Source organism: Malaclemys terrapin, chromosome 6 (assembly GCF_027887155.1).
Source record: "Malaclemys terrapin pileata isolate rMalTer1 chromosome 6, rMalTer1.hap1, whole genome shotgun sequence".
Taxonomy (NCBI): Eukaryota; Metazoa; Chordata; order Testudines; family Emydidae; genus Malaclemys; species Malaclemys terrapin.
Genome location: NC_071510.1, coordinates 91728286 through 91872464, shown reverse-complemented (window position 1 = coordinate 91872464; position 144179 = coordinate 91728286). Strand labels below are relative to the sequence as shown.

General features: G+C 42.5%; 1 long non-coding RNA gene across 1 annotated transcript; it reads left to right on the top strand.

The window, feature by feature from the left end:
• The first annotated feature begins 24786 nt into the window (after nucleotides 1–24786).
• On the top strand, nucleotides 24787–125874 carry LOC128839713 (uncharacterized). The gene is made up of 3 exons (XR_008445510.1): nucleotides 24787–24841; nucleotides 25667–25818; nucleotides 124991–125874. It is a non-coding gene; the product is annotated as an uncharacterized LOC128839713 (long non-coding RNA).
• Nucleotides 125875–144179: the final 18305 nt, after the last annotated feature.

Below are 144179 nucleotides of genomic sequence, written 5' to 3'. Positions count from 1 at the left end.
GATAAGGCAAGGGTTGTATAGGAGGAGGGGGGAGGAGACCGAGATACCCCCAGAACAAGTTGAAGCTGCTGGCTCCGTTAGCAGCAGTCCTTCTGCCCAGCCTTCCTGAGTACTGAGCTTTCAAGCTTGGCAGGAAAGGAGCTCCATGTTCAATGCAGTGTAGTTAGCAGCCCTTTCCTTGACTGTGTAGTGATACTCCTATAGCATAAGCTTGGTTAATTAGCCTGAGAGCTAGAGAGCCGGGGGGCCCAACAGGATCCTGACTGACTCCCATGGCATCAATAAAAAAAATCCTCCTTGTATTCATTATAGTCTGTTCTCTCTCTTCTCTACCACTAGGGACACCACACTCTGGAACTGGGGAGGCTGGGCTAATGAAGAGGCAATTTTGCATAGCTTGCTATGTCCTATACCCCCAACTTCCTGCCCCTCCTGTCTCAGCAACCTGCCCTGTTCCATACCCTCCCTCCTCAGTAGCTCCTAAGGAGCTTAGCTGTGCACAGATAAACCAAACAGACATAGCCAACCTTGGAACATCCTTCCTGAACTAATCCATAGGGATCACAGCTTTCAAATCCCTCCTTAAGATGTTCTTCTGTGGGACACCTACAAGACTGCAGCCAGCTAAAGCCAAGTTGAGAGACAAGGAAGGCTCTTATTTACTTAGGCAGACAAGCCTGAACAGTTTGGAATTACTTTCAGCATGGATAAAACTGAAGTCTTGTTCCAGTCACCACTAGGCCAAACATCACAACCAATGGTACAGAACTAAAGAGCATCAACCACTTGACAAACCTGGCAGTACCATAGTGCCAGCACCATATCAAATGAGAGGGTCCCTGGATCAAGAAATAGCAAATAGAATATAAAAGGTGAGCTAGGCCGTTGGAAGACTTTGCCATAGGCTACTCAACAAGCACACCATCAAACTGATGATACACACTGCAGCAGTGATGGCATCTCTTTTATATGAGTGTGGAACATGGACAGTTAACTGCAGACACATAAGCAATTTGAAAAATTTCACATGCGCGGTGTCCACTCTGTTATGCGAATCCACTGGCAAGACAGAGTCTTTAAACATTAACATCTTCGAAAGAGTATAGCCAGCCAGCATCAAAGCAACATGTATCAAAGCTCAGCTTAGATAGACAGGTCGGGTTATTAGAATGGGTGATGATAAACTCACAAAAAAAAGTTTATTTGATGAACTGAAACTCGGAAAGTTCAGGAGGGCTGGCCAAGGGAAATGCTTTAAAGGACATGCTTAAGTAGAATCTCACCTCATGCTATATTGATATAACTTCAAAGACAGATCCAAGGACTGACCTGAATGGAGAGTAGCTATCAATAAGATTTGAAACACTTTGAGGAAGACAGATGCGAAAAATTGATTGAAAAAAGGGCCAAGCATCATGCCAGGTCTTCAGTGGGAGCCTTCACATTCCTGTGTGACATCTGTTCATGATCACGCGCCTCATGGATGGGACTGTACTACCACTTGAGAACACAGATGATGCTGTGACATCATTGTTTGTTAAGATGGTCAGCCATACATACAATATATACATAAAACACTTTCAAATGATTCAGGATTATAGCTCACCTATGGAAGTGTGCAAACTGAACTTTGCCGTTGTGTCCTCAGCTTTCTTCCCCCCCATACTGTTTATTAATCTAATTTGAAACAAGGCACAGCAAATTAGTATGTACCTCTTTGGGGCAGAGATCATGCCTTCTTATGTGTTTGTACAGGGTCTAGCATAAGGCAGAGCATAATACAGCTTTTTCTCTAGGCCAGCTTGGGGCCTTAAGTGATGGCTTTGCTCAGCACAGCCATGCAGGAGAGAATCTGTGTTCATTGCCCTTCTTCTGGGCTCCCTGGCTGGCATATGTCTGACTGTTGTGGGGGCAGCACAGTGAATGAGTGATGAGAATGGGAATGCCCCAAGTAATTCTACAGCAATCTCTCTGGCATCTCTAGCAGTATTAACCATCTCCAAAGCAAATCACACGCAGTCCTCTGTGTCTGAAAAAGTGGGCTTAAACTGGGGGGAAATAGCAAGATTCTATCCAGTAGGGATGGTATAATGTAATTTAATGAGGAAAAAAGGTAGAGAACTGAGAATTGGGTCAAAGCTTGATGCTAAAAGGAAAATTATCTGGCAATCATAGCGATGTAAATTTAAAACCATCAGCCAATGTCTGGTAGCAATTAGAAAAGTAAAGAGAATACTGGGCTGTGTCACTCATGCAATAGATCAGAAATCTGAGGAGATAATTTATGGGATTGTTCAAAGGGCTGCTGGTGAGACCACACCCATAGTATTGTGAATGATTTGTAGGCACTATGTTACAGTAGGATTATTGGAAGAAATGAGAGGGGCTATGAAGAGAACAATAGGTATCAAAGATTATGGGATGAGATTAGTAAAAATAGGCCTGTATTTGTTGAAATCAGAGAACGCTGATGGGAGTGAAGGTGGATGCCCCAAAAAGTGTTTAGAGGCTAATGGGTAGAGATGGATGGACTGGTTAGAATCTGCCTGAATTCAAAACATTTTTAAGTTTTGGAAAACATTCAATATAGGAGATTTACCTCACCCAATAAGGTCCTGTGGTGCCTCCTCATGATCCCAGTGTGCCAGTTCCGTTCAGCGGCACCTCTAAAATCTCTTCCCACACCAGAAGTACAGAAATAGCAGAAACTACCATGAACGTTTTCCAAAAAGGAGTCTCTTCCTTGATCAGGCACGTATATTAGGAAGGCGAGATTGCAGGGTATGAACACTAGCTAGGTAAATAGGTGGATGGACCAGAAGGCTCTCCTCTCATCTGGGTTCTCTTTCCCCTTCATAGCTTTCCTTTCATTCTGAACTGTTACCAAAAATGCCCAGGTGTTTGGCTGAGAAACTGGCCAGTGAAACCTTTACACATAAAACTGGGTTGAAAAAATAATAAAACAAACTGGCAAGTGAGAACTGAAGCTCAGCATATAAAATCACACATCCTTAGGACAAAATGTCTTTAATGGGAGTGCAGAGCACAAATAAGGACAGCAGGCCATACAGTGGCAGAGTTAATAGAAGGGCCTGGGGGCAACTGTCCGCCCCACCGACAGCCTTCAGGTGTGTGTTTGGTGCCTTTTCAAACATATTATGTAACTGACAAAAAGGAGGTGTATGACACAGATTTTTCACAAGGGGCTGGAGAGCGAGCCAACTCCACACTCACCTGACAATGGTAGCTCCTGTCCTGCAGGGCTGGACCTGGCTCCCTACTCCAGGAGTTGCAACATGCTGTGACCTCATGTGCCATGTCACAATCCCATTGGCTCCAATCAGATCATGATAAAGGGGTCTCCAGGCCAAATCTGAGTGGCAATCCGATCCCATGTGCCAGATTGCTAGGCCCAGAGGAGGGAGCCGCATGGGACAGGAGCTGTCACTGCCAGGTGAATGTGGGGTAGGCTTACACTCCAGCCCACCACCAATGACCCAGCACCCTTCCTGCCCACTTGCAAAACCTGGCCTGCCACTGAGTCCGTATATGGTGAAGTCCGTATAGTGTGGTACACAACTTCAGGTGCTAGGAATTCCACTGGATCATTTATTCCCCCTATTTTAATCAAGGTGTTCTTCTAGATAGAGATCTGCAAGGTGGAACGGGTGGAGTACGGTAGCATAACTCAATTAGATAGGCATTAAGGCTTGACTTTGGAAAGCTGTAGCAGTTTATTATGCCACTCAAAGGTTTGATGTGTCATTCAAAGACCTGAATGTGTGGGACTCATCACAAGTAAAACAGAGAAAATATAATTAATCTGTGGGGAAAACATCAGTTTGGTGATTTTTGTACTGTCTCAAAGGGACAGCTGCATTTATCTCAAGATGATTAGGTTCCATTTAATATATCAGTCAGACTGGGAGTTTCTTTCTCCATAAATGATTGTCCCTTGTACAGCCATAGCCATATGTACTTAATAATCAGTCATCTACCTGCAAGTCCAACCTGTCAGCACTGTAGTTGGGTGTGTGTGATATTAAGACATGGGGGAAAAAAACCTCATGTTACCATAGTTTATTAATTTAGGTGCCAGGTATTACCACAGTTGTCACAGGAATACTAGTGGATGTTGAAGAGAAGTCATCAGATGGCTAGCTGGTAATGTCAAGCTGGGTTATATCAAGGCACCCACTAACAAGAGGTTAAGCACTGCTCAGCCATAATCAGGACACCCATAGGTCCTATGCACAGGTTGGACAACCTGTGTACTTGTAGTTTATTTTGGGTGGTACATGCTACCCAGGCATCTTCCCATCGGTCTCTGTAGGACATTATTTACATCAAATTATGTCTATAGGCTTGTAAAACAAAAACTGTCTAGAAAGCGGGGCAGTCCCAGAAACCCTACTCTGCAGGGAAACATTCAGTTTCAAAGACGAGTTTGCTTCTTACAAGAGCTGCACATCTGGGAGGCCCATAGTTTGCATACCAGAGCAGCGTAACGGTTTGCAGCCTGAATCCAGCCATACTGATTCTCTTTCTCTGCTGCAGAATTAGTTCATACAGTCGATGTAAAATGGCCAATTCTCCCAGGACAGAGCAAGCCTTTGCATTCTCATTTTTAAAAGAGAGGCAAAATGTGGTGGATTTCTGTGGAGAGTAAACGGGTTAGGAGTGTGACCCCTCCATGTTACTGTGCAGCACAGTCGTTTATTTCCTGGATGGTTTGCTTTGCACTCAAGTTAACTCATGCACTGGATTTTGTCCAAGAACATTTTGTTTCTTGATACAGGGCCAGGCTCCACTCAGTTGTGGTGCCATTCCTTCTCCCTCCCTCCTCTCCTCCTTGTTCTTTATCATCATTCCCATTTCTCGGTGTTGCTGACACGATATAGAAGAAAAAAAAACCAACCAAAAACCCATACGTGCCTGCGAAAAGAGCTGAAACCAGCTATACTAAAGCTATAGCAGCTCCCAGTTAATGAGGCTGTGCATTGCACCGCCCTGAGCTCAGCCCGTGCACTGAAAAGGTATGTCTGAAACCAGCTGAAACAGAAAGCATTTGAACTCTACACTTTGCCAAATAGCTTCCAGATGTGCAAGATATAGCCTCACTGTGGACTGCGACTGTAGCTCTGCCAACATACGTTTGCACATTTCTGATGCACGAGAAACATGAAAGTGGATCTTTTACAACATCTGCTGCCTTTTCCCAGTGTCTCCCTACATGCCTTTCTGGTCCTTTTGCTGTATTTGAGAGTCCCCTTATTTTTTTAATTAAAATTTTTTTATATATCTTTCCAATCACTCATTGACTCTTCTTAATCTGTTTCACACCTCCTTATGGTGGCAGTGGGGTCGAGAGTGAGCTTTCTTTGCTACCTAAACAGCTAATCAAGGCTCAGATCCTTTAATGAACTCTGCTTAGGTGCAGAGATCAGCCTGCAGGATCGGGTCACAAAACGGTGTTGATTCACTATAAAGGGGCTTCTGAAGAAAACTCAGCTTTTCTTAGTGTTGCAGCATTTCTCTGCTCACCTTGGTATGAGGGGAGTTAGAGCAGTACTGGGCAACAAAGCTGCCTGGGTTTTAGAATACATTAAAGTGCACCCATGCTGCTAAATCCCTCTTTTTTTTTAAACTATTATCTACAATTTTCCTCCCCACTGTCCTTGAAGGAGCAAAATTATATTGCCCTGTAAGACATTTACTACTGAAAATGCATATTTTCTAAGCAGCTGGCAAAAAGTATTATCATCTCAGACTCCAGTCAGCTGCCATTGATTTCCCCTCTCCATTCCACTTAATATTAGGCAAGTGCTGAAGTACCTTGGTACATCAGGGCCCTAGAGGTGTTCCTTCATAGCTACCCTCATGTCTCAGCTTCTCGCACTGTAAGGAGTTCTGGGTAATTGGTGGTGCTACTTTCCCTCTGAAAAGTGTTCTTGCGGGTGGGAGCTTCATCTCAGTGGTCCTTGTGTGCACAGACTAGGCATTATGGTCATCATTCTCCTAGGACTCATTTATTTTGGCCCAACCTCAAAGTATGCCCTAATATAGGGACCTTATCACTGTTTCAGTCTAATGTCACCAGTTTATCACTATATTTTCTATACTCCGTGTTTCATAAGTTTTTAAAATATTTTTTCTAAGAGTTAAATTAACAGGCCTGGGTTTATAACCCATTTGGAGGTTAGTGGGGAAAAGAGTGGTAGGGCATGTACCTTTAAACAAGATAATCTGTCTCTGCTTTGGGGAACTAGAATAATGGCACTGGAATTTTTTTTTGAAGACAGCTGTCCTGGGGTGAAAGGGTCAGAGCATGGCTTAAATGGAGGATGCGGGGACTGGATCTGGCCTACCATTTCATCTCCAGACATGATTTAAATTACAGATAGTGTGTCAACATTGAAAAAACCTGGCTGAAAGAACTTCACTTGCACACAGACCACTTCTCAGTGGCTTCAATCTTAGAGACAATTTTATGTTTTCAAGTGTCTGGAATTCTCCGTGGACATTTTCCAGCTCACTGTTCCATGGGCCATCTTCCTTTGAATGCACATAGAGGGCTCCTTTCAACCCGAGAGCCACAGAACACAAATATTTCAACTTCAAATGTCCTCCTGACTCCTAGAATCCCTGTTTGAGACCTATTTGGACAATGGAAGAAACTAAAACATGGAAGCAATAGATTATAATGGAACAGTTTTAATTGCATAATAGACTGTTCAGTCTAACAAACTGTACCTCCCGTATCACAATCTTGCTTATAATGCTATGTATTTATAATTCCTCATTCCCCTCCATAATTCTCTTTGCAAAGTCAGAGAGAGGTATTAATGGTACTAGTGTAAAAGCCTATCTTGGGGGGACAAATAGGGTAACATCAAAAAGGTTTGCTTAATGCAGTGGTTCTCAACCAGGGGTACATGTACCCCTGGAGGTATGCAGAGGTCTTCTGGGGAACAGCAACTCATTTAGATATTTGCTTAGTTTTACAACAGGCAACACAAAAAGCACTAGCAAAGTCAGTACAAACTAAACTTTCATACAGCCAATGACTTGTTTATACTGCTCTATATACTATACACTGAAATGTAAGTACAATATTTATATTCCTATTGTTTGATTTAATAATTATGTGATAAAAATGAGAAAGTCAGCAATTTTTCAGTAGTCATGTGCTGTGACACTTTTGTATTTTTATGTCTGATTTTGTAAGCAAGTAGTTTTTAAGTGAGGTGAAACTTGGGTGAAATCAGACTCCTGAAAGGGGTAAACGGTCTGGAAAGGTTGAGAACCACTGGCTTAGTGTATTGGTAAATAGCATGCACAGATATTTGTGTCAGCTCTCCCATTTGCTCTTTGCTAAATTAGTTTTAGATCTGAACTTTTTCATTCACACAGTCTCCCTTTGATCTCTTCTCCGGCACACACCCTAAGCTACTTCTGTCTTCCAGTTTCTCAGATTTATGTGATTGCTCCCTGGCGGCTCTGATCTTGCATTTTGAGCTGCTCCCAGCCTTTCTGATGTTCCCAGTGATGGTACAACAATCCTCCCTCTTCGTCATTCTGGGGGGCAGACATTTGATAACTAGATTAGCCTGCCAGTTGATTTCTGCTGAGACACTTATACTGCACAGCTTGTTATATGCTGTAAGTCTGAATCATAAGACCAGTGAGATAATAGTATAACATGGCACATTTGTATATACAGTGAAACCTGTTCTAAATGCAGAGCTCTCAAGTGTACTGTACTGTGCAGTATAAACTGCAGTGATGGATAGGGATAGCTCAAGTGGTTTGAGCATTGGCCTGCTAAACCCAGGGTTATGAGCTCAATCCTTGGGAAGGCCATTTAGGGATCTGGGGCAAAAATCTGTCTGGGGATTGGCCCTGCTTTGAGCAGGGAGTTGGAGTAGATGACCTCCTGAGGTCTCTTCCAAACCCAATATTCTCTGATTCATGCTGCTACCCTGTCCCACTGCACTCTCAGGTAGTGTAGGTGGGGATAAAAAAAATAGAAGCTTTGGGCAGCTCTGAGACCTCTACTACCCAAGAGCCAACAGTGGATTTTGGATAGGAAAGGGGTGAGGATGGAGCAGGCTTGACTGACATTACTTTTACAGGAGGGGAAGAGAAGAAGGAGCAGAGCTGCCTCTTAGCTGCTGGGCTCTTTCTGCCTTGTTGTTGCCCTCTTCCTACCTGTTCATGTCACCCATGTTATTAATACTCACCACATTGTTTGGATGGGTAACTTGCCTCTCATTGAATGTCAGTGAGTGCTTCACTTCAGCTATCCACGTTGAGTGACTGGGCACCTAAGTTCCGTGGTACAGGAGCTATTGCCTCATCCGCTAACTGAACCAGTTCAGACAGAATAGGGAGCACACTGCTGGTGCAGATTTGCAGATGAATAATTGCTTGTGTTAAAAAGTGTACAACTTTCAGGATTTTGGAAGATTTTTGTAAATACATTATGACGGTTCAAATACGCACGAGCAAAGAATATCATCCCCTTAATCACAGCAGATCAAACTTGATAGTCTTATTTGTGAAACTATCTGGTATTCCTTGCCCCTCCCCCAGCATTCAGCCAGCTCTAGTGCAGAGCCCTGCACGGGGTTCCCTGAATCATGCAGACAATCTGCATTAATTTAATTGTGGTCACAGACCCTCCCCATTACAATGGGCATGTGGCGGGGTGACGACTCACCGACATAGTGCCTCCTGCTGGTTGTCCTGGGAATTAGCTCTTCCAGCCTGGAGCACCCTCTGCAGGCCCGTGTCTTGCCTGCCGTTGGCCCCCCGGGTCCCTCCTGGACCACGGTGCCCTTTACATCGGGGTTCTGCCCCCACAGTAACCCACAATCTGGGTCTCCCCCCCCCCCCCCCGGGGAACCCCCAACCCTCTATCCCCACCTAGCTCGTGCTCACTGGGGCAGACTGCAGTCTGTAAACCACTCATCATCTGCAAGGGGGATTAGGACCTGTTGCCTTTGCCTATCTCTGGGCTGTCCCCCTGCAGCCCCAGTACCTTTTTGGCCTTTTTAGCAAGGCCTGCAGCCTGGGGGTTTTACCAGGCTGGAGTGCCTCAGCTCCCTCTGCCCTTCCCTAGCACTGCTCCTCCTTAGGTACCCTTCTTAGCAGCCAGGCCCTTCTCTCTCAGAAGCTAGAGAGAGCCCGTTTCTTGAGCTCCTGGCTCACAGCCCTTTTATAGGGCCAGCTGTGGCCTGATTGGGGCGTGGCCCCAGTTGTGGCTCCTTCCCCAGTCAGCCTTCCCCAGCAACAGCCCTCGCCAGGGCTGCTTTTAATCCCTCTTGACTGGAGTGGCGCAGCCGCCCCTCTACAGGGCACTATTAAAACTCAACATTAACTTCTCTTCCCAAGTAACTAGTATACCTGGTCTTTCTTATACCTCAAATAGGAGATACTAAACTCCCACAATGACTAAGAAGTAGCAAATTTTGATGTTTTAAAAATGGCACCCTACATATATACCCCAATATAACTAATAATCACAAACATAGATATGTATAGACCAAACATGTGGAGTCATTTAATCTTACCACTGCATTTTCTTGGCAAAGGCAGAATTTCAGGAACTGATCTAGGAGGGGGACTTTAGCTTTTTTCTATAGACAGAGCTGGTTTCAGAGATTTTCTGAGATGTGCATGAATCATCTAGAGAGATCTAATATTCTCTCAAAGTGGCATGTATGTAAGTAAGGTATTGATGACAAGCATAACAGAGGCAACCCATGCACTGCACATCTTGCATGGGCCCAAGATGTGCTGTATTTTTAGATCATGGGTTAGCAAAATTAAATCCCACTTGCAAGACTTGCATCATCTGCCAACTTAATAAAGAATATCTAAAAGAACTGAATCTCACTGGTATGTGAAAGGAGGAATTCACACAAGGATTTCACCAGTCCATCACATCTACTCTATGGGGTTTGATGTTGGGGTTATCATTATTTGGTGGGCCATTCTTATTAGAGTTGCATAGATAGTTCCATTAGTGTGTTCAATTTTATATAAAATATTGTCTATTTAATTACTGTAAAGCATCTGGAGTGAATTAGATGCTAATAAAATAAAAGTTCACTCACTCACTGAGCTTTGCTCATAGTAGTCAAAAGTACAATGGACAAATACCAAAAATAGAACATTATCCCACTCTGCTCAGTTCACTTTCCCATCAGTAGAACGTATTGAAAGCAGAAATACCAATTCTGGAAAGCAGAAAGAGTCTGGACCTTTGGCAGTCAACTACCTTAACAATGATTTGGAACTGAAAGAAATTAATTAGTGCCACTGTCTGTTATATCACCTGCAATATGCTGAAAATCCCTGAAGGCTATCTGAGGGGAACACTGATGGCATGCTCATTTCGTTTCAACAAATGAGCGAGAGAATGCCCCTCAGGCAGGTAACATAGTTACTCAGATCAAAAAGATGGATGCATTCCACAGGGGGGTGAGTGTCGCACGCGCACACACACAAACAGAAACCCAAACCCAAACTGATACACAAACCCAGCTGCATTGCAAGCTTAAAAAAACTCCAAGGAATACAAAACATCAATGGGTGATTACAGAACTGCAGGGCATCAATTTAGAAATGGAATAGTAAGGACAGCAAAGGATTTCTTTGGGAAATAAAAAAGGGGAAGATGGAAGATTTATATTACAGATAAAAACTCCAAGTGGAGACTTAACTTCATATGCCGCCTGCATAAAAAAATCTTTTACAAAACTCAGTTCAATGCCTGTGAACCTGAGAAAGGGAGAGAGGTAATGAGCCATCCCAAAATAGTAAGCCAAAATGATATTGTATCTCTCAAGCCTGACGGAACAGGGAACATGGAATAAGTGGATAGAGAAGTGGTGAAGGAGATGGGCAATTTGGAGACTGGAAAGATTCTTTGTTTAGAAGGGAGGAAGGAGAATGCAATAGCAAAACAAGGAATCCTTGATCTCACATTGGCAAATGTATCTAAAACAAGTGGAGTAGCAGCCATAGCATGGCACTATATATGATAATTCCTTCCATGCAGTTGGTATGTTGACATAACTGAAAGAAGCCTGCTGAATACAGCAGGTGAATTCAATCAGGTATTTGGATGCAAAAGGGTTAATCTAAGACTGTAAATGCATCTGAATAGGTCTTAGAAATCATAGGACTGGAAGGGACCTTGAGAGGTCATCTAGTCCAGTCCCCTGCACTCATGGCAGCACTAAGTATTATCTAAACTGTCCCTAGCAGGTGTTTGTAAAATTTCATAAAAAATCCCAGTGAGAAGGGATTCCACAACCTCCCTAGGCAATTTATTCCAGTGTTGACTACCCTGACAGGAAGTTTTTCCTAATGTATAACCTAAACCTCCCTTGCTGCAATTTAAGCCCATTGCTTCTTGTTCTATCCTCAGAGGTTAAGGAGAACAATTTTTCTCCCTCCTCTTTCTCGCCACCTTTTATATACTTGAAAACAGTTATCATGTCCCCCTCAGTCTTCTCTTCTCCAGACTAAACAAACCCAATTTTTTCAATCTTCTCTCATAGGTTGTATTTTCTAGACCTTTAATAATTTTTGTTGCTCTTCTCTGGACTTTCTCCAATTTGTCCACATCTTTCCTGAAATGTGGCATCCAGAACTGGACATAATACACCAGTTGAGCCTAATAGCGTGGAGTAAAGTGGAAGAATTACTTCTCGTGTTTTGCTTACAACACACGTGCTATTACATCCCAGAATGATGTTTGCTTTTTTTGCAACAGTGTTACACTGTTGACTTATGATCTACTATGACCCCCAGCTCCCTTTCTGAAGTACTTCTTCCCAGGCATGGTGGAAGCTCCCTAAAAGTGTATGGAGGGCCACTGGTGCCTAAACTGTGGCCCTTTGCCCCCCCCCCAGGGCCCTACTCCTGTGCCATCCCCTACCCCTGAGCCCCTGCCCTCACACCGCTCCTCCCCTCAATGCCCCACTCCTCCGCTGCCTCTTCGCCCCAAGACCCTGACCCCCACTTGCTCCTCTCTGCTCCCTGTCCCCCATTGCTTGTCCTTATTGCTGGTAAAAAGTGATGGGGCCATGGTCCCTTGGCCCCCCTGTCCACCAGTTCCAGTACCCCTGCTCCTTCCTAGGCAGTCATTTCCCATTTTGTATGTGTGCAATTGATTGTTCCTTCCTAAATGGAGTACTTTGCGTTTGTCCTTATTGAATTTCATCCTATTTACTTTAGACCATTTCTCCAGTTTGTTCAGATCATTTTGAATTTTAATCCTATCCTCCAAAGCACTTGCAGCCCCTCCCAGGGTGGTATCATCTGCACGCTCTATAAGTGTACTCTCTATGCCATTATTTAAATCATTGATGAAGATATTGAACAGAACCAGACCAAGAACTGATCCCTGTGGGATCCCACTCAATATGCCTGTCCAGCTTGACTGGTTAAATTCCTTGACTGGTCTTGCCAGGTTAGATGCCTTTTAGAAGAGCTCCAGAATATTGCGAAGTCTTGATCCAATACCCACTGAAGTCAGTGGGAAGCTTTCAGATATAATCACACAACTAGGAGAGCTATTAGCCAAAAAATCCCAGAAAGACTATATGCTGCAAACCGCAAGTCGTTGCTAAATCTGCAGAGAGCAGATACAGGATTATGATGTAGAGCCAGTGCGGCTATTTATTTATTTATTTGGAAACAGTGTCCAGTATTTCCTTTTCATTTCAAGTCTTTAAAAACTTTACCGTGAACTCTCTTTATAATAATTTTATTATTTGTTGGGTACAATGTCTAATTTTTTACTCAGTCTTTACACAGGTTCATTAACTTCAGCAGGAGTTTATTGGGGGAGGACTGACTACAAAATGAGAGAGGACCTCAAGATTTTGCCTCTTATTGTTTTATCATCTGTATTTAAGTGGTACCCATCACCGTAGTATCTTTGCAGCCAGAGGCGACTCGTGGGGAGGGCATGCAGGGTCATGTACCCCCTAGATTTGCTGTTTGGCTTGTACTGAGCATGCTCACATGGACTGGGCATGTTCAGGAACAGTGCTGAAGTTGGCTGCCCTCACTCTGCCCCCACACTATCGGCAGGCAGAGGCCGTCTCTCTTTGCAGTGTGCGTCTATGTTTTTTTCCCCCTTAACTTCCTAGTGCATTAAGCTCCTGTCTTATCTGGAATTGGAAACAGGCTGTAAGAAGGAAGACACAAACTGATTGTAAATTAAGACACAGTGTGAATGCTTCCAAACTTTAAATCATACTCCTGGGTAGCCAGAATGAAACTTGCCAAATTGTCAGTCAGTGCCTTTGGTTCTTTCTTACTATTTTTGTGAGAGTACAGATTCCCTGACATAATTGTAATATACCCAAGGCTTTTCAGACATCACAATTAACATGCTGGGCTCTTTGGGAATATGTAGGGCAGGGTATAGGAACACTATAAATTCTCCAATTACAAGAGAAGTATTAGACCAAAAGCACGTCTTTAGCACTGAAGTACTAGTTCAGAGACAGACCTAGCCTTCCTAATGGAGGAATTGAAAGAAATAGAAAACTTAACTTAAAATAAATGAGGCTGTTTATCAGACATAAACCTCTAATAATACGGGAGGCTTGGAAAAGGTAAGCATGCTCGAGTATTTGAGAGAAAAGCTGAATACATGTGGGGTCCATTGTAAAGATGTCCAGGCTGGCCGCGCTTAGATACATCTGGGATAGGCCATGGAGACAAACCCAAGTGTTTTAACAAAGATTTACAACTGTTACAAAAGCTAATCCCTAGAATTATTATTGGTGCTGTTACAGATTTTGAATTCATTTTGTTTCACTATATGATGTCTGCAATTGCAGAAATATCCAGATGGGAGTGTTCTAAATAATCATGGCGGGAAAAAAGCATATACAGTATATCCCTGACCAACATTTAAATCAAATATGACAAACTTGGAAGATGGTGAGCAAAGTGACTTACCAAGAAAAGGAATACCAGACACTGTTAATTATCCTTCAGATAGTCTGTCTTAATTACAGTTGAAGGACTTAATTGTTATGCACAAGCATTTTATTATTGCTCAATTGGACTGAGTGATTAGCCAGATTTCAGGGTTGTTTCCATTAGGATGAGAAGTCAGTGATTCGAGTCATGTACTTTCTTGGTGTAATCTTGTTTATTTACAAAAATATACACAAAGTCCTGTTTCTCTGAACACAGTAGGAAGAAACCAGCAGTTCCTTGGTCAAAAAATCCCCACTTCTGCCACTCCAATGATTTCTGTGCACAAGAAGCTCTGTCCCTCTGCTTCCTCTCAGGCTCACACTCACATCTCCTCCCATTGGCATTCTGCCTCCAGCACACACGGCCTGCAAAACTGATCTCCTAGCTTCTGTGTTTGCAACCAGGGAGGGAAACCCCTCAGTCCACACAGATTAGTTCTGACCTGTCATGCAGCTTAGGCCTTGGGTGGTAGCTTCCTAGCTCCCAGGTGTTTTACTACATAAAGGGACTTGACTGCTCCTTCTGTCAAGCCTGAAAGTGTGCTTGGCATACCATTACTTTGTGGTCTATAGTTGATTTTAGTTCCAAGACTACCCTGCTGGCAGCCATTAACACCTTTTAGCATGACGTCCTCAAAATTGGCATAATCTATGTGTTTGAGGAGTTGATCATCAGTCATTGCATAAAACCTTGGACAGCCTCTAGGATATTGCTGCCTTTCCAGAAGGCATATTAGGAGGGAGAGGCTTGTCTAATTTGCTTGTGCTTAAAAATCTGAAAATGAGGTTGCTTTGACCAAAAGTGGAAGGTTTTAGCTCTGCACGTGAACTATTCATACACTATAAACCGAGAAACAACATTTTTGGTGTAACTGATTCTTGATCTTTTCCTGGAACAAACAAGTCACACAGACCTCTTTAAATGTCGTTTACATTGTAAGCTATCTGTCGCCATGTATGTTTACAAAACTTTCAGTTAAAGCAGGGTATCGTGTATTTGTGACACTCCCTAGAGGTCTTTGTATCATAAACCAATGAGCATACAACACTCATCATTATACTGTAAATAGGCTTTTTTCATTTGTGGTAGATAGTCTATGTATAATCTCTGTTTATTAAGAGACTGAAGAACAATTCAGTACAGGTTAGTACTATTATAATTTAAAATACACTTTCTGCTATTTAACTGCGTTGGAATATCATATGTGCCAAAACACAGAATAGATGTTGTTCATACAGAATGGAAGAGATATTGAAAAGTAATGAAGTATCAATTGTATCACTGGGATATATGACTGTTTTTTGGTAACATCCAGGAATAGGATGCAAGAATGAAGCATTATTACACACACACACACACACACACACACACACACACACACACACACACACTTTAAAAGCCTGACTAATTTCCTTGTTACACACATGTTCACATGTTGCCTAAAGTGTTTTATCCAAAGATTCTTTTATTTCTCAGCTAAATCAATCTCGCAGAGCTGTGTAATGCCTGATTAAAAAATAAACAGGAAGACCATTCTGGATTGTGAGATCACGGCCAGATGCAGGAGTGGTGGTGCAAAAAGGTGTACATTAAACCCACATACAAGCAGTAACAGTAACAGATTAAATAGCGCCTAGGATCAATCCCACTGAAGGGCTCCCAACAAATCAACTCCCCACCTGCAGGTTTCTGCAGCAAATCAAAGGGCTGCCTCTTCCTAAAATTCCTTTGGGCACTCTTGAGTCCTTCTCCTGCCAATGCTACCTTCTCCATCAGTGTCTCCTCACTGATCTTTGTTTTCAGACTTTAAGGGGACCATGGAGCTTCTTGGAGCTGGCCTTAATTTACCCCTACATATATGTAACTGAGGCATTTTCTAGTAGTCTGCATCTAAATTGGGATTCAGTGGGAGTGACAGTGCAGAATAAGGACCCAGTGCTTGAAAGCTGAAGCTACCAAGTGTGGTAGGAGAGTCTTTATCACTGACAATTTTAAATCAAGATTGAATGTTTTTCTAAAAGATACAGGAATTATTCTGGGGAAGCTCTATAGCCTGTGTTATACAGGAGGTCAGACTAGATGATGACAGTGGTCCCTTCTGACCTTGGAATCTATGACTCTACCACCCAATTAAATCGGTGGGACTTTTGGGTGTAAATCCCAGGTATAACAGAGGTATAACAGAATAAATTGATCAGTATCCATGCTGTTTAATGCAATTTCAGCAGCTAATACAGTTATAATCATCCATATTACTTGATTAAGGGTGAAGCCCCTGCTTTTCGAAGTATACTCTAGATTTGATTGGATGCCTCTGCAGGATCCATGTTGGTGAAGTTGTCTCCAGCTTGCATGAGGTGAGAGCAACAGAGATGATTGAAAGCTGGGGGAGGTTATAACTATATTATATAACAGGGATGGTCTAGACAGTATTTGGTCCTGCCATGCGGGCAGGGGACTAGACTCGATGACCTCTCGAGGTCCCTTCCAGTCCTAGAATCTATGTATAGGACCTCAAATGTAGGAAGTTATCTCCCTAAAACTAGATTTGATTGAGAATGTGCATCTTGTGTGTGAGATCATGTTTGGGTTATGATGAAAGGGATGATCATCCAGCTATATGGTGGAGTTCCTAGGCGGGGGCTGACAGGATTCCTGTTGAGGAGGGCAGCCTTGTTGACTCTGGCCATTGGGCCACACAGACCTCAGGGAGAGGGCAGACATATTAACTCTGACCATTGGGTCACACAGCCCTGAAAGAGAGAGCAGCCATATTGACTCTGGCTGTTGGGCCACACAGCCTTGAGAGAGGGCAGCCATACTGACTTTGGATCCTATGTCACAATACCCTAGACTAAGGGTGATCGCACAGAACTAGTCACGGGGCTATAACAACCCTTTCCCTGCTCCAAAAGGGGACAGGGTGTGCTTGGGGTTAGCTCAAAATTTCATTGGCTGCTAGAACTATCACAGTTGGGTTTTGGCTCAAGTGAAACTGTTGGCTGCAATCTGGATCTGGTATTAGGATAGGGATTAGAGTTTGGGAACTGGAAGTCATGTCATGGACCAACTATTATCTCCTTTGGTAAAACACACTTTTCCCATTGGAACTTTTAAAATGCTGTTTTCTCAGAAGTTAGTGAAACCTGTACATTTTCAAATGGCTTTACAGGAAAAAACAGGTTGGCTGATGGACCAATTTATCAGTTGTCTGCTAGGACTTCATAATAATCTTCAGTGGCCCCTAAACATCCTCTCCCCTGGCTTCATTCTCACAGAGCACCATAGTTTTACAGCTGTTCTGTGATGGACAAAGTAAAATGGGGATGATTAGACTATTGCTGAGTCTGATGAACTGCAGCATAAAGATATGTAGAATTCATGGTTACACAGGAGGGTCTTAACCCTGTTCTCACCTCCATCATAGTATCAACAAAATTCTGAACATCTGAACTGTTCCGGGTGGACAGTATCTTCCTTAAACTCGGTTGCCTTCACTTGGTTAGGTGTACTTTTACTGTGATGCCTTTTCATGTTACTTTGTCTAAAAAATTGCTGTTATCCAGCCAGAGCAGCTCAAGGGAACATATGCTCACTGGTCTCTTACTGAGTTCCATTTGGTGACTCTCACTCAGGTTGTACAGTTGCTAGAGGTGCACTGGGCTGAAACCTGTGTGTTGGGATCATGTTCGTCCTGTCTTGCGAAGGCCAGTGTAGAATTACTGGGCATGATATTTTCAGTTACACACTTTAAGAGGCCAGGGTGCAACTGGTCCTTAAGAATGCTATTGTGGGGGCTTAGTCAGCTGGCTGCCAGTCTAAGCTCGACTGTTGTCTCTGTATGTCTCTTGCCCCTGGATCCACTCCAGAACCCCACTCCAGAGCAAGCTCACTGTTTTCTGCAGGAGTTTGGCTCACTCCCAGGGTCCTTTCTGACTCTAATTATCTCCAGTTCCTGAAACTGCTCCTTAGGTCCAGCTACAGGACACTGGTGGAGAGCAGATGTCCACAGCCTCTTTCAGGGCTGTAGTGTCTGTCTGCCCTAAACAAGGAGGGGGAAAAAAGGGAAGGCTAGTCACTGCCTTGGGCTGGGCTCCCTTGGCTACTGGGCTCCCTAGAAGTCTCTAGCAGGCTCTCTTCTTGAACAAACTTTCTCCAAGAAAGTTGCACTTACCTGGCACTGCCCAAGTGCAGTTAGTCAGTGGGATGGGAGTATCCCATCATAGAGGGTCATGCTCATCTCTTGATATTGACAGCCTTGCTAGTTATCAACCTGTAAATGAAGATCTGAGCACTGAACCTCTATGCAAGAAGCACAGATATGGAAATTCCTATACATATACATGTAGATTTGTGTGAAATCTGCACCCTCACCAAACAGAGAAGCAAGTGGTATAAGTTACATAACCTTTTCAGCAAACCGAGAAACACATTTTATTTGATTTCTTCTTGAAAAAGGGAAGAATCAAACCCTAACTCAGTGTACAATACAACATGGTCAATTTTCCATGCATGACGAGAATTTGGGTCCTGTTTAATTTGTACATTTATTCATTCGGATTTATTATAAACCTAGATAAGAGGTACCTATTCAAAAAAGCTCTCTATGTCTTGGCACTTAAACTCACATATATTGTATCATAAGCATCTAGCCCACCTCACCTTCCTTTGCAACAAACAGCAGCCTTCAAAAGATAAACACACAGCAAAGTTTTGTGGGGACTCCTGTACATAAATAGCTGCTTTCCCTCTGATTGGCATTAAATTTAGTTGTTTCATGAAAAAAGACATTACAACCTTTAATCTAACTAATTATGAGGTTCGAAAGACCCTTTTTTCAGCCGTTAGTCTGGAGGGCTGACTGGGAGCACATGGAATGTCTAATAGATAACACGGCTTGGGGGGAGAAGGGAAGAAACAAACAAGGGAATCCTTGGACTTTTTTCTTTTTAATGTTTAGTTGGCTTAATTGCATGTCTGTATTATTACAGTCTGTTATTTACTATAAGATAATAGGGTAGCTTGAGTTGCTGAATTGCAAGCACTGCAAAGCAGAGATCATTCATTTTAATAACCGCATCCTCTAGCCAATTAACGGGGTGGTCAGAATCTTATAAGAAAACAGATTAGCTCAGGTATCAGCAATCAAGGAGGTTTTCTTAAACATTCCTCTTCTACAATCTAAAGCATAAAGCTATTATTGAATGCTAGGTGCCATTCTTCCTGGGAGACTCTTTGGCTTGGTGAACAGCAGTTCCCTCAATGCAGGAAGGGATAAGTACAAATATTCTTTCACTTTATGGTTTAAGAGAAGCAATTCTGACAATCAGTAACACAAAGCACTGACTGAAGGCCACATGCCCTTAGGTCTGTTTCATTTAATTTGAATATAAGGGACCTGATTCATCACTGAGTTACACCTGTGTAAGTATATATGGAGTGATTTCAATGGAGTTGTACTACTGAAAAATTGGTGTAATGGTATGGTGAATCAGGCCCAAAAGGCCAGTACTGAGTTCTGTTTAATGGAAGACTTCAACAGAGCTGCCCTGATTTATATCCACTGAGGACCTGGTCTTGTGCCTCTGAAAAGCATGAATGGTTCAGTCTAGGACATTGCTAATTTGCATAACAACACTCACAGCCAAATTCAGACTTGTTGTAACTGGACTATGGGAGAGCATGAGTCCTCTCAGTCCAGACCCGTCCAGTCTTCAGATGAAATGGGTTTGCTCAGTGACCTGCAACTAGCCACTAGAGAAACAAGAGCATCCCAGAAACCATTGTGCAAGTCACACAGAGCTTTCTAAGGATCCAGCACCTATTTTTTTTTAAAGACAGATTCTGTAACCCATACTTATGAAGAAGATCATGCCTCATTTTTCTCGATTCCTACAAAGGCAGAGGCATTTCATCTGAATACAGTTGGGCATGAAGACTTACCAAGAGGTATTACTGGAACCCAGTTAAAACAAAGAATGTAAGTATGTATTATGTTTAATGCAACTGAGCTTCCTGCTCCTCTCCAGAAGTCTTCAGCTTCTCTTTGTGAAGTCAGAGAGTTAGAACTAGTAAGTTTGTTTTCTCCATCCCAAGAGAATTGTGTGTGGTGTTTGAGGTATTATGTGCTGAAAGATCTCATTAATGATGCAGACGCTTGCTGTCACTGACTCATAAAAAAGCACAGAAATGGGGAGGTCTGAGGGAAATTGCTTTTCTCTAGGTCCTTCACAAAATGTCATATGGAATACAGATCACTTCGGTGGGAGTGATTTAAATCTCCCTCTCCTGTCTCCTGGAGGGAGAACAGCTCCCAACAGAGATTTGTTGCTGAACAACAGTACTCACAGTTCAGGTATCAAGAAGTTCAGGATATCCACTGACCCATGGATAGTAGAGCTGGAATTCCTCTTTGAAGAGAGAGGCCATTTTAATTGTAACTGCTAAAGGATTCTGATGTGTGCACTGATTCAAGTCAGGTTATGCCACACACAACTGTTTCAAGGGTTGTACCATGTGTAAACTGAAACCTCTCCTGTGATAGAAACCCTAGCCTAGTGCTGGGGTGTAATATCTATGAAAAAAATGAAGGCAATGCAGGAGACTCAAGTACTAAAGACTGTCAAGTGCTAAAAATGATCTTGTTGTGAATCAGATTAAATTAACTATAAATCCTGTCGTGATGGAGTATGGGTGAGAAATATTGATTTTTACAAGGGCGTTGTAATTATGTGTGAATGGTGAACATGGACAGCAGTTTTTACCAACCTCATGAGAGGTGTGAAGTTAAATTAATTAGTTCAAAAAGTGCTTTGAGATTGCTGGCCAGAAGATGATACAGAATTATGAGCACTTTAAATTTATTTCTTTGCTATCCACAGAAATTTATGGCTTCGGAAAAAACACATTATTAGCCAGCACATGAGTGTTACACTGAACGTGTCACTGAGAACAAAACAGTAGTAAATATTGCCTTTTTAGTCCTGTCCTCCTGTGAGAAACATTTTGGCCCAGAGACAGGCTGAGATTGGCCTAAACTAACAGGCAATTTAAAAAAGTTTAGTAAGGTCATCCAGCATGGTCATGAATCAATAGACTGTGCTATTCACCTTCTCCACCTCCCGGACACTCAAGCATTCACATTACATAAGTCTGCTGGTGTTATTACAGGCCATATCTTTAGCAGATTAATGTGTATTGCTCTGCACTGAAGTGATGGAAAATATTGAAAGAGTTTCTAGTGTACATGTATTGTAAAACAGGCATAGAGAGTACAGGTACCTCTCTTTTTCATGACTCTGAATTCTCTAGTCTAAATGGTGTAGTAGCAGGGTCTTCTGTGGGTGGATAAAGGGAAGAATCTGAACCACGAAATATTGATACTAGCTTGAGCCCAAATCAAAAGCCTGGATCCAAACTTTTGTGACTTGGCTTTAGGGCTTCAAGTGTGATAGTATGAGTGAAAGTTCTCTTCCACACCCAAATCTTTGGGGAAGATTGGACTGGTATGAATACAAATTCTGGAGCTTGGCCACCTCCAATTAACACACTTTAACGTTATTTATTATCATTCTCTGAGTTAATGGTGGGTGTCTGACCTGAAAATTGATCTCTCCCTCCTCCCCCCTTACAATTTGCATCCTGCCATAACTTTATCTGGGACCTAATAAAGAAACATAAGTCATATGTGATAGACATCTTATCTAAAACAAAAGCCTATCTTATTGCTTGAACTTACAGTCGTAAGGTAACTTACCAACAGCATTGCTCCAATTCATCTAGACCAATAGCTCTGTTTTAGGGATTGATGCTATTCATTTCTAGATGTAGCATGTGCCATCTGAAATAGTTTTGATGAGTGGAACAATGATGTTGCAAATATTTAGTTCATCTGCAGAAGAGGGAGGAGTAAGAGGGCAGATAATTCCTGGCTGGAATTCTTACAATGGTGGAATGATCTGAAATTTAACAGTAAACACAAAGTGATAGAAGTGGTGTTAAAGAAGGGGGTCTAGTGACAATACCCAAAGAGGTACAGTCACAGTTTGGAAAATATTCCAGGATTTTACCTAGACCTTAAATCCATTCACCAAACACACATTTTTAACACCTCCTTGTACCAGTTTGCTACTAGTAAGGAATGTGTGTCTAACTTGAATGTTTTTTCTCCACTTAACTCAATCTTCTCTTCTTACTTGATCTTAGAATCATAGAATATTAGTGTTGGAACAGACCTCAGGAGGTCATCTAGTCCAATCCCCTGCTCAAAGCAGGACCAACACCAACTAAATCATCCCAGCCAGCGCTTTGTCAAGCTGGGCCTTAAAAGCCTCTAAGGATGGAGATTCCACCACCTCCCTAGGTAACCCATTCCAGTGTTTCACCACCCTCCTAGTGAAATATTGTTTCCTAATATCCAACCTAGACCTCCCCCACTGCAACTTGAGAACATTGCTTCTTGTTCTGTCATCTACCACCACTGAGAACAGAATAGCTCCATCCTCTTTGGAACCCTCTTTCAGGTAGTTGAAGGCTGCTATCAAATCCCCCCCTCACTCTTCTCTTCTGCAGACTAAATAACCCCAGTTCCTTCAGCCTCTCCTAGTAAGTCTGTGAAACAATGTGAGTTGCTGATGTCAATCATTTCCAGGACAACAAATTGAGGTAATAATGTTTATGACTTTACTACAAGAACAAACAGAAAAAGAAACTGGATCATTAGGTGCAAAGCTTGGCTCCAAATGCAAATCCTGAAATAAAGATCCCATGACAACTTTCACAAGAGCAGGAGTGCCTCCCAATTACACTCCACCTAATTAAATTCCCTTTCATTTTAGCTGGGTACAGTATTCTTCACTTTCTCTCCTTAAATTGTGGTGTCATGTTACTGTTGCCATTGTATAGCTGCCACATCCTGCCCCAGAGGTGCTGCTATATTTCAAGCTTGGTGTTGGTTTCTTTATAGGCCAGATTTCCAAATTCCCAGCACTCACAATTGGGACCTGGTTTTCCAAGGCCCTTTGCTCCCTGCTAAGTATCTAAAAAGGGCCAGTTTTTCAAAAGTGCTCAGCACCCAGAAGCTCCCATTGGATGCATCTAGCCAGATTTCAAAAGAACTTGATACCCAGTGTACCAAGATCTTTAGAAAGATCTGCCCTCTTATTCTGGTGCCTACAAAGGAATGCAGCTCTTTCTGGAAAATCCATGTCTCCATAGACATTTACTCTGTAGGACCTAAAAGGCAAAGCTTTAGGCATACTCCTTATCATGCAAGCAGTTCCACTGGTTTGAGATGAACTCAATGAGAGTGGCAGGGGTGTTCCCATATTTTTCAACTCTGTGATAACTTAATAATTAAAAGAACGTAAGAACTAGTAATTAGAGCAAGGTATTGGGGTACTTTCTCTGGTCCACATGAGCTTTGTTCAAAACAAGACTGGGACAGAAAGGGTCAAAGGTGGCTTTAAGCAACCTGAGTGTGGCTGCTAGATCCTGGGGCAGATCAGTCCAGCCCGAATGAAACAGGCTGGGGGTTCGCAATATCACAACAGAAGTGTACTGAAGAAAATGTATAATCTCGCTGTTCTCTGTCGCTGAATCCCAGTTGGGGAATTAAATTACAATAGGAATGCAAATTTACAAGTATGTGACTGTGATGGTAAGGGTAAGTCACAATGGGAGGGAGAAGAAGAGGCAGAAAACAGAATTCCAGACATCCTGAGCCAAATTCATTGCTGGTAACTCCACCAACTTGCTTGGATTTATGCTAGAGATGAATTTGGTCTGCTATGGTCCCCTTTAATTGGGTACCAGGTATACATATTGCCTATGTATTCAAGAAGAGCTTGGTAAGGACCTCAGTTGTTTGTGTGTATCTCTCTAACAGAAACCATGCTAAAGAACAATGGTCTCAAGAGAGAGGCTGGAAACTAAATGTGAGAAAATAGTACTGTGGTCACTTATCAGTTTTAGCGATCAGCAATTCACACTCTGAGTGCTTTTTAACCATAGGCCTCAAAATTTTCAGTCTGCCTCCTGTCACCATTTGTAAGGAAACCTAAAAGTGTTGCTTACATATGAGTTAATGTTTAATTCCTATCGTAGTTTGGGTTTTTAGGCGAGTGTGCGTGTGTTTGAAAAATGTTGCTTGTGTTGCATAATCTCAGGCAACCCCCCCCTAAAACAAACGTATATAGTACATTACAACCATCAGCTTGCGATCAGTGATGTTAATTTCAGCCATTTTGTGTGTGACTTTAACAGAGTTTCTCTCTTCTGATTAGATGTGACACCAAAGCTAGGTGAAGTTCACAGATCTTTTGTTTGTAAGAAGAGTGGGTATGGGGGGGTGTTTTATTTTTATTTATTTTAAGAAAAAGAATATGCTCTGTTCCCAAGGACAGCATCTCTTTTCTGATGGGTCAATAAAATATGAAAAATGTGCAATGTGGGCATAGTATTCTTATTTCAGGAGCCACACAATTACCAGACACTACTACACATGTGCAAGTATGCACATGCACACAACGTAAATTAAGAGGCTTGAGGGCAGGAGGTGGAGGATTTAAATTCAGATTAGAAGTGAAGTGTGTGGGCATGCGTGACAACCTAGGCATGGTCATGATTGTTACTTGAGTAATGCATCAAGTGGAAGGGTTCCTGTTTTCTCACAGCTTTTAAAGATGCATATTTTCTGTGTGAGTATAATAACGGATCATAGTAATTTACATATTTGCTTCTCCTTGTTCAGTTTGTCAATCTGCTCAGTAATCCACTCTGAGAAGAAATTATGAGGAGATCTGTTTATGAGCAGAAGAATGTCAGGGTAAGCAACTTGGTTATGAACAGTAAAGAACAGTTTTCATACAAAGACATTTAATTTATATTTGACTCATCTAAACTAAGTACTTCTACTGGGAAGAAAAGTTTGCTTTCAAAGGGAGCCTTTTTAGAAACTGAATATACATGTTGTAACGAGAAATGCATATAATGCCTCCATCAGTAGATGGCACCACCCTACTTTTAAGAAAGTAGCAATCTCATTTGCACTCATTGTTGCTGATCTGGGAAGAAGGAATGCTTGTTGGGGTTGTGTGTTGCAACGACTCGCAGGGTTATCAAGAAATGTCTGTTAGAAAAGGAAGCAATATTGATTCACCGTATTTGTATAATAAAGCAAAATATTGTAAATTAAGAAGCATAAAACCCCAGAAAGGAATGAAAGAAACCTTCCTCCTTCAGCCAGCCATTTATAATGTGTACCATTAAATGATGTCAGAAGAAAACTTCAGTTATGTTAGTAGAATTAGACACACTTTTCGACTAGGAATCCAATTTATTCTCATCACATAAACCTCCTACTTTGAGAATCTGTACATGAATCCTTTTATAATGAAAGTAAAATGTGATTATTGAACAGAGAACTAACATATTCAATGATGAGGAAAAAACAGGCTGCCTATATACCATCAGATTCTGGCATGGATAGATCTTAGATGAATCTCAAACATTACATGTCTTCTAGCTCTCTAGAATTCTCTTAAAAGGTGCAGAATGTATGTAAGTGAAGGAATTTGCATTGTGGTTTGTGAACAAAGCAGCCATCTTTGCTGTTAATGAATGAAAATTCCTCAGCTTCTCTCTTCTGCAGGAGTGAAGATTCAAAAGAACTTCAGAGAATCTAGGACAGCTTTTCCTCACACCAAATTACTGGGTGTGGCAGGGGCAGTACGGGGAGCTGCCTACTGCGCCTCTGTCTAGGGGCAGCCGGGACAGGTCGCCGCTTGCAGGGAGCCGCCTGAGGTGAGTGTCTGGCACCCCGCACCCTCTCCCAAGTCCCACCCTGCAGTCCCGCACTGCCTCCCACACCCAAACTCCCTCCATCTTAGTTAACCGGCATTTTTCATTTACCGGCTGTAATCAGGTGTGGACTCACCCCTGTGGCACCTCCTGCTGGTCATCCATGGGAATTAGCTTACCCAGCATCTGCAGGCCAGGTGTCCCGCCTGTCGTTGGCCCCCCGTGTCCCTCCTGGACCCTGGTGCCCTTGGCTTGGGTGCTGCCCCCCCAGCAGTACCCCACTCTCTCTGTGGGTCTCCCCATCCAGGGGAACCCCCACCCCTTATCCCAATGTCGCTTCGGTCGTGGCTACTGCCAGTCACCATCTAGCCCCCGCGCCCTGGGGCAGACTGCAGTCTATCAGCCAGTCATCACCAGCAACAAGGGGTTTGGACTGGTTGCCTTTACCCACCCTCAGGCTGACCCTGCGCAACCCCAATACCTATTTGGGCTTAGGACCAGGCCCTGCAGCCTGGGGAGTTGCTGGCCTAGGGCTTCCCAGCCCTGCCTTACTCTAGGTCCCCGGGTGTGCTCCCTGCAGCCAGGCCTGTCTCTCTCTCCTGTCAGCAGGAGACTCCTCTGCTCTGGTTATCCTGGCCTTCTTATATGGCTGAGTGGCTCAGTTTGGGGCCTGGCCCCAGCTGCAGCCACTTCCCCAATCAGCCGGGGTTTTGCTCCTTTACAGCTCCATCCCTCTGCAGGGCTTTCCCAACCCCTTCAGGGCTGGAGCGGGTGTTCATCCCGCTACACAGGCATACCCCCTTCTCGCAACATGCCTGATAAAACTGGTTTTACTGTACTAGGTATGATGGGACAGAGCTAAAAACTCCTTTTTTGAGACAGATGTGGCTCTCAGTCCCAGTAGTGTTCACAGAATGTGTTTTTTGGGGAGGGGAAGGTAGGGCAGGGGAAATGTGACAGTATGTAATCCTTTCCCCATAAAACAATTGGTGGTGCAGTTCACCTTTTTTCATCCTTTTAAGAGTGTAAGAATGACATTATTGGGTCAGACCAATGATCTACCTAGGCCAGTATTCTGTCTTCTGATAGTGACCAATTACAGGTACTTCAGAGGGAATGAACAGAACAGGTAATCATCAAATGATCCATCCCCTGTCGCCCATTCACAGCTTCTGACAGAGACTAGGGACACCCAGTGCATGGGGTTGTATCCTGGACCATCTTGGCTAATAGCCATCGATGAACTTATCTGCCATGAACTCATCTAACTCTTTTTAAAATCCAGTTATATTTTTGGTCTTCACAACATCCACTGGCAATGAGGTCTACAAGCTGACTGTGTGTTGTGTGAAGAAGTATTTGTTTGTTTTCAGCCTGGTGCCTATTAATTACATTGGGTGACCCCTGGTTCTTGTGCTCTCTGAGGGGGTAAATAATACTTCCCTATTCATTTTCTCTACACCATTCATGATTTTATAGACCTCTATCATATCTCCCCTTAGTCCTCTTTTTTCCAAGCTGGAAAGTCCCAGTCTTTTTAATCTCTCCTCATATGGAAGCTGTTCCATACCGTTTTTGTTGCCCTTCTCTGTACCTTTTCCAGTTGTAATATCGTAGAATCATAAATATCAGGGTTGGAAGGGACCTCAAGAGGTCATCTAGTCCAACCCCCTGCTCAAAGCAAGCCCAATGCCCTACTAAATCATCCCAGCCAGGGCTTTGTCAAGCGTGACCTTAAAAACTTCTAAGGAAGGAGATTCCACCACCTCCCTAGGTAACCCATTCCAGTGCTTCACCAGCCTCCTAGTGAAAAAGTTTTCCCTAATATCCAACCTAAACCTCCCCCACTGCAAATTGAGACCATTACTCCCTGTTCTGTCATCTGCTACCACTGAGAATAGTCTAGATCCATCCTCTTTGGAACCCGCTTTCAGGTAGTTGAAAGCAGATATAAAATTCCCCCTCATTCTTCTCTTCTGCAGACTAAACAATCCCAGTTCCCTCAGCCTCTCCTCATAAGTCATGTGCTCCAGCCCCCTAATCATTTTTGTTGCCCTCCGCTGAACTCTTTCCAATTTTTCTACATCCTTGTAGTGTGGGGCCCAAAACTGGACACAGTACTCCAGATGAGGCCTCACCAATGTTGAATAGAGGGGAATGAGCACGTCCCTCGATCTTCTGGCAATGCCCCTATTTACACAGCCCAAAATGCTGTTAGCCTTCTTGGCAACAAGGGCACACTGTTGACTCGTATCCAGTTTCTCATCCACTGTAACCCCTAGATCCTTTTCTGCAGAACTGCTTCCTAGCCATTCGGTCCCTAGTCTGTAACAGTGCATGGAATTCTTCCGTCCTAAGTGCAGGACTCTGCACTTGTCCTTGTTGAACCTCATCAGGTTTCTTTTGGCCCAATCCTCTAATTTGTCTAGGTCCCTCTGTATCCTATCCCTACCCTCCAGTGTATCTACCACTCCTCCCAGTTTAGTGTCATCTGCAAACTTGCTGAGAGTGCAGTCCACGCCATCCTTCAGATCATTAATGAAGATATTGAATAAAACCGGCCCGAGGACCAACCCTTGGGGCACTCCGCTTGATACCGGCTGCCAACTAGACATGGAACCATTGATCACTACCTGTTGAGCACGATGATCTAGCCAGCTTTCTATCCACCTTATAGTCCATTCATCCAGCCCATACTTCTTTAACTTTTTGAGATGGGGCGACCACATCTGTATGCATTATTCAAGGTGTGGGTGTACCATGGATTTATATAGTGGCATTATGAGAAAGCAGGACAATCAGCAAGTTATCTTAAGTGCCTATGCACAAATGCAAGGAGCCGGGGAAACAAGCAGGGAGAACTGGAAGTCCTGGCTCTGTCAAGAAATGATGATGGAATAACAGAGACTTGTGGGATAACTCACATGACTGCAATACTGTCATGGAAGGACAGGCAGGGCAGAAAAGGTGGGGGAGTTGCATTGTACGTAAGAGAGCAGTATGACTGCTCAGAGCTCCATTATGAAACTGCAGAAAAACCTGAGAGTCTCTGGATTAAGTTTAGAAGTGTGAGCAACAAGGGTGATGTTGTAGTGGGAGTCTGCTATAGACCACCAGACCAGGGGGATGAGGTGGCCGAGGCTTTCTTCAGGCAACTAACAGAAGTTACTAGGTCATAGGCCTTGGTTCTCATGGGGGACTTCAATCACCCCGATATCTGAGATGGTTGAGTTCAGGATCCTGACAAAAGGAAGAAAGGAGAGCAGCAGAATATAGACCCTGGACTTCAGAAAAGCAGACTTTGACTCCCTCAGGGAACTGATGGGCAGGATCCCCTGGGAGAATAACATGACGGGGGAAAGGAGTCCAGGAGAGCTGGCTATATTTTAAAGAATTCTTATTGAGGTTGCAGGAGCAAACCATCCCGATGTGTAGAAAGAATGGTAAATATGGCAGGCGACCGGCTTGGCTTAACAGTGAAATCCTTGCTTATCTTAAACACAAAAAAGAAGCTTACAAGAAGTGGAAGATTGGACAAATGACCAGGGAGGAGTATAAAAATATTGCTCAGGCATGCAGGAGTGAAATCAGGAAGGCCAAATCACAATTGGAGTTGCAGCTAGCAAGGGATGTTACAAGTAACAAGAAGGGTTTCTACAGGTATGTTAGCAACAAGAAGAAGGTCAGGGAAAGTGTGGGCCCCTTACTGAATGGGGGAGGCAACCTAGTGACAGAAGATGTGGAAAAAGCTAATGTACTCAATGTTTTTTTTGCCTCTGTCTTTACGAACAAGGTCAGCTCCCAGACTACTGCACTGGGCAGCACAGTATGAGGAGGTGGTGACCAGCCCTCTGTGGAGAAAGAAGTGGTTCAGGACTATTCAGAAAAACTGGATGAGCAAAAATCCATGAGGCCGGATGCACTGCATCTGAGGGTGCTAAAGGAGTTGGCTGATGTGATTGAAGAGCCATTGGCCATTATCTTTGAAAACTCATGGCAATCGGGGGAGGTCCCGGATGACTGGAAAAAGGCTAATGTAGTGCCCATCTTTAAAAAAGGGAAGGAGGAGGATCTGGGGAACTACAGGCCAGTCAGCCTCACCTCAGTCCCTGGAAAAATCATGGAGCAGGTCCTCAACGAATCAATTCTGAAGCACTTAGAGGAGAGGAAAGTGATCAGGAACAGTCAGCATGGATTCACCAAGGGCAACTCATGCCTGACTAACCTAACTGCCTTCTATGAGGAGATAACTGGGTCTGTGGATGAGGGGAAAGCAGTGGATGTGTTATTCCTTGACTTTAGCAAAGCTTTTGATACTGTCTCCCACAGTATTCTTGCCAGCAAGTTAAAGAAGTGTGGACAGGATTAATGGACTATAAGGTGGATAGAAAGCTGGCTAGATCGTTGTGCTCAACAGGTAGTGATCAATGGCTCCATGTCTAGTTGGTAGCCGGTATCAAGCGGAGTGCCCCAAGGGTTGATCCTGGGGCCGGTTTTGTTCAATATCTTCATTAATGATCTGAAGGATGGCGTGGACTGCATCCTCAGCATGTTTGCAGATGACACTAAACTGGGAGGAGTGGTAGATACACTGGAGGGTAGGGATAGGATACAGAGGGACCTAGACAAATTAGAGGATTGGGCCAAAAGAAACCTGATGAGGTTCAACAAGAACCCTGATATTCTATGATTCTATGATTATTTTCTGTCTTATTACCTATTCATTTCCTAGTGGTTAACTATTTTGACTTCTGCTTCACATTGAGTGGATGTTTTCAGAGAACTATAGACAATGACTCCAACATCTTTTTCTTGCGTGATAACGGCTAAATTAGATCCATGATTTTGTGTATGTAGTTGGGATTATGTTTTCCAATGTACATTACTTTGCACTTATCAACATTGAATTTCATCTGCCATTTTGTTGCCCAGTCGCCCAGTTTTGTGAGATCTCTTTGTAACTCTTTGCAGTCTGCTTTGGACTTAACTATCTTGAGTAATTTTTTATTGTCAGCAAATGTTGGCACCTCACCCCTTTTTCTGAAGATGTTGAATAGGACTAGTCCCAGTAAAGACCCTTGGGGGACCTCTCTCCATTCTAAAAACTGACCATTTATTCCTATTCTTTGTTTCCTGTGTTTTAATCAGTTACTGATCCTTGAGAGGATCTTCCCTCTTATGCCATGACTGCTTACTTTGCTTAAAAGACTTTGGTGCTGGACCTTGTCAAAGGCTTTCTGAAAGTCCAACTGCACTGTATAGACTGGATCACCCTTGTCCAACTGCTTGTTGACACCCTCAAAGAAATCTAATAGATTGGTGAGGCATGATTTCCCTTTACAAAAGCAATATTGACTCTTCCCCAGCAAATTGTGTTCATCTATGTTTCCAATAATTTTGTTTTTTACTATAGTTTCTGCCAATTTGCTTGGTGGTGATGTTGATGTTAGGCTTATTAGGATTACCAGCCTGTAATTACAAGGATTGCCTCTGGAGTCTTTTTTTAAAAATTGGTGTCATATTAGCTATCCTCCAGTCAGGTGGTACAGCAGCTGAGATGTTATATACCCCAGTTAGTAGTTGTGCAATTTCATATTTGAGTTCCTTCTGAACTCTTGGGGGAATACCATCTGGTCCTGGTGACTTATTACTGTTTAATTTATCAATTTGTACCAAAACCACCTCTATTTACATCTCAGTATGGAACAGTTCCTCAGATTTGTCATCTAAAAAGAATGGCTCAGGGGTGGGAATCTCCCTCATATCCTAGATTGGTGCAAAGTATTCATTTAGTTTCTCTGCAATGGCCTTATCTTCCTTGAGTGCTCCTTCAGCACCTCAATCATTCATTGGCCCCATTGATTGCTTGGTAGGCTTCCTGTTTCTGATGTACTTAAAATTTATTTTTCTGTTAGTTTTTGTGTCTTCGGCTAGTTTCTCTTCAAATTCTTTTTTGGCCTGCCTAACTATACTTTTACATTTGACCTGTCAGAGTTTATGCTCCTTTGTATTTTCCTCAGTAGGGTTTAACTTCAAAATTTTAAAGAAGGTTTTTTTAAACCTCTAGCCACTTCTTTTTTATTCATCTTTGTTTCCTTTTTCCAACCAGGAGCAATAAACAGAGACACCTAAATTTTCCATAGAACTAGCACAACTATATGCTTTGTCACAATGACCTTTATAATTAAAAGAACAACCAAAGGAAAAAGAACAGAGTAATGCCTACGTGACATCAGAGACATGGGGGAATAAATCTCATGACTGGAATACTGGTTAAGAGGGGTACAACTTTTTCAGGAAGGACAGGCAGGGGGGAAAAAGTGAGGAGGTGTTGCTTGTTTTGCAGTCTAGAAAGAGGTGAGAGGCAGACCAGTTGAAAGTCTCTGGGTAAAGATAAAATGGGAAAAATCATAGAATATCAGGGTTGGAAGGGACCTCAGGAGGTCATCTAGTCCACCCCCCTGCTCAAAGCAGGGCCAATCCTGCACTAAATCCCCAAATGGCCCCCTCAAGGATTGAACTCACAACCCTGGGTTTAGCAGGCCAATGCTCAAACCACTGAGCTATCCCTCCCCCCTAATAAGGGTGATGTCATGATAGCATCTATTATACACCACCATATCAGGAAGAGGAGGTGGATGCAGGGTTGTCCTTACCCATTCGCAAAGGCACCAAATTTCCCGGTGCCCTGCGAAGCTGCATACTGCTTTATCCTCTGCCCCACCTCTTCCCTGCTTTGCCCCCTTCCCGCCCCTGAGGACTGCAACAAGGCCGGGCCTATACTCACCGGAGGGGGGAAGTGCAGGGACCCAGCCCCAGCCGTGCCGCCGGTGAGTGCTGGAGGTGGTTCCCCCCTAACTCCCAAGGCAGACTTCCCCCCTGGAGGCCTGGTGCCAGCCCGTGGGGAGGTGGGGGGAGCTGCGTAGGGCCCCAGAATAGCTAGGGATGGCCCTGGGTGGATGAGGCATTTCTAGAACAACTTCAAACTATCTTGATCCAAAGGAAAGGTCAAAAAGATACCGATGTGGCTCCATCAGGAGTTCTTTAATAACCTGAAAATAAAAAAGGAATCTGACAAAAAGTGGAAACATGGACAAATGGCTAAGGAGGAGTACAAAAGAATAGCACAAGCACGTTGGGACAAAATCTGAAAGGCCAAGGCACAAAATGAATTACACCTAGCAAGGGATATAAAAGGCAATAAGAGGAGGAGCAAGAGAAGGATGAAGGAAAATGTAGGTCCTCTAATTTAGCAGGGAAGGAGAGCTAATAACTGATGACATCAAAAAGGCTCAGGTATTTAATACCCATCTTCATTCAGTCTCCACTAGAAATGTTAATTGTGACCAGATACTTAATACAATAAATATTAACAACAAGGGGGGAAGGACTGCAAGCCAAAAAGGGAAAGAACAGGTTAAAGAATATTTAGATAAGCTAGGTATTAGATAGCTAGGTATTTCCTTCAGGGCTACCATGAGTCATGCTTGCAAGACCCCAATCACACCTGTCTGCAGTTCAGCTAGAATCCATCCAGCTGAGCTGTGGACAGTCAGCAACCATTTGCCTGCATCAGTGCCATTGCTCGGGTAACATGTACTACTCACCAGGCACTATAGCACAGCACCCTAACACAGCCTGCAAAATATTGCACAGTAGCAGGGCAAAGACCAAAATAAGCCCATTTTTCAATTGACAAAAAGCTTCTTAATCCTAAATCAACTAAAAATAAATGTAGTTTATTATTGATTTCAGTCTGAAGCAATTTTTAATGGGTGAATTCTGATAAAACTACTCCAAAAGAAGGTTATAATGGCAACAAGATCCAGAATTTTAGGCTGGTATTTTCAAAGTGTCTCGAGTAAGTTGGAGCACCAAATTCTCATTGACTTTCAAAAGGAGTTGGGTGCCTATTCCTTCAGATCCTTTGGAAATAAAAGCCTTCATATCTAACATGCACAGAAGTCATTACTGTATACACATTCATTGAAATAAATCAAAAGAGACTGTATCCTGTATGCAAAGTTGCCTTTACAGAAGCACTTTCCACACAGTTTTTAAAATGATAGCTTGGAGCACTTGATCTCTCCCAGCAGACAAATTATTTGATATTCTGAGAACTGCACATTCTGCCCTGACTTTGAACTTCAGTCTAATTCCATGAAATGCTCATGGTAACCAGTACAGAGGGCTTGTCAAAAAGAAAAAACTGATTTGTTGGCAGTAGGGTAGTTGATCAACTCTCACCAGAAAATGCACATAAATAGTTTCACTCAGCTTCAATTTGAACAAACAAATTTCTCTGAAACTGTGTTCAGCTCTTTTGTTTCCAAGAAATATTTTTTAGTAGCAATCGTTTTGCGGACCAGGCTCTTTGGAAAGGCTGATATCCTGCTGCTAAATATTCTGATTTGATTACCTATTTTAGAGCAACTTGAGTAGGACAAGTTGAAGTGAAATGTGACAGAAGCACATCTGTGCTGCCATAATGACCCTTCAGAGCATTTTTATTTGATTGTCAGTTTTTGCTTCCTGGCAAAATATAATTTACATGTAATTTCTCAAACTATTATTTTTATTATAATGAATTATTTTCTTTATAATAAATCCACATTACTCTTATATTTTTCTAAAGAACCCAGTATGTTCATGGCAGTTCCTCTGATTTGAAAATAGGCAGGTTTTGAGTTAGTTTCACGTTGACATCTTTGCATAACTCCAGTGCCACGCCCCCTCTCCCTGATCTCTCTGTTCTCTAATTCAACTATCAGGCAGTGAAACTGATGATATAATGGTAGAGAGACATCCTGCATATGATACAACTGTAGTTAATTTCTGAATCTTGGAAATATCCCTGGTCAGAATGGAATGAGAAATGTGGTTCCACCCGAGAGAGGTGACAGCCAGGGGAGGTGGAAATCTGAGAGTGGGTGCCCTTGCTGGGCAGGAGCAGTTGCCCTGAACTATGACATGGTCAGTGAAGAACAGCTATTCTGCAAATAACAAATGAAAAGAGACATGAACATGGTGGAGCTGAGTAGTCTTCTTGAAGCTGAAAGTTAGTGTGCACTTTTTGGGGGTGGGGGAGGGAGTAGTATTTTCTCAGCTGTAATAGTGGCTACCATGTACAGGAAAACTCTCTGTAGTGTCATTAGTGACCTTGCACATGTTATTGATTCATGGTGAACACTAATTCACCAGTGATTGATTGTGCTGATATTATGGTAGCACTGAAAGGCACCAGCCTAGATCAGCACCCCCTTGTGCTTGGCACTGTACAAGTACATAGTCAAAGACAGCCCTTGTCCCAGACAGTTTACAATCTAACTAAATGAGAGAGACAAAGGGAATATCCCCATTTCACAGATAGGGGACTGAGGCACAGAGAGATTTGCCCATGGTCACCCAATAAGCCTTTGGCAGAGCTGGGCACTGATTCCCAGTCCAGTACAGTTCCTAACACAAGAGAACCCTTCCTTTTACAAAGGGAGAGAGTGGCTGCATCAAACTTCTTCTCAGTGGGTGTTGCCTTAATGGTAAAATGACTAAGAAGACAAAGGATTGAGGTAAGGTTTAGTAGTGGGGACCCTGTCCTAAAGGAAACATTTAAAGAGGCTGGATATCAAGAAGAGGTATTGATGCATGTTGACTTTTTATAGAGTGTCTATTTTCTTCATTTGTCAAACAGGTGCAAATTATTCAGGATGGTTTTTGCCCCTTTGATCTGTGCAAACTCTTCCTTTTCTCCTTGACCTTTCTTTCACATACTGCCTGTGTATCCTATTGTTCAGTGGAAAAATCCTATTAGCAAGATACTGATTACATATAAATTAAATCGGAGGGTAGCATGCTGCCACTTTTCCATCCAAATTACGCAAAATAGGATTAGGCATGCCCCAGAATAGGGCTGTTACTGTTTTATACACTTCAAACCATATTAGGAAAATTTTATCTGGGGATCTTTATCTGCACATAATTACAGTCTGAAGTATTCTTAAATCATTTGCTAAGCTATTTCTAGTATTATTCCATGATAATCTTAAATACCTAGGGATTACCAGAGATTACTGCCCCACTTTCAGAACCTAGCAGCTAGATATAAAAATAATGCTTGCCCTGGTATTTCAAAGAAGCATTGATGTATTTGATAATTTAGATTTTTTTAAAACTAAAACTGACCAGTTCCATGGCATAAAAGTTTTGAGAAATAATTCTCTTTTAAGACCTTCAAAATAAGTTATTACATTGTTAGAAAAAGAGCTGTTAAAAATCTATGTCTTTTTTGTTATGGTTCATAGCATTTTTTAAGTAATTTTCTGATTCTATTAACTGATCATACTTTTGGAGTAAAACATTTTAATGGAATTTAGTCTGCAAACCTTTGCTGCATGAGACACTAAATGCAATCCATAAAAGACAAGACAATCACACACCTATTGCAGGCAGTACAGCAGCTTCATTCAACAAGTATTCGGTAAAAATCAGTAAATAAAATTGTGGGGAACTGGAGTTGAAAATAGGTTATAGGCCATTTCATCTTTAGTTCCTAACTGGTTGAAATCTGGACCATGGTGGTGGTGGAAAAAAATCATGAACATGGGATGCTTTCTTGTAGTCTGCGTGAAGCATCTGGGTGCTCTCAACCTAATTTTTAGCAGCTGAATGTACATATAGCAAACTGGCACTAGTTGGTACACTCAAGAAAGCTAAATTACTCTCCCACACTTATAGAATCATAGATTTTGTGGCCAGAAAGGACAACAGTGATCGTAGGTGTACTTAATCCTTCCTACGCATGGTGGATGGATTAGATAATTTATTGAAGTACCCTCCAGCCTTACATTCCTATAGTCATCTTAGTCTGACCTCCTATATAACACAGACCATAAAATTTAACCAAGTGCTTCCTGCATCATCCCCATAATTGAGAGATGGTATGAAGAAACTAGCCCATATTGTGCTGTCTCTGTGGAGAAAGGATTTTTGTATCCAGGACTGGCAATCGGGTATCTTTTATGTACACCAAGCTCACTCAGAAATGTTTGAGAAAAAACACCTTTAACAAATGGAAAACAGTGGCAACAGATTACCAAATAGCATATTTCTGTACACCATGGCAATTCTTAGGCGACTGCCCCAGTTATTTTGCACCTCCGGTGGTAATGCTGAGGTGTCTGGTTCCTTTCTGGAACTGGTAATTGCAGCGGTGTGTTGCAAATCTAGCCGCTTCACAGAAATTTTGTGAAAACAGCATTTGGATTATTTTCTTAGCATTTATTAAGATTGTAAATTGCTTTCTTTGCTTTCATTTTTTATCAGCTATGACTTTTAGAATATTTTACCTGCCATAGATTATTAAAATAATATATATCAGGATTTGCCCCCATGTCATCGAGTGCTGAATATTAGTCAGCACTGTTGCACGTTTTTGTGCTCTATAAGCCAGAATGATTTTTTCACTGCCTTTAAACTAGACCTGGTGACAGAATACAATTGATATTAACCTTACACAAGGCTGTAAAATGAACTCGTTTCTTTTAGATCTGAAGTATTGCCCTTATATCCAGAAGTGCACAGGGAAGGATGATTCTCCAGTGGTCCATATTTCAGGGTGCACTAAACCGGGGTAAACCCTGACTGATAAGATTGAAAAGTTCTTGTGTAAAATTATCTGGGTTTCACAGGGGGCTCTGCAGCTAGTAGTGGTGGTTGGCTTTGTCTATCCTGTTATGTGTCTGATATAGGGTGACCAGATGTCCTGTTTTTAAAGGGACAGTCCCATTTTTGGGGACTTTTTCTTATATAGGCACCTATAATCCCCCACCCCTGTCCCGTTTTTTCACAGTTGCTATCTGGTAACCCTAGTCTGATATAGTATGCTCTTTCTCCATTGCTGTGAATTGGCTCCGAGTCCATGACAGGCTCAGTTTTGCCTACATGCTTCAGCTATCACCAGGCCCCTTTGAACACAGCATTATATCAAACCTTTGTACTGGCTCTGATCGGTTCCCCCTCCCCACCTTATGGTAGTAAATGCCCATAGAGTTCAAGCAGCCCAGCCCTTGACAACAGATTCCTTCTAGTATTGGAAAGACAAATGGGTATTAGAGGGCTTTAATTTGGCCAGAGCCCATTTTGCAAGAGGAAGAAACAGCAGCAGCAGTCCAAGACATTCTGGACTGACTCAGAATGTCTCCAAGAGCATTCACCGGAGCACACACTCCTCACTGTGTTGGCCTAGCTTTCCTGGCAAGAGTAGACCTGTTTTTTTAGAGTGCCCAGTGCTGGCCACGATCTGTCCTTCCAGCCTAGGAATGCAAGAACCAAGAGGTAGTTGCAATCATATGTAGGTACACAGGAGTAAAGGGCTTGTGGGCACCTGTGCATGGCTAGCCATAATGTAGCGTAGGCTGCGGAGGTTGATAAGCACAAAAGCTATGACAACTCATTTTAGGTTGATGCAGGTCATGAGGGGAAAATTCTTAAATATTATGAATAAACGGAAATGACCTTACCATGCAACCCTACATACAATAAATGGAAGAAAACTTAAAAGCAACTCTCCTGTTGCCTTGTAACATTGCCTCCATTCCAGGAGCAGCCTGAGAACATTACTTTTGAAACATCTCAGTGCCAGCAAAACAAGCTCTTCCATTCAAATCCACACCGAAGTGACTGAACAACCATCTTTAATTCTCTTTCACTTTCCTCTGTCTGGGGCAAACTAGGACATCTCAAAGTCAAAATCCTGACTGTTAAATGGATTAGGATTAGCAGCAGTCCCACAGTGGTCATGTTTCACTCCCTCATCAGAAGGTCACAGAAGCTCCTCTTTCACTTCAGCCTTTTGCTGGTCCAGGCCTTTTGTCACCGCTGTCACCTGGGTTTTGCAGGACGTTAGAGTAAGTAGTGGTAGTGGTCATTATAAGAATAAAGGAAGTAGTGGTTTGACTAAACCCATTTATCACCAGGGTTCTTTCTTGGGCTGGATTACAGAAAAACTTTAGGAAGTTTATTTTCTTTTCCTTCTTTGACTGATTCATTATCCCTGTTTTTTAAAACTGCTCCCCCTTTGTGCTATTTGCATTTTTCTCTCTCTCTCCACTGCAATTCCAGCAATGGACTCCAATTTCCCAAACAAGGCGCATATCTTCTGCCAAAAAGGGTGGGCTGGGGAGGTAGGAAGTTCACTGTGTTAAAATTATGCTTGGAGGCAAACAGGAAGCAAAAGCCTGGATTTTTCACTTACATTGAGCAGATTTTGTAATTAAAAAAAATTCTCTCTCCCTTCCAGTTGCATGGGTAAGATTAGGACCAAGAACAAGTGACAGATCAGGCTGAGTCTGATCCTTGATTTTTCTTCCCTTTCTTGATGACATAAAAGCCTTCAGTCCAGCTTCACCTGCTGGTCAAGATAAAGAGCAACAGGTGAATAGTGACATTTTTCTCCCTTTCACAATATTGGTAGACCAGTTTGTATTATAGGCAAACCAGTGATGGGATGGTGGGGAAGGTGCCTAGGGGATGGTTTCAATGAGTGTAGAGGAAAGGATTCATACTCCTCCCTGCTCTTTATCAAGCAACCTTTCTGCAGATACATTCACAGACTCCAAGACCAGAAGGGACTACTGTGATCATTTAGTCTGTCCTTCTGCATAACACAGGCCACAGGACTTCCCAAATTAATTCCTGTTTGAACTACAGCATATTTTTTAAAAAGGCACCTATCTTGATTTTAAAACTTCCAGTGATGGCAAACCCATTACCATCTTTGGTAAGTTGTCCCAATGGTTAATTACCCTCACTGTTAAAAGTTGCTTCTTATTTTTACTCTGAATTTGTTTAGCTTCAACTTCCAGCCATTGGCTCTTATTATACTCTTGTCTGCTGGACTGAAGAGCTCTTTATCATCAAATCTGTGTTCTTGTAGTGCACATGCTGTCAGTCAGGCTGCTGTCTGTTTCCAACTCTGGTGGCAGATGGCTCCTTCACTTTGCCAGTCTACAGCATTTACCAAAAGTGGGACAAAACACTAGTTTTTGGAAAGCTAACAGAGGCACCAGGACAAACAAACCTTGAAAACTGGACCAATTCCAGTTTTCAGGACCACGAGGTCATCCTAAATTAGATAAAATATTTTATGTCATATCCTTCATAACAGCCACTCACACAATTAAAACAGAACACAAGTGAAACCCACCATTCTACTCTCCTGTATCCTTTACTAATGCCATGAACATGTAACAATACTATGGACACACAAGATTACACATGTACACCTAGACATCTGCTGTGTGATGCCCTGACCTTAACTCTCAGGAGCACAATCCTTAAATAGAAAACATCTGCTATCAGCTACACCAAAGGCCAATAGAGTTCCAGTCAAATAAAATAAGCATTAGTTTGAAACAGGTTGATGAAAATATGCATGCAAGAAAGGTCATCTTTATGCCTGCCTGACTGATCAGAATATTAAAAAGGGGGATGAAATGTTCTGCCTATTGCCTGAATACACTGTGATTTGTTATTCTTTGGTAGGCTCATATATTCAGCTTTTCTGCTTTCCTTTCACTGAGTCAGCATCCCTATTTTTTTTGAACTGCTCTCCCTTTTTGAATTTGTTCAGTATCTCTAATTCAAAAGGCTATGTTCTGTTTTTGCTCTCATTTATCCATGAGGTTTGGTTTATTAGAGGCTACACTGAGAAGATGCAAACTCACTTCCCATTTTTAATATCGGTGGTGCAAATTCAAGTCAGTCCAATGTTCCTTCTTCTTTAAAGAATGCTATAAATGTTAGGTGTTGCATTAATTAAAAATGTTACAACTGGAAAAAACCTGTCAAGCCAACTAGTCCAGCTTTTTTGCAATTGCAGGACTGTTCCCTACTGTACAGATTTTATTTAATATTTTTATTAGTTACATTGGCACAAGAAGTAGAAGGGTGCTAATGAAATTTGCTGATGCTGCAAAGGTGGGAGGCATTGTTAACACAGAGGAGGATTGGAATATTACACAGGAACATATGATGACCTAGAAGTCTGGAGTAATAGAAATGGGATGAAATTTAAATAGTAGGAGTACAAGGTCATGCATGTAAGATCTGAAAATAAGAATTTCTGCTATAAGCTGGGCGCTCATTAGTTGAAAGCGACAGAGGAAGAAAGAGAGACCTGGGTGTGTGGGTCAATCACAGTTTGATGATGATGAGCCACCAATGAGATGTGGCTGCAAAAAAGGAAATTGCGATCCTAGGATGTATTTGGCGAGGTATTTTCAGTAGAGATAGAGAAGTGTTGATACCACTGTACAGCCACTGGTAAGTGCTGTGCACAATTCTGGTCACCCATGTTCATGAAAGATTAATTCAAACTGGAACAAATGCAGAGGAGAGCTCCAAGGATGATCAGGGAAATGGACAGTCTATCTTATGAGAGGAGACTGGAAGAGTGTGGCTTGTTTAGCCTAGCAAAATGAAGGCTATGATTGCTCTCTCTAAATATATCAGGGGAATAAACATCAGGGCGGGTGAACAACTATTTAAGTTGAAGGGCAACACTGGCACAAGAACAAATGGATATAAAATGACCATGTACAAACTCAGTCTGGTAACTAGAAAGAGGATTCTAACTATCAGAGGAGTGAGGCTCTGGAACACAGCCTCCCAGTAGGAGCAGTGGGGGCAAACAACTTAATTTTAAAAGACATCTTGACAAATTTTTGAGTGCAGTTGTATGCCGGTGTTGCTTGTGGAGATGTTGGGGGACAGGGCTCAGCAACCTGGTGGCAGAGGTGGGGAGACCCTGCAGGGCTTCATCCACTCACCTGCAGGGGTCAGGAAGGAAATTGTTTTCTGCATTGTACTGTGTTTGTGTGAAGTATCACGGATGGCCACATCTGGAGATGGGACCCAGGACAAGTTGGGCCAGTCCTCTGAAATGGTACTGAGAATTTTCTCTCTCATATGCTTAGCTGGCTGATTCTTGCTTACATACTCAGGGTCTAACTGATGGCCATATGTGGGGGTTGGAAAGGAAGTCCCCCTCCCCAATCAGATTAACAGTGACCTGGGGCAGTTTTCACCTTCTTCAGAGGCATGGGTTGTTTTCCAGGAGCGTCTAGCTACATCTATGCATATGCCGCCTGAAGCCACATTGACTTTTTTGCTCCTCCATCATAAAGCAAACTCGTGTCTCATTTGCCACTGAATTGTCTTAGGACTCATTCAACATTAAGGCTTTATAGATCTCTCCTTATAACTGATTATATATTTTGAGTATATGGGCCAGATTTATTCCCGGTATATACCAGGCAGAACGCTGGAGCATTGGAAAGTTCTCCAGGTGGGGAGTTTGCAGCAATGGAAAGTAGCCGCAACCTCCCCACCCTTTAGAGGGGCTATTAAGTAGCCAGTGCTGCCTTAAAGGTAGAGCTGGTCAAAAAATAGAATTCCCATCCCATTGGAAATTCTGGGATTCTGGCCTGAAGAGAGACCAAATGTACAGAGATCTTGGGAATTTTTTGCTAAATGAAATATTACAATCTATTTCATGTTGACTTTATCAGAAGTCATTTATTCCCCAGACCTATGAGAAAAGACTAAAACTGACATGTTTAAGATGGATAAACAATGACTGAGGGGAGACCTGGTAACAGTCTCCAGATATGTTAAGGCAGTTGAAAAAGGACAGTGATTCATTGTTCTCCATGTCCACTGAAAGCAGGACAAGAATAAAGAGCTTAATCTGCAGCAAGGGTGATGTAGGTTAGATAGAAAGGAAAATAAAACACTTTCTAGCTACCTATAAGGATAGATAAGTACTGGATAAGTTACCAAAGGAGGTTATGGAATCCCTGTGATTGGAGGTTTTTAAAGAGCAGGTAAGCAAACACCTGTCAGGGATGGTCTTGGTGTACGTGCTCTTACCTCAGCGCAGGGGGAAGGACAAGATTCTCGCTCAAGATCCCTTCCATCTCTACATTTCTATACCTTAAAATGTGACCTTAACTTTGCCCCCTGGAGCTGGCAATAGCTGCTGGAAATGGTTCAGGGAAGGGGGTGCTATAATAATCAGACATGCGGGATGACTCAGAATGTGCCATTGACTGTGCTGTGTTCCACGGATTTGAATTCCAGCATTTATCTACATGCACTCCTGCTACAGTCACTATGTGAGGTGTAGCTATATTGAATGGTGGAAGGATTAGTTGGAGCAGATTGGGAGAACTTCCATTGTGAAATGAGGAGAGGTGCCCAGGCCTTGTCCTGGGGATTGTCAACAGTATGGCGGCATATATGACAGTGGTCTTTGAGCCTTAGTGAGGGGAAAGAGAAGGAAGTGTTTCAGAAGAAATCTTCAGAATAAGGGAGAAGGGGTGGTAACATTTTATAAGTCTGGGGTGGTTCATATGGAATCAGGGCTGCCCAGAGGAAGCAGGGAGCCTGGGGCAAAGCAGGGGAGCTGCGGCGCTTGTACTCACCCAGCGGCGATCCGGCTCTTCGGTGGCATTTCGGCGGCAGGGGGCCTTTCAGTCGCTCCGTGTCTTTGGCAGCACTGAAGGGCCCCCTGCCACCGAAATGCTGCCGAAGACCCGGGCCGCCGCTGGGCCAAGGCTTGTGGGGCCCCCGCAGGGCCACCGAAGACCCGGGCTGCCACCGGGCCAGAGTTCGCGGGGCCACCGAAGACCTGGGCTGCCACCGGTCCAGGGCTCGCGGGTCCGCCAAAGACCTGGGCCTCCACCGGACTAGGGCTCGCAGGGCCCCTGCGGGGCCCGGGGTAAATTGCCCCACTTGCCACCCCCTCTGGGAGGCCCTGTATGGAGTAGGCTAAGTGTTTGAGGGAAGGCAGCTCCTGTTTGCTTACATCTGACTTAATCCCAAATTTGGCCTTAGTCAGGAGAAGGTGTTAGATTGTGTACTTCAGCGCTCAGTTGCTCTATTCCCAAAGTGTTCTGTAGCATCTGTAAGAACAGAATACTAGGATGTGTGTTATGGGTGTGTTGGGGCATCGCGCAAAGAAGGCCAGAGTTAGGGTGTGCAGCTAACCTCTTCATTCCCTGGTTTTCACACGATTGAGTGTAGCTGAACTAGATGTTCTGAAAGGGCATGAGGTAGCACCAGGTAATATTAATTCTGCATTAATAAAGACGTAGGACAGTTAATTTCCTTGTTTTTTGTAAATAATTTCTCAGCACCTCATGTACTGCAGCCCAGCTCTCCCCCTCTGCTGCCTCCAGCTCCTTGGCAATGATTAAACAGCCACAGAAGGCACTGGGTCCATATCAGACCCTTCATATTCTCCTCTTCTCCCATCTGTCTGCCTGTCCAACACTGCCTACAGTTGAGGGACTGGGCTGAGACTGCAGGAACAGTGCAAGAACTGACATGGAGTCAGTGGGAGCATGTTTTGAAGGGGGGCAGAAATGCAGGGGTATGGAAGTGGGTGAGTATTGGGGGGCGCTGAAGCCCCTCCCTATAGCCCCACTGCACAGCTGTGACTCAGTCTTTTCTTTCCCACCGTCTCCTCCTGCTCTGACTGCCCCTTTTATCCTAGAAGCAGCAGCAGCAGCACCAGGGGTGAGGGTGGGAAGAGGTAGTCCTGATGTCCCTTCCCCATTGGAGGGAGCATGGGGAAGGTGGGAAGCTCTGGATTCCTTCCCCCATTCAAGGAGCAGTGGAGGGAAGGAGTGACCTAGTGGAGCAGTCTCAGGGGGGAATTGTTGGGCAATAAGATGAATTTGTAAGGTAGTAGAGTGGGAGTAGGGGTCAGCACAGATGACTCCACTTTCCTTTCCTTCCAAAGAATGTCATTGGAGGTGAAGGTGCCCAACAATTCCCCCTATTGTTCTGCTCTTTTAATACTTCCGAGCGCCCAGGGACCAAAGGTCTCTTTGAAGATGATCCCTTATTAATCAAGGAGTAGTGGAAAAACTACATTTTGGGAAATGCAGTTCATGGTCAAAGCTCTATCTATCAAACTGGGTTTTCAAAAAACAGTGTCCGGACAACCCCTTGCACTTATAAGGGTTGGTGTGCAGGGGGGTGTTGGCGAATAGAGGTAAAATAACTTCTACTTCTAGTTGAGATATACTTGTTAGGCATCCCAGGATTGCATTAACCCCTTTGTCTATAATATTGCACTGGGAACTCATGTTCAGCTGATTGGCCACTATGATCCTCAAATCTTTTTCAGAGTCACTGCTTCCCAGGATAGAGTTCTGTAAGTATGGCCTACAGGAACCCCATGACCAAATGACTGAGGCCTTGGCTACACTTGGGGATTCACAGCACTGCTGCGGCAGCGCTGTGAAGCGCGAGTGTAGTCGCGCCACCAGCGCTGCGAGAACTCTCTCACAGCACTGCAAGTACTCCACCTCTCTGAGGGGAATAGCGCGCAGCGCTGCAGGTGCTGATTACACTGGTGCTTTACAGCGCTGCACTCGCTGCGCTCGGGGGGGAGGGGGGCGTTTTCACACCCCCGAGCGCAGCAAGTTGCAGCGCTATACAGCGCCAGTGTAGCCAAGGCCTCAGTGATTTGCTTTCTTGTGGACACATTGAGTTCCATTGTTTAGGGAATGTGTGAAGAGCGTGAGTCATGATTACATTATCTTTCATCTTCTCTTTATTTAGTGAATGCTAATTTCCTTGACAATACTTCTAAAGTAAAATCAGTCTCGGTGTGGATTTTAGAGCACTTCATAATATCACACTAAACCCAGAAATTCTGGTTCCAGAGCAAAGCTTCCAAAAGGATCCTACTGCAGAACGCACACAGATCAAGGAGTGTTCACAAACACACATTTGCTGAAAACTGCCAAGGGTAGGGCATGAACTCATAGTGCCTGAATGCTGCTCAGGTTCAATGTCCTGGTTACTGTGACAACAGACTGCCTGCCAACCCTCTGGCTTGCAACAGAATTCTTGTCTTGCTACATATGCACATTTCACTCACTTTGCTTTGTCAGTGTGGGCCAGCCCATGTTTGAGCAGCAAACTTTACTCTCAATAGCTTTTTCAGTATTGCCTACCCAAAGGGGCAGTGAGAGCCATGCATTCACGGATATAAATCCTGAGGACTGATATCAGTTTGGGGAAGATTCGATGAGAGTTGCCCCAGGAGTGAGGATAAGGGGGAAAAAAAAATGTAATTTTGAAAACACATGTTTTATGGGGGGGACTGTATCTAAGGTACCACTTGCTCAAATGACTCCAAATGTGGACTGTTAATCCTACCCCATGTTCCCATGAGGTAGAGCAAATTTAAAGACAATCGGAGTCAGCATGTGGATTTTAGAATAGTTATGTGCTTAGAAGAGTCATCTTTCAAACAGTAACAACCTCTCAACCTCTGCTACTCAGCTATAATAATGTTGGTACGCTGAAAGGACCTTGTAAGTACACCACCTCGCCTCTAGGGCCCCCGCCCCCCCCGCATGCTTGGACACAGCATTGAGTGGACTTTGCCTCTTGCACCCCCTGGTGGCCACTTCCTTTGCCCTACAATGGCCAGTTCTAGTCAACAACTTCTCCCAGTAGGGTGGCCAGAGGGCAAGTGTGGAAAAATTGGGACAGGGGGTGGGAGTAATAGGTGCCTATATAAGAAAAAGCCCCCCAAATCAGGACTGTCCCTATAAAATTGGGATATCTGGTCACCCTATCTCTCAACTCCCTCTCTGGGTCTTCTGTGGCTCAGCCCTCCAGCCAAGTCACATAACAGTTTATGCCCTTTCGGGGGAAGTGAAGGTCCAAGTTAAAGTTCGCAAACATTGTCCATACCTATAGTTCTTCCGTCCTTCATGGGCTCAACTGAATCCTCTTCTTCCTAGCCCTTTCTCTTTGTCCCAGCAGAGATTCTCTTGATCCACTTCTTCCCTAGCAGGGTTCCTCCCACTGCTTCCCTTCACCAGGGACTCCCTCCTCCTAAGGCTCTCCTTGTTCCTTGTAGGCCCTATCTCATGACTCCCCCACAGGAGCTTACTCTGCTCCCTGTGGGTCTTTTTCCTGTTTCAGGCTCTAACTCAAGGCCTCCCCTCACAGGAGCCTACGCTGCTTCCTGTGGATGACACAGCCTGACATCCTCAGGCTCTTCCCAGAGGAGAAATCCCCTGGTTCCTCATTCCATATTCTTTCTTCCTCCTGCACTGAGTTCCCAACTCTGCTTAAATAGAGCTCTCCCTGCTTCACCACCACTGATGGGGGTCAATCTTTCTCATTAAGCCCCATTACACCCAGCTGGGGTCACGAATTAGGCCTTATGTTGCCAGCCCATCAGTCAGGCTGAGGGATAGCTGCTAAGGGCTTGTCTATACTTGATATGCTACAGCAGCACAGCTGCAGCACTGCAGCTTAGGGCTGGTCCACACTAACCCCCCGCTTCGAACTAAGATACGCAACTTCAGCTACGTTATTCACGTAGCTGAAGTCGAAGTATCTTAGTTCGAACTTACCACGGGTCCACACGCGGCAGGCAGGCTACCCCGTCGACTCCGCGTACTCCTCTCGCGGAGTAGGAGTACCGGCGTCGATGGCGAGCACTTCCGGGATCAATCCCAGAAGATCGATTGCTTACCGCCGGACCCGGAGGTAAGTATAGACGTACCCTTGGACACTCACTACAGCAATGGCAAGGATTCTTCTATTGCTGTAAAAAGCAACAGAGGGTCCTGTGGCACCTTTGAGACTAACAGAAGTACTGGGAGCATAAGCTTTCATGGGTAAGAACCTCACTTCTTCAGATGCAAGCATCTTCAGATGCATCTCATGTCTTGCATCTGAAGAAGTGAGGTTCTTACCCACGAAAGCTTATGCTCCCAGTACTTCTGTTAGTCTCAAAGGTGCCACAGGACCCTCTGTTGCTTTTTACAGATTCAGACTAACACGGCTACCCCTCTGATACCTTCTATTGCTGTAGTTAATCCTCCACTAAGAGAGGCAGTAGCTAGGGCAATGGAAGAATTCTTCCGTCGACTTAGCACTGTCTTCTCCAGGGGTTAGGTTGGCTTAACTACGTTGCTCGGGGTATGGATTTTTCACACCCCTGAGCAACATAGCTGGGTCAACCTCCCTTTTGAATGTAGACCTGCCTAAGTCATGTGTAAGGCTGAACCTAGTTTGCCAGAAAGGGTCAGCCAGCCTGTGACAGTGTTAAATCACTGCCATCAGGGGTCCTGGATGCAAGACAATGACAGAACTGGATAAAATAAGTGGTGTTCCAAGCACTCTCCCTTAGGCTCAAAAGAAGAGCTATCAGGCCGCTTTGTGCAGTAAAAACAGCTGCAGACAAATTGCTTTTGCCTCAGTAACCTGTTGATAAATAAAGTTAACTGGAACTTTTTCTAAATCTCAAAAAAATAAAAAAATAAAAGACTCAGGTTCGCTTTATATTTCAGGGGAAGATTCAGATCAATTTCCTCCCCCTAAATTTTCTGCAGAAAAGTATTTTTCTTTCACATAGTTTTCAGTGTAACTTAAAGCAACCAGCATCAGAGCAATTAGATGTTACACTGATTTAATGATAGCTGGTGTTTTCTTAGTACCAACTAAGAGCTCAAGTTTCCAAACATTTACTCATGCTAATAGTCCTTAAAAACTCAGCTGCTCATGTGAGTAAGGCTGTGCAGGAACAGGCCTTCAATTGTTGTTGTTGTTTTTTTTTTTTGCCACCTTTTGAAAGTTGTTTTTCAAGAACTACGTTCAGCCTATGCACATCTCAATTATATGGGCACCTCGCTTGCAAGGTTCCTTAATTAAATATAAAATAATAGGATTAGTCTCTAATAGTGTTATACACTTTTCATCAGGAAGGAACTCATAGCCTTCTGCGTTTTTGACGCAACCAGCATTCAGCAGTCCCACTCTGTTTTCATTTTAGAGCTATAATGCTCAGGATAAGGAGACTGCTGTAGCTAGTTTAGCAGTTAAGTGCATTATGCAATGTAATGATAGTTGGTAGTGATAGTTTAACACCTGATTAATACGCTGGATTATAAGAAAATATACTTAGGTTGAAAAGGACTTCCTTAGTCAGAATTGTGACACTGGGTACCATATTGGTGTTCCAGGGTACTCAGTCTCTTGTGTCCATCACTATGTTGGAAATTAGGACACAAGAGCTAAAGATTCTGATCTGATTATGGACCATCAGGGGTCTTTAGTGATTTTATCTGCTAAGCAATCAATAATTTGTCTAAGACATTGTGGCTTCCTGCCTATATCCATGACATACTTTTCCGTATGCATCACATCATTTATTAGTTATTGATTGTTAATCATTTGGTACTGTTGTGCAGGGATGTTGCCTATTTTACAATAAGTTAATAACAGTTGTTCTAAAGGAGTTTATTCCACTTTCCCTATGCCCATGTAACTCCCGTTGGCAGTAATGTGTGAATCCTGTATGGTGACAAAATGCTTCAGATAGAGAATGTTAATATTGCCATGCTCCAGGAGACGCATTGAACAGAACTTGATGCTTGTAAATGGCCTAGAGTTTGGGTAGGCCTCTCAGTTTCTAGTTGCTTTAATTCTAAGTAGGGCTGTCTATTAATTGCAGTTAACTCATGTGATTAACTAAAAAAAATTAATCACGATTAATCGCAGTTTTAATCGTACTGTTAAACAATAGCATACCAATTTAAATTTATTAAATATTTTGGATGTTTTTCTACATTTTCATATATGTTGTATTCTGTGTTGTAATTGAAATCAAAATGTATATTATTTTTTATTACAACTATTTGCACTGTAAAAATGATAAACAAAAGAAATAGTATTTTTCAATTCCTCATACAAGTACAGTAGTGAAATCTTTGTCGTGAAAGTGAAACTTTCAAATGTAGATTTTTTTGTTACTTGACTGTACTCAAAACCAAAACAATAAAAAACTTCAGAGCCTACAAGTTCACTCAGTCCTACTTCTTGTTCAGTCAATCGCTAAGACAAACAAGTTTGTTTACATTTACAGGCGATAATGCTGACCTCTTCTTATTTACAATGTCATCAGAAAGTGAGAACAAGTATTTGCACGGCACTTTTGTAGCCAGCATTGCAAGGTACTTACGTGCCAGATATGCTAAATATTCGTATGCCTCTTCATGCTTTGTCCACCATTGCGGAGGACATGTTTCCATGCTGATAATGCTCGTTAAAAAAATAATGCGTTAATTAAATGTGTGACTGAACTCCTTGTGGGAGAATTGTTTGTCCCCTGCTCTGTTTTACCCTCATTCTGTCATATATTTCATGTTATATGTTGGATGATGACTCAGCACATGTTGTTCATTTTAAGAACACTTTCACTGCAGATTTCACAAAATGCAAAGAAGGTACCAATGTGAGATTTCGAAAGATAACTACAGCACTCGACCCAAGGTTTAAGAATCTGGAGTGTCTTCCAAAATCTGACTGGGACAAGGTGTGGAGCATGCTTTCAGAAGTCTTAACAGAACAACACTCTGATGTGGAAACTACAGAACCGAACCACCAAAAAAGAAAATCATCCTTCTGCTGTTGGCATCTGACTCAGATGATGAAAATGAATATGTGTCAAGCTGTACTGCTTTGGATTGTTATTAAGCAGAATCCGTCATCGGCATGGATGCATGTCCTCTGGAATGGTGGTTGAAGCATGAAGGGACATATACATCTTTAGCGCATCTGCCACATAAATACCTTGCGACGCCGGCTAAATCAGTGCCATGCAAACACCTGTTGTCACTTTCAGGTAACATTGTAAACAAGAGGCAGGCAGCATTATCTCCTGCAAATGTAAACAAACTTGTTTGTCTGTGGGATAGGCTGAACAAAAAGTAGGACTGAGTGGACTTGCAGGTTCTAAAATTTTATATTGTTTTATTTTTGAATGCAGCCTTTTTAAACATAATTCTATATTTGTAAGTTCAGCTTTCATGATAAAGAGATTGTACTACAGTACTTGTATTAAGTGAATTGAAAAATACTATTTATTTTGTTTATTTACAGGGCAAATACTTCTAATAAAGGATAAATATAAAGTAAGAACTGTACTCTTTGTACTAATTGAAATCAATATATTGAAAATATAGAAAACATCCAAAATATTTAAATAAATGATATTCTATTATTGTTTAACAGTGCAATTAATCATGATTAATTTTTTTAATCATGTGATTAAGCATGATCAATTTCTTTAATCGCTTGACAGCTCTAATTCTAAGGCAAGGGGGTATTGCTATACTAATACATAAAAAGTTGAATGTTAATATTCTGAGAACAAAGTCTCATAGTGAGGCAGATTTAGTGCCTCAGTCCTCAAGGCTGAAATTGGCAATTCTATAATCATGTTTGCCAATCTCTACTGACCAAACCAGGATGATCCCAAATGTTTTCATAAATTTTGGAATATAAATGACATGGGCTATGATACTATGTATGAATATGTTGAACAGTACTGGTCCCAGTACAGATGCTTGGGGGACCTACTATTTATCCCTCTCCATTCTGAAAATTGAACATTTATTCCTGCCCTTTACTTCCTATCTTTTAACCAGTTACTGATTTGTGAGCGGACCTTCCCTCTTATCCCATAACTGCTTTCTTTGCTTAAAAGCTTTTGGTGAGAGACATTGTCAAAGGCTTTCTAAAAGTCCAAGTATACTATGCCCACTGGATCACCCTGGTCCACATGTTTGTTGATTCACTCAAAGAATTCTAAGAGATTGGTGAGGCATGATTTCCCTTTACAAAAGCCACACTGTCTCTTCCGCAACAAACTGTGTTCATCTATGTGTCTGATAATTGGTTTTTTTTTTTACTACAGTTTCAGACAATTTTCCTGGTACTGAAGTTAAACTTATCAGCCTGTAATTGCAGGGATTGCCTCTGGAGCCTTAAAAGAAAAGTATTATATTACTTATCCTCCAGTCATCTGGTACAGAGAATGATTTAAGTGATAGATTACATACCATAGTTAGTAGTTCTGTAATTTCATATTTGAGTTCCTTCAGAACTCTTGGGTGAATACCATCTGGTCCTGGTGACTTATTACTGTTTAATTTATTGATTTGTTCAAAAACCTCCTCCATCGACACCTCAATCTTGGACAGTTCCTTACATTTGTCACCTAAAAAGAATGGCTCAGGTGTGGGTATCTCCCTCATATCCTCTGTAGTGAAGACCAATGCAAAGAATTCATTTAGCTTCTCTGCAATGACCTTGTCTTCTCTGAGTGTTCCATTAGCATCTTGATCGTCCAGTGACCCCACTGATTGTTTGGCAGGCTTCCTGCTTCTGATATATTTAAAAAAATGTTCATTTTTGTGTTTTTTGCTAGTTGCTCTTCAAATTCTTTTTTAGCCTGCCTAATTATACTTTTACACTTAACTTGCCAGAGTTTATGCTCCTTTCTATTTTCCTCCATAGGATTTGACTTCTAATTCTTAAAGGATGCCTTTTTGCCTCTAACTGCCTGTTTTACTCTTGTTTAGCCATGGTGGCATTTGTTTTGATCCTCTTACTATTTTTATATGGGGTATACAGTTAATTTGAGCTTCTATTATGGTGTTTTTTTAAAAAAAGCCCAAATGGTTAACTACTTGGGGAGATGGAGTTCATTAACCTTCAGTTTGTGGGGTAAAATTAATATAGTGAAAATGAATGTCCTTCCCAGAATTTTATATGTCCTGAGAAGTCTCCCTTTTCTATTCCTCAAATTTATTTTAAGAAATTCAATAATATTTTCAAAATGTTCCCTTGGGGAGCAGATAAGATACCTAAACTGTCTCTGAAAAATTACAGCTCCCCTTATCTCTAGAAGGATTTTGTTTTCGAAACTTGGAAAATGATCATATCTCGTTTTGTTAAGCCAGGCATCTTTGTGGATGTTAGATATGGCCATGCACACTCCACCTTTAGATTAAACACAACAACCCCTCATTAGGTAAGGAGGGGATGACAAGATAATGGATAAGGATGTTTTGTTTGAACTAGCAGCTATAAGGATAAGGGTGGTAACTAACAACATCTGGAGTGTAATATGTAAGTTGTTTGTATCAGTGTATAAAAGGAGAAGTCATAGGATGGGCAACTTCGTGCTAGCCTAGGGGACAGGAGCCTGGTGTCCTGATTGAACTAGTACCATTGTTGTTGTGGGCATACTTGTATTAGTGTACCTGTATGGGGTGCTAGTATCATGCTTTGGTCTGATGAATCAGCATGCTGAACTCTCTGCTATTGCCGATAACACTGGAGCTCCAAGAACAGTAGCACTAGCAGCAGTAACAGCAATTCTCCAAAGCACTAACAACGCTCCCCTTTTGGGGTATCAAAGTTCTATTGGACGACTGTCCCAGGCAGTCTTCTGTTCCATTGCCCAGTCTGTGCCACTTCCCCCAGTGACTGGTGGGGAACCCTGGCCTGCCCTCTTCAGGGACCCTACGTCAATCACCTGTAGTTTGCTTTCTCTCAGACCCTGTTGCTCTTTCCCTGGACTCCTTCCTACATTTTCTGGCTCCTCCTTTACTGGATTTAGCCCAAACTCCCTCCTCCCATGGAGTAATTGCAGAATACCTAAATCCACAGCCCCAAGCGTGCCTTACTTCTCCCAGGAAGTGACTGCAGACTACTACTCCTGAAGTCCTTTTCTGCTGCCAACTTCCTGGCTTTTTATCAGCTCCTCTGCTCCTTCAACCTTTCAATCCTTGGACCTCTCCCAGATGCAGTCTGTCAGGTTAATTAATCTAATTTAATCTGCTCTACCTTGTGGGGGTGAACACCTCATCACATTCACCAAAAGACACTTTTTTGAATATACTGGTCCCATGTAGGCTAATGTTAATGGGCCTCATAAATGCTTACTGCTGTTGGAAATGTAACTTCCTTAGTGCTACATTAGCTCATATGTTTCGGGAATGCCCCTGTATCAAGAATTTCTGGTATGAGGTGGGTGAAAGGACCCATTTTATATTGGTTGCTAAATTGGAGCCTTCCCCCAATAGGTGGAGATTGTCTGGTAACAAGCTGGCATGGTTCCAATGTGCAGCTTTGGTCGCTAAAAATTTAATCTTTCAAAAATGGAAAAGTTGATCCCCACCAGATACTGATGCCTGGTTAAGTACTATGGCCAACCTCACAGCTACAGAATGACTAGCATTCTACAGAAAGGGAATGCCCCAAAAATTCAAAGCAATTTGGGCTGACTTTTTAGATTTATGATTAATGTAGACCCTGAAGATAGATATGTTACTTCCCCTCCCTTTATCCTAAGCCTCTTTATTTACTTTGTGTATTATGATGAATCTGGTATTTTGATATATTTGTTGTATTTGGAATAAAATATAGATAATTAAAAAAAGAAAACGTTGTGTGGTAACTTATAACTGTGTCAATTACACTGTGTACCATCTCTAAGGAGAGAAGTGAAACAGGTCTGCTTAGACAGACAGTATTTTTCTGGGATAATACAATGTAGTCAGGGGACTGTTCAGTCTGGAAATACTCCGGTCAGAAGGGAGAGAGGCAGATGTGATCATGACCCAAGCGTGGCAACAGCTGGGGAGCTGGGAGCCTAGAGTGGGTGCCCAGGCTGGCCCACTGAGGGGGAATATGGGTGTAGTTGCCCTGAACTGGAACATATTGCATTACTAGTAAGTTTCAGCTTTTGTTTTACTTTCCCCTGGTTTGTCTCTGTATGTTGTTTTCCTTCTGTGTTTATATAAAGGTTGCTGTATCCTATAAGGTGTTCTTTCTTTGATACAGCATGCGATGATACTATGTATGGAAGAGGCTATAGAAATGTAAATTTTATTGTGCTGTGTAGGTAGGCCAAATATATCTTGACATGGCTTGAGCAACAATAATAAAACCACATATTAACTTGAATACAAAGTTCCTTTGGCATCCACACAGCTATTAATGTCAGACACAATATAAAATACTAGATTTCTTGACATGAGGTTAATTAGTTCTTTTCCCAAGGGCCGGCATGACCATCATTAAACCAACCAAACAAAAAAACTCCACGCCTGTGGTAATTTAAGAGATTCCAACAACAATGAGAAACAGCATAGGGATTAGTATATCAAACATACTTCCTTGTTATTTTTGTGGTTTAATAGTCTTCGATCCTATTTATACCATAATTTCACAGAAAAAAACTGTTGTGAGAACATTAAGGTTACATGGCTGAGTACTCAGAAATCAGGCAATGCTACAGTTAAATTTGCACATGCAACCTTCAGGTGTAGGTGAAACTCTGTAAAAATCACTTTGATTGTGTTGCATATGCATTACAATACACTTTGTAATGCCATAATCCCATGTTGTATTATTTTGCCAATGATTCACTGTAATAAATTACATCAAATCATTTTTGATGTAACCATAAAAATAAATAAATAGTTGTAGGTTAGGAAAAAAGGCAATTGATTACCTGTAGCTTTATATATATAATTGCCAAAGAGTCTGCAGTAACATACTATCTCTATGACAACTGCATAGTATTTATTTGGGGTTTGATTGTGAACTGGCCCACATGCCCATTCAGGGGAGTGAGAGTGCATCAAGTGTTCCTTTACTCCTCTGCCTAAGCTATGTGGAGGGCCAGGGAAAGCAGTTGTTGGGCCACTACTTCCCTTTCTGTCCAGGTGGTCAAGTTATGGCTCCGTTCCCATCTCCAGTGCCTCAGCCAAGACAGCTGTGCTGGCCAGGAGGTGGAAGTAACCTCCACCAGGATAATGGCTGGAGCAGCTTATTTTCCCAGTAGAGAAAGGGGGAAGCAGGGATTGAATTGTAACTCAGGGTATGCCTTCACTGCAGTTAAAAACCCGCAGCTGGCCTGTGTTAGCTGACTTGGGCTCATGGGGTTCAGGCCAAGGGGCTGTTTAATTACGATATTGACATTTAGGCTTGGCCTGGAGCCCAAGCTCTGGGATCCTCCCCTGTCACGAGGTCCCAGAGCCCTGGCTCCAGCCCAAGCCTGAATGTGTAAACTGCAATTAAAAAGCCCCTTGGCCTGAGCCTCGTGAGCCTGAGTCAGCTGACATGGTCCAGTCTCGGGTGTTTAATTGCTGTGTAGACATACCTTCTGAGGCAGTCTATAGGCACATTGCACGTGGGAAACCCATGTATTGTAATTACTCCATGAGGCCCTGATCCCACAGAGATTGACACATGTGCTTAACTTTACACATGTGAGTAGTTCCATTAAACCACTCATTTACGTAAAGTTAAGTATATATGTAAATTTAAAGGCCTTGATCCTGTAAGCTTCATTTGGACAAAATTCTCATTGAAGGGACAGGATAACATGCCCCCAAGTGAAAATTATTTGACTAAGGACAGGATAGGGCCCTAAGTGTAAAGCATGGAATTTCCACAATAATACTGTACATTAGTAATTTAATATGCTGGCCACCGCATTCAGATTTATTGTACCATTTGTGCATTTGCTCATAATAACCGCAATCAGAAAAAGTAAAACAAACTTCTAGGGGATGGACTACAGAGCAACTAAAATGACATTAGCTTTCAAAGATTTGAATTACAAGAAGGTTTAAGGTTGTGCAGCATATTCTTACTGAAAGAAGAAGTGGTTACATGGCAACCTCGAGAAAGCTTTTAACCTGATGAAGGGGATTTATAAGATCAATTGTTATTAGTGCTGCTAAAGAGCACAATATACTCTAAAAGTTGGGTCAGGGGCACACTTACTGTATTGCTCTTCCTGGAGCACTCATCTCAGTTACATGACTGCAGAAAGTACAGCATTGTGTCACACAGATAAAATGGAAATTGTGAATTTTATTCAATTTGTTTTTCTGGCTGGCCATTCTATTGGTGGTTTGTTGGAATATTATAACACTCTTTTCTCCTCCACCATGCATAAAGTCACAGCTAAGTGCCCTCTTTACTAGCTTTGGCCTTATGGGTCACAATGGTTTGTAGATGACCCGCAGCAATAAAAGCATAAGTGTGCATTGCTACGGTGCTGGTGGTGGAAATTTGATTTTTGGACTGGGATATAGTTTTAAAAAAAATTGTATGCTGTGGCTGTGAGGGAGGCAAGGAAATGGTTCTTTGCCTTGGCATCTGCAAAATCTTGATCAGTGGATTTGTTTTGGGAAGCTTGGGAAATCCAAGCTGTCTCTGCTCTAGGGCTGAATCAAGAACCCCCTGCTGTGAGGAAGTTCCTGCCTACTTTTCAGATAAAATTGCTTGGATTCTGTCAGAACTGTTTGCTTCCAAGGGAATAAAGAATGTGGTGGAGGGGACAAACAATAAGTCTTCAATGCCTGAGTTTGAGTTTGGCTAGTGTTGCTCTCTCTGGGACACTGTGTAGTGAGGAACACTTTGGCCATCAGCTTGTATTCAAGATCTAGGTCATTGCTCGCTGGTGAAGGTCTACAGAGAAAAACTGAGTGTATTGTTGATAGAGATTGTCAATGTCTCATTGAGAAAGGACACTTAAAGAAGCAAATCTATGTCCATAATGAGGCAGAGTGGCCTCATTCCAGAACAGATGGGGTTAACTCACCTTGTTGGGCACAGCTAACCCTGCCCCCTTTGCCAGAGCAGGGTCCTTCAGCTCAGCTGGAGACAAACCAGGAAAGGAGCCAGAAGTCTTTCCCAAGGAGCTGAACCCCCAGTGAGCCCATGACCAGCTGTGGCGGGCGACAATTTCCCTGAGCCGTCCTGGAGAGAGGCCCAGCTGCTGTCTTGGGAGATGGAGACATCCCAAGAGGAAGTGGAGAGTGAGCCACTCGGCACAGAGATGAGGACCAGCGGATGCCTGTAGGAAGTAGCCCAGGAAAGCAAGACATTGACTCAGCTGTGCTGCTGGGAGACAAGGCACACTTTCCTGCCAATCTTGTGGTGGGATCACCCATCACTTCTAGGGCCTTGGGCTGGGACCCAGTGGACCTAGATCTCCTTACCCTTGGCCGTGCACTCAGTGTTGGATAAGCACCAACCCTTCTGAGCCACAGACTATTTGGTTGCTCAGCCATTACCCCGAAGGCCTGAGCCCTTGACTGCTTACTTGCTTACTTGCTTTGCCCCCGTCCAGGAGGCCTGAGCTATCATTTGCCCAGTGGCTTAACTGTGAACCAGGAAGCCTGATCAACCCATCTGGTGCAAGCACTGATTTCCCTCTGCCACTGAAGGGGGTGCCCTGGCCCTGAGATCCAAGGAACCTTACACTGTCCTATACACAAGAAACCATCACCTGGTCACATCCATATAAACTCAAAAGACCAAACTAATTTTTAAAGATATCAAGGTAAAAATATATATTTACATCAGGCTGAAGTCTTGCTAGCTTTTAGCATGGGGAAAATTTTATGATTTTAATCATAACAATTCCTTTAGAAACTGGGTATATTATGGAAACATTGACCTAATCTTAAATATAGTGGAATGGTGCTACTGAGTGCCGCAATTATATGAAGATTTTCAGATTACATTTTAAAAGACACGTCAAAAGCACTCTAAAAATGGAAATATTCAGAAGATTAGCAAACTGAGAAGAACCACTGTTTATTCTCTCAGCCCAGATTATTTTTCTGAGGCTTCCTGTCATTTGTGGTGTACTTTCTGCAAACCACAAGCCCCTATACTAGCTAGAATGTGTTTATACAAAGCTATAATGAAGCAAACTTAGATCTGTGACTAACCTCCCTGATCTAGCACTTGCACCAAGAATTAGTTGATATTAATTTACGGCTACAAAAGATTATGATTCTTGGAGACAAAAGATTCTTGGAGATCAGGAATAGTAACAATTATTCCTTTTGAAATGCTTGTGCTGTGTAACAAACATGTGAATGAGAACATTTTTGGTGGAAAAATAAGAGTGCATGTAAGGAAGAAGGAAAAAGCCTGACAGACAGAGGAGAACAAGGTTATGGGCTATGTTCTTTGCTGTGTCAGAGGTGCACTCTGAGCTGCAGAGGAATGGGGTGGCTCCTGGGGTTAACCATAGGCCAGGCCAGCTCTCCAGTTAAATTTAACACAGCCTCAGGGCTATTCTAAATTAAACTCATCTGCCTATGGCCAAAGAAGACATTCTTGAAGCCAATGGATGGCTGGAGTGTAGGGGCTCTCTGGCAACATCCTTTTCCCTCAGCCATGCCCCTACAATGGAGACAGCAAAGGGGAAGGGAGGGTATAAGGATGGCCACTGTAGTACAGGATTATAGTCTCTTGCTCAAAGAGCATTGCTAATGTCTGTGCGTGTCAGAAAAGTGAGTAAATTATGATCTCCTCTCTAGTCTGGTAACAAGTGCTGAAGAATAGTGACATACATAATATAAATTCCTGATATTTTGAATTGCAGTGGGACATAAAGAACAGAGGTTTAAAGATGCCTCAAACTGTAAACCAGTATTTCTCAACCTGGTGAGTGAGTTTTGAGGGGGAGGTCTAACACTCCCCCCCCACTCCCCCCGAACTGACAATAGGTATCAAATTAGTTTACAGGAGGGGGGTGAATGGCAAAGGACAAAAGAAAAGGACAGTGGGTAGAGGAAAAGCTGTGTGAGCCTAGTTATGTCCCTCTCACACATACAGGGCAGCCCCTTCAAAGATGCTCACTGTCTTTTCCTGGTCTCTAATTAAAAGATACAGACTCACTCAGCAACCTCCTGCCCAATGTTCTACAGTGTTCTCTGCTCCCTCAGAACTCAGCATAGCCACATTAGCACAAGTGGTTAGAACTCTGAGAGCCAACAGTGGATGCCTGTTCCCCAACTCCACCTCACTTTCCAATCCATCAGGAAAGGAGGGAGCAAAAATCTGGGACCGAGTGAGTTTTATTTTTGGTGTACATTACAGTTTATGAGGATGCAGTTTCATATGAGTCAGAGGCAACCTACAAGAATTCCAATACAATATATTTAACTGTACATGAGCCGGAATCCAGCTACAAAGCTGAAGAGTCAGACTACCAAGAAGCAGTCAGTTGGCAGGAGTCAGAAAATGACCCAGAGACAGTCTATGAAGTGGCAGGAGCAGGTGACTTCTATCAAGCAGAAGAAAATACTTATGATGCATATGAAAATGAACTGGGAATTACAGCCATTGCTCTTTATGATACATTATTTTCATCATTTGTAGATTACGCTAATATCCAGGCATAGTTTTATGAGATGAAGGAGGAGACCATCCTTCAGTATTGACAATTATTGAGCAATGTTCCCCAATCTATCAGAAACTAATGTTTGTAAAAGTTGGGGTGCTTACGTAATCCTGGAATTAACCTCTCCATTTTCCAGACCAGCCACTTAAAGAATCCATCCAGAGCATTTCTTGAGAACCGATACCTAGTGGGAAAGTTCATTGGGATTTTAATTAGTTTCAGATGGTTAACTGGCAATGCCAAATGAATCCAATAAAACTGCTTGTTCTTTAATACTGGGTGGCCCACAAAGAACACGAGGTTTATCAAGTACAGTTGATAAAATATTTTTTTAATTTGAACAACCATTCACTAATTTAATGCACCCATAAAGCATTATTGCCAGTGCAGCATATATTCTTCTGTTAATAGTAAGCACAATATTTTTCACTTATACTGAGATGGTCTCCTTTCTTTGACTTCTGATAATTCACTATTTCCAAGGGCTTAAAAAGTAACTGAATAAAATGTCTTAGTAAAACCATTGTTTGGCCTAAGCAGATTTGGCTGCTGTAATTTATTCCAAAGGTAATATGGAGATTTCTATTTAGAAAACAATGAAATGTTTCTTTAGCTGAAAAGAATCCTTCAAAGTATACGCTTTCTTTCAGGATGCAACTCACATATGGCAAACATGTTAAATACTAGCTGTTGTCTGTTGTTACCAACACTAACTGCACTGGAGGTCTGGGAGAGTAGGGCTAAATAGGATGCATAACATTCTTATTATACTCAGCACTAAGCTAGTCCCTTTTATTTAAGAACTTGGTGCCTCCTCCCAAATCTTCCCTCCTGCAACCTGTGCCCCTCCCTCCTACAGTAAGAAGTGAAACAAAAAGGATAAAAGAAGAGACTATTTCCTCAGTCTGCCCCAATTCCACAGGCAATACAACTTACTGCCTACGGTACTTGCCTAACCCGTGGCTGCATCCCGTACTTCATATAGCATGGTAGGAGCCACATTGCAGTGGTCCACAAACCACTGCATCACCAGAGAATATGTCAGTATGTTGTGATAGTCTGTATCTTTCTGTTTACCCTTTTTACAAGGCTCAGATAAATTTTGTAGAAATGAGATATCATTTGAAAAATCATAATCTGCTGAACATTATTGTCTCGGTAAGATATGTGTGGCAACATTGTATGATATAAAATTCTACTGTACAAGACATGTTCCAAGCCTGGGGAAATAGCTTCAAACCAGTTCCCCAAAGACAAAAGGCTAGCCAACATCTCAGCCAGGTGTCAGCATAATCAAATGGACTATCGCCTGGTTAAGTGGCCATTCTTTGACAGGAAGACGTGTGTGAGTGAGAAATTTACATCTTGGCAATGGAACAGCTGGAGGTTCCCATGCACAGACTTTCTGTTGCCTGGACCCAGCTAGAGATGATTCTCAAATAAGAGAATTGCTATAAGAAAGGGGAGCAAACTCCTCAGATCTCTCCGCCCTTTCTCTCTTCCCACGGCATCCATGATGCTTGAAGGACAAGGAAAGGAGCATTGGACTGGGTGAGGGGTCCTGGCTGAAAGGCATCCAGTCAGTAAGACTGCAAAATCATGTGGTGAGAGAGACATTTTGCTTTGAATTCACTTAGCCTGTTAAGTTAGGTATACGTTTGCATTTTACCTTTTATTTCTTTGTAATATTAGTGATGAAATGTTTTTGCAAAGGGATGTTATATGTGTGTGATAGTATCCCTGAACAACAGTGCCAAATATGTGCTCTCAGACACACAGGGGAAGATGCTTTGACATTGCATGTAGATTCATGGATTCCAAGGTCATGCTACGGGAAGGTTCAAGAATATAGTTTTGTGTAGCAGTAGCCAGTTCGGTGAGACACTTCTTGTTCCTCCACTCCTTTGGAGAGGTAAATGCTTCTGGCAACATGAGAGATTGATGCTCAGTCTACTGCTTTAGTCTGTGCTGCCTTCACCACTGATCAGATCCCTGAGGTGACAGCACACACACAGCAGCGATGGAGTGCAAAACCAAACTTCTCACAGTTGATCCTGCTGCTTAACTGAGGAGCAGAAGGGCCCCTTAGTAGGCTGGGTACCAAGCCCTTGGTAAGGTCTGCAGGGGACTTATCAAACATGCAATTTCTTTGCTCCTGCTGCTGTTGTACCATAATCTGCCACATGTTACCACATCCTTTCTACTGTGGATCATATCATCAATTTTGTTTGCATTTTTAATTATACTTCATGTCATCAGATTTTGCCTGTAACTAGAGATGGGCACAAGTTACAAAGTATGAATCCCAAACTCAATCCCAATCAAAGTTTTTTTGGCTCTACAGAGAGAGGAGCATGCTGCCAAGTTTGGATCTGGAGTGGAGCTTCCCACAAGTGTGATAGAATTCTGACCCATGGTTTTAGTTCAGGCCACCTCTGACATGAACTTCAGAAGAGTGGGCAAGTTACGGCTCTATGTTATATTTTTCTTAAGCAGTCTGGACTTGTTTTAAAAATAACAATGCTGATGTATTCTTCATATGAAACTGTGTATGTCTGAGTCACGCAATATGGTTTGCCTTTCTCATTCAGGGTTTGAAACTGGCAGACTATTTATAGTTACCACTGCAAGGGTTTATCCTTCAGGGATAATATAACATGCAATTTCTTTGTACTCTGTGAGAATGGAACATCATGATCAAATTCAAAATGGTCACATAATTTTTCTCATCTTTCTCTCCAATATATTTATTTTATCACGGCAGGACATTCAGCAGAGCTCATTTTTAAAATTCTCTGTTCTTTACAGTTTCTGAAACCAAGTCAATGAGAGCCAAGTCACTACATCAGTACACTTGAATTTATTTACAGACATACCTATAATGCTCATCACTTTACTATCTAAATCTGCCTATAGTTTGCTCCTTCTTACCACAGGTCTGAATTTGGCAACATGGGCCAAATTAAGCCCTCACATGAACTTGTGCAACTCTCCCAGAATTCAGTGTATGGGCTTCAGAGGTGTATGTGGCAGAACCACTGCATTGCAGTAGAGATTTCAATCCACAGTGATACCATTACTATGGGAAACAACTCTTAAGTGACCTCAGTTTTATGAGCATAGAGAAAAGGAGAATCTCAAAAAGTTTCTAGGTTTGATTTGAATAAACATTAAAAATTAAATTGGATATCCCAGAAGACTAAGCTTCCACATGAATTTTCTGATACCTCTTGGTTTAACCAGGTTGGCAATACTACTGGAAAAGCATTGCTTTTAATATCAGGTCAGATCTGAAACCAAGAGAGAGAGGTGCATGCAAAGAAATAAAGATAACAATTATTTTGATTCGCCCAAAAATGTTTGGTTTATATCCTGTTATTATTTTACCTGGCTCCCTGCCTTTATAGGACTCAGGACTTTATAATGCACTCAGAGAGAGAGAAGGGCCTGGCTGCAGGGAGCTGAGACAGGGTACCTGAGTGGAGCAGGGCTGTGGAAAGGGTGAGGAGCGGGGGAGCGCCAGCCTGGAAAGCCCCAGGCTGCAGGCCTAGCATTGGGCTAATGGTACTGAGGGGGAGAGATAGCTCAGTGGTTTGAGCATTGGCCTCCTAAACCCAGTGTTGTGAGTTCAATCCTTGAGGGGGCCACTTAGGGATCTGGGGCAAAATCAGTACTTGGTCCTGCTAGTGAAGGCAGGGGGCTGGTCTCGATGACCTATCAAGGTCTTCCAGTTCTAGGAGATAGGATATCTCCATAAATTTAAAATAGCATATCCACTTCTAGTGAACATGCTACCTCACACCTATTCAACATTTGTAATTCTGTTTGAAAGGCAGAAATGAGGTGTTGTGTTTAGCTGTTTGGTAAAGTATCATTAGTGGTAGAGCTGTATGCTGATTTTGTTCTCTTGTTTTTCCTTTTTCATTTGGAGGCACTTTACCAGTCTGAATTTTTGTGTCCTTGATATTTTTCTCAGCCACACTCATTACTTTCCTTTTGTGTTCTCCATGTGTAACACTACAATAAGAAAGGTAGCTTTGATTAGTGGACCGAGCAATGTCAAATAGCCATGGTAACATTAAACCATTCTGCATCTCATGTTCCTCAACCATAAAATGAGGATATTTACCTACTCCCTATTACCTATTTACCTAAGGCTCAGGCAAGGACCGTCGAACCGTGGAAATAAATGCATGGCCACACAGATGGTGTTGGTGAGAGGGCTTTGGCTTCTTTGACAATGAGCTGATGTTCCAAGAAAGAAGATTATGGGGCAGGACTGGGCTCCATCTATGAAATACTGGGAAGAGCATCTTTAAACATCATCTGGCCAACTATGTCTTATGGGAGATGGTGACAAAAAAAAAAAAAAAATTTGGCCAATGTGCATCTAGGCTCATGTAACTAAGACAAGGGGAAAGAGCTAATTTCTGGAGAAGAGTCTAGAAATCACAACTGTATTAAAAAGGCAAAAAGAAAAGCAACAGCGCAGTCTGCAAAATATCTTTGATGCCTGTATACAAGTTGAAGGAAACTGGATGAACTGGGAGTCATGGTATATGAAGAAAATTATGACTTAGTTGGCATCACAGAGACTACCCATGATTAGAGTACCAGCATTGAGGGATGTAATTTATTCCAAAAGGATGGGTATGTGTAAGGGGTCAGACTCACCCCTGCGGCACCTCCTGCTGGTCTCTCAGGGAATTAGCTCAACCCAGCCTCCGGAACACCCTCTGCAGGCTGTTGATCCACCTTGTTACTTCTACTGGGCCCCATGTCCCTCCCAGGACCCCAGTGCCCCTTGCTCTGGGTACTGCCCCCTGTCAGTACCCACACACACTGGGTCTCCCCTCCCAGGGGAACCCCCACCCACTAACCCCACCTCGCCTCAGTACCAGGCCACTGCCAGTCACTATCAAGCCCCCGCTCCCTGGGGCAAACTGCAGTATAGGCCACTCATCACAGGCAAGGTTGGGTTTGGATCTGCTGCCTTGGCCTACCTCTGGGTTGCCCTCTGCAACCCCCAGTACCTTTAGCCCAATGCTAGGCCTGCAGCCTGGGGCTTTCCAGGCTAGAGCTCCCCTGCTCCACCCAGGTACCCTGTCTCAGCTCCCTGCAGCCAGGCCCTTCTCTCTCTGAGTGTAGAGAGAGACTCTGTCTGAGCTCCTGGCTCCCTGCCTTTATAGGGCCAGCTGAGTCTGTTTGGGGTGTGGCCCCAGCTGCAGCCACTTTCCCCAATCAGCCTGGGTAGCTTTTCCCCCAGCCCTCTGCAGGGTTGGCTTTAATCCTCCCCAGGCAGGAGCGGGTGTCTACCCCGCTACAGTATGGGAAAAAAGGAGGAGGTGTTGTGCTGCACATCAATAATGTGTACACTTGTTCCGAGGTCCAAGGGGAAGTGAGTGACAGGCCTATTGAGTGTCTATGGGTAAGAATAACAAAGGAAAAGATCCATATCAATGTTGGGGGGGGGTCTATTATAGACCACCAAATCAGGAAGAGGAAGTGGATGAGTCTTTCTACAAGCAGGTAACAAGATTAGCTAACACACATGAGCTAGCATTAATGGGGATTTTAACTTTCCTGAAGTTGGAAGACTACTGCAGCAAAACATAATACATCCTGCAAATTCTTAGCATGTGTAGGGTATAGCTTTCTGATTCAAAAAGTTGAGGAAACCACTAGGGGGTCTTCTATTTTGGATCTGTTTTTGACCAATAGGGATCAATTAGTTGTGAATGTGAAGGTGGTCGGAAACTTGGTAGGAAGTGATCATGATCTGATAGAATTCAAGATGTTATGGAAAGGAGGACATGAGAACAGAAAAACAAGGACACTGGACTTCAGAAAGGTGGATTTCAACCAACTCAGAAAAATAGTAGGCAAGGTCCCATGGAAAGACCAATTAGGAAAAAAACATGTCAAAGGGACTGGCAGTTCTTAAAAGATGTACCACTAGAGGCTCAACATCAAGATATTCCAACACAGAGGAAAGATAAGACAAGCCACAGGAGGCCAATGTGACTTCACAAGGAGCTTTTTAGCTATCTAAAAACCAGAAGGGATACATACAGGAAATGGAAGGAGGGGCATGTCACCAAGGAAGTATACATGGGAATAACATGAGCGTGTTGGCACAAAATGAGGATAGCCAAGGCAAAGAATGAGTTACAGTTGGCAAGAAATGTTAGAGCCAACAAGAAGGGGTTCTTCAAATATGTCAGACAAAAAAGAAAGATCAAGGACGGTGTGGGACCCACTGCGCAATGCAAAAGGTGAGCTGGTAATGGACGATGCTAGGAAGGCAGAGCTGCTCAATGCCTACTTTGGTTCAGTCTTCTCATAAAAAATAACATGTGACCGGATGACTAGCGAAGTTACTGTAGACAATAAAGGGGAAGGGATGCAGATCGGGATAAATAAAGAATAAGTCAGAGATCTTCTGACCAATTTGTATGAATTCAAATCCGTGAGGCCGGATGCTAATCAGCAAAGGGTACTGAAAGAATTAGCTGAAGAAATATCGGAGCAATAATATTTACAAACTCATGGATGACAGAAGAGGTCCTGGAAGACAAGAGAAGGGCTAACATAGTGCCCATGTTTAAAAAGGGAAAAAAGAAGGCGTCAGGGAGCTATAGACCAGTCAGCCTGACTTTGATATTTGGAAAGCTACTAGAGCAATGTAGAAAACATTCAATTTGCAAATACCTGGAGGATGAAGGGGTAATCACTAGCAGCCAGCATGGATTTCCCAAGAACAAATCAAGCTTGATTTCCTTAATGACAGGGTAACTGATTTGGTAGATGCGGGAATGCGGTGGACATAATATACCTGGACTTCAGCAAGGCTTTTGATACAGTCCCACATGACATTGTGATAAGTAAGCTGGAGAAATGTGGCCTCAACTACCATTAAATGGATATATAATTGGTTAAACAGCTGCAAACAAAGAATAACTATTAATGGAATGATGTCAGATTGAAGAGGGTTCCACAGGGGTATGTTCTGGGTCTGGTGTTTCACATCTTTATTAATGACCTGGATGTAGGTATAGAGAGCATACCAATAAGGTTTGCAGATGAGACAAAGCTAGGGGGTGGTTGCCAGTACTTTGTAGGATAAGCTAAAATTTAGAGGGATCTTGATAAATTGGAGGACTGGGCTTTAGACAACAAAATGAAATTTAACAAAGACAGATGTAAGGTGCTACCCTTAGGGAAGAAAAAACAAATCCACAAATACAGACGGGGAGAAAACTGGTTTGGAAAACAGCACTGCTGAGAAGGATCTGGGAGTTGTGGTGGATCACAACCTCAACTTGAGTCAGCAATGAGATGCTGTTGCAAAAAAAAGCAATAACAATTTTAGGTTGCATTAACAGAGGCATAGCATGCAAGTCATAGGAGGAGACCGTACCACTCTATTCGGCATTGGTTAGGTCTCTAGTACTGTGTCCAGTTTTGGTCATCATTGTATAGAAAGGATGTAGAGAAACTGGAAAGGATCCACAGGCGAGTGACAAAGATAAAAGGGATGGAATGCAAGCCATATGAACAAAGGCTGAAAGAACCGGGTAAGTGTTTAGTTTGGAGAAGAGGAGATTAAGGGGAGGATATGATAGTGTTTTTCAAATACTTGAAAGACAGCCATAAAAAAGATGGAGAAAAGTTATTCTTTTTTGCCACAGAGGGCAGGAGAAGAGGAAATGCGTTCAAACTACAGCATAGCAGGTTTAGATTAAATTTTAGGAAAAACATCCTAAATGTAAGAACAGTAAGCCAATGGAACACACTGCATAGGGAGGTTGTGGAAGGTTCTTCACTGGAGGTTTTCATCTGTCTTGGATGGTTTAGACACAACAAATCCTGCATCTTGACTAGATGACCCTTGTGATCCCTTCTAACCCTATGATTCACAAGCCTGTTTTGAGAAATGACTACTTACTTTTGTACAGGACTTTGAAAAATGTAAGGTGCTAAAAACAGCTGAGTAATATTATTCACAGTATTAATTAAGCTCTCAGAATGTAGAGGCAGTTTTCATCTTTTGAGCTTTTGGCCCATCTGACTTACTTCCATTTCTGCAATTACAACTCATGTAGCTGATGTTTTTACAGTGTGAAGATTCTTTCCCATTGGGTGCACCTTCTGAAGGTCTCTTCCTTTGGGTATTATCAGATTCACACTAGTATTCACCACAGAGGAAGGCTCATTAAATTCTTGCTCAACCACCCCGCTATCACTCACTGGGATGTCACTTCAAAGGTACCTTTACATTGACAATACCAGTGTTCTTTAATTTCTCTTGCTTACTTCTGTCTCTACTGTTGTTAGGCCTAATCCTAGCCCTCTGCTTCTAGAACTCCCATACATGTTCCACTCACCCAGCACTTGCTGCACAGGGGTAATTGTTTTCAAAGCAAACAGGTTCTCACCACTTCTCAAGTTGCACTGTGTCTCCTTTGAAAGGCAGCCACTTCTGGAAAGAAACGTCAGCTATTTTATACCAGTGATTGCTCACAATTATTTTTTTTAAAGAGGAGTAGAGTATATATTCTTACTATGAAACATCAAGTGAATGTTTAAGTAAATGGAATATGAGGAATTTGGAGAAGTGCCTGAAGTTATCACTCCCTTTCTTAAGAAAAATGAAAAGGGGTATTCAATGACAACAAGTAGGCAGGACCTTCATTTTACATCTCATGTGATAGATATGCTCTACCCATTGCCACTGGCTTTCCTTGCTCCTCCATGCACTTTGCTTGTTGTTGACTGTGTGACGTTGTGCAGAATATGGTTTTATAAAAATATAATAATAAGTGAATATAATGCAACTGGGATATGCTTCATGCAAAAGGTCTCTTGTAAGGTATCCTTACAAAGCTTATAATCTACTGAGTGTGATCATTTTATTTGTATAAATGTATCACTCTTGTATCTGAAACTAGAAATATGAAATACAACTCTGAGGGCCTATTGTAATTATGCAAAGTGGGGGCCATTAATGGTGGTTTGGAATCTTGATGACTCCCATTAACCAGGGCCATTGTCTGCAGATGGCTGTGTTTTACCTGTGAGTCTTCCTGTATATGTGTGTGCTGGCAAGTGTGTAATGAAGTTTTGCAGTGAAACTTGCAGTCACCTGAACTGGAATCCATCTTTAACCTGGTACTTTTCCAGTGTGTGTGGGGGGGAGGTGTGGAAACCCAGAGGGACAAAGGGTTCCTGTCTTATGCAAAAGATATATAAAGGGGTGGAAAAGAACAAAGGAGGAGAGAGGAGAGCCATCGTGAAGAATCCCCTAGCTACCACCTAAGCTGGAACAAGAGCTGTACCAGGGGAAAGAATTGTGCCCAGGCCTGGAAGGTGTCCAGTCTGAGGAAAAAAAAAAAACTTACTGAAGCATCTCTGAGGGTGAGATTATCTGTATTCAATTTGATTAGACATAGATTTGTGCATTTTATTTTATTTTGCTTGGTGACTTACTTTGTTCTGTCTGTTACTACTTGGAACCACTTAAATCCTACTTTCTGTATTTAATAAAATCACTTTTTACTTATTAATTAACTCAGAGTATGTATTAATACCTGGGGGAGCAAACAACTGTGCATATCTCTCTATCAGTGTTATAGAGGGCGAACACTTTGAGTTTACCCTGCATAAGCTTTACACAGGGTAAAACGGATTTATTAGGGTTTAGACCCCACTAGGATTTGGGCATCTGAGTGCTAAAGACAAGCACACTTCTGTGAGCTGTTTTCAGGTAAACCTGCAGCTTTGGGGCAAGTAATTCAGACCCTGGGTCTGTGTTGGAGCAGCCGGGAGTGTCTGGCTCAGCAAGACAGGATGCTGGAGTCCTGAGCTGGCCCCCGGCTGACCACCCCCGGCCCGCCCAGCACTGCCGGCCCCCGGCGGCCCGGCGCACCCCCGTGGCTCCCGGCCCTGTGACGCCGGACCGGCTCCTGGCCCTGCGGGCCCGGCCCCGCGACCCCGGCTCCCGGACCGGCTCCCGGCACCGCGCCCCCGTCTCCCCGCCTGGCCCCGCGCCCGGCCCGGCCCGGCACTGCGACCCCGGCTCCTGGCCCGGCACTGCGACCCCGGCTCCTGGCCCGGCACCGCGCGCCCGGCTCCTGGACTCCGGCCCGGCACCGCGCGCCCGGCCCGGCTCCCGGCCTGGCACCATGCCCCCGGCCCCGCGACCCCGGCCCGGCCCCGCCGGCCCCAGCCGAGCACCACCGGGCCCTCCCTCCCTCCCGATTTTCCCGGACATGCCCAGCTTTTGGGGATTTCCCCCCGGACGGGGATTTGAGCCCCCAAAAGCCGGACATGTCCGGGAAAATCCGGACGTATGGTAACCCTAATCTACTATAAATAGTACAGAGTGTTGGCAACAGAAGGCAGCAGTCCTGAGACAACGGTAGTACCCTCCCGCCCCTCCCACTTTGTAATGGAACAATGGAGCTGCCATACTCAATCCATAAAATACATTATCCTGCCTTTGGCAATGGCTAGTATTGGATGATTCAGAAAATGACCTTCCACCTTTCATCCCCACAATGCACCTAGCTATGTAAATGTGGGGAAAAAATCCTTCTCAACCTGTAGGCCAAAAACAGTTTTGTCTTCACCAATTTAGGCACTAGGGGACAGATTGTTAGGTCCTAACTCTAATACAGGAGTACAAGGGGGTGAGCACAAAGTAGCCACATCACACTCCCTGTGCAAGGGCGAGGCCCATTAGATGTCTTGGTGCTTAAAGGATCACAGAACTGCTCCATCCAAGTGCCTATGGAGGAACAAACACCACCAAAGTTGGGAATCGGAAGGAGGTCTTGCCAGCTATGGCCCGGGGATGGAGCAACTTGCATATTCCTTCTGCACACTAGTAAACATGGGGAGAGATTTTTACCTCCCCCAGCTCTCCTTGGAACAGCGCAGTCTGCACTATTCTGTACACAGGGCTGGTGGCTAAATGGTTATGAGTGCTCAAAAGTATATACAAGAATTCATTTATAAACTACATTATCAAGGAGGGTCAGGCCCCACCCTCAACCCCACTCCATATTATTTTATTTTATTTTATATTTTAAGTTGTTTTTTCTTTACTTTAGTCCATTAACAACTAATTTAGCTGAATGTCCATACACTCCAAACACCCATGGCTCATTCTGTGTCTTGCTCCCTTGGGGTGAGGGGAGCGTTTGGGCTTTGGGCACGGGACTGGAGCAGAAGACCAGAGTTCTGTTCCCAGATCTGCTGACCTTGGACCACTCACTTAGCATCTCTGCACCACAGTTTCCCCAATTGTAAAATGAGATTAATGATACCCAGCACTTAAAAATTTATTAAGGAAACTACACTATTATTATCATTAATTACCTCTTTACCCAGAAGACACACCAAAGTAAAACTCTCTCCTTTAACAATTTTTAAGCCCCTTCTGGTCCCAAAAATATTGTGTTTTCCTCATATTTTTAATGTGTACAAGGGAGCTCCTCCGTCTTCCCCTTATGGTATTTATAATAGCTTGTAGCAAGCTGGAATATATTACCTTGCTGAAATTTGTTGACTACTGCCATGTGAACTTTGACTTGTTATTATAAGATTGTGTACGGGCACTGGCATGAATTGATTGATTGATTTTACTTTTACAGGAAAAGAAAAGTCTCGGAGAGTGTGTGAATGTGTATATAGCTACCTATATCTCCTGGGTGAAGCATACAGAGTTAAGAAAAAAAGTTAAATTAATTTTGAACCTGTCAACCTTGAGTAGCTTTTCAAAGACACAGTTCTTAATACAGAGCCAAAACATTAGAATCTGACCTAGGTTGGTTTATATATAGGAGGAAAAATATTTACTCAGCTAGTAAGTATTTGATTAACTTTTATTTATTAATTCAGGATGAGAGACAGAGAAAATACAGGAATTCATGGATTATATTTTTGCTTTTTGGCTAGCGTTCACTTCCTCCACAAAAAATATAGTTTATCTTGAAAAAGAATGAATCTCTTTCTCATCTCATAACCATCTGCGTAAGTCAAGGACTTGATTCAGTAGAAACATATCTGTTCTTTCTGCACTGTGGAAGCCTATTTAAGGTTGCTATGAATTGGCAGAGTCTATGGCTTAACTTAACTTAACATAACACACACACACAGAGTTAAACATTCAAACTATCTGCCTTTCTGGGGATTTCTTTGTTCATTATTTAAGACTAACCAAACACAAACAGTAGTCTGAGCTTCCTTATGAACTGTCTGTGTCTAAGGATTTACCCTACAAAACATCTCATTTCACCCATTAATCCCACCTTTGCCAGAAGGGTGTGGGGAACAAAAAACATTTTTTACTCTGCATTGAAACTAATGAGACCCATCTGGCCTTAGCTATCAGCCTGAAGAAGCATGAATCAGCAGACTATTGCTGCCTCACTCTTCAGGGTCCTAGCACCTTGTATTCTCTCACAATTGCCACAAAACCATCAAGTTTCTCTGACACTCACCCAGATCACACATCCCTTTATACTGATTACATTGGGTGGAATTCACTGCTATGGGCAGTGGGAAATTTCCTGATATTGATTCTTTGGCACCATAATTTGGATAGATCCACAAGGAGCATGACCAGAAGGAGGCTCAGGCCGGTCCCCATGTGACAACCAGGCACTAATCAGATCTTACTGGATGTACTATATGGAGGCTGAGGTCTACCCTATATACTTACTTTGGTATAATTATGTTGCTCAGGGGTGTGAAAAATCCACACTCCTGAGCAACATAGTTATAATGACCTTAACCCCTATGTTGAAAGTGCTATGTCAGTGGGAGAGCGTCTCCTGCCGACATAGCTACTACCTCATGCAGAGGTAAGTTATTAAGCCAATGGGAGACCTCTCTCCCATCAGCTTAGAGCACCTTCACCAGACGGGCTACTACAGTGCAGCTGCGCTGATGTAAATTTGTAGTGTAGACCTGTCCTAAGAAATGTGGGGATTGTGTCCTGGTCATAGAATCATTGAGTTTAAGGCCAGAAGGGACCACTAGATCATTTAGTCTGACAATCTGCACCAACACCACCTAGCACCCGCACATTAAACCCAGCCATCAAAGTGAGACCAAAGTATGATAGTCCACAGGAGAATTGGCGGGGGCGGGGGAGGGGACTGAGGTGCACCACTGCTTGAGGCCCCTGCAATGGCATGGAAATGAATAAAGGAGATATACCCAGATAATCCTGGCACCCACACACTGCAGAGGAAGGCAAAACAACCCCAGGGTTACTGCCACTTGGGGGGCAATTTCCTTCCTGACACCATGTATGACAAGCAGTTAGACCCAGAGTATGTGAGCAAGCTCCAGCCAGCCAAGTACCTGAGAGAGAGAGAAAGTGCTCAGTGCCACCTCAGAGCCATGGCCCAAGCCCCTCATTATGGACCAATAATGGTCTACACCTAAAAATTAGATTGACCTAGATACATTGCTCAGGGCTGTGAAAAATTTCACATCCTGTGTGACGTAGTTATGTTGAGCAGACCCCCACTGTAGACACAGCTAGATCAACAGAAGAATTCTTCCAGTGCCTCTTGAGGCAAAAAAACCCTTCTGTGGCTGTAGTGTCTACACTGCAGCTGTGCCTTTGTAGTACATGTAATGTAGACATACTGCAGGTGAATTTACTGCTCCTTTAAGGCCTGGAACATTCCTTGTGACTAAGTTGATAAAATCTGTCATTTGGTAGTAGTTGAAGCTGGGGATAGCTGGTAAATGAGAACCCATTTGTTGGGTTAGCTTGATTCCTTTTTATCATTTTATGTTCTTCTGATTAAAATAATTGTAGTCAATAAAAAGGCTTGTCTCATTTGTTTGCACCTAGAGACATAACACTTCACATTAATTGTCCCATAGAAGGTCTTTTCTGAAAAGGAATTGTCTAAGGGGATTGGGGGGAGTGTCTCTCTGACACAGATAGATATGCCCCAGGCAGGGACAGGTTAACCTGGGCGTAAGTTTATTTACATCTGGGACAGTTTGTTTCAGGCAGGCTCATATCATGAACAGTCTGTTCCAAGTCTATCAGTTTAGGACCAATACTAGGGAAGGGTGTGGAAACTGCAAAATAGCTGCTTTTAGCTTTTGCAGTGTAGCATTCTTGGCAAGATGTTGTTCTTATATGAGTGGGCTCTTAATTAGAACTCTTCTGACTTTTCCGTAGGAACCCCCAAACCACACAAACTCCCTCTCAGCTGAGATTTGTGAACCTAGATCCATTTATAATTTTGATGAGAAACCAGGTGAAATACTGCAGTTTCCACTGAGTTTGTTTTTACGTTCATTTGAAACCAGAATGAATCTAGAAACTCAAATTGAAACTTTTTCTTTTTTTTGCAAAACCAAAAGAAACAGAACATTTCCTGCTAACCTAGCCTATTGAGTGTCATGCAGTTCTGCTCTGGGAATTTCTGCCCAACCTGAAGTGCCTGCTCATTTCACCAATGTTTCTTTCACAGCCTATCTGTATTTGGCCTCATTCACTCCACTGATGCAAACCAGACTGTCTACCCTCAGGGAGTGGGGAAACATGTCCATCATCTGGCCACATCCCTTTCTTACCTAATTCTCTTGCACAGAAACTCATGGATATAGTAGGCCATTGAGACATCTCTCTGTTCCGTGCAAAGGACTGTACCTTTCCTGTGCCCATGACTAGCCCAGGCTCGCATTTATGTTGGAACACAGCAACTTTCCTCTGCCTGCTGGGCCAGCAGCAGTAATTCAAATGAGCTCCCCCCAGCACAACCTGCACCTTCTTTCTTGTAGGCAGAAGGCGTAGGCCATGGCTACCCCCCCCCCCCCCCCCAGCCAGATATGCTTTTCAGGAGTGTTGGGTGCTCTTGGTGGCACTTCCTGAGCGCCTTGCGCTTTGGAACCACGGGCAGGCCCTGAAGATTGCCAAATGCATCATGGCACTTTATGGCTGCCCCCATGTGACAGTGGTGGGGAGGGAGTGGAGACGGGGCTCTCTCCACTCCAGTGCACTCATTCAGGGTAGCACAGTTTGGCTTTCACTATGTTATTGGATTGTACATGCTTTTGTACCTCATGAATTTTCCTTTGGGGCGACTAAGTTTTAAGAACCTAAAATGTAATCTGACTGTCTTTGTTGTTTTGGCATGAACAGATTTTACTATCTAAAACAATACAATGAAAGTTTGAGAACCAGGTGGAATGTGGGTTCAAATCGAGTACTATCAACCACTCACTGTGAGACCTATGGCAGGTCACTTGACCTCCTTGTGCTGCAATAAACCAAGCTGTAATCTTGTTTAAAAGTTGAAAACCAGATGCTGCATCTGGGATGAGCTATCATTCAAAAATTCCTTACTCACTTTATGGTGTTTAGTGTGCACTTTCTCTTCAAAATAGTATGTGGTGCAACAAATAGCTACTACAGATGGGAGTTAAAGTCATTGCCTTATTCTTAAGAAGGTTTTGGTTTGATTCTTATTAAAATGTATTTTGTATTAATTATTTTTGCATAAAACAGAGTAGCTCAGCCCACGTTGCCCAAAGTAAATCAAAACTCTTAACAATGCTGCTCAAATAATGGGAAGGGGGGGGGGTTGTTGTGGGGGGTGGGGGGCAACCAAACAAGTAAAGAGCAATAACATATGTCCCCCCTGGAGAAAAAAACAACCCCACTGTTATTAAGTCATCTAGCTGGGGTTCTTATAGTCTGACCCATATTTTAACAGAGAGTTTGTTTTAGGAATCATCTCTTCTCATAATCACAATTCGACAGATCACCTTGACCTCCCATAAAATTACAGCTATAGTAATTGCTTACGTAGAAAACTAGTATTAGGCAAGTATTTATGTACTGTTAACTGTCCTCCTTGCAATAAACGTTTTTTATTTGATGGAAGAACTTCATCACCCTAATTTTGCACTTCATTTCATCTCACCCTCTCAGAACAAAGTGACCAGCCAGCTCTCTGTAGACCAAGAACAAGTAATTGCTGGCCTAGCACTGATTCACAAACCACATTTTTGGAACCTCTTGTGTAGAGAATACAAATTGTATAATAAATGCAAATAGTCAGAGAGGTAGCTGCTTTCTATGTTCAAGGAAAGTATTTGAAGGGGCCTTAACCTGTGTGAGAGTGCATATCCCTTGAATGCATAGTTTTTCAGTACCAGGTTTTCAAATTATATAATTTATGCAAACTCCATTTGCTTGTGTTTTGTTCTCCACTTCCTTACATATAAGCGAATATAGGGGAAACATTTTATTGATTTGAATAGGAAGTGATAAACTTTATTAAGCAATGATGTTGTCTTACACTCTTATTTGCTAGAGAATTAAAATTATGAAATTAATGAAATGTATATATTAGTTGGTAATTTTCACATTTAAAAATAATGAATGTAGAAAAAAAGTCTTTTCTCCTTCAAGTTTTCAAAAGGGTTTGTCAATTTTATAAAGATTATCTGCCTGGAAAATGTCACTTTCTTTTTAAATTTGTTCATTTTTTTGATCTAGCGCTGGGAAAAAAACCCTCAAATATTTGTAAAACTAGGGGCAACCTGCTTCTGATCTCATTCATGCTGTTGTAACTCTGGAAGAAGTCTTGAATTATAAAGGTATAAAATTGGCAAGATTGGAGTCCAGGCCTAACCATAGAATTCAAAAATAATCCCATAATTTACAGTAATTTTATATAATAAGAACACTAAAATAAATTGTTTGTAGTTTGACAACCAAGCTTCAGTTTCATGTGGTTTGAGAAAGTCAAAATAGTAACTGTAAATCGGGTTATATCATGGTAACTCCAGTAGAGCATTAAGTAGAGCAGTATGATCAAAAATTATTATCATCAATCAAAACATGACTATGTGGGTAAAATATTTTTAAAGTGGCTGCTATTCATAATTAAGTGGTAATGATCTTATTGGAAAAAAATACAGTAACATAAATATAGACTCTGAAGGATTCCGTTTTTATCAGTAAATGTCAATTTCACTATACACACACACAAACCTATGAAAAAATATTTCCATTGATAATAGTAGAAATGAATAGATAGGCAAAGTGAGAAAAATGGTGCTTGAAAACGTCTTAGAGTATGATTTAAGGATGTTTATTTTTTATATTTTGACATGTGATGTTGACAATTTAACTTTTTGAATCTTAATGTTTGCTCTCATTAAATAACAGTTATCTGGATCCCCAATTATCTGACAGCCCCATAATTTCCACAACTGTGACAATTTAAATTGATAAAAAATGGAAAAAAATGCTTAAAATAAACATTAATATTATTCATTGAAATTATAAAAATCAAATTCTGCCAAGCTTACATAAATATCACCTGCAGTAAAAATGATCCTTGAAAAAACCAGGAGCTATTTCATTGCCATAACAGTTATTAGACCAATTTAAAGCAAATCAGTAGGTGTATAAATACTTTATATTTACATCAAGCACAGTATTGTGTAAGCTAGATAATTTTCCATGCTGGGAAATGAGTGTATTTTATCAGGTGGTAGCTATTCACTTTACTTTAACTGAATTTTTCCAGCTGGAACACAGCTGTTCAGTAGCCATAGGGAACATAGTTTTCTGAGAGAACTGGGTTGTGATCAAATGAAGAGGCTTTTCTTAGAGGCAATTATGGATAGTTAATTAATTGAATATTTTGTCTTCTCTTCTAAAAACCTTAATGTCTTAAATCTGTCCCTATTCAGGAAAGTACTTAAACTTTTACCAGACTTAAATACATGCTTAAAATTAAGCACAAGCTTAAGTGACCTTCCTGAAGAAGGATACTTTCCTGAATCACAAGCACATTTTTGACAGCAATTCATGTCTCTGATGTCAATGAGTCTCTTTGAAGTACAGAAAAAAGATGCAAAGATATTTGTAAATGCTAACTTCTTTTGGCAGTTTTGCTGAGTAAGGAGTGAAGGATCAGGTCCTTAAAACAGACATAAAAACAACGAGGAGTCTGGTGGCACCTTAAAGACTAACGGATTTATTTGGGCATAAGCTTTTGTGGGTAAAAAACCTCACTTCACATGCATCTGAAGAAGTGGGTTTTTTACCCACGAAAGCTTATGCCCAAATAAATCTGTTAGTCTTTAAGGTGCCACCGGACTCCTTGTTGTTTTTGTGGATACAGACTAACATGGCTACCCCCTGATACTTGACACAAAACAGACATAGAAATACATTTTGGTAGGATGAACCAGTCCTACATAAAACTGCTTTACAGTCTAATTTACCCCAAGCATTTAGCTAAGTTTGACTCTTTCTGGAATATCACACATTTCCACTGAGTAGTAACTGAGCCATGTATATTTTTGCTTTACCAAGTTCAAAAAATTGTTCAACTATTAAGGGTCAGATTCTCATCTGGTGTAAATAGCACAGTGGAGCTGTGCCAGATTATACCATCTGAGAATCTGGCCCTAACTAGTCAGTCTCTAAAAGGTTTTTATTTGCCAAGTTTCAAGTTTCATATCCTACTTTTTAAACTATCTAAATGTAATTAAATTGCTGAATGGATGAAAAAGATCTTTTGTGGTTAGATAACTCAAAACAAAACAAAACAAAAACCAAAAACATTCTTCAAGTTTTGAGCCAAGAACAAGCAAAGGCCACATCATGAACCACTGAAAATATTAATCTACCCACAATAAAATGTGCAATCAAAACCATCAGTGAATGTCTTTACATTGTTTTTTGCTATGATATAACCATTTTGTGATGTAAAGAGGAAATAAATTATTTGTAAGTTATTACACATGGTATGGTATGTAAAACTCTTAGCTGTTTATAGACTAGATCCAAAGGCCGTAAGTAATGATGGTAGTCTTTCTGATTACTTTAATTGGCTTTAAATCAGACCTTATAATTCACTGATAGGCTAGACTTAAAATACAGCATTAGCAAAATATTTCACCAAAGAACTCCAAAGGAAATGGAATTTCTAGATTTCTTGGAGAGTTATGACTGAGCAATAGCAATTAATTTTCTTTTTCAGGGGAAACCCATGACCTTTGATGAAGCAAAAAGATCGCATGTAGCAGATATAGCTTTTAACGATAATGAGGTTCATAGAAGTCACTGTGCTAAATGTTTTTCTTTCTTTGTTTTCCCAGCTGAAAAAACTTCAAAGATTCTACCGAAAAATGAAATGCATTCTTTCATGGAGATACTAAGGCTGGGATCCATGCAAGTACTTAGCACCTAAGTCCCAGGTTTGGCTCCACTGTGATCCACAAAACTCCTGCCTAACCTTGTAGGCACTTAAGGATGCATCTACACTGGTGGGAAAAAATGCCTGTAGCAGCGAGGGAGTCTCAGAGCCCAGGTCAAATGACTTGGGCTTGTGGAGCTTGTGCTACAGGGCTACACATAGTAGTGTAAACATTCTCTCTTGGGCTGGAGCCTGAGCTCACAGACCCTTCTCCCTTGTAGGTTTCAGAGACTGAGTTTCATCCCAAGTGGGAACCTCTGCATGGCTATTTTTAGCCCTGTAGCATGAGCCTGAGACAGTTGACCCAGGCTCTGAGACTTGCTGTCACAGGGTTATTTTTGTAGTGTGGACGTACCCTTTGTTTTCAGAGTAAAAGCTCCCTAGTCACCTATGTTTCCGCCTCTGGGCATTCAAGCTACTCTTAGTGTTGGGATGCCTATCCTATTTAAAGGCCAGAGCGATCCATAAGCATTCAGCCACCTAACTCATATGCAGGGCCTGATCCAGGAAGCGTGCTCAGCATGTGCCTACCGGATTGGGTCTCACTCAAAATCCAGCAGCAACAGCAGGTGTCCACCTTATAACTGTTAGCCAGTGGCTAGAGCATTCACCTGGGATGGGGGAGACCCAGGCACAATACCCCATCTCTGCCAGTGGGGGAGAAATGGCCTGCTCTGGCCCAATGAATATGTAAGTATTTATCCACAGCGGAGCAGTCATTAGGCTAGAGACAAAGCTAGAGCACATGGGAATGACTTTGTAGCCCTGTGGTCAGGGCACCCACCTGGGACGCGGGAAACCCTGAGTCCAGACCCCCCCGCTTCAACCACTCTTTCATTATTTATCCACAGTGGAACAGCTTCAACAGGAGAGATTGAGGGAGCCTTCCCCCGTCCGCCTCACAAGACTACCCTCTTGCTCAGTGCTTAGATCACTCTCGAGAGGTGTGAGACCCCCGTTAAAATCCTTTTTCCCCCTTTGGGAGAGAGAGGAGATTTGAACCAGGGTCTCCCCAGTCGAGACAAGTACTCTAACCAATAAGCTAAAAGTTTTAATATGGGCACAACCACATCCTCTGGTCATTTTGTGTGGAGTGAGGCAGGCATCTAACTCATTCCTGCAAGAAATGCTTTAGAGGCCTAACTGCAGGCAGTGGGTAGCCATTTGTGGATTGCTAATCAGGGCTAGGCACCTCCCTGCAGCCTGGATCTAGGCGCCCATCTCCAAGAGAGAGGCAGGGCATAGAACAATCCTCCTCCAATTAGCAATTCCTATTGGCTTGCTTTGGTGGCTCCCTACCCAGTGAGCTGGCTTTTGTAGATCACATTCTTGACCCCTGACTTTCCCCATTCATTGAACGGGGAACCTAGTAGCCTAACTAGGCTTTGTGGATTGCATTGTTGTTCCTGTGATTTTCTAGGTGCCATGATGCTCCGCATTGCAGCACCTAAGTTCCTTGGTGGATCCCATCCTAAGAGATTGATCCAAGGCCCACAAAATAAAGGGAAGCTTGCCATTGACTTCAGTGGGCATTGGATCAGGTCCTAAATGTAGGGTTGCCAAGCATCTGGTTTTCAACCAGAATGCCTGGTCAAAAAGGGACTCTGGCGGCTCCAGTCAGCACTGCTGACTGGGCTGTTAAAAGTCCGGTTGGCAGCGCAGTGGGGCTAAGGCAGGCTCCCTGCCTGCCCTGGCTCCGGGTAGCTCCCAGAAGTGGCCAACATGTCCCTGTGGTCCCTAGGCACAAGTGCAATCAGGGAAGCTCCACGCGCTGCCCCTGCCCTGAGCACTGGCTCCGCAGTTCCCATTGGCCAGGAGCTTATGGGCGCGGGCAGTGCCCTACCTAAATGCCCTGCTACCATATATATAAGGATATCCTGTACCATATATGACGGGTTCCCCCTGGGCTGCCACCTGGAACTGAGCCCCCTGACCCACCAGCCTGGGCTCCTTCTTACATTGTACTGCTGTGACAAGCTGCAAAGCTGTCCAGGCTTCAACCTGCACTTTCACCAGCATACAACAGGTAGGGACACACCCAGCTGCGGTTCCATGCAGGCGTTTCGACCAGCCCCTGCATAGGAAGGCGACAGCTAGTAGCTGGTAACAACCAGATTCTCAGGCACGCACCCCCTTTAGAGTATAAACCCAAAATGATACTGTCTTGTACTGCACAGGGAACTGTACAGTGTAAGCTCATAAAATTCACCCCCTCCCTCAATGTGGGGAGAAATATGCAACAGCTTTCTCCCCCTGAGTTATGATTCCCACGCACTGGTTTAGATAAAGCAAAAATAAGTTTAACAACTACAAAAGATAGATTTTAAATGATTATAAGTGATAGCAAACAGATCAAAGCAGATTACCTACCAAATAAACAAGAAACACAAACTAAACTTAATATACTAAATAGATTAGTTATAAATAGCAGATTCTCACCCTAAGAGATGATACAAGCAGGCTGCAGATTCTTAAGGGCAAGCTGCACTTGCTTACAGCTTGAAATGTCCAGGTGCTCCATTCACAGGCTAAAAATCCCTTTAGCCTGGGTCCAGCACTTCCCCCAGTTCAGTCTTTATTCCTCAGAAGTTTCCAGGAGTCTTCTTGTGTGGGGAGTGAAGAACCCCAGATGATGTCACTCCTGCCTTATATAGCTTTTGTATATGGTGGGAACCCTTTGTTTCCAAGCTCGGTTCCCCAGACCAGTCTGTGGAAAAGACATCCTGAGATGGAGTCCAGAGACATGTGGTCACATCACATGCCTTTTTAGAGTCACAGCAGCAAATACTCGGAGGCTGCCTGTAGCATTCCTAGGAAGGCTCCCCAGGTGGGAGATAAGTTTCTCCTAAGGCTTATTGTTTTTTCCTAATGGCTCATTGCCCTGAATAAGCCCTTCCCCACCCAGCTATCTAGACTGAAAGCATCTTGTCTAGTGGTGTTCCCCAGGTGTAACTGCATTTGAAATGCACAGACATAGTCAATATTAATAATGTCAGATACAAAAATGATTCATGCATACAAATAGGATAACCATATTAAGCAAATCATAACCTTTCCAATGATATCTCACATGACTTATCTTGCATAAAATAAATCATAACTATGTCATAATCATACCATAATAATATCACTATGAAGAATATGGGGTGCAGGGTCACACCATGGTGATCCTCATTAGTTGCAGTTATTATACAGTAATCATAACTTGCATATTCTTCAAGTGTTTAAGGTAATATCCATATCCTGGGCTGAATTAACATAGATGCTGACGAGTCTATTGGTAGGGTGACTATATGTCCTGACACTTTTGGCAAAAATGGGCATTTGTCCTATTTGCTCTTGCCAACTGATCATGAGTTGGCAAGAGCAAATGGAACAAATGCCCATTTTTTCCAAAAAGTGGTGTGTGCCCTCCTAGTGGGGCCCGGAGGAATTTTTGGTGTGGGGGTGAGTGGTGACGTGAGGTGCTGGGTGGCAAGCATTGGGCTGTCAGCCCTGGGAGGCACAGGACTCAGGTGGTTAGCCCAAGCTCTAGTCATGGGCAGCACGGGGCTTGGGCAGTCAGTATTGGGTGGCACAGAGCTCAGGCGATCAGCCCCAGTCCTGGGCGGCATGCCCAGGCAACGCCAGGTGGCTCAGGCCAGCCCTGCGTGGGGGTGGGGGGCTCAGCTGAGTGGCAATGCCCGACAGCTCACATAGTGTCCTGTTTTTACTTTGGGAAAAATGGTCACCCTAGCCATTGGCAATAAATTCTGAGGCCAAAGGCCAAGGAATTTGGGTTGCAGATAGAGAGTTAACAGGAAGCACACTCATGTTGTTAAGAATATTCTACATTATATTTTAATTTGGCTAGTCGCCTTTTAAATGAGAGAAAGAAGAAAACAACACAAACCCAAACTGGGCTGTGAAATTGCTGGTTGGAAATTCAAGACTAAGCTGATGCCTATTTTTGCCTGCTCTCTGGCATTACCCCTTCTATCCCTTTCCATTTCCCTCTATTGCCTTTCACAATATTTTTCAAGCTCAAATTGATAAAGACATGCAGTGCTCCTGAAGCTCTGCTTATACCTGGTGAGATTCACAGCCCGCCTCCAATCCCAGCGCTGCAGACTTGTTGGCTGTCCTTGATGGGATTCTGGATTATTGCTTCTGCTGTTGTTTATCCTGTGCAGTTGGGGGTGCTAATACTGCTGTTCCTGCCTTCACCTCTTTACATCAGGCAAGGAGGGGCTCTTTCAAATGAAAGCTTAGATTTTGACATCATCACATGACTCGGGTAGTTGCAGCCCTAAGGATATGCCTGTATCTTTATCTGGACCTGCCCAAGTGGGCACACAAGCCTCACTGAAGGCGAGCCAAGTCTGAGTAGAGCACATGTGAGCCGATTTTAAATGTTTGCTTAATCTGCTGTGAATAGTGTCGCATTTGGGCATCTGAAGTTGGTGGAGCTTGGCTTGTGGGCAGAGCTTGGAAGAATACCACAATTTCCCTCCCCAATTTGAACAGACCTCAAATACATTAATTTAAATACTTATTTTATTACTTTCAAAGACAGTCATTTAAGATGTTACTGGTGTCCCAGGAGACTAGTTCAGTTATGCTTCAGCGCCACTCAGGCTACTTTGGGTAGTGCAGCAGAGTGGGATGTAGTAAGGCAGGATTATCTACAACTTCTATTATTTCAAAGGAAGTACCATAAAATAAGGTAACACAATACAGCTACCTTTTGTTACCATAGTAACAAAGGTACCATCATCCAACACCTTTGCTCCTCAGCAGTTTGTTTTTCTGTGAGAGGATAATAAATATGGCTGTAATGGCAGTAACCGTGAATTGCTTCATACTCTTATCACAGCAGTCCTGGATTTCTCTCTTGGTGGTACTGTGGTTACAACTACTATAATGAAATATTTAACAAGGAAGTTTGGTCTTGTGGTTAAAGCTCAGGACTGGGAGGTCAGACCTGTTGCCTGGGACACATGCTTGCATGACCTTACAGAAACCAATTAATCTCTCTGTCTCAGTTTTCCCACTAGTAAAATAATGATAATCCTACTAAGCTCGTAAGGTATTATAAGGCCTCCTTGGATGCAAGGCACTAATGAAATGCAAATATTATTATAGGATTCTTATGAGTACAGGTCTCAGTTTCTCTTATTTGTGAGAGCCTCATTTCTTCCCTGTGGGCTGACTCCAAAAGTGTTCAGTCATTGTTCTTGCTAAGCAATGTATCCTAACTATTTGTTTGGCACAAGCTTAAAAGACCTGGCAAAATTAACAATATATAAACAGCAGCAAGATTTTTATTTTCAAAAATAGCCACATGAAAAAAACAAAGGCAAACAATGATGCACTGAAATTTTAAAGCAAGTTTGTTTATATTACAGATGAGCTGGTACTTTGGTGTTGGCAATGGTCGTTGCTTCACATACACAGAGCTAGATCTCAAGAATTTTGCGTTCCATGAGCCACTAAAGGTTCTCTCGTTCAAGACACCATGTGTTCTGCATTTCTTACTTTATTACTGCAGGTATTTTCCATTTCTTTCAACTATGTGTGCAAACAGTTCACTTCCAAGGAGTGCGGGATAACCTTTAAAGGCCCCCTTTTAAAATACTGTTTTTAATTAGTTCCTGCCACCATTTTACCAGTGATAGTAAACATGTGGGAGCACATACTTAGCTAGTGTAAATTGTTATAGCTCAACTGATGTTTATTTATATGGCCTGTGGACTATTTACAATAACATATATTTCATTATTTTCTTTGTCTCTCTAACTGTGCGGTCTTTTGTTGATTATTGCATTTTAATAAACACTTATCTTGCAAAGAAGAGGAAACAATTGCTAATTGTAAAAGGTTAATTGCTTTGTTTGTAATTTTACATTTCTTTCCATGATAACACAATGGTACTAGGATATTTTCCTGCAATATAATATAATAATGTTGTAGGAAGCCAGTGGAAACCAATCCGAATGATTGTAAAATGTTATTGAAAGATTTTTAAATGGTTCCAAGTGTCCTAATAGAATGGTTTGGGGAAAGCTTAATTCTTTAAAATTATTTTTTTTGAGCAGAACACAGATTTATTTATATTTCAATTAATTTTTCAATACTTCATTCTACTGTATGTGAATTGTTTAGTAAAAAGCCTCCTGTTTTCAAATGTAACCCTTTAATTTAAATCCTTTCATGCAGTTTATCTTTTAAGAGACAGACTGTTTTTTTAATACTGATTACTGTTTCTGTGATCCTCAAGTAGGCAAAACATCTTTAAAAGGGAGAATTTTACTTTGGTGCACTAGTTGCTGATATAAGGGCTCTTAATGAAAGCAGATACAAAATAGCGCAATTAATCTGAATAAAACCTAGAAACTGCCTCTCAGACTCTTGAGGAAATGGAGGAAAAGCTTGATTGTGTAGTGAAGCAAAATGTCAACAAGATATGCACACGAGTGCTCATTTTGAGGTGGCCTTTAAAAGCATGATGGGAACATATTTGAAGGGTGAGGCAGAGGAGGGAGCAAATAAGAGAAGCAGAGAAAATTTGGTGTTCTGGGTGTACTCTCATTGCCAAATTCCAAGGTGCACTCTTCGGCATAAGCCCATGGTGATACTAAATTTGAGTATAAGGAGGAGGTGAAGGGTTTCCTGAGTCCCATTGCACCAAAAGATTGAGTGAAATTCCAGTCTAGTTGTGGGCTATCCCTGAAGAAGAACAGAATTAGGACACTCCCAGCCTCTCTATCAACAGGTGACCCACCATGCCAGAGGAGAGGGCGGTCTGGTCACTGCCTCTTGCAAGAAGATTCACTGTTCTCACCCCTGCATATCGTGAACACTCTGGGTATATGCCAAGAGTCGTAGGCAGTGTGGCCAGAATGTGTTATGCTCAGGTGACCTGGGCTGGTGTAATTGCTGTTCCAGCAGCACAAGTTATTTGTGTTAGGAGCTGCACTGGACTTCAGCTGCCTCAACAGTTGAAGGGACAGCAAGTCACAAGCAAGGCCTGTATGGCTCTCTTACTTCCCACCTGCACTAGCAGAGTTTAGGCACGGGAGTGGGGGGGAAACGGGAAGGAGGGTTCTGGTCTTTTATGTCAGAAGAAGGGGTAGTAGAGTTAACTATATACAATCCAGTCTTGAAGGAGTATTGTAGGCTAGAATATTTCTGTGACAGGCAGAGATACGCTCTGTAGCTCACTGTCCTGTCGTGTCTTTTGGTTTTTATGACCTGGGTCAGTTCCAGAGTGCATTGCACTCCACCCAGCCCCACTGATTTCTGTAAACTTGCATCGGGGGCAGTTAAGATTAGGATTTAGCCCCTGGGTTATTAGATATATGATCATTATTGAAGTCGGCTAAAAAGATATTCTCCACATTGATTTTACGTAGTGGTTTTTACTTCTCACCTAAGGCTAAGCTTGCTCAAATTGCAGATTTCATTTGGTCTTGGTAAAAGAAAATAATGTCAGTTTGTTTGATACTTTATGCCATTTTTTTTCTACTGGAAATAAACTGGTTTGTGGGGATGCATGCATATAATCTTACTGTATGATTTTAAAAGGATTACTTTTTATTTATTATCTGGAATCCTTATAGGCCATGCCACAGCTGGATTGTCTCAGCTATGCAACATAAGAAGATTGCTATAGTAGACTAAGCTGAGGGGCTTGGTATGAATGCACAGCATACTTGTCTGGTTTTTGTAAGAAGGATTAGCATGTCTAATTGAGAAACATTACCTGTTATTTAGTCTTGGGCTGCAGTCACCGAGTAATTCCAACATATGTTGAACTCCAACCAATATTCTCAACTAGAGAGAAGTGCCTGATGTAGAATATTTGTGAATATACAATTGCAAGTGAGTTTCCTGCGTGCAGAAGTGAGGGATTTTCATAAAGGGATTTAAAAAATGTATCCCAGACTTAAGATAGATGCTGACTTGACTCAGCTTCGCTTGGTGCTGTTCTGCACCAATTTTGTGATTTTTCTCACATTAACTGGTGCAGATCCACTAGCTGCACCGCATTACACAAGCAGAGAATCTTATCCTGTAAATTTTCCATTAAAATATCCACAGCAATTATAGTGGTAAAATGATATCAAATTTGTCACCGTGTTGTATATTTTGCAAACATTTTGTGATGATTTGAACTATTCGCAAGCACAATATTTGCTTTGTTGTTAATCATTATAGTGCTTGTTTTATTATTAATGTTAATTCATAGAGCTAAAAAAGTGTTCATGGTACTTTACAAATAAAAAAAAATACATCTCTGTTCTTAGGCACTTACAGTATAGGCTAGGTGAGAACCTGAGACAGGGAAAGGCGGTAAGTGAGCAAAGGGAATGGAAAGGAGAGTTATACAACATAAGATCATGAACTTACATTAACTTTGTTTCAAACGTTACATTTTGGTTTAGTTCATTTTTTTAAAAAAAATCTTGTTTGTGTTGTTGGCCCAGTAGGGGAAGTGACGTTAATGACAGTCAAAATTGGTTAGAGGTGAGGTTAAGAAGGAAGGAACTGGAATAAAGAAGTGTTTGCATAGTAGATGAGCTTTGGTCTGTAGCTCATTTGTGAACAGTTCTTAATGAGTTGCAATCTCGGGTCCCTTACCCTATCGATTTCATTATGTGCAGTTATCACACTTTTCTGTGTGTCTTACCAACTTCAGACAGTGGATAGATCTATACTTGGATCTGGGGGTGTAATTCCCAGCTTGAGGAACCCATGAGAACCCTGATCAAGCTAGTACAGGGGTGGCCAACCTGTGGCTCCAGAGCCACATGCAGCTCTTCAGAAGTTAATATGAGGCTCCTTGTATAGGCACCGACTCCGGGGCTGGAGCTACAGGCGCCAACTTTCCAATGTGCTGGGGGGTGCTCACTGCTCAACCCCTGGCTCTGCCCCAGGCCCTGCCCCCTCTCCTGAGCCTGCCATGCACTTGCTCCTCCCCCCCCAGAGCCTCCTGCATGACACGAAACAGCTGATTGGGAGGTGCGGGTAGGGAGTGGGAGCTGATGGGGGGCTGCTGATGTATTACTGTGGCTCTGTGGCAATGTACATTGGTAAATTCTAGCTCCTTCTCAGGCTCAGGTTGGGCACCCCTGAGCTAGTATGTTAAGAATAGAGTTCAGCAGTGTGAGGGAGGGGCTAGCCATCCCACATAAGTTCCTAGGATTTCAAATGAGATTGTACTCAGCGTGGCTAGATCTTCCTGCCACTTGCACCACCCTGGCTGAACTCTATTTTTATCATGTTAGCTTGATCAGAGCTAGCACAGGTATGTCTCCGTAAGCTGGGAAACAAACCCCCAGCTGAAAGGGTAGACATACCCAGTGTGTTAGGAAGACCTCTTGGGGAGAGACAGTCTTTTCCTCCATGCCTTTGACCAGACACTCCAGATCAGGTACCTTTTTGCCTCCTACCACTTCTCACCAAAGGTCAGAAGTTTGGATCAAATTAACTCAAGGTCAAACAGTAGAAAAACATACCCAAGTCTAAGGCTCCCTAGCTTTGCCTAGCTTTTCTACAAAAGAGAAATCAGAAAATATGTGGCTCATCTATTCATTCAGAGTCTGCCAGTTTCTCCAGGCTGTTGAAGTCTTACCCTTTTTTCCCTGACATGTGTCTCAAAACTCCAGTTCCCTTGTTGTTAGCAAACACTTCTGTACTCCCTTGCTCTGTAGACAGGTCAATTACACCCCGCCCAGCTACTGTGATGTGAACCTTTATTACCATATTACTAGCATCTTGACTTTAATGGTGATGTTTGCACAGATGTGCCACCTTGGGGATTGAACTATTGTTTGCCCCTGTTCCTAGTACAATAGCCAGTTGTATATTGACAACACATTCTGCTCTGAACTGTAGTTATTTTTCCAATTTTCTCTCAAATCCTCTAACATTTCAAAAGCTTTGATCCTGTTGCAACTACAATGTCTTTTTCTTTTCATATATCTTGGTTATAATAAAGTTTGTTGCATGTTAAAAAGACCTCTCCACAGGGAGTTTGTGTTTTCTCTTCTTGAGACAATGTTTGGATATGTTTAATTTCACCCTCCTTAACATCTTCTTTGATTTTCCACCACCCCGTCATTTTTCTGAAGTCTCTTGCACAAGACCATCTTCAGAGCAAAAGTGCTATGAATCATCCTGAAAAAGCATTCCCTGTCATCTCTTAATCCCATATTCATATTTGGGAAACAAGCTCTTGGCATGTTGCCTGAACACTACTATACTTAGAAAGCCAGTAGTAAATGCCTTAGACCAGCTGTTCTCAAACTGTGGGTCGGGACCCCAAAGTGGGTTGTGACCCCGTTTTAATGGGATTGCCAGGGCTAGCTTAGACTTGCTGGGGCCTGGTGCCAAAGCTCGATCCCCACTGCCCAGGGCCCAATCTGAAGCCCAATGGGGATCAGGTTACAGGACCCCTGCCTGGGACTGAAGCCCTTGGGCTTCAGCTTTGCCCTCCCCCTGTCTGGGGCAGTGGGGCTTGGGCTTTGACTTTTACCTCCCCACCCTAGGGCAGCAGGACTTGGGCAAGTTCAGTGCCCCCTCCTGGGCTCATGTAGTAATTTTTGTTGTCAGAAGGAGGTCGCGGTGCAATGAAGTTTAAGAAACACTGCCTTAGACGAATGCTGACATCAGATATCCATGTACATAACTCCCACAGATATCAGTGGGAGTTGCGTGCATGTACTGTGTCTGAGGGCAACATCTGAACCCTGAAATGGGGTTTCAAACACAAAGATCTTACTCTGTTCCATGAAGAGAATATCAGGGGTAGGATAGTTGCCTTTACACCCATTTACTCTTCATTATGTACACTTGCTTTCTCTGATAAGCTCATCTCACTGCATTATTTAAAGCTATGAAAGAGTGTCTTTATTCCACAGAGTAGCAGTGTTATGTAATTAATGTAAAGATTTTAAAAATTAAGGCATGTACTAAATTCAGGAGCACAGGTGCAGGGACTATGGGTATGGGAGGTGCTACAGCACCCCCAGCTTTTATGTGGGGCTCTGCTCCTGGGCCTGCACCCAGGGTCCCGGCTACCGGCCCCATGCCCAGTGCTTTGCTCCTGGCTCCGCGCCCAGGGATCTGCATCCGCCCCTAGCTCTGGCCCCAGCCTTGGCTCTCTTATACCCGTCCATGTTCCCCTCCACCTGAAACCATGGCCCTGCTCCCAGCCCCAGCTCAGGGGTTGGGGGAGGGCATGGACAGGGTAAGGAGGGGTGTGAGGTAAAAAGTTTGAGGACCACTGCTTTATAATTTCGCTACCCTGTTTCCCCGAAAATAAGACATCCTCCGAAAATAAGGCCTACTTACAGTTTTGCCTCTCATTGTAATATAAGGCATCCCCCCGATAATAAGACCTCCCCGATAATAAGGCATTTTTCATTTCTGAAAAATAAGACATCCCCTGAAAATAAGACCTAGCGCATCTTTGGGAGCAAAAATTAATATAAGACACTGTCTTATTTTCGGGGAAACAGGGTAGGTTTCAGCATCCCCACTATAAAAAATGTTCCATCACCACTGTTCAGGAGACAAGATGACTCTCTTATAGCAGATCCCTGAGACTCTTATTAGGGTATGTTGACCTTTCTTACTTTAAATCCTTTATATCTCCCATAAAGAGCTGCTGCAACATGAGGTTAAAGTTATTCTGTCCCCTGACACCTCTGTTGCATAAGCGTGGGAACAAGAGGTATAGGGGATGCTGCAGCACCCCCGGGTTTTACGTGGGACTCTGCTCCAAGCCCTGCATGCAGGGTCCTGGCTGCCAGCCCCGCACCCAGGGCTCTGCTCCTGGCCCCATGCCCGAGGCTGTGTGCTGGTCCCCAGCTGTGACCCAAGCCTCATCCCCCTTACAACTGTCCGTGTCCCCCCCAGAGCCACGGCCCTGCTCCCAGCTCCAGGAGGTGTGGATGGGGGGCACAGAGAGGGGTAATGGGGGCGCACAAGGTAAAAAGTTTGAGGACCACTGCTTTATAGTTTCGCTGGCTTTCAGCATCCTATAAAAAATGTTCCAGCGCCACTGCTCTGTTTTTTCAGTCAAGACCAGAGGAAACTTGCATTGTCCTTCTCTGAGGTGACTTGGATCCCAATGAGCCTGTTTGGAATGCGTGCTCTAGACTAGAGCAAGATACATCCCTTTTAACAGGATGCTGCTCAAAAGGGCTGTGAATCCTCATATATTTAGCAATACTGCAACAATACAGCCCCTGCTGGACCAGGAAGAGAGCAGCTGGCTATAGTATAGCGATTGTAGCAGCAGACTTTCCTACAGCCCAAAGGCACCAATTATCAATGATTTAATTTGATCTGAACAGGTTTAAGGTTCAAAACATCTGGATCAGAGGCCACACCAAGTCTGATTCTCCATTCTCTTGCACCTTATGCCGTTATTTATACTTATATAAAATGGCCCTGATTCTGCAGTATGCTTAGGATCGCTTTGTGCCGCTTCACAGCCTTACGCCTGATGAATTCTCAAACCTGACACTTCTAAGGTATAAAATAATTGTATTTTATTAATTTTAATCTTTTAATAAGATTAGGGCTATTCTTTTTTAAAGATCAACTTAATATGCAAGATAATAGAAATACTCTAAAATAGTAGTCTTACACTGTGAGGCTTTTATTGGAAACAGAAATATTTTAAAGAAAGACACATTCCACATGAATAACATATGTTCTAAAAATTGGTTTAAGATGTGACTTTACAAATCATAACTTTATCATAAAGTTCATCAATCTGTTAAAACTGTAAATGTGTAACTATTTAGTAGGCTTTGCAAAGAGTATGTGCCACTGTGCAATGAGCTGCATTGTACACTATGTACCATTCATGCAATGCATGGAGAGAATTTTCCCACTGAATAGACAAGTATGTTAAGCCTTTTGTTCAGTATCTTGGCAGCTTTGCTAACTAGTTCTGTTCCCTTCCACCCTCTCTCTTCACCACTGTAAATGAGTGATTATTTCTGGTCTGTTTCAGACAGTTTCTGATTTCTCTCTCTCTCTTTCTGTGCACACTGTGGTAATTTCTGTCTGAATCTCTAGGGTGGTTTGCCCTGCTTTAACCCCAGAAAGTATTTGGCATTAGAAGCTAAGGGTATTCCCAGGAGTTTTTAAGGGGTACTCTATTTTCAGTGAGAACTTGTGTGCCAAGTCTTTGTGTGTAGGAGGTTCGTGATTCTCGACGTTTTCAGCTATTAAATCTGACACTGTCACATGGAGGAAGGGATTGCATACAAAGTATAGCTACTTGGTTAAAAGCTGTAGTAGCATTCTAACAAATGCATTGCGTTCTAACAAATCCTTGCACATTGTATGAGATATGAAGAACTAGTAGATTGAGTTTTATGGGCTCATTGTGCCTTATAGGCACAGGTCCATGCTGCTGCTAGTGGCGAAGGGCTCTCCAAGACACATGGGATTCACATCTGTGGCTGCTCCCCTTAAGAAGGGGCAGTGGGCACTCCCTTCTTTAGTCAACAAGCTCTGCTGGATGGTATGGTGGGGGCAAGTTTATAGCTCCATGTACTCTCTTTGCTTCCTGCCCCTTTTGGTGTGACTAGTGCTGCAAATGGAGCATGAAAGGTCTGACAGTCCATTTGCACTTTTACTCATCCACTCCCTTGTGCATCTGTGCACTGGCTAGACACAATCTCTCAAAATCTCTTCTGCCCATGTAAGGAATTTTCAAGAAGGGTTCTGTTATCATAATTCTGGCTCCAAAGCAGCTCTTGTCATTGTAGTCAATGCAAAGACTACCTTACTGCCAGGAGGAATCGTTCTCATGTGAAGCACTGGGATATTATGTTACACTGTTATAGGAACATGTTTTCCCCCTTTTTTCTTTCATTTTGACCCTGAATGCCTGTTTTTCAGAAAGTTGTGGCATGGGGCCTGTGTTGTGTGCATCCAGTTACTGCCCAGTTGTGTATTTATGCACCCAAATAGATCCAAATGCCTAATTTGCCAGCACAGTTTTGGTAGTTGCAAATGCAAATTAGACATGCAACTGTGGGTAAATCTTAAGTCTGAATTTGATGAATGTCAGACTCTAAAAGGCCTTCATTTTGTGTATGTGCAAATATTCTGATTTGGGCTCTGGGGTTATGTAATCATAAGCCTACCACATCACTGCATACAGTAGCAGCCTGTATAAATGAATAAACCCTAACACAATGCCATCCCATTACTATTTTACATACAATAGCAGCCTGCACAACTCCATTACATTACTCCACTATGCACAGAAACAGCCTTCACAACACAACAGCACCATCACATCACATTGCATCTTACAGTAACTGCTTGCATAATGCTGTAACACACCACCACCACAATCACTACACAAATACATGTGTTGATGGGTCAAATTCTAATCACCATCTCATGGAGATAAAAGCCTGTGTCACACCATAAAAAAAAAAAGACCCTGTCAGATTGGTACTCACTATAATAGCCTGCATAACATCAACAAACCAAATTCTAATACATGCTCAGTTTAAAATTGAGTCTGAAGTCCATTAACACATCTCTCAGGATTAAATTTGGAGGTTACATCCAATTTCACTGCAACAGTTCCCGAAAGCAGTGCAGATACAGTACGGTGTTTTAAGGTATGCATTGTTTTATTTAGATCTAGTGATAAATACAGCTAAATAACAGGATTCACTTCATCTAATGGATGTTATGGAATACCAAGTCCCATATCTTAATCGACTCTCAGTCCCAGCCCACTGGAAAAAGGCTAGTGTGGTACACAAAGTGTCTCCCTTTAGACAGTGAGACGCAACTAAGCATCAGCTGGAGAATTCCTTAATCAGTATTAGTGACAAGGTGAAACTCCACCATAAAGTTGACAGCATTACAAATTGCATAACGATTACCTTTTTGTATTTCTTTGGTTTTATTACAAAATTATATTTCTTCCAGAATCTTCTCTCCATATTCTTCCTCCAGAATAAAATAAAATAAAATAAAATAAAAAACCTCTATTAAGCAATATACCAAACTACTTTACTATTCATGCCATGACAACAGAACTAGAGATAGGCCAGAGCCAGGGAGTTTGGCTGAAGATTTGGATCAGAATCTGAACTTCCCCAGAGTTTGGGGTTGAAGGTTGTCAGATTTGTGCTTCTAATCCATTACAGTGATAGGCCAAAGCTGGAAAGTTCAGATCTGCATCTGTAAATGGGCATTCCCAAAAATCCAGTGGGGGGCAAGGTGGTTGCAACCATTGTTCAGTTTTAAAGCAGTCTGTAAAGAAACAGGTAAGAAGTATAAATATTTACCTTTATAATGAAAAACTTCTAGAGGAGAGCTGCAGGCATTAAAGGGAAGCTACTGAACTTTTAATTTTTTTTTCCACAAGAATTTTAAAAGCAACTAGGTGATTGTAGGTGTCTCAATTTTTGGGTTCCCAGGCTGAAACATTCTAAAAGGGCCTGATTTTCAAGAAGTGTTCAATACTTGGTCTCGGAAAACCAGGTTCCTTTAAGGGGTCTCTGTTTCAGTCCCCCAAAACTGGAGCACCCTAAATCACCAGTGGCTTTTGAAAATCTTGGCCGAGGTGAAGAAAAAAAAGACTTCGCATTTGTTCTGTTTTTCTTGTTTATCTACTGGTTTGCTCCTGCTCCCACTGAAGTCAATGGCAGAGCTCCTACTGACTGCTTTGGCAACTTGAGGAAACCCCAAGTTTGCAAGAATTGTTTGCAAAGAATCAGTATAGTTTACAGAAGTACAGTGCTATTTCTCGTGTTTTGCTATCCCTGGTCAATATTAGCCAGATAAAATCTCTTGCCATTATTCTTTCAACTGGCTGTACCATCAAGGTCCAGCTAAGCAGTTTATAATAATTTTTTCTCTTATCACACATTACTTTTTTCTCAGTCTTACCTGATCCCAGTAGTCCTGTCTTCCATGGTTGTGTTTTGAAAAACTGAAAAATTGCTTTGGTTTCTCCACAGCAAGACCATCTTTCCAGTATCTGTTTCACTACAGAGAACACCTCAGCATTGTCAGCATCTATTTAAAGAAAATAGGTGTATTTAGCTATATCAGCTCAGGTTTATATGGAGCAGTCCAGCTGTTAAGTAAAGATTAACTAGCAGTCTACAGACCTCAAGGGATATATTTTTAAATTCTTCTTTCTAAAAATATTATGGTGAATGGTCATATCATAATTACCATCACATGGTGATATTTCATTTTTACAGAAGTTTTGTCCATGTTCCTGTTCAATGCACGTTAACTTTATTCTGTTCTTGTAAGGAAGACTGAAGAATTTGATATCGATTGTCCTGGGAAGTCACCCTCACTACAGCTCAGTTTGGATGTGAATCTCAGAGACTTTTCCCCTGGTATAACAGACACTAACTGCTTGGGTTTCAAGGCTGGTGTAAGGTTTTCTGTTAAAGTCAAGCAATGATGCAGATTATTGTGACTGGTACCATATTGCACTGTTCTCTTTGACTTCCCCTCTCTTCTTTTCCCTAGCTTCCAAAATCCTTATATCATCTTTTCTTTCATGCAACCATAATTGAAATAGATGGGCACTGGGGCGGAAATACATTTTTCAGAAGCCATAAAATAGTTTCCTTTCTTTTTATTAGCAGAACATAGATTTAAGTTCACTCTTCTCTCCAAAATAGACAACGAGGAGGAAGTACTCAATTTGGCAGTGCACTTGGGGTTAGAAACATTGCTGCTTTCCAAACATGTCACCAGGGTCATTAATTAAGTGCTAGAACAGGCAACTTCAACCAAATGAAACCAGGGGAAATTACACTTCTCTTTGCTGACCTATGTAAAGATCATGCGAGTTTAAATCATATTGAAAGCTTTACAGGGCCCTCTAGCCCAGTGCGCTCTGCAGTAAATATCAATATACTGCAATGAGATTGTTGCTAACTAGGACTGAGTGGGTTTTGAGTGGGTTTGCCCCTTGCAATTTGCAAATGTTGAGTAGCAAATGAATTTAGCAGTAAGAATGTTCATGGGAACAAAGAATTTTAAGTAAGGATAGAGGTGCATGTGCAGGAAGTGAATCTGAGTGAATAAATGAGTGTTTGCACATAAAACTGATTCTAAGTTACACTTATCTAGTCTGTAAGCAAAAATAATACCCAGTGAGCTGTGTGTCCACTCATAACACCTTGCATTTCAAATAATGCAATGTGCTGCTTCTGAATTACAGACCAAACAGACAGAGCTATTTGCTGAATAATTTCAGTTAAAAATCTGAGGAAAATGTGGGCAATTTGTGTGTATGTGTGTGTGTGTGTGTGTGTGTGTGTGTGGAAGGGGGCGGGCGAGGGGAGGGGCTAAATGTATAAGATTATGTACTCCTCTCTGCTCCTGACTGTGGTTTCAGAGAACAGTAGAGCAGAGATGATGTGGGTTTCATTTAGTATGTCTACATTACACACATTCCCTAAGAACCCAGGCCTGAATGCGAATTAGACATCTAAATCCTTGTTTTAGGCCCCTAAGTCCTAGTTTTGGGAACATTCTGATATACAAAACTCCAGTTGAACCCTATAGGAACCTAAACTCATGTAGGGTATGGCTACACAGCAAAAACAATAATAATAATAATTAGGGCTGTCAAGCGATTAAAAAAATGAATCGCGATTAATCGCGCTGTTAAATAATAATAGAATACCATTTATTTAAATATTTGTGGGTGTTTTCTACATTTTCAAATATATTGATTTCTATTACCACACAGAATACAAAGTGTATAGTGCTCACTTTATATTATTATTTTTTATTACAAATATTTGCATGGTAAAAACAAAATACATTGTATTTTTCAATTCACCTAATACAAATACTGTAGTGCAATCTCTTTATCGTGAAAGTGCAACTTACAAATGTAGAATTATGTACAAAAAAACTGCACTCAAAAATAAAACAATATAAAACTTTAGAGCCTACAGGTCCACTCAATTCTACTTCTCGTTCAGCCAATCGCTCAGACAAACAAGTTTGTTTACATTTGAAGAAGATAATGCTCCCTGCTTCTTGTTTACAATGTCACCTGAAAGTGACAACGGGTGTTTGCATGGCACTGTTGTAGCTGTGGTCTCAAGGTATTTACGTGCCAGATGTGCTAAAGATTTATATGTCCCTTCATGCTTCAACCACCATTCCAGAGGACATGCATCCATGCCGATGACAGGTTCTGCTCAATAACGATCCAAAGCAGTGCGACTGATGCATATTCTTTTCATCATTTGAGTCAGATGCCACCAGCAGAAGGTTGATTTTCTTTTTTGGTGGTTTGGTTCTGTAGTGTCCACATCAGAGTGTTGCTCTGTTAAGACTTCTGAAAGCATGCTCCACAGCTCATCCCACTCAGATTTTGGAAGGCACTTCAGATTCTTAAACTTGGGTCCAGTGCTGTAGCTATCTTTAGAAATCTCACGTTGCACAACCTTCTTTGCATTTTGTCAAATCTGCAGTGAAAGTGTTCTTAAAACAAATAACATGTGCTGGGTCATCATTTAAGATTGCTATAACATGAAATATATGGCACAATGTGAGTAAAACAACAGGAGACATACAATTCTCCCCCAAGAAGTTCTGTCACAAATTTAATTAATGCATTTTTTTTAACGATCATCATCAGCATTGAAGCATGTCCTCTGGAACGGTGACTGAAGCATGAACGGGCATACGAATGTACAGCATACCTGGCACGTAAATACCTTGCAATGCCGGCTACAAAAGTGCCATGCAAATGCCTCTTCTCACTTTCAGGTGACGTAAATAAGCAGGCAGCATTATGTCCCGTAAATGTAAACAAACTTGTTTGTCTTAGCGATTGGCTGAACAAGAAGTAGGACTGAGTGGACTTGTAGGTGCTAAAGTTTTACATTGTTTTGTTTTGGAGTGCAGTTGTGTAACAAAAAAATCTACATTTGTAAGTTGCGCTTTCACGATTGCACTACGGTACTTGTGTGAGGTGAATTGAAAAATACTATTTCTTTTGTTTATTATTTTTACAGTGCAAATATTTCTAATAATAATAATATAATGTGAGCACTGTGCACTTTGTATTCTGTGTTGTAATTGAAATCAATATATTTTAAAATGTAGAAAAACATCCAAAAATATTTAATAAATTTCATTTAGTATTCTATTGTTTAACAGTGTGATTAAAAGTGTGATCAATTGCGCTTACTTTTTTAATTACGATTAATTTTTTTGAGTTAATTTCATGAGTTAACTGTGATTAATTGACAGCCCTAATAACAATAATCTGGCTGGCCCGTGCCAACTGACTTGGGCTTGGGCTGTGGGGCTGTTCGTGGCTGTGTAGACTTCTGGACTTGGGCTGGAGCAAGAGCTCTAGAATCCGGCAGGGCGGGATGGTCAGTTGCAGGTTTTTCTTTGCTGTGTAGACATACTCTTAGTACCTTAGGCCTTGTCTACACTACAGGGGAAATTCAATCTAAGCTACGCAATTTGAGTTACGCAAATAGCGTAATTCAAATTGACGTAGCTTAGATCTACTTACCGCGGGGTCCACACTACATGCTCTCTTCTGAGACCCCTACTCTTCTTAATTTGGTGGAGTACAGGAGTTGACAGGAGAGCAATCTGCGGTTGATTTAGCAGGTCTAGACCCGCTAAATCAACTGCTGATGCATCGATCGCTGCTCGTCGATCCCCCGGTAAGTGTAGACAAGCCCCAAGTTTTTGCAGTACAAGTTCCCTAGGTGCCTATGTTTCTGCTTCTGAGCATGTGCACCACTGCCTCCCTATAGGTGCCTAAACCCCAGCCTAACCAGGGGAAGATAGGCATTTGGCTGCCTAAGTTGCCTCAGGGGTCTGATCTTGTAGATGTGTGGGGGGAGGGTGGGAAGGAGGAGCAGCTCCCTCATAACTTGTAGCCCCATGGCTCGGTTACTCACCTGGGATAAGAGAGACTCTCTCTCTCTCTTTGGCCCAAACAACTCTTTGGAGCATGACAGTGCACAAAAGCATGAGAATGACTCTGCAACCTGGTGGTTAGCACAATCTCCAGGGAGGTGGACACCCAGGGTCCAGGCCCCCTGCTCCAAAACACTCTAATTATCCAGAGTGCAACAGCTTCAACAGGAGAGACAGAGGGATCCTCACATCAGAATATCCCACAGCCTGGTGGTTAGACCACTCACCTGACAGGCTGCAGATTCCTATTCAAATCTTTTCTCCCACTCAGGTGGAAGGGGGGACTTGAACTGGGGGTCTCTCCCACATCCCAGGTGAGTACCTTAGCCCCTGGGCTAAAGGTTATGAAGGAAGTTGTGTTTCTCCCTCTCCCTCTCCCAAGCACACATACTGGATCAGGCCCTGCAGGTGAGTTAGGTGGCTGAATGCCTGTCTTCTCCTGGTTTGTTAATCACTCTGGACACCTAGAGGGAGGCAGCACTGCACATGCCCAGAGGTAGAAACAGTCATCTAAGGAGCTTTTACAGCAAAAATTTAGCTGCTGAATGGGTTTAAGTGCCTACAGAGTTCAACAGGAGCTTTATGCATCACAATGGTCCCAAAACTGGGACTTCAGCATGTTACAACAGGGACTTAGGTGCTTAACTCATAGTGCATTCAGGCCACAGTGGATTATTCTGGGAGGCACAGAGGGGATCAAAGAAGGGCAAAATGTAGCTTAAAATCCCCAACAGTAGCAGAGTGGGGATGATGTCTTCATCGCTTGTCTTTGCATGTGTTCTCAGGAGAAGGTAGTGCTTGGTAGGGGTGGCTCAAGGTCAGGAAGTATCCTGCCATCTCCCCAGGGGATCCAAGAGATGTGGATGCTAATGCTATACTTTCAAATAGGATTATATCACCTCCCTCCTAAAAGACGACATGCTCCCCATCCACTTCCAACCTAAACTCACCACAAAATCATTCTATTTGCATCTGAGGCCCTTCTGGCCACACCCCCATGTGCTTCTACGATCTCCTTTCTCCTTAGACTCTATCCCCCCACTCTAACTAGTCTGGTCTCCTTTAATCTCGCACACCCTCCTCTTCATCACAGGGTGATCTTTGGCTGCCATGGCCCCTACCCTCTTCTTCACTCTCCTTGACTTCTGTCCCTACCAGTGTGCCTTATTCATTTCTATTCTGCAAACTACAGTACATTGTTAGATTGCTGTATGACCTAGAGATAGGAAACACCACATATGCATTTCAGGGAGCATTTGCTTGAATTGAGAAAGAAATTTATTTGGGGACTGCTGACAGCCCTTTTATGCTTGCTTTTGGTGAGCAGTCCGCCAACTAGATTTTACTTGCACAAATACTTGTATATTTTAAGGTCCATTCCCACTGGCTGGAGGTGCATTGATGAGAGATTGCTTGTGACAGCAGGCGGAAGAAAGAGATTCTTAAATCTACCTCAGTAGAGACCCTACCACAGAGGCATTTGAAGTCTCTAGACACAGATCCAACCATCCCCTTATTGATCTGTCTGCACCTTGCTTATGACCGAATAAAGAATAAATTACATTGCAAATAACTATCTAGTACGGACTATAGGTTAAGAAAACTAAATCGAATTGTTATGCAGTTACGATCTTATAACCTTACACATGGTGAATTTTAGAGTTGGTTCTGGGACAAACCTGGCTCAGAATATTGCTATTGTAAAAATTCTGAGTTAGCCACATTTCAAGCTGAAAATAGCTAAAAATAACCTTATTCTTCAGTATGGGAATGTATGCAAAGCAGGTTGCATGAGCAACTCTAGAAATACCAATGCAGTATTTAATGATATGAGCAGCATGTCTTTCATCCTGAAATGAAATCTCAATATACAATTGACCTTCTCTCTCTCTCTCTCTCTCTCCTCATTTGAAACAGGTCAGGTTTTGTTTTTATTTATTTTTTCTTTTCTTGAAGTGAGCATAATGAGAGTTGCTGGATTTACAGCATTGAAAACTGAAGTGCAAAATTCCTCCTATTGTCCTGTCAATGTGATTCAGCACTAATCTGGAAGGTGCTCTCTAGGGAAGGGAGGATAATTTAGTCTATGCCTATTCAGCCAAACTCTCTGCTGCTATGTCCAACAAAAGTGCCAATTCTGGAAATAATTTTTTGTGAGCTGGACAAGACATCTCCAGTAGGAACTGAAGGCCACCAAACTCATTTTACATAGGCCGTTCTTCAGTCACAATTAGTAACTACATTCAGTTACTATAAATCAGAGTTGGATTCAAACCCATGACCTAGAAGTGAGAGGTGTCATGTTTCATTCACCAAGCTCTTGAGCAGTCCTTTCCCACCAAGCTTTAGTACGGACAATTACAGCTTGTGATAATTCCATCTTCCATTGAAGAACTGAGCTTTCCAACCTTGTATGTGATAAATAATCCAGGCTTTCAAATCTCATGAAAATACCCATAACATCTTGGAGACCTCCTCTTTTCCTTGGCAATGTCTTTTCAGTTCCGAAAGCTCTTTTTAAATTTAAAAAGGGTCTGTTAGTTTGTGAAAATGTAAAAACCTCTATTTCTAATCCTTCTCATGTATGGCATGTCTTTAATGTATATGGGACAGAGCTGTGAATAATGGAGTTTGTGATTCACTGCCAATTGCAAAAAAATGGAAAAAAATTGTTTTGGGTTGAATGGAAGCTTTAGTTTGACCCACAATGAAATGTTTCATTTTGATTTTCATCATTTTTAATGTTACTAGGTTTTAAAAAATAAAATTAAAGGAAATTCCAAAATGAAACATCATTTTCAGCCAAAAAAAAATCAAAATGTTTCAGTTAGAAAAATGTCAGAAAGAAACATTTTGATTTTTTTCAGAATATTTCATAGGTGTTTTTTTTTTCTGAAACAATTTGGCAAAGTAACACGAATCCATGAAACATGTTGGTGTTGCTGAATCTGCATTAATGGATTAATTAATTATTGCAATTGTTTTAATATGATTCATTATTTGTATTGTAGTAGCTCTCAAAGGCCCCATCAGGATCAGAGCCGTATTGTATGGGGCACTGTGCAAACAAATGAGCTAAAGAAGAAAAAAAAATATTTGATTTGCCTCTTCCATTAATATGCAGCATGTATATTGAAATGCCTATACACAGTTCAGAGCATCGTGGCTGGATGAAGTAAGTGAAAGCCTTAGAATGCATTTCCCAAATAGTCCTCCCCCTTTTGTGGACTCTGGGATTGTTTCGTTGCACCAGTAAGTGAAGGTGTGATTTTAAACTGATTCAGTTAAACCAGTGTGAAAGGCTATGTGGACACACTCTGCTTGATTTAATCCAGGTTTATTTCAGTTTAGCTTTAGTCAATTAGGAACAGGTTTAAGATATATTGAAATAAACCACTCTTAAATTTAAGATTTATACTGGCATAACTATGTCGGTCGGGGCAGTGAAAATTCGTCATCCCTGAACCCTTCCCCAGCAACAAAGCTACGTCAACAAAACCACCATTGCTAATAGAAGAGTTGTTCAGGGAAGTGGTGTTACTACATTGGCAGAAAAATTCCTGTTTACACTAGAGGGCTATGCCAGCATAGGCTCTGTAGTGTAGACCTAGCCTAAAATAAGTGTACTCACACAGGAATTGACACCAGTTTACCCATACTGCTTTAACTAAACTGGAGTACATTTTTTTTGGGGGGGGGGGAAATGATTTTTTTTGCTTAGAATTCTCATTTTATACAAAACACAATACAACAAACAATTTTTGGTTTTCCTTTTCTCCCTCTCTTTTCTTCCCCGCCCCCCCTTCTCTTTTTTCTGGTTTGCCCGAAAAGGATTTTAAAAGAAAAAAAAGTGAGTCTGAAGAAAAATCTAAAAATAGGTTGGGGGGGAGAAACAAGTTTCCAGTTTTCCATTTCCATTTTTACTGAAATATTTCGAAATTTTCAAAATGTGTCTTGAACATTTTCAAAAGTTGTCTTCATGAGCATACTTCCAGTTTTTGACCAGCTCTACTCCTGGAAGGTGCTAATTGTGACAGTTCTTGGTAAATGAAGTCATCTGTTTAACCTGAGAACAGTGACAAACAATGGCAGCTAAAGCTTCCCAAACTACCACCATCCAACTTGTGGCAACATTGCCCTGGAAAGGCCAAATCTAGTGGGAGAGAGCAGGCTACCAAACAAGGTTGTTTACCCAATTGTGATGGGTTTTCTAATGCAGAAATCTGAGCACTAGGGTAACTATCTGCTTTACCATTAATAGCTGATAAATAGCTATCAGATATTACCTCTTGGTCACTATGGCTAAGTCCCTAAATGCTAAATGCAATACAGTGATTTACTTAGGGTTGCCAACTTTCGGCTAGCACAAAACTGAACACCTCTGCCCCGCCCCTGCCCCTTCTCTGAGGCCTTGCCCCCCCCACTCCATCTCCCCTCCCTCCATTGCTTGCTCTGCTCCACCCTCACTCACTTTCACCAGGCTGGGGCATGGGGTTGGGGTCCTGGCAGTGCTTACCACGGCTCCCAGGAAGTGGCCAGCATGTCCAGCCCCTAGGCGCATGGCCTGGTGCCTGTAGGTGCCACCCCCACAGCTCCCATTGGTCGCAGTTTCCAGCCAATGGGAGCTGTGGAGCCAGCACTCAGGGCAGGGGCAGCGTGCAGAGCCTCCCTGGTCGCCCATGCGCCTAGGGGCCGCACGGACCTGGTGGCTGCTTCCAGGAGCCGTATGGAGCCAGGGTAGGCAGGGAGCCTGCAGTACCCCTGAATCCCCGCTGCACCGCTGACCAGACTTTTAATGGCCCGGTTGGTGGTGCCGACTGGAGCTGCCAGGTTCCCTTGTTGACCAGGTGTTCTGGTCGAAAACCAGATGCATGGCAACCCTAGATTTACTGTGGATCTGAAAAACAGTGTTTGTGGTCTGATCCAAAGCCCATTAAAGTCAATAGAAGTGCTCACCGCTTTGAAAATTAGACTACTTATTTAGGTGCCTGAACATCAACAAGCAGTTGAAAGCCATGGGTTAGTCACATACAGAATGAACAATCCCCCTTTTTGCCATGGGACAGGAGTTGCATACTTTAGAGTTAATCAACGTCTTAGCTGGTGGACTATGGCTATTTACTGTCAATGAAACCTGAGGGTACAATAATTTCTGTATTTTTAGTTTCTTGTTTAATGGAATTGTATGAAAATTTTGTTCTCTTTTTTTCTCTTAGGAGTTAGTAACTTACTAGAATCAGGTTAGAGTCATAAAGAAACATGTGTCAAGAGACTTTGTGGGTTGGAGAGAGACAGGACATAGCTGCTGTCTCTATAAAGCTTTTTTGGAGATAGACAGAAGGCATTTGAAGCCCAAGGCTGCAATAATTGCAGCTGGTAAGAAGTTTTCTGATTGATTTAGAATCAGATTGATTGAACTGTGCAATGAATGAGTCATGGCTTGTGATGGCCGATGCATAATATCCTTTTAATTATTTGAGCATTAGCCTCCAGTTTAAAGCAAGTTGCAGTAACTGGGTCAGTCAAAACCGATTATTTGGAAAATGAGATCTGTTTCAGCCCCCTCCCCCCAACATCTCCATTCCTTAGGTGAAATCCTGACTCCACTGTAATCAATAGCAAAGTTCCCATTGACTTTCATGGAGTCAGGATTTCACCCCTTTTTGTTTACTCTGATTATTTAGCTCTCAAATTCCTTCTCCCCCATTTTCTGAGCCATGTCCTAGATTCTCAAGCCATTCCTTCCATGACAAGCTTAGCATCTTGGTGTCCATTTCTAAACATATTTAAATGGCATTTGGTATTTATTAAACCCAAAGTCAGAGCCCTGCAGTTTTTCCTGCAAGGTAAGCAGTCATTTGCTGGTTGATACAGTAGTTAGCACATGCAAAAACACCATATGGTGAAGAATTATCGAAGTGAAAACATATTGTTCACTTAGGGTGAGATGTGTTCTGGTGAAGGAGGCAAGAGGAAGTCCCTCTGAAGTACGGATTCCCCTTTTGGGGGCTCTGAGGTGGGTGCCTGTTGGAGTGGCTGCACTGAGGTGCCTCTCTGTGCTGGCCCTACATTGGCTAGGATGGGTATGGTTGGGCCAAGGTAGGAGCCATGGAGTCACTGATGATCCAGTGTCCTCACAACATTGCACAAGGCTGTACTGCAGTTTTGCACTCTTCTCTGGTGTTACGCCCTCTTGCTCTCTGGAACCTCACGCACACGAGGCCCAATCAATCTGGTGTTATGTGGGTGGTGTGAATTTCAGCCTGGTGTTGTGAACCCTATAAATAGTGGTAAATATTTTTGTTTGTCTGTTTAAATACAGCATATCGAGGCTATAGACTGCATAGGAAAATGTTGCAGTGCTAGAACATCTGTTTAATACATTTAATCTTATCTCTGAATCTGGGTTTCATTCTACTCTCATCACCATATTGCCTCAGATTACACATTCATCCCAAGCAGTCCACTGTTTTTTAAACATTTCTTACATTCCTTCAACCTGCAAACATGATATTAAAGATGACTCTGCGGTATTAATATTTACATTTTCTGTACATAATATCATTACAGTTTATAGAATAGAGAATTATATTAGCTCTCTGTTCTCTTCCTAGTATATATCTAATTTCTTTCTCAATAAAGAAAATATAGTTCTCCCACCCTCAACATAATTTATTTGGTGTGTTATTGGATTTCTCAGATTTCTATTGCCTGCTCATAACTCGACTTTTGGTATTTGTTTCTATCTTAGTATTAAATCTCAGTGACATTTATCATGTGTAATAAATTTTTCCCACTATTTTGCCTCACAGTTACTGACAGAAGGGGGAGGGATAGCTAAGTGGTTTGAGCATTGGCCTGCTAAACCCAAGATTATGAGTTCAATCCTTGAGGGGGGGCCATCTGGGGCAAAATCAGTACTTGGTCCTGCTAGTGAAGGCAGGGGGCTGGACTTAATGACTTTTCAGGGTCCCTTCCAGTTCTATGAGATAGGTATAGCTCCATATATATGGACTATTGTTCTCACAACACCTTGGTGAGGAAGGATTATCCCCATTTTGCAAATAGTGAACTGTGGCACAAGGGTGGATTAATTGAGGAGCTGTGGCTGAGCGAGAAACTGAATCCAGATCTCCTGAGTCTCTAGTCCAGTTCACAGATTCTCAACCTGTGGTCCATGAACCCCTGGTTGCATAGTCTGTAGACTATCTTTAAGATTTCCAAAGGGGTCACACTTCCATTTGAAATTTTGTAAGTGTCCACAAATGAAAAAAAGGTCAAGAACCACTTAACTAGCTTTAATTAATACATATTTTAATATTAACATTTTAGCAGTGCAACACTCTGGACAGAGACACTAATGAGCAGTTGTGAGCCATCTTGTCAAGGATGCATTTGATAACATTTCCATACTGTGGATTAACATGACAATTCATAATGGCCAATCAAATGTGTATTCACAATGTCAATTTGTCTGAACTAGAAAAAATAGTAATTTTCAGCACTGCCTTTCCTCACACCCATTTACCGTAAAAGCTGTTTTATCCGGCATGCTGGGAGAATGGGGGGTGCCGGTAAGTGAAAAATTCTGGTTAACTAAGAGGGAGGGAGTTTGGGTGCGGGAGGGGGGCTCAGGGTTGGGGGTTGGGGCACCAGAGGGGTTTTGGGGTGCCAGATCTGGGGGGCATTCACCTCAGGCAGCTCCCCATAAGCAGTGACCTGTCCCACCCCATCCCAAGTGCCGGCTCCACAGCTCCAATTGGCCGGGAACTGCAGCCAATGGGAGCAGTGGGGGCGGCGCCTGTGAGCAGAGGCAGCACGCAGAGCCGCCTAGCCGTGCCTCCACCTAGGAGCGAAAGGGACAGGTCACCACTTATGGGGAGCCATTGAGGTGAGTGCCCCCTGCATCCCCCCTCCTGCACCCCAACCCCCTGCCCAAAGCCCCCTCCCACACACAAACTCCATCTCAGAGTCCACATCCCTCCCACACCCCAACCCCCTGCATCTCCCCCCACACACATTCCAAACTCCTCATGGCCGTTCCTCTGCCTAGGAGCAGCAGGGACATGTTGCCGCTTCAGGGGAGCCACGCAGAGCTAGGTAGGGAGCCTGCTGGCCCTGTGCCAACTGGACTATAAACCGGACTTTCAATGAAGATTAGAAATGCTGGTTTATAGAGCTTTCCGGTTGGTACAGGGCCCAATAACACAGCTTTCCCTGTACCATGCAGGTCTTGCTATCGTGAGGCTTAGTTTAACAACAGATAAGATCTGCACTCAAAAGCTTTGCCTGCACACACTGATACAAAGAAGAGTTAGGGAATGGTGTTGTTGCTACAACTGTTAATACCGTAGTAGCTGCTACAACTGGTTAATATTATTATCCTTTTGTATTGCAATAGTGCCTAGAAGCACCAGGCATGGACCAGGACCTCATTGTGCTAGGTGCTGTACATACACAGAACCAAAAGAGGGTGTGTGTCCCAAAGAATTTACAATCTGAATATAAGACAAGACAACAGGCGGGATGTAGACAGACAGAGAGGGGAGCACAAGGAAGAAATGAAACAGGCTGCCTGGATTCTGCTAACTTTTATTTCTATGGTTTAGATCCTGATGGTTGCGCACAACAAAAGTCTGTTGCTAGACTTCTGTGAACGTGTCACCTGTGGTTAACAGCCTCCTAATCCTTTTTCTGTGCTCACCTTTTGCAAAGTCCCCTTTCTCCAGGGTCATGAGATCATGTATGCTGTCACAATTGTACATGCTTTAGCTGGCCAAAATATTGACTCATCAGTGACTGATGAATCCGTAACTAAGATTAAAAATAGTTATTTAGCATGTAAGTGAGACTCATGAATCTACTGGAAGAACTGAGTATGTTTTGAATGCCATCTTGATTGCCACATTATGGATTTATATTACCTGTACCTCTGGAACATATTCATTTCTTCAGTGCTATATCTGTTAAGTCCTTTTTATAATGCTTCAGTGTACGTAGAACACAGAACTAAATATACAAAGGGGATGCACTGTATGCCACATTTTATTTAGGAACTGTAGCTGATTCATCAAATTTCATGTGTGCTTGGATTGTTGCTACCCAACTGGGATAAATGCTTAGCTTCTGCCTGCAGTCCGATTCATACAGGCAGGCCCTGGCATGCATGTGAAGGGCTTTTTGTGCATGCAAGCCTCCATTGATGTGAATCCAATGACAAACTCAAGTCCTAGTGAGTAGCCAGTTGGATGTGATAGTTTGTGTTAATTAGAGCTGGGAGGAAAATGAAGAATTTTATTCACTCTGAAAGGATTTATCACTTTCTGCAGGATTATACTGATATAAAATTATTACAGACTTCACAGCAAAGCAAATTTCCCCAGGATGGTCTAATCCTGTTTGTCTTATTGTGAAACTTTATTTTGTTCACGAATAGCCGTAGTTAATGAATGCAAATTCCATTCCACACACCTTTTCAGTTACCCTCAACACAGAAGTTTCCCCATTAAATAGATCGCCTCCTACCAAAAAGAAAATCAGTCCTCTGAAATAGTAATATTACAAAAGAGATTTTCAATGAAACACGTAATTTCCTCTCTATTTACCCCTAAGCCAAAATAAACACCAAAAATATCTCCTCCTCAACTCAAAGATTAGTAGGAAAAAATGGGGTTTTCAAAGCAGTGGCACAACCTCATCACAGTGCTGAGAATTTAGAGAATTTCAGTGTAAGTGGTTCATTAGTTTTCGTATCTTCCCTATATACAAAATAGAGACCAAAGCTGAAAATATCTGTCCAATATGCAACCCTCTCAGCACTACAGACATGCAGTTCACCTTTAAATGGTGTGGAATATATAAATATCAGCGTATTGTTTATATTGTAAATAGAAACGACAATTTTCCTAACACGTGAGGAGAGCACAGTAGAGATTATTATGGTGTCTAGAGTGCATCTGGAGAAACAACTGACAGCACGAGGTTCCAAAGGGTATGGTAAAGCAGCCCTCCACAGCCCTCTATCTGACACCTTCTTAACTCTCCTGTTCTTTGCTTATCACCCACCCTAAGGTATCCCTGGGGTGTAAGTTAAATCCACTTGGAGCTCATTAAAAAACTGAAAAAAAATACTGTGACCATTCTTTCAATTTTGTGTGTGTTTGTGTCACAATTTTTAAAAAATTAAACAAAAATTAAAAATCAGAAAATATTGACCAGCTCTAAACACTGATGCCACTCTCTCTCGAGAAATATATCTAATACCACCGTAATATCATTTGGTATTTGATTTTCTATCTTGTTTTTTTATCTATCTTTACTGCCTCCCATTAGCATTGACTTCCTCTTTGTGTCTTCTGGCTACTGTTAGTGTGAGAACTGTCTTCTCTGTAGCTCCTGCCACCTGTAACTGCCTTCCTGTGTGTCTCTCTGCATCACTGCCTTTCCATCTCATTTCAAATCAGAGTTGTTGTTATTAATTTTATTTTTATTACAGTAGTGCCTGGAGGCCTTAACTACAGTCAGGGCCCCACTGTGCAAGGCACTGTACAAACATATAGTAAGAGACTGAAGACTTTACACTCTAAATGGATGAGACAGACAAAGGGTGGGAGAATGGAAATGTTATCCTCATTTTACAGCTGGAGAACTAGGGCCCAGAGAAAATACGTGACTAACCCAAGGTTGCACAGGATGTGACAGAGGGATGAATTGAATCCAGATGTCAGTTCAGTGTCTGAACCACAAGGTCATCCTTCCTCTCTCTCAAAAGGGTTCTCTTATTCCTCACCTGTATATCTCCTTTTTCTCTGCCTCTTATTTGTTAATGTTGATTCTTTATTTAGTCTGTAGCTGTATTTTTGACTTCTGTAAAGTATTTTGGGATGCAGTTTGTGTGAGTGATGAGATACCATTAACAACACTATTGTAATTACAGGGCACCTGTAACCTCTACCCTCATGGTAAATACATTCAGGTGTTTCATGAACTTCCTAGACACCATCCCCTCATGCAGCCGGAATCTACCCATTGGCCAATACAAGACACTGCCTCGGCTAAGTGTTCTTGCCTTGCTCATAAGACTCTATATGTGTCTGCAAATGCAAAGAAGCATGCTAAAGGAGAACGGCGTTCCTGTAAGAAGGGTGGAACTTGTAGGCTGTCCCACTAAGAAGGCCAAATAGCTTTTAAGCAGGAGGTCATAACTGATGAGCTGCATGAGTGAATGCCATGTTGTTGTAGCCTTCTTGGTCCCATGATATTAGAGAGACAAGGTGGGTGAGGTAATATCTTTTAGTGGATCAATTTCTGTTGGTGAAAGAGGGACGCTTTCAAGCTTATACAGAGCTGAGGAAGAACTGTGTATAAGCTCGAAAGCTGGTCTCTCCCACTAACAGATGTTGGCCCAATCAGGAATGATGGAAGCTCCCTAAAAGGGGGGCAGGGACTGGTACCTGAATTGTGGCCCTGCCTCCTGCACCACCCCTTCCCCTGTAGCCCTGCACCCAAGCTGTCCCTTTCTCAGACGCCCCAGTCCCAGCCGCACCCCCGAACCCTGCCCTCATGCTGTCCCTTCCCCCCGAGGACACAACCCTCACACTGCCTCTTTCCCCCAAGACTCCATCCCCCATTCGCTCCTCTCCACCCCCTCCCCCATTGGTTGTCCTTACGGCCGGCAAAAAGTGATGGGGCCATAGCTGCCAGGTTCCCCCCTCTTCTGGGACCCCTGGGCCCAATAAAAAATATTACTACACCCACCTTGTCACTGCATGAGTGAAGGCAGCCTAGAGATATTCAACTAAATGAGCATCAGTTGTGGCTGTTGAGGGAAATAGCCTCAGCCAAGAATGTCCCAAGTATCATCTGTTACTCAGTTAGATGCTAATGATTCAGGATGGATCATTGCTGTCTTGGTTGGAGCCACATGAAAAATTACACACACTCACACACACAAATAAATAGCTTTAGCAGATACTTGTGGGGTTTTTTAAAGCCTGCAGCTTAGAGTTTAGTAATGCAGAGGGGAGAAATTTTTAATTGTTTCTACACTCCCATATTGGTGTCAGAGGATCAAAGTCTGCATCTTTACTCAGTAAGATCTCCTGGTAGGATGTTTGCCTGAGTACAGGGTTCAAGAATCTGAGCGCAAATGTCTGTTTCAAGAATAAAGAAAATAAATCCCAGGTAGCAGTCTGAAGAAAGGAATTTAGGGCCAAATTCTGAAGTCCTTTAGGGAAAACTGTAAAACAGTAGTATCTGAATCTGTAATCATTAATTTTGGCAGCAGAATCTTGATTATAAGAGTTATGCTCAGCCAAACAAAGAGCAGAATCATAACATGTGACCTATGTGTCCAATCAAAAAAGCTCAAATTTCAAAAGGTTAATATTGTATACTTGCAATAAACAGTGTGTAATCTCAGACAAGCCCCTAACTTCTGTTTGAGCTATAGCATGTCTTTTAGAAAGACATCCACTCTCAATTTAAAGATTACAGTCCACCACCTTAAATTCAGAAATAAACCCCCCTCTGATCACATTGCCCCCCTCGCCCTACTTGTCACTTACCACTCACACTGCAAACCATTTGGGATATCATCAAACAATTACACCCATACCTGATGGGCACCACATCCTGAAAGAAATTCCAGAACCCTCTCTTCTGGCCTTCAAATAACCTCCCACCTTCTCTAAGCCCATCATCAGAAGCAAGCTCTCCACTGACCAGGACCCACCAACTCAAAGCGGCACCAAACCCTGCCAGAATAACAGATGCAAATCCTGCAGCTGTATCTCCATTGCTACAATGACCAATACCCCCCATCACACACCATTCAGCATCCACGGATCCTACACATGGATATCACGACATGTGATGTGTTTCATCTAGTGCACTAAATGCCCTAATAACAATTATGTGGGTGAAACCAGACAATCACTACGCTCTCAAATGAACGCACAGAGGAAAATGATGAAAGACAAGAACACCATATCACCCGTGAGCAAACACTTTTCACAAAACAATCACTCCATCACACCTCTCAGTCCTCATCCTCAAAGGAAACCTGCACAACACCTTCAAAAGATGAGCCTGGGAGCTCAGATTCATAACTATGGTAGACACTAAAAATCATGATCTTAATAAAGAAACTGGATGTATGGTTTATTACAACAATCTCTAACCCACTAGGCTCCCCCCTTTTTTGTTCTATGAATATAGGGGTATTAACTGGCCACTTCACCTTGACTGGTCCCTTAGAAAATGTATTAATTACTTATGCTAAACAATCTGTTTCCCTTTGTATTTAGCAGCTGTGACACTCAGTACCTTTCCCAGACCTGAAGCTTGAAAGCTTGTTTCTGTCACCATCAGAAGTTGGGCAAATAAAAGATATTACCTCACCCACTTTGTCAGTCTCTCAGTATGACTGTCCATCCAGAAACGGCCCAAGGACCAGGCTCATCCTAATGCCTGGTCTACATTTAAAACTTAGGTCAAACTAGCTACATTGCTCAGGGCTGTGTAAAATGTCATACCCTGTGTGATGTAGTTAGGTTGGCCTAACCCCCACTGTAGATTCTTTCATCACCCTAGTTACGACCTTTTGAGGAGGTGGATTTACTACAGCCATGGAAGAAATCCTCCTGTCACTACAGTAAATGTCTACACTACAGCAATGCAGGTGTGCTGCAGTAGTGCTTGTAGTGTAGAAATAGCCTCACCTGCTCTTTAGCATTTTACTATAGGCCTCCCTTTACTCTCTAGATGAAAAGAAGGGAGTTCTATATGGATCATTTTTGCTTAAATTATCAGGTATCTCAGCAAAACTTTCCATGAAAATGGACTTGTTGCCAAGCTTGTAATAAAGTGCAAAATTAATTCTGAATAGTTTTTAATTTTGCAAAGCACACTTCTGACATGATGACCTTAGACAGAGGCTGAAAGTGCCATTCCATTCTAAACCCTGCTTTTCACTACTTCAAAAAAATTCCTGCCAGGTTGAAATGTCTTATGTGTCATTTCAGTCCAAAGGTGTATTGGGAATGTCTTACATTCTTTTGACCCTATTCTCCCCTCCTCCTCCTCTTCTTATTGTTATTATTATTTCTATTACCAAAACACCTAGGAGCCCCATTCATGAACCAGGACTCCATTGTGCTAGACACTGTACAAACACAGTACAAAAGTATGGCTTGTACCCCAGAGAATTTACAAACTAAATATAAGTCAAGCGACAATAGATGGATATGGACAGACAGGTGGAGTAGTACAGGGAAAGAATAAGATAATATTGGTCAGTATGATCAGCAGCAGTGTCAGCACACCAACCAAGAGTTTTGGCTTTGTGAATAGACAGGAAAGGCTGCGTCTTAGATTCAAGGCCCCAGAGAGTGGTCTGATGCCCAGGTGACAGGCAGGATGATGGTTTTATCCACAATGATCAAGCAAGGAGGTTGTGGGTAGGGTTTGGCATGAAAAATTAAGAGCCCTGTTTTAGTAATCTTGAGCTTAAGTTTGTAGTTATGGCTAGCCAGCCATGAGGGGATGTAAGAGAGACAGGCTGAGATTTTGGTTAGGCAAGAGTCCTGTTTCTAAATTAGGGAAAGGCAAATGGGCTTGGGTATAAATTGACCTGACTCTGTGTCCAAACCTCCATAAAACCCCACACCAAATGGTAACATTTATCTTTTCCTGTTTTGTGCACCTTTCCACTTCCCCAGTTTCTGTGGGACTATAAATGGAACTGCCAAGGGCTGTTTTTGCCATATTTCCAATAGTGATCAAACCAGAAACTACCAAAATAATATTTTTAATATTTAGCGTCATGATATTTCCAGGCTGAATTCTAGACCAAAACATGATTTGGAGCTAGACTTTCGGATGCCTTTCCAAACTTGTGGACTTTTTGAAGTTAGATCATCCTTACTCTAAATGTCTATTTTGTTTATTTATCTCTGTTGCACTATTAGAAGAGTCACAAAACTATTAAAATGCCGGTAGGGCTGATTTCTGAGGAAACTTTAATGGAATGCTAAATTATGACTAAAGAGGGGTGTATCATGGTTGTCACCAATATTGTACCTTAAAGCTGTATACTGAAGAGGCAGAGGAAGCATTTGCCTTACAAAAAGGTGTATAACTGAGAGCACTGAAGTAATATTAAGACCGTGATCCTCTTCTTGGACCACTTCTGGTCCACAAAGCATTTGCTGGTGATCTGTAGAGAGCTGGCATGTCATGTGTCACTGACACCTCCCTGCTTCTGCATTGTGAAGAAAAGTTCTGCACTCTGCATGCCTGCAAAAGCAGCTGGAAAAAAATAGGTGCCCACAGTGCCTTCATTGGGGGCTGCTGTTCCACAGGGAAAGGAGAGGAAACTAGAGATGACAGCCATCAGTAGGATAAGAGCTGCCAGCGTGACCAATGTTGTAAAAGGCGTGTCCAAGGGAACAGGAGAGTGAGGAACCAGACAGCATGTCCAGGGGAGCAGAGGGAGAGGAGGACCAAGTAATTAGACAACAGGAGGTCCGGAGAAACAGGGGAGAAGAGAATCAGGTAGTTGGGCAGCATTAGGATGACCAATCAGCTGGACAGAAGTACAGGAAAGCAAAGTAGAAGGGGACCAGTTTTTAGAGAAACACATGCAGGCCTTTGGAAAAGAGAGAACCAACAGATGGAAGAGGGAGATGAAATGAAGAGTAAAAGAAGACAGGATGAAAAAACTTTCTTCAGGAAAGTACCAAGTACTTATCACATTAAAGGCATTGAAAATACAGAAATATTATACCTTGCCATATAAGCAGTCACTGTATTTCCACAGGGATGCATGTGATTGTGAATAGGAGGGGAGCTTTTCTGTGTAATAGCAAATGGGAGGGGAGGTGATCCTTGGGACAGTCTCTAGTAAGAAATGGTCCACACTGTGATAGACAGTCCGAACTCATGCTTTCTGTGGAATTCTGGGGGAAAAATAACAGTGAAGTCTTGCTACACTTGTTGACAGCAATGGGAGTTTGGCTATTGATTTCATTTAGAGCTTAAACCCTGTGCAACTCCATTGTCTGTAATAGAGTTACATGAGCTGCAGGCGAGGGCATAATTTGACTCCTTGGCTAGGGAATAAGGAAGTCTATTGCTTAAGATGTTTAAAATTAGATTGGATAATCTCTATAAACTATGCCATAAGGAATAATGCTGCATTTCCTGCATTATCTAACATGGGAGAACTTGTGGCCCTCTGTAAGTCAATGGGAGTTTTCCCACTGACTTCAATGGGGTCAGAACTTCACCCTAAGTTTTTTTCACCTCTGACTTCTGTGGTTATACAGCCTGACTCTCATCTCTCTTACACTGGTGTAAGGCCATTGGTTTTGATGGAATTCTGATTTGTACCACTGCACTGGGGAGGAAAATCAGGGAGCAAAACATAATGAGTTCCACTGGAATCTTGATATCATATTAGCTGATATCATCTAGTTATACAGGCAAGTCACACCGCATATTCTTTCCCATTTTATTTTTAATTCATCAGAAACATGCAGGACTATTTTCTGAAATTAAACAGTAGAAACAGAATAAGGGTGCTGAGCAGCTGAAAGAAAAGGAAGAGAAAAAATAGGTTAAGGTTTCTTTTGACTGAGTAAATCCTGATCACTATAATAAAAATGTTAAGAGCCTCGTCCCTTGTAATTATACCCCTGCAGGATTAAACTGGTTTACTACCAAGACTCTGACTTCTGTTGCTGTTAGTGCCTGATTTCCAGCACTATGAAGGTTGCAATGTCCTGTTTCTGGTTGTAGGGGATGAGTCTCAGATGCCATACTAGACAACTGTTAATGAGGCCGGATGTTCGTTCATTAAGCAGAAATACTTTCTTAATTATTGTAAAAAGAAGGCTGACGGTTTGAGTCCCCTTCCTTACTGTTATTACCTTGTTTACAAGCTGACACAAGGACAACCTACGTAAAGTTTACACATATAACATTTTTATGGGATTCATCACACACCATCTGTACAGAATTATAGACTGTTCCAATTTTCTAATGGTAAAGAAAACTGGTACGTCACACAGAGGCTATAATCCTTCACAGGCAGAAGATGAACTCGAATACCAGTACTTCTTTTCCATTCATCACATTTCCCAACAGTGAAACAGGTTGTAAAAACCAACCAGGATGGCTAATATTATCGACATATTAATGTGTTGCTGGCTAAGAAAATTTAGACTCAGCCTGAAAAGAGGGAGTTAGAGCAGTAGACAGACCCTGTTTTCAGGGGCATTAACTGACTTTTTGCCACTTTGGGGTTTTTTAGTGGTAGCCTCAGAAGTAAAGGCTTCATTTTTATGTCAAGTGATGCTACATTTATTTATGGTAGTGTGCAAGGTCTTGGGGCAGGAGTTCCTTCCCATATGTGCAAATTATGTGTTCCTTTCAGGTTATAATTGGGGCCTTGGCTTCATCTTTGGAACACTATGTACTCGGCAACTTGTTTTTATATCTCAATTTTTCCATTTTATAGTGATCATAACTTGTTTAGGGCTTTTTTTATAGCCCAAGAAAAATAAGGATTGTATGAAAAGCTTCAGGTCTTTGATGATTTAATTATCCAACCAAAGCCATGTTACTCTCATAAAGATTCACAGCATAACAAGTGTTTTGAAAATGCAGCTCGCTTAATTGGTAACCATTAGTAAGGTGGATCAAGGTGGCTTCTGCACATATCTAATCTTGAAGCAAAGTGTTTTAGACTGAAGTGGCAATCAAAGCCAAAAAATAAATACAGCAAGACACAGTGAAGGCTTTTATCCTTGTGGATTCTTTATATGGTAAGAAAAGGAAGGGTATTAGCATGCAACTCTGTGGAAATTGTAGCTAAAGTTACAAATCATCTAATAGAACAGTAAAGAAAACCCTTTGCAAAGTGGAAATACAGGGCCAGATCCAATGGAGCTATGTTGATTTGCACCAGCTGATGATTGGTCCCATAACATAAAGATAACCCTATGAAAACTGCAACAGAGGGTCCTGTGGCACCTTTGAGACTAACAGAAGTATTGGGAGCATAAGCTTTCGTGGGTAAGAACCTCACTTCTTCAGATGCAAGAAGTGAGGTTCTTACCCACGAAAGCTTATGCTCCCAATACTTCTGTTAGTCTCAAAGGTGCCACAGGACCCTCTGTTGCTTTTTACAGATTCAGACTAACACGGCTACCCCTCTGATACTTGACACCTATGAAAACTAAGGCCCAATTCTGAATATATCTGAAGTCAGTGGCTAAACTTCCACAGTCTTCAATGATAGCAGGATAACTTATATTACAAGTTGCTTAAATATGTCTGCTGATTCATTTTTACCACCTCCCGTTCATTTGCTGAAAAACTACTCTTGTTGAATAGTCAAATGCTTAGTATTTACATTAAAAATAAATACAAATAATAATAAAAAACTGCCCAGTTGTGAATATCAGATATACTATAGCAATTGGAATTTGGAAGGTGAATCGCCAAGACAACAGGTCACAGAATGCAGAAGAATGGAAATAAAAAAATAAAAAGATAATGAAAGCAGATGTTGGGCGGGGGGAGGGGGCGAGGAAGCTGCTTTCTGTCTTCTAATGATCCATGGTCATTTATTATTAGGAAGATATTTGAAGTGGTAAATATAGAAAATAATTATCCATTGATAATTAAAACTTACTCTCAAAAAGATTTACCAACTACTTTAACTATTTTGACCAGATATGCAGCTAGTAGCAGCAGCTGAACACCCGGCACTTGTAGGAGATGTTTCATAAATTCAGAGTTTGATTTTTTTTTCTAACTGTTGGTAAGAGTCACTGCATTATGTGACAGGGAAATATTTTGCGCTCGTTGGGGGTCTCAAAGTGCTTTATAAAGTTAAGCCTCACAACAGCCCTTTAAATGTATGTGAGTATCTCTCTCTATATATATATTTAATATTGCAGCATTCTAAATTAATCAGCCAAAATACAGCAGCTCTAGCAACAGCACCATTGTAAGGTGGATTGCTTTGCACCCTTCCTGTAACACATTTTTATAGGGGCTGTGAGATTGATAAAGAAATTGAGACACAGAGACGGTGAATGACTTGACCGAAGTTATACAGTAGATCTACAGCACATTGCAGAAATAGAACCTAGGGATGAAAACCTGGCCCCACTGAAGGCAGTAGTAAAACTCCCATTGATTTCACTGTGGCCAGGATCTCACCTCAGATCTCACGACTCTCTGCCATATACTTTAATCACTAGTTTGAAGGGTCCCAAACTTTTTCATGGTGCAGATCACATGCTCACAGAGAGATTGTGCCATGAGTCTCCTTGTCTCTCATCTGAGCTCAGCTAACATCTCTGTGGCAGCTACATCAGTTGCTTACATGGTAAAATCACACAAGGAAAGCATTTCATGTACTGTAGCTACCTTGTAATGTGATTTGGCAGCTAGAAATCAGGAGTTGAGCCAGTAGGATGTGACCAGCCAGCACTCCAGGGGGTAGTGGTGGTTCATGGACCACAGTTGGAGAACCGCTGTACTAGGCAATGATTCCTATCAAAAGGGTGCCTCCAGAGCGAATGATATGACACAGCTATGGCTTGATGGAACTCACTAACTCAGCAATGCCCAGTAAAGTAATTAGATGTCCAACAGTGTGCAAAGAGGATTGCTGGTGATTTAAGGTTATTTAAACATAACATCTCTCACGGCATTATGATGGATATGGGTAGTTTTACAAGAGAAGGCATAAATAATTGTAAATGAACTCATGAACAAGCAGTAACCGATAGAAAGGAAGCAGAATTTTTCCATATTTTTCAATAAAATGGCACTCGCTTTTGAATTTACAGCCGCTTGGCTTTTGGCTTGAACAATGATGACCGTTTAATGACACTGTTGCCTCAGTGCTTAGCGCAGCCTGGCATATCGGAAATGAGTAATAAGTACATCTGTCCTGTAGCCCTATGTAGAAATAAAGTTTATTATGGTTAACAGTTTGAAGTCATAACAAGATCAGTCGCACACACTATCCTAGATGATTAATGCTGAACTTTTTCACTTTGAAGGCTCTCTGGCGTTTTATAAGACGTATTTCCTGAAGGGCACATCAGTCCCCTTTCATCAAACTTCAAGCCAGTTTTTGAGCACAGACCAATTTTGGGAATCCTGAAAGGAACTCTGTCAGCTTTAATATCGTCATGGAGAAACTCTCGTCTCACTGATGTTTAGGTTTAAGCTTCCCATTAAATGCCTATTGACATCCTAACTAATTGCCTCTAAATAGAACCAATCTGCCTGACATTCCAAGTTCTTCCTTAAAGTTAGTTTATTTTTCATTAAAGCCTGGAGAGAATCTGAGCAGAGGCTTAGGAGAAATGTGTCATGGAAAAGCTGAGGTGGGCTTCATTTCTGAAGATTTTTACCTACATGCTTTTGGTTCCTAGTATCTCCAAACTAGCTTTTCTGAGAAACACAAACTTCACTTTATTCTATTGGGCTTGAGGAGGAGCACTACCTTTCTCTGCTTCGTAGTGCACAGGGGGAGCAGTTAGACGTAGTAACATGTTTCCATATACATTTGATAATAAGCATGTGACTCATACACAATAATTAAATCCATGTACAAATACGGTTCACATGCATACAAAGGGCTAGTACCTCAGCGGCAGCTGGGAAGCAGAAGTAAAGGTAACTTTAAGCCCCCTTTGCTCCCTAGTTTCTGGGGTCATTCTCCACTGAGCTGCTTCCCTGATGCAAATTATTATAAGTGGTTGCCCTATGGCCTCTGGCCTCTCATTACAGTAGCTAGAAATTGCAGAAGCACAGGGATACCTTGGCTATTCCCCTGTTTCTTTGGTCACGCTCCCTACATGGGCCACAGGCAAGATGGGGAGATGGTAAAGAAACCACTACAGCTACTCTGTGCCACTCATCGATTCTCTGCACAGGAGCAGGGATCCTCCTGTAGCCAACTAAGCAGCTTTGGGGGCAGCTTTGTGTCAGCCGAGTGGCACAAAGCTGCCCTAGTGCAGTCTGAGACCTGGCCCAAAAGCTAAGTATGTTCTTCTAATACCAAGACCTGCTCAGTCTCAAGTGCTTTGAACATCAAGAGCCAAATTCTGCTGACAGTTACACTAGTGTGTATAACACCATTGAAACCAAATGAGTTACTCTGCATTTATGCTGGCATAAATGCAACCAGGATGTGGTTCCCAAAATGCTATATAATTACCTTATTTGAGAATAGCAGATGTTTTGTCTTCAGAAATATTGTTATGAACTGTTATTATGAAATAATAAAGCAGATACAGCGGCGCAACTTCAAAGTGATTGTTCAGCCCATCCATCTGGAAATGGCAATAATTTCACTCATTATTAAAAACCCAGATATTGCCTTGTTGCTATGTATTAATTGTAATAGATACACTCAGAGATGGGCCAACACTGTGCTAAGCAATCGCAGTTTAGAAATTCCCAAATGCCTTGCACACTTGCCTGATCTCCATCCTTATGCTCTACCCCAAGATTTTTCCCCCTTGTCTGCAAGTCATGAGCCCCCACACCTCCTGTGCCCAATCAAGTTGCAGCCCCATTCCTATCATCCACCTGCTGTGAGTGCCACCTCACAACTAATATACCTCTCCTTAAGTACCACTTCCCAATCCCCCCTGCTCCCAGAGCAAATGCCAAACCACTCAGCAAATCCAGACTTGATCCAATCCCTTTTCCCATCATAATATGTTAGTATGTATACATTGTGTATGCACTATGATTAAAGAGCAACTACATGGTTACAAGTGCCCAATAAATATTTGCATTGCACTCAATTATTATTTATTAAATGTGACATCAAAAGGTGTTGAAAGTGGTTTTAGATTTCACCAATTCATAAAGAGCTAGAATCCCAACTCATCGGACCTAAGTGAGCCCTGCTGGACAAGGGTATAATTTCACTGAAGTTGCATCTATTTATGTCCAGGGGGCAAAATTTAGCCTATTTTGTTCAAGCGTCATTGTTTTCAGATGCATAGAATGATCAAAAAAAAAAAGAATCAGCAGCAATTTCTGGAAAATAATTACGTGGTACTCTAAGGGTATGTCTACACTGAAATTAGACACCCGGGGCTGGCTCATGCCAGCTGACTTGGCCTCGGGTTAAGGGGGCTGTTTAATTGCAGGGTAGTCTTCTGGGCTTGGGCTGGAGTCTGAGCTCTGGGCCCCTCCCCTGTTGCAGGTCCTAGAGCCCAGTCGCCAGTCCAAGCCCAAATGTCTACACTCCAATGAAATAGCCCCTTAGCCTGAGCGCCACAAGCCTTAGACAGCTGGCATGGGCTAGCCACAGGTTTTTAATTGCAGTGTAGATCTACCCTCAGGAATCATTGTGGAAGGAAATCTCCCCTGACATAACAATTCCATTCCCCACCATCCTCTGGTTATTTTTCGAATTTACCAATGACATTAAATCCTTTTGGATTCTATAACGAAGACCATCTGGAGGCTTAGAAGGAAGGGGCAGCAAAAATCTGTATTGCTCTATCATGCTTACTTTTCTCAAGCAAAGCCACACCATAGTGTATTGTCCTTCTGGACTACCACTTGCAAATAAAATATCTAAAAAAGATTATGTGGGTCAAGCAAGTCCAGAACCAATTTGTAGATGTTGTTGGGGAAGGTGAAAGGGGTTGGGGAATGGCTCCTCAGTCAAGGTTTTTAACAAAGAAGTGCAATGTGGTGCACAGATGAAAGATCAAATAGATTATTTATGGCAAATTCTCGCCTTGCATAAGTGGGAGGCACTGCTGCTCACTTCAATGGAAAAACTCAAAGGAGGACAAAATAAGTGATCATACTAGACAAACGAAAAGCCAAACCCTCATGAGAGAAACGTGTGAAATGAGAACGAAGGTGAGATGTGAGACTGTGCCCCTGAACCTTGGAAATCTTTCAACTGTGCACCCTAAAAAAGCCACAGGTGTTTACATCTTACAAGCAGAATGTTGGTATCTGTAAATCATTAAGGCTCAGAGGTCCACATTACTATTTATTATATTATATTTAATATTTATTAAAGCTGGCCAGAAAACTAAAAACATTTTCCAGGAGAAATTTCAAATATTTTTCTCCTGTGAAATCTGGCCAGGGATCCTGCGGACACAAAGGGTGATAAAGGAAGTAAGCAGGGGCGGAGTCTGTCAAGCTGGGGGAACATTTTGTTAACAGGCTGCCCACTGGGCAAGTCTGGTTTTTAAACTTTGTGCTTTCAAGAATTATTAATGTGCTGCAAAAGGGAGGCAATCCTCGCCACCAACTGCTGGTGCTAATTTGGAAGCAAATGGGAGTTATGCAAAGGTGTCTTTAAACTGAAGTGTGGTTTGCAAGTCATGATGTGGACACAGAACGACAAGTTAAGGGGAACCCCTGCATTAATGTTTCTTTTATCCTTTTTTTCTTGGTTTGAAGCAGTTTTCACTTCCCTTCCTGTCGTTACGTGATACTGTTATTGCACAAGTGGAGTTTTGTGCTTAAAGTAACACAGAGAAAGTTTCCCAGGCAAAAAGTTGAAGTACAGGCTGTGTGAGTAACAACTCTGAGTGCTTTGCAGGAGCAAGAAAGCATTTGAAAGGTTTAAAAGTTGAGCCAGTTTACAAGCTCCTGGGATGGAGTTTTACAAGTTTGTTACACTGATCACTTGACTGATATAAAGGAGAATGCATCAAAGGGAAGCTGCTACAGTAATTGGAAGTGATAAAATGCATGCTTTGAACAGAATTGTCCAATAGAAATATCATGGTCCCTATTCTCCAGAATAATCCCGCTACTTTGTGCCACTGCAGCAACGTAGAGTAGTCCTGAACCCAGCAGACTGATCCTCTCCAGGATTCCTTCTGCCTAGGAGATCCCTATGTCCAGTGGAGATGTGTCCAGGTTAAGAAGCTGGGTCCAGAACTGGATCTGAATCTGAACTTCTCCTTTGTTTGTGGGTATTTGGATTTGTAGTTCTAGTTCAGCCCATTATGGAGATTGGTCTTTGTCATGAAGTTTGGATCTGGATCTGAGTGTCCCCAAAGTTCAATGTCCAGTGTTCTGATTCCCGACCATCAGTAATTTCTAAAGAACATGTTGGACCTCATTTTCCTCTCACACTGATGTAAATTAGAATGCATTTCATTGAAGAAATGGAGTGACTCTGATGTACAAATAGTGCAAATGACTGGAGAATCAGCCTCTATATTTGCTGAGGTATTATAATATGTATAGAATGTACACTTCAAGGAACTCTGCTCCCTTATGCTTGCCAAGAACCCTCCCTTTCTCACACTGTTGTCCTGTGTTTTGTCTAGCCTTTGTCTGCCTTGTCATATTTGACAGGGAACACGTCTTATCTATGTTTGTAAAGTGCTGTACAAATTTACAGCACCATATAAATCTTTTGCAAGAATTATAGTGTAAAGCATTGTCAACTACAGTCAAATGTGTGGAAAATTCTTTGCTCACTTCTTAATAACTAATTATTGCCATTAGCTTCTAATTACATGTATAGGCCGTTTCTTTGTACATATTTTATTATAAATTCTATTCTTACAGGTGGAGTTAGGAAAAACAGCAATTCACTGCTGACCTATTACTTTTTCTGAGCAGCAGAAAGCTTTTTTCGGTTACACCATTTCCTTCAGGCAGACAGAAAGTCAGGCTTACCCTTTGGGCTGTGTATTAGTGGAACAAGTATTGACATTTCTGTAACTCACTCTGGGTTGACAGATTCTGTTTTTGAAGAATCTTTCTGTAGAGATGAATGTACAACTTTCTTCTCCAAACATGCCACCTCCCAAATGTTGAAATCTGCCACACCAATAGCTGCTTAATATTTGATTTATGTATTTAAATACATAAATACATGCATAGGCATCCATTCTATGTTCTGGGTACCTGGCATATAAATGAAAACACACAATATAGTATAAAGGACTGTCCGTTATTATTTACCAGAACCCTGACCTTCAGTTCCTCACTAGCCTGAGATGGTTCACATTTTTGAATTGAGTGGTTCCTAGACCTTGTCTTCTGTACTGAGGGCTTTTTCTCCACAGGCTTGTGTTGTCACTTCCTAAATGGGTGTGAAATGCTGCCAAATCAGCACAGTAGCCTTTTGCATTTACATTACAGCTGTAGATGACTACACAAGGTGCAATGCAATGGAAAATCAAGCCCAATAAATCAAGTTAAATTCCTTTGCAAATCTAAAATGTGGCCATTCATTCCTTCCCCCTCATTGCTGCAGTTCCTATCAAGATTTCCTCCTTACAATTTATTTCAAGTAAGCTGATTAAAAAGTCATTAAAAAAGTGATAAAATATCTCCATGTCTGGAATCCAATTATACAGATAGTCCCATTCTTCATTCGCCATCATGCTATGTTAATAGAGCAGCTGCTGCCTCCACTGTCTTCTAATCCATCTCTGACAGGCTTCAGAGTAGCAGCCGTGTTAGTCTGTATCCGCAAAAAGAACAGGAGTACTTGTGGCACCTTAGTCTCTAAGATGCCACAAGTACTCCTGTTCTTAATCCATCTCTGATCATTTTGGCTTAGGCTTTGTCTTCACTGTAAAAATATGTGTTTTTACAGCAGTATAGCTTTCGTCACATAAAATCCTAGTGGGGGCAAGGCACAGGTAGTTTTTAACCTTGACGTAGCTACTCGTGGTCAACTCTCTGTCCCCACATGGGGCTTACCTCAGTTAGTTATATTGAAGTAAAACATACAGTGTCTTCTCTCCTCTAGGGTTTTACACTGAGTTACCTTTTTTTTTTTTTGCAGGGAAGCCATAGCCTTACAGAGTATGTTGTGTCAAGAACACAGAGCTCAGAAGAGGGAGTTTCACTTCACAGAAATCGTTCCTGTCCAGCTGATTATTTGCCTGTTTAGCTAATATGTGAGCATGCAGGTTGGGCAGGGTTAAGCGTGGATAAAATTGTCTTCAGGAACTTGCTTCTGTCCTCTGATCACAGAGTCAGCTGGAATGTTACTTTGGGGGCTAAAAAAGGGGACTGTGCTAGAATGTAGATATGAACCAAACCAATAAGGGTACATATAGTATACATATGGGGGGAGGGAAGAGATAGAGAATGTGATGATGTGGTGGTGTGGTGTGGAATAAAGGTTCTATCTGTGTGAACTGGGATGGCTGCATTACTCAGGAGTGGCAAAACCACGGGGTTTATCCCGGACATTCCAAACTAGTGCCAATAAACCCAGTACACCAACCCACCCCTTTGTATACCCTGTATAGCTAGTTACATGAATTCTGAATGATATTTTAGAAAAAGTTGTAGAGAGGAACAGGATCCTTTGTTGCCTATGCAGTTGGATGCAAGGTCTTAGGAGGGAGAGGAAGAAAATATCCTTCAAATTATGTTACACCCGCTTGTTGTATCTTGTCTTTGTCTTTAGATTATAAATTCTTTGGAGCAGGAATCGTTCTAGGAAATTCTAGACGGCATTGGTGCATGTGAACCTGGGACAGTACATTAAGTGGGTTTTGTGAAGACAGCTTGCTGGAATGGAAGCAATATGTTTACTGATATATTGCTCAAGTCCATTCCTAATTTGATACTGAATAACTGAAAAGGAATGCACATGTAACTGGATGCGCACTTCAGTCTTAAACTATAGTCAGTCTGAGTCATGAAAATGGTGGTGTACTCAAGAAGGGAAATTCAAAATGACTGCATGTTCATGTTGTTTTAATCAGTAAACAATAAACATTTCTATATTTGAGCTTTGGGGCTTTTGTATTACACTCTATGGCCAGAACATCGCAAGTGGCTCTTGTAATCAATTAAGAACTGCTACCTGAGCATGAGCCTCAGTGATACACTGGAGCTTCACTTATGTAAATATCTCCTCCTAGCTGATGTTAAAGAACCTCTACTATCTCAATGCACTTCATGTTATTCTAAGGTCATTGGAACAATATGGTCTTTTGGAATGCCAATGTATTGCTAAAACTCAAATCTGCCTGCTTCATTGAGGGTATGAATAGAATTGCTGTGGCATTGTTCTGGGGTTTGGCATACAGATGCTACATAATGTGATAATCACTATGGGTTGGATCAGACAGCGTACGGCCAAAATACCGTACCCAGGGGTAAACTTCTGACCTTGTGGGATTTTTCTCCCCAAAAAATGTTCTGGAAAAGAAATAATTACTACCCTTTCATAAGTCACTCTTCGCTCCAAGGATCTGGTTCTCTTGTGAGCTACTGTGGTTTTAAAGAGAAATTGGAAAGTCATAATTCAGCCAACAAACTAGAACGAAAACAAACGAGGAGGAGTAACATTAAGACAGGGGAATGTTTTTAGGAAAGGCTCTTCTGCAATAACCACAGCTAGGAAGTCTCATTCACATGTAATTTAGGGCTGAGAAGTTCAATTCCATCTACAGGAGTTGGATGCTCAGTTCCCATTCCAATGCAAATGAAAATGAATGGGAACTGGGAATCTAGATCTTCTAGGCAGCTTTTGAAAAATCAGCTTATAGCTTTGTATTGGCCCATTGTTTTGAAGTTTGGGTTCTCCCCTCCATTTTTCATTTTATATTACTGTAGCACCTCGGAGCCCCAATCATGGGTCAGGACCCCGTGGTGCTAGTTCTAAATGCAAACACAGAACTAAGAGATGTATAGTCATTATACATAACAGCGGAGCAAACAGTGCAAAAAATTAGTTGCCAACATTCTTTTAAACTCCAAAGTGAATTTCAGTGTGAATGTCGTTTGCTTTCTACAAGAATTCAAATGCTTCACTATCACAAACCTTGCAAAAAGCTTTTTTTTAAACTCAAATGCTTGAATATTTACCTAAAGCAAATTTCTGTGGTAAGTTCAATAGTAAAATTTTTAATCCATAATTAGCACTAATCAATACAGCACAAAATGTGAATTGCATATGTACAATCATGTACAGAGTTTAAAATTTGCTAAGTGTTTGCTATTTACCTAAGTCATCCTGTCAGGAAACAGATACAAGATCCCATGACTTATATAACAAACACAGGGCAAATTGTGAATTGTAGATCCTATTTTAAAATGTGCACGTTGCCATATTCATAATTTAAATCACCTGCAGACCAAAAATTATTTGGTGAAGGAATACATGAATGATTTTAATAATGAATACATTTGAAAGTGCTGATGGAGTTGTGAACAGAAAAATGTGAAATTAGTTGAATGTATTTATTTTTTTAATTATTGGCTCAGCTCTGGTATACTATGTAGGTACATATAGGTTGTAATATGAACTTTTTTGCCCTTAACATTTGGCTCGTGTAAGGAGTTGTCACTTGAGTGTGTACACGAGGCATGACTAAGGTTGAAAGAGAATCCCTATTCTTTAAAAATCATAATAACGTTCTGTAAAGATAATAGCCATAGCACATTAAACAGAATGAAAATACAGAGTCACTCATTTATATAAAAGTAACATCTTCGGTTTGTAAATTTAGAGCTGAGAAAAGTGGCAAAGGGAACATAATGCGGATAACATCCAGCATCTCAATGACCTATTTAAAATAATTTCCTATACATAAAGGGAAAATATTTCCAAATAATTTCACTGACCACAGAAGACTGACCTAATTATTAAAGCCTCCTTGTCTTCCCGATTTCACTTAGAATTTTGTGTGTGCAAATAACTGTTCCTGCAACTCTTTGCAAATGCAAGTTAGGCTATGCAGAGCTCTAACTGTCTGATTTGGGGGAGCAATGAAATAATTAGTTATTTGCTAGACATATCTTCCTTTGAACCTACTAGTAATTGAGTCTATAGTTACTGGCAGATGCAAAAAGGGAGGCTGTGATTTAAGTCATGCCCTAAATGTGCTGAAGATCAAAGAATAAGATTTAAAGGCTCATCAAATTTGCACTTCGGAAATTTACACACATTATGAAAGTTAAAAATAGAGAATCCATTGCAGTAATGATCTGGGAGCCCAATTTGTGCTTTACCCTATTTAGTAGTAAGAGTGAAGTTGAAATGATCAGTAGACTCACTTCAGATAGGAGGGGGATAATTTAGCCACTCATGCAAACCCAGGCCTGCAAGAATCCTTCACTCCCCATGACCTCATTTAGAGTACCCTGGCTCCTCCTTCTTCCCTCAGCCATCCAGACAGGCTTCCAGCATATCATAGCTTTCCCTCATCTTCTGAGAGGTCTCCTTTCAGCTACTATGATGCTGTTGATATTTCTTGTGAACACACCAAGCCTATAGTGTATTAATCCTGTTGACTTGTTCACAGTACTCTCCACTAGCGAAACATGCTATGTATTACTAGCAGTGCTACAAAGTAGTTAGAAGAAAACAGTCAGAATGAAATGGTGCCATTTGCAAACTTTGTACTTCTATTGTGTGCTTTTAAACAAGACACAACCCATTACATCAACCCCCTGGACATGAACTGGCACCTGTGTACTTTCTTGTCTGTGACTCTCTCTGCCTGCCTGGCTTCTGGTTCCCAACAATGTGCCTTACACACTTCAGTATTCCACAAGGCTCCCAATCCCTAGGCACAATCATCTATGGCTGTCCCACCTACATTCCAGTTTCCCGGATCCTGCAGTCTGAGACTGCTTACCAGGGTTTATAGAGGGCATGGCCTTGCAAGCACTTTATGTGAGTTGTTTAGAACCTTGCAGGATGAGCTTCAAAGTTGGAATCTATTTACTTTGACAGCCACCCTCTGGGTGGGGTTCCTCTGTCTGGGATGCCCCAGAGTGCATTGCACACCACAGTTATGTATGGAGACAGCTGAGTGTTTGCCAGAGCTGCTGGATCCAACACCTTAGAGGGGAGGCAGATTCTCATTTACACTAAGTCATATGTAAAGGGACCTTAAAGTGGCTATACATTTCCTTTAAACTTACAGCAGTATAAAATGGTCTTCATGTAAATAAGAATAAGCTTTAAAGGTTCAATGTGGATCAGATTTTGTTCAGAACCATTTCACCTATTGGTACCATTCTCAATGCCATGGTGAAAGGTTCACTGGTGTTTCATAATGAGGCTTCATTTTCAGGAAGTTATAACTTGGCTTCAGAATTTTGCTCCAGGCTGGAAATTGGCATACAAAGGCTCATCTTGGAAGCACATCATTATTTATACAAAATTGCAAAGAAATCCTCCTGGCTGGAGGTTTGTGGTTATTTAAGAATATGTTGTTCTTGTGCTATTTTAAAATAATAATATAAGGTACAGTTATATAAACCCTTTCATCTCGAAACACTTAATTCACCCACCAATGAAAAGCAGTCACTTCTGGGCTCCTAACTATGCACAGCAATACTAGACTATAGGTTATGACAGGAAGTGAAACATAATATCTTATTGAAATTGCTTTGCTGTTTTTTTTTAAAGAAATGTGCTGTAGATATAAGCCCATGAGTGGAATAGGGTTTTTTGACAGAAATGATGACATAATCTAACTATTGGGCTATGAATGTTGCTACTATAAAAGAATAAAGCTATATACAGTGTAATTTTATAGCGCCTTTTATTGTTGCTCTCATTCCAACTCACTTTCCCCACTGACAACTTTACACTAATGGTAAACAAACTATGTAAAATATTATTTGACTTTGTTTCCCTTGCTACGTTTCCATGGAACTATTCACATGATTAGTGTTGCTGGATTGAGGCCTAAATGTTATAGGATGTAAACTTTTCAGAGGAAGAAGGGGAAGGGGTATAAACATGCAACATAGAGAGAACGTGCACAAGCCAAGGAAGTCCTAGGATATCTGTTTTGGCACTTAATGTTAAATAGCCATTGATTTATCTCTACAGAACTCTATTTTGTCACTAGAATGGGAGTTTTTAAAGTAACCTTCTAGGTGTCAGAGAATGAAAGATGTTAAAGACAAGAAGACCTAATTAGGCCATTATGTCCATCATCCTATCAATGTAGAAATGTCCCATATATTACGTACGTCTGCACATTTAGTATGTGGAATCTACAAGAGGGGGAACTGTATGCTCAGGGATCACTTGCTTGAATCCAGCCCAGGTCACTTGTGACTGAGTTATTTGCATTTGATGGCTGTTGGGTGGATTATGTGAAATGAAGTAGTCTCAGCTGAGTTCACAGTGAATGGCCTTCTAATTCACAAAGTGCCTTGATCAGCAGCCATTGTCTGTCACAAGAGACACTGAACGACTACAAGTTACACTGAGTGGTCACAGGACACTGAACAACTACAAGTTACATTGGTGGGGTGATATGTCCTTGTGTGGTACCTGTTTGTTGAATAAATAGATAAGTGTCATTTCCAGGGTTGTCTGGAACCTTTCCAAGCACTGTATTCACACTACACCATCTTTCATGCTTTTCTAATGTTAGGCTTTTTACTACAAAAAATCAATAATGAAACTGCCTGTTTGACATTCCTTGTATTTATCAGCCTATAACTCTTTATGGCTGAGAATATTCCTTAAGAAGGTAAAAGAATTTCATTTCATACACAAAAAGAGCTCTGTTTGTATTCCCAGGTCTATAACAGACACCACAGAACTAGACATTCTACAGACCATGTTCTCACCTCATTTTTAAACCTGTATAATTCCACTGAATTAAGTCGTCAGTCCTGTTTCACACCACACTAAGTGAGAGCAAAATGAGACAAAGCCAATCCCTGAAAAAGATTACTCTCCAAAAAGAACTTAAAACCAGTGTTCACTTTGTTTCTCTACTGGTGCTTATTGATCAAGCAGGTATATTGTGTTCTATGTAGTTATTTTACCATTACTGCTTCTTAAATTAGCTTCTTAAATTCTTTCCAGCAGTAAAATGTTAAAATTAATAGGCCAAATTTTCAGCCCTGGCTCTGATTGCTTCATACTGACAATCCTGGGGGTTTGCTGGGGCAGAGAAGGGACTTACCAGCAGTGCATGGGAGCAGATGCCCAGTCAGTGTGGTAGTCTTATGGATCCACTGCAGCTGGCATTTTTTAAAGTGGCCCGTAGGCCACTCTAAACTGTGCCTGAGGAGAGGCAGAGCATCAGGGAACTTTAATCAGCTTCCAATAGAATCCCTTTCTGCTGCAGCTGGTGGAAATTGGGTGCAGCAGAGAACCTGGTCTTGTCTTTGAACCTGCCTCTCCTTTTAGTCAAAGCTGTTGTCTCCATATCATACAAGAAGCCTGCGAGTCAATGGGAGTTGTGTGCATGTACATCTTGCACCAGATCATCTCTGTTCTCTAAGGTGCCACAAGTACTCCTGTTCTTTTTGCAGATACAGACTAACATGGCTGCTACTCTGAAAATGATTAATTTATTGTTGCTTTTTCCTTATCAGCTTATTAATTTGATTAGTTTCACTTTGAAATGATAAACGACTTCATCCCTGTGTTATTGTCACCAAGCACAGCCGCTGACTCCATAGGTGTGCTGAGGCTCAAGCACCCATGGAAAAAAAATAGGGGGCGCTCAACACATAGGAGCCATAGTTTTGTACCTGAGGTCTGCTCACAGTGCACATCTTAGCCCCAGATGGAGCTTGAGTGTGGCATGTGATGAGTTCTGTGCTGCTAACAGCTTCTGCCCTTGGGGCAGGGAGTTTGTTTATAAACAGAGGCAGGATGATTAAGATAACAAAAGGCTTGTCATAAAATTAAATTAAGGATCATTAGATGATCCTGAAACCACTTCCACGTACACCAGTTAAAAGATAGGAAACAAAGGGTACGTCTTCACTACCCGCCGGATCGGCGGGTAGTAATCGATCTATCAGGGATCGATTTATTGTGTCTCATCTAGACGCGATAAATCGATCCCTGAACGCGCTCCCCGTCGACTCCGGAAATCCACCAGAGTGAGAGGCGGAAGCGGAGTCGACGGGGGAGCCGCGGTCGTCAATCCCACGCCATGAGGATGTGAGGTAAATTGATCTAAGATACGTCGACTTCAGCTACGCTATTCTAATTTATGATATGTAATTATATAGTTCATTATTATATGAAATATAATCATTATTAAAATAGAAAAGATACCAATAACTAGACACATATTCAATAACTAGATATAAAAGAAAGATCTTGGATCACCCCAAATCTAGAATCCATGAAGGGTCATTGATGCCTTGGTCAATATTGTAGCCTGGTGGCAATTCTTGTGGGGATGGGCAAGGAGGCCGGTTATCATGCTTCCCATGTGGACAACCTGGGCACCTCCAGAGGAATTGTATGCTTATGGAGTGCAATTACCTGGGTTGTTACTAAAACAAGGTCAGTGGCCTGGGATGCTTCCTGAACAAAGAAAGAAAACTTCCATATCTTGAACCACTGAGTATGGGGGAGGTAAAAGTAGAGGCCCTAGTTGACTTGGGATGTGGACAGACTTATCTTGGGCAGAGTAAACTTCTCCCCAAGAGAATGGACACACACTTATCTATTCACGTCTCCTGCATGCATGGGGAGATATAGGTCTATCCCATGACCAATGTAGAAATTTAAGTACAAGGACAACTGGGATGATTATAGGTTGGAGTACCAGAGAACCACTGAGGGCCCATAATTTTGGGAAGAGACTGTCAGGGTCCTGGCCCTCCTAAAGAGGGATGTTGTGCAGGTTCCAACACTGACGAAAGAAGCTGAGGGGCTAGAACCAGAGCCAGAAACTTGTGACTGGGCTGAGGAAGATTGGAAAGGTTCAGAAGCCCATAGCAAAGCAGCTCACAGGAGCTATCAGGCACCAAAGGGCCAAGCTGAGGTCTTACACGAGCAGCTGCTGGTGGCTGGACAAGAGCTGGAGAAGCTCAAGACCTCACAGAAAATCATAGCTCAGGTGACCAAACAGGAACAGGAATGGCTGGAAATGGAGCACTGGAAACAACAGTGTGCACTATGTGACCAGGAGCTGGCTGTGCTCTGTGTCAAAATGGGTGTTAGAGGGAAGGAGCTCAAATAGGGAAATGAGCAGTGCTCAGTAGAAACTCTAATAGTGTCCCATGTGGAGACAGGGAACACGCTAGTTACTGCAGCTCCTTGTCAGTATGAATGGGAGCAAGTGGAAGAACACCAAGAGATTTTGCAGGAGAAGGATCATCTCCTCTGGAGAGTCAGTGAGCTGGAAGGGGAGGTAGAATGTCTGCAGGCGCAGATCCTGAAGGCAGGCAAAGTTCTAGTGGGAGGAGCTGCATGACAGGGTCGACCAGGCTGTCTTGGCCCCCAGTTGGAGGCATTGGTGCCCTGAGACCTCCATTTTAAGAAAATCAGCTAGGGCCAGGCTACCAGTGAAGTTTAGTCTTCAGGCCACCCTGCTCCAGATCTGCTGCCACACCTTGTAAACTGAGGCAAGGAGTGCCTTGCAATGTCATGTCCCAAAACAAGGGGGTGCAACAGCAGTGTGTGGAACCACTTATACCAACACTTTGATTTTGTGAACGAAATGCAAATTGCATGAAACCTAACATGCAATGTTTTAAAATAATGTCATGGTTTTTTTTTTTAAGTTTAAGATTCTGCACTATTGGAAATGCACATGCAACACAACCTCACATTCACTACATGAGAACCAGAAAATAAAACTGACTCTAATGACGAGAAAGTCATTATTACTAGCCTAACTTCTCTATCCAATCCAAGAGAAATGCAAAAAGCAAAACATATCCTAACTCAAATGGTGCAAAGCAAAACCAGAGGCTGGCTTTCACTTTTAATAATCTTAAGCACTAACAAGACTGCAACTTTTAAAAATATGTAGGGTGAAATTTTTCAAAGCAGCACAGGCGATTTATTCAGACATCTTCCATTATCGTGGGCTGGTAGAAGAAGTACTATTGTTAATGATGTGACTACCTTACTGTTTAACAGCCCATTTTTCTATGCATTCTAAAATCCACATGCTTACTGGCACTGTCTTAAGAATTGCTGTGCCTCAGGTAGGTCTGGGGTTGGATTTGTGGTCCAAATTCTGGGTCATTTGAAGCAGGGGTTCCTAAAATTCAGCCCTTTCTCCCCCCCCAATCATGTGACATCCTACGGTTATGATTCTCACAACGTCTTATATGCCCACCTGGGGCTCAACCTATGACTCTGATCCTCCACAAACAGATATCACCTGCTCTTGTTTGAGCTCAGTTAGTGTCTGGCACCCACTGCTCCTTTGGGGCAGCAATGCTTTAAAGGTTACTCAGGGTAGAAGTTGGATCTCCAGTGTGACTTGAGCCATGATGATGAACCAGAAAACATTATTTGTGTACATGCAGTAGGACTGGGGAGGCAGAGTGGGGTCTGTTGCAACTGAGACTGTTTGCAGGCAGCCTGACAACAGGTAACTCGAGGTGGCATGCTATAGCTATTGAACCCGAGCCTTCAGCTGCTTTCCGAGAAATGCGCACTCCATGCATTAGTTCCACTCCACATGCATTCTGCAAGGGCTGTTTTTGGAAATTTTGGCCCATGAGCAAAGCTTCTGGTTTAAGAGTTAATATTTCAAAGTGTTCTGAAAGCCATCTACCTACTCAGATATTCTGAAAATTGCTATGTCTCGTCAGGGCCAAAGGTAAAATTAGTGGTACAAATTTGGGGTCACTGGGTACATGGATTCCTTAGATTCCAACCCCCAATAAGGAGCTGATTATTAATATTCAAATTGCTCTAAAACCCATGTGCACAGGGATATTATTTTGAAAGTTGGTATACAACAGGGGCTGGGGTAGAGTTTGTATTGAAAGGGGCCAGTTTTGCCATGGAGTTGCTGAGGTACAGCCCCTTTAAAATTAGCTACTTATAATATTTTTCCAATTCTTAACTTTTTAGGTGCAGTGGCTGGGAAAATCTCATTTGTCATCTTCGTTAAATGTAGGGAATGGAATGCCCCTGAGATCAGCCACTGAATGGTACCAAGCTCCAGTATAAAAATATTTCAAAAGTTAATTGCATTCTAAAAACTTTAGCACCTTTGCTTACAGACAGTTTGCACCTATATCAGGTGCTTCCTCAGAAACTCCCTGGTGGATGACACTAAGGGAGTAATGTACTCCCATGGGATCTTAAAGGAACAAGTGCTGCTCCTACAACACAAGGGTGATGAATTCAAATCCTCCGCACTTGAGTTTGTGGTTCGGTGCACATTTGTGCTGTCAACTTGCCTTTTGCTAGCCATTGGAGGACACAATGGGGGTTCTTTTGGAAGTGTGACTGGTTCATGCAGTTTTGAGGAAGTTCAGAACCCCACGAATGCCCTGTATCCATCTGCCTAAGACCCTCCCTGGGACAGTTTGGCAGGCAGTACTGTGTCTGCCTGGGATAGGAAACTCGTTATGGTGGGGTAGGCCCAGGATGATATGGGAGGAACTAGCTTGGCACTACCATAATGTCCTCAAGGAAACAAGGGGAATCACTGCTAGAAATTTCATTAGCACAGAGTTAAGGTTGACTGGCAGTGCCTTGTACCTTCCAGAATTTGAAATGCACCAATACTTAAACACTTAAGGTAAAACAACCACTTAAATCTCCCAAAACTGGGAAATACTGAGTTACAGTAATGTCTTCTACAACACCCTCCCCACACTCCAATCTTAACTCCGTCCCCTTTGAGCAATGCTCCAACAAGTCCCTGAGAGACACCTCAAGGACTGTACCCTTCCCAAGTATGTGGAGGACAGTAAGAGAAGTGCCCAAGAATAGTGTGAGGGAAACTCTTAGGCCTTGTTTTCACTGGGATGAAGGTTGAAGTTAAGTCAGGCATAGCGAACATGAACAAACCAGGCACCGCATACACTCAACCTCCTCTTCTGCTCCAGACAAAACCACAAAAGACCTGCCAGATGTTAACATCTGTTCATTCTTGTCTTAGGGATTCCTGTGTGAGTCCTTACTGAGCCTTTTGGGCAGTGTGATGTGTGCCACCAGAGTGCTAGAACTCCATGGCTAATGGTGTGGCACAGAGAACAGAGATCAGGGCACTGTGTGAATGGCTATACAGATGTGGGGTTCTGGCAGGGGTTCAGACTATGCGGAGGAGTATTAGAAAGGGATGAAGCACTCTGATATTCCTCTACCTTCTTGACATAGTATAACAACAGCAGCTCCTGGAGGAGTCAGCAGCAACCAAACAGCCCTAAAACTTTTTAGACATTTTGAAAAAATTGTTCATACATTCTTAGATCTTAGACCAGTGGTCCCCAGACATTTGAGGGTTGTGCCCCCCCCTTACCCCTGTCCACACCCCTCCACCCCCAGGAGCAGGGGCCAGGAGTGGAACCATGACTTGTGGTGGGGGTGTGGCCAGGGATAAGGGGGATAAGGCTGGAGCCGCAGCTGGGGGTGGGGTTGGGGTTGGGGCTGGGAGCAGGGCTGCGGCCAGGTGCAGCTCTGCTCCCGGCCTTGGTCCTGGGCTGGGAAGGGAGCCGCAGCCAGCAGCCGAGGCTGGGGGCTGGCGCAAGGCTGGGGATGGGGCCAGGTGCAGGGCTGTGAGCCAGGAACGTGGCTGGGGGTGGGACCAGAGCAGAGGTGGGGGTGGGGAGGGGCTGAGTGGCGTTCCCTTCCCAATCCTGTGAGGACTGGCCCAGGATCCATCACCCTCCCCGGACATTCCTCCATGCTCCCCTAGGGGCATGTGCCACACTTCGTGGACCTCTGTCTTAGACCCAAGAGGGGCCATTGTGCTCATCTACCCCACGCTCCTGCATGGCACAGCTGGATTGCCTGATTGCCCTAGCTGGAGCTGCACCTCCCCTCAGATGGCAGGGTGAGCTCTGGCAATTTGCTGCAACTTATGCTGGGAGCAGTACAGCTACAGCTGACACCAGGAGGGTCAGTAGGAGTGGATGAAGAGGCAAGTTCATAGAGCATGTTTAGGACATAACACAGCACAACACAGAAAATGGCAGATTTTATTAGGATAGGCTTGATTTGGTCACTGTGCCTGATGTATTGCCAACACCAGGGGAGCAGCATTAAGAGGGTGTGGGCTGGGAGACCTTACCATAGCCTCTGTGCCCATGTTCTCAGAGGTATAACTTTGTTGTACCTTAACTCTTTATTTCCTATTTTCCAGAGGTTTAAGTATTGGTTCATTTCACCTTCTGGAATGGTTTGAGGGTGTCAGGATCCTAACATGGGCAGTCAGGACCAAGAGTCAGAGCTGGGTCAAACCTGAGGCTGGGAGTAGCAGAAGACGTCATAGTCTGGTTTCAGGCTGTGGTTGATACCAAGGGTCAGAGTCCTATTTCACAGTCCAAGTGAGGAGGTAGAGTCCAAATCAAGCCAAGATCAAAGCGATGAGTTCAGGAGCAGGAATAGTCATTGCATCTACAAGAGATCCACATTGTTACCTGGGCACTTCCTGGAACAACCCTTGGGTTATATAGGTGGGAAGCCAATCAGGAGCCAGGAGCTTGCTGCCTGTCAGACCCCTTGTGGTTGGATTTCCCATGCTCTATAACCACACCAGGTCCTGGGCAGGGGTGCACAGCCAGTTGCTGCTGGGTGCTAGTGTGGAGATGCTAGCTTCCTAGCAGTGCTCTAGGCCTGGGTTCTAGACTCATGGGCCCTTACGGAGGTACAGGTTGTTCGACCTTAAGTCTGCATTAATGAAGATTTTGGGCAGTAATTTAAAATTAATGCAAATAATTCAGTATACCTAGGAATGACCCTGCCCACCCTGAAAAAAAACATTAGTTGGTACTGAATGCAGCAGCCTTTTGGCTTTGAAAAACAAGTCACTGTGAACAAATTACCTGGGCTGTCTGTATCAATGAGAAGCCAATTCAGAAAGCAGACTCATACTCAAGGGCTCTGTTCGGTTCTGCAAATCCCTTCATTGGACTGACCCTATATGGACTGAAAATGTAGGTTGGGTGAAGGTATGGCCAGAGTTGGAATAAAGGAGCAAGAGAAAAAGGACACTAGGAGTGTGGGGTGAGAAGAGAAGGAAGCGTTGATGAGAGTATGGGAAGGAAAGGAGATGAAATTATAGGGAAAGGAAGGAGTGAAAAGTGGGGTGCAGATTAGTGAGTTGAACATGTTGGGTAAAACAAGTGGGTGAAAAAACAATATATGGTTAATAAATATGCTAAATCAAATGAGTGACAAATTAAATGAGTGAATTACATGGCTACCAAAAACAAACAAACAAACAAACAAACAAACAAACAAACAAACAAACAAACAAACAAACAAATCCTGTATAGAACCAAATGGCCAGGAAAGTTCATTAAAGCAGAGAATCAAATAGCTGATATCATAAAATCATGCAAAAAGAACAGGAGTACTTGTGGCACCTTAGAGACTAACAAATTTTTTAGAGCATAAGCTTTCGTGGACTACAGCCCACTTCTTTAAAATCATGGTAATCGTTTTGGTTGAGATTTTTGAAAAAAGTGAGGGGCATTTTACTGTAAAATGTATGGCTCATTTCTCGGTGTTGCTTTGAAAATTCAAGGGCTCTGTTTAATTTTATGTGTATCAAATAACAACGAAAAAGCCAACCCTCCCCGCCCCCCCAACCCCAAGATTGTGGATCAGTTTAGCAACTTCAGGGCAATATCCTTGCTAGAGAGGGATATGATGGAGGAAGGCAGGTCTTTTGAAGCTTCTGCCTCCAGCCAGAAGCTTGTCATCCCGGTGCTGAGATAGATGAGGTATCAGAAAGCTGGGAGATGGTGCAGTCCACACTGGATGTAAGGAGCTCTGGAGGTGTCATCCAACTCTTACTGGCACCTCAGCCCATTTTATCTGAAAAGCTCCTAGAGCAGCCCCATGCAGATGATTAATGACTCAAGAGAGAGAACTGACCCGTGGGAACGCCACAGGTAAAGGCTGTTTAGATGGGGGACCACATTACAACCCTCTGGATTTTGTCTGAGATAAAGGAATGGCATCATTTCCATTTGGACCTTGAACCTCTAAAAGGTAGGATGGCAGGACTTGGTGATTATAGATGGGGAGATTAGAAGATTACAAAGGTTGGCTTTGCATATATGTGCAAACAAACGTTATGCAGTAATGTGTACATAGAATTAGTGCTTAGCCAGCTACTGCAATACTGCATTAATCTCCATGAACATATTCAGTGCTGTATAGATCAAGACAACTCTTTGGAAGGGGGAAATACTTTCCATCCCAGGAGCTATTGTTATTGGCCTGTAAAATACTCATTTCCATAGTTATCTGTCAGTTTGTAACCAGGGCTACAAAGTTCAGCCAGCGATGTCTGAGAAATGCAGGCACATTTTTACCAAGTAGGGATGCCAATCCCAGCATGTTTACTCCACTGCTTGCACATTATATCTCAGGAGTCTTTACTACCAGAGAAACCAGAGGGTTTTTTGAAGGTCCCTGTACTTTTTAAAAAATATTTCCTTGACAGCATGCGTCCTCTCAGCCCATTGGGAAAAAAATACTAGAACAGGCCACATTATGTCTTCCTGGTTGAATACTGCACAAATCAGGTACTGAAAGCACAGTGTTCTGACATTAATACTGGTCTCCTGAAGCTTCTCTCCAGTGTATATATTTACTGCTTCGTAAGCCTTTACCACAATCTCTCGCTTGAGTCACTACTCATTTCTAAAAGCTTTAATCACCATGGGCCATCTTGAAGTGAACACAAAGACCAAACCTCTCTTTCCTCCCACAAATAACACCTGCAAAGTCTACAGGAATTTACATTTCTGCAGCAGGCTAGCAGTTGGGGTCATACTGCTTCATACATAGCAACTTATGTCTTAGTACTCAATGCTGAGGGAAGAGGGGCCTATTTTGGCCTTCAAAATGCCTCATTTTAAAAAAGGTAAATATTTTGGTATTTGCTGTAAGAGTGATGAAGTAGTTGATATGTTCTGCTGGGATTTGTAGGGGTCCTTCCATAAAGTGCCATCTGACTCCTTCTAGTCTTTATTATTCTTATGCAATACTGTGTCACTAACAACCACAGTGCAAGGAAGGGCATTCTTACTATGGATTTGATGTCATTGTCCCCTGCCATGATTTCAGAGAGGAAATGAGCAGAAAAGGCTCTTTGATGAAACATGTCAGCAGTAGCTGTTGTTATATAGTCACACAACAGTTTCAAAGCAGTGCAGTGAAAAAGCAGGAAGGTGGGATTAAGATATACCCAAAATAAAACCATGCAGTTGGGCTGGATGGCTTTTTCTGTGTCAAGCATGTTCTCTTTTTGTAGCTAGTTGTCAAGCAGATAGAAATATCTCCTCAGGCAAATAATATTACCACCTGGGAAAAAGCTGGAAACTTCCACTAACAAATTTACAATGGCAATCATTTCTGAGTGTATTGATTAGCTTGCAAACATAAGCACTAATATGATCCAAAAAACAGAGTTGTACTAGGTGATCAAACTGTTGAAGGGGAGGGGAGGGATCACTCAGGAGTTTGAGCATTAGCCTGCTCAACCCACAGTTGTGAGTTCAAGCCTTACAGGGGTCATTTAGGGATCTGGGGCAAAAATCTGTCTGGGGATTGGTCCTGCTTTGAGCGGGGGTTGGACTAGATGACCTCCTGAGGTCCCTTCCAATCCTGATATTCTATGATAGAGGGCACCTGCTAGTTAGTGAACATTTTTGACCTGTTACTTCTTGCTGCAATCGATTTGAATCCAGGTGCTGTTGGGTACCTGTTTTATTGCCAGTTGTTCGAATCAACACCATTATACTGATCCAATTTCATTAAAATGTTTACTAGCATTGGGGTGTATTTTTTGATTCCATGCCCCATTGCCAGTTCACAGGGAAGCTGAAAAGGACTCAGAGCATGAGAAAACACACACAAACTCTACCTCTCCAATCAGCCACCTAAAATCAATTAATTTCTGGGAGCAGTACTGTTCTGAAACACCTGGTCTCTCTTCTCACACTGACATAAATAAGGAGAACGCCATTCTTCTTAGCATATGTGCAACATGCCTCAGGTAGCATGCGACCAGGATTCATCATCGAATTTGGTCTGCTAGTTGGATCATTAGCTTCCCTGGCCTGCGCCGGGTACTGACAGGGGGTGAGACGCAAACTCTGATTCATGCCACACCCCGCCTCAGTAACTCCACTGAAGGCAACAGAATCACACCAGTATAAAAGAGCACACAATCAGGCCCCTGTTTTATTGCTTCCTATCAGTTTCAGCATCACATTAGGTGGCAGTGAAAATGTATTTCACTGTATTATTTTGTATACAAATCATTTAGCATCACATGTTTCACAGACTATCACAGTCTAAATGCCAAGTTCAGCCCTACAATAAGCTCCATTTACTTCAGTGGAATTATGCCTGCTGTCACCAAGGCTGAATTCGAATAGGTGCATGCAAAAACAAACCAATATAGGTGTAATAACTTGCAAGCAGAATCTGTAAATAAGGTAGGGCAAAAGTGAACGGCCAATTTCAGGGAGAATGATCACTGCCTTCCCCTCACTGTGTGTTTTGGGCTTTGATGTGCATTTTGCACTGGGCTTCCAGAAGGTATTATGTGGCCTAAGGTTAGAAATCATAGGCCTGAGAGTAAAAAAGGGCTTTGAAGTGGAATTGAAAATGATTCAAGGATTCAATTAAGCACTGATAAGCAAAAAGACTGTTCCAGATGAAGAGGCAGCAGAGATGTTTAGCTGTGAGTCCTGCTGTTACCATGTCTGGTATTGCTGATTCCATCAACTTCCCTCTTCTCCATCATTATAATTTTATCTTCTAACAGGAATCTGTTAAAGAAATACCAAAATATCCACCATTAAAACAGCATTTTGAAGGCCTATAGAATCCCCTCTTCCCTCAGAATCAAATACTAAGACAAATTGCTCTGTATAGAGTATTGTGACCTACTGCTGGCATGATGGAGAAATGTAAATCTCTATAGACTTTGCAGGTGTTATTTGTGGAAGTATGGAAAGGTTTGGTCACTTCCACTTAATGATGGCCTATGGTAATTAAAGATCTTAGAAATGAGCTGTGACTCAAGTGAGAGATTGTGGTAAAGGCTTAAGATGCAGTAAATATATATACCGGAGGAGAAAGTTCCAGGAGGCCAAAGGTAATGTCAGAGCACTTTTTTTTTCAGTGCCCTGATTGTGCAGTGTTCAGCCAGGAAGCCATTTTGACCTTCTCTAATATTTCTTCCCCAGAGGGCTGAGAGGACACATGCCGTCAAGGAAATACAGAGAAAAATACAAGGACGTGGAAAAACTCTACAATTTCTTTGGTAGTAAAGAGTCCTAGAATATAATAGAAAAACACTGGAATTGGCATCCCCACTTTAAAAAGTACTGGCACATTTTGCCAGACATTGCTGGCTGAACTTTGTAGCCCCAGTTACAAACCTACATGTAACTATGGTAATGAGTGTTTTACAGGCCAACAACAATAGCTCATGGGATGGAAAGTATTTCCCCCTTCCAAACAATTATCATGATTTACAATATTGAATATGTTAATAAGGATGAAAGTAGCATCATATTAGGTGTCTTGCTCCCATATTTTCTATACATATTCTTTTTTTTTGCATGTACATGCGAGACATAAAAAGCCTCCTCCTCTTTTATCTTCAAATACTGCTATCCTGTCTTTGAGAGGTTGCAAGGTAAAATGGCCAGATGCGTCTCCACTCCTTCTTCTCAGACAGAATCCCAGAGTATCACAATGGGAATGTGCAGCTCAACAGCCTTTACCCCTGGAGTTCCACAAAATTCAGTCCTCTGTCCTCCATCTTATCCAACAACGAGATGAAGCTGTTTGGAGACATTGTTAGATAAAATAGACTTAGGTGCTAGCTGTAGGTGAACAACAAACTCTACATCTCCTTTTGTCAAATAACATCTCTTACGGCTTGTCTACACTATAAAATTAAGTTGACGTAAGTTAGGTCGACCTACAGCCACCGCAGTAATTAAATTGGCAGTTGGTGTCCACATTACCCTCCTTCTGCCCCGTCCTCACCAGGAGCGCTTGCCTTGCACCGCCTGAAGTGGAGCATTGTGGGGCTCTGACAGAAGGAGTGTGGGGCACTGACAGCCATGCAGGGCTCACAGCTGGAGCCCCCCTCTCTAGGACTGACAGTCCCAGCTGTGAGCCAGTTGCTGGGCTCAATTTCACAGCAGGGAGCCTACTAACAGTGACATTGACAGTTTTGTCTGCTTCACAGCTGCTATTATTTCACATTTCCTCTCAGGTACTGAGACTGACAGCTCAAGCTGTCAGACCCATGTAGGGCTCACAACTGGAGTGCCCCAGCTCCAGGGCTGACAGTCAGAGCTGCAGACCAAATGTGAAATAATAGCAGCCATGAAACTGACAAGAATGTCAATTTCACTGCTGGTAGGTTCCCTGCTGTGAAATTGAGACCTGTGCAGGGCTCATAATTACCTCTGTCAGCCCTGGGATGGGAGAGGAGCTTCTGCTGTGAGCCCTGCTGCTGGGGCTGACAGTTGGGAACCTCGCTGCTGGGACTGGCAAGCCCAGAGCCCCGCTGCCACCTCCTAGTGTGGGATTGGGGGGTGGGGAAGGAGAGCCCAAACCTGGCCATCTCTTGGTGAGGGATTGGGGGAAGCAGCGGCATTGGAACATTTACAGTAATGAGGGTGCTGAAAGTCAGCCCATTACCCCTGTCTGTGCCCCCCCCCAGAGGGTGGGAGCAGGCCTGTGTCTCCAGGAGGGGGGACATGGACAGGGGTAAGGGGGCCAAGGCTGTGGCCACAGCTGGGGGTGGGCATGGGACCAGGAGCGGAGCCCTGGGCAGAGGCTGGCAGCCCATGTGCAGGGCCGGGAGCAGAGTCCCGGCCATGGGGCCAGGTGTGGGCACTGTGAGTGGAGCCCTGGGAGCAGGGGGCCAGGCACGGGGCCCCAGGATTGGAGGCCTGGGAGTGGGAGGTGGGGCTGGGCGTGGGGCCCCGGGTTTGGGGCCAGCAGCCAGGGAGTGGGGCTGGCAGCCAGGACCTGAGCCCTGGGCATAGGGCCAGGGAGCTGGGCTCTGGGCATGGAGCCAATGACTGGGGAGCGGGTCATCGGG